Here is a 135,528-nt window from a genome sequence, read left to right as displayed (position 1 = left end):
GTTTTCGGAAATGACAGGAATCTAGCACCAATGAAAACAATGTCGTACCAAGCTCGGAGGTTCACACAGATTAACCAGCGCTTTGAAATCGTTTACACTTCAATGAACCCATCGTTCAATCCTAAATAACTTGTATAGTGTATAAGCTGAAGCTTACTCGTCAAAGCAGTGTGCTGCTGTCAGGATGAGATGTTTGTTCAAAATGGCGCCCCCACATACAGAGATGGTCATTTCCTGGAGGAGGACCTTGAAACCAAGAATATGGGTAACGTGAAAAGTGAGACTCCTCTGTATTCAATAGGTCATACAATCTGTCTTAAAATAAATTACATACAATTGTCATTAATAAACTTTGTGCAACTGTTCTTAGACCAATTAGGGCGGTCGGGTAGCCTAGTGGTTAAAGCGTTCGCTCGTCACGCCGAAGACCCGGGTTCGATTCCCGACATGGGTACAATGTGTGAAGCCCATTTTCTGGTGTCCCCCGCCGTGATATTGCTGGAATATTGCTAAAAGCGGCGTAAAACCATACTCACTCTTAGACCAATTACAAACTTTGCATAAATCCTATTTTAACATATGCTATACTAAATTCACATGTAGTCTTTGATAAATTATGATAGACGCCTCCGTGGTCTAGTGGTAGAGCGTCCGCCCGGGGAGGGGAAGGTCCGGGGTTCGATCCCCGACCGCGTCATACCGACGTTAAAAGTTGGTACTTGTTGTTACCCTGTCTGATAGAAAAGTGCCGCAAGCAACCATCCTCCTATGGTACAGATGGAGTTAAACCTCGTGAGTCTGGAGCCCCACCCCCTCCCCCAATCTGGACGTTTAGTGTTTTACACCGCACCCATCCTGAAATGTTACCGTCCGGAGTAATCGGGTGTCACTGTATACAGTTTATTTATATATTGCCATTTTGCGGGTATGGAACAGTGACCATTGGAACATTAGTTCGAGTGAGTATTATTTTACGCCTCTTTAAGCATTTGTTCCAGCAAATATCACGGTGGGGGACACCAGATATGGGCTGCACACATTGTACCAATGTGGCCAATCGAATCAGGGTTTTCGGCGTGACGAGCGAACGCTCTAACCACTAGGCTACCCGACCGTCCACTGAGATGGAAACAGTTAAGAAAATCTAACCCAAATAGGAGACACCTTAGGACGTTACCTTGCGAATGTTTCGAAAATTATAAGGTAACCTGTGACCTTTCTGTGTCAGGCAGTTGCATAACGGTTTAGGCAATGCCATCGTCATGAATTCGACAAACGTCAGAATAATGGGCCAATTGTTTTAGGCTAAGAGTTAGTTGAATTATGTGACATGATAATGCATTTTGAGAAGAAATGCTGGCACACGGACCACATAGTTTAAAACTTGGGTTTAAAAATTATTATGTTCATTTTCCTGTCCTTTGTATTTACCCATGGAAACAGAAATGTTGAATTATGTAAATACCTTTGACCAATACCAGCTACAGAACGTCAAGTTTCTGGTATTATGAGTTTTTAGAATTATAATAGGACGTGGTCATTATACATTGTGTTAAAGCTGTTTAGAACGAATAAACGCCCTCTAACTATTTGACATGCGGTAATTAAAATGTGAAGGTATCAAATAGTGAAGAAAGGCAGAAAATCAGTATCCATACCATCCATGGCCACGCCCCACGCCTGACTTCCTGTCCGTTGACGACACGTGACGTGGCAGGAATCACCTTCGGGACACCGCACTTGACGCTGGAGTCCGCTGATGTTGTCGCTGTGGAAACAAATGATAATGAAGTCTTTCGATTTAATACAAATAAATTCACATGATAAGCTGGAAGTGGAGCATTTTTACTTTTACCAATGTTTAAAATAACGGAAGAATGCAGGAGTAAATATGGTTGAACCAGTTTGTTTTGCACAATTCCAGCATTACCCCGTGATGCCGAGTAAGGCTGCGCTGACACAGTGCCGATTATGGCTCCCGTTTGAGATCAGACGGCGCTACGACATTAAAGTCGGATTGCTATCCTCAATGATCTTGAATGTCCTATCATTGTCTGAACGCAGTCGTATACGTTCGTAACAGAGCCCTACGGATCGGAAAAGGTCCAGAGAGGTCGGCCAAGCACTCCCGACAGAATGGTGCGTCCCGTAGCATTCAGAAAACTCCGATTTTGTCAAGTCGGATTACAATCGTGACTATGTCGTGAAGGATTCTGCTGTATCGGATCAAAATCGTAACAATGGCCTGTGTTGTCTGGACGGTGTCCTGTGGATCGGGACGCTGTCATGATCAACGGGCATGTTTTTGGGAAATTGTTCATTGCCCTTTCTAGTCGACTGAGTCCAGATTGCGTCCAGATCTTGCGGAATGCGAACCGTCTTTGTCGGTTCACTGTCCGGTCACTGTCTGATCTCTGTCGGATCGCATTCGGAAGATACAAATCGGATCAGATTCGGATTGATAATCGGGCCGAATTTGGCTGGAAACTACCGAATCGGGACGCTTCCTAAAACAATAGCTGATTGCTGTCGTGATTGAATAAATGTTTTTACAAATTTGTGAATTTCCCGCCACGAGTCACAGGATCTTGATCAAACTTTTGCCAAATTCCAATGGTCCTATCAAGGACGGCAGTAAAATTCTTGAATGTGTGACTGAGCCCTGGGGCGACTATCCTTGTCGTAAGAGGCGACTAATGACATCGGGTGGTCAGGCTCGCTCACTTGTTTGATGCATGTCATCGTATCCCAATTTCGTAGATCGATGCTCATGATGTCAATCACTGGATTGTCTGGTCGAGACTCGATTATTTACAGACCGCCTTCATATAGCTGGAATATTGCTGAGTGCGGCGTTAAACAAGAGGGAAAGAAAGACATATATTGAAATATGTAACGTTAATGCCAGACAATAACCAGTCTGGATCTTCCCACGCAACAGACTATATTGGGCGAAAAGGCAAAATAGGAAGAGAGTGAAAACTATATGAATTGATGACTGAAAATCAGTGATGACACCAGGTGTTCGCGAAAAGGGTAAGCATGTCCTGCATTACCCGTAGCACACGCCACTCCCAATCTGCATAAAGTTGAACGTGTCAGGTCTTTGGTGGGATGAGCGAACGGATTAACACCGAAACCGTTCCCACACCGTTCCCATAATTTAAGAAATGGCAAATTTGAAAACCTTGATTCCTTTCGAAGAACTTATCGCTTATTCGTAATTGCAACACCGCTTTATTCTCTAGTGTTGACGTTTTGAATTTGTTTGATAAAGGAACATTGTAAGAATAAAGGAGTTGACATCCATTAGTAAATTCTGCCTGTAAAATAGTTACAACTGATACTGTGACATGGCACATCTCTGGTGTCTATTGTAATAATAATTCAGTTTTTATGATGTTCAATACTTTTTTCAAAACAAGTCAACTTGTCTTAGCCTCTGGAAATATTCACATTCATTTGTAGCCTGTTGCACTCGGCCACATTCTAGTTAGGTAACGCCGGCCTGTAAGTGATCAAATCTGGACCAGATAATCCAGTGATTGATATTATGAGCAATGATGCATGCCACCAGGATACGATGATGCACATTCAGCCAAGTCACCACCTCTTACAACCAGAATAGGTTGCCTGGGACTACTTCTAAGCGGGAATGCCCACGTGGGTGAGGCGCTGACAAACCTAGAAACATAATCTATAAGCTGACAATAGAAAATCTCCGGCAGTAAGAATCAGTATGTCATTTGATTTGACCCGTCCTGGAAATGTTTCGTCTGATTACAGATCAGAGATAAGTGTAAGTTTAGGCCAGAAGAGTACTAAACACATATCACAGTTGCAAACAACAAATTCATCATTAAATACCCCTTGGTATATATGAATGCAGACACGGTGTCTGATACTAAAAGCACCTACCTAGAGTTACCAACGTAACGAGCAAAGGGGAGGTCCACATTGTTCCTGAATGTGTAAAACACCACGCATCTACGTCCAACGTTTACATTTTATCAAGCAAGACTTAGTGATTATTGTCACTTCCTTTCATAGCAATATGGAGATTAATAATGTTTTCTTTTAGTTGTGACGACACAGCATCGTGCTTGTATGTTCTTCAGATTTTTTTATGTCAAGGATATTAAAACTTGGTCAGGTCGCTCCAGACAACGTGAGAAGCATGGTGTACGTCAGTAACTAGGCTCTTGGCGACTGTTGTTTATCAGTGTGGGTGGGACCATGAAATCGTGGCAATTGTTTCAAAATGTTATAGTTTAGTTTCACCTTTATCTTGATTTAATGACGGGCCACTCCCATAATAAACGGTGTGTGTATGATAGAGATAGCTTGGTGATAGATGAGCGTGGTTATTGCAGGGTTAGGGTGGTATTCGGTGTCAATCACTATGGTGGATGCGCGGGGATAGGTTGTATCTACTGAGAGCTTTCTACTTGAAACAAGTCTTGCCAACATGGTTTTTATCCGATCGGTGTCATTTGTAACACGAATGTAATTTATAAGAGGTGTGCTCATTCAATATATGTCTAACTAAGATACATTTAACTCTGAATTCGAAGTATACGGAACATTGTGTCAGATAATAGGCTTCTATTCAAGATTATTTTGTTTGAACAAAAACAGGGTTTCTGTCATTTTAGGTCGGGCCACGAATGGCCAAGTTGCGTCCCTTAGGAAGAGTTGCGTCCCTTGGGCGTACCAGGAACTCACAGTCGTGGGTTCGGATACCAGATTTCGCTGCGCTATACAAATGCATAAATTATTATTATTATTATAATGTTGTCAGCCGCATAACCGTGCTCAAGAGTTTCACAAGCGTGATAAACGTCTAATAACATGCATCACTTCGGGATTCCTCCCACATTAAGCTGAAACTGATCACGGAACGATGGTAATAGCAGCGTTAAAACACACTCACTCAATTCTTAATAGATACTTATTGCTACAAGTGGTAGCCATCTGCAAATTTGGCTGTCATTCTAGATTTTTAATCACCTAATATGTTTTGTCAATGTACACTATATACACATTAACTAAATGATTCCTCAGTATTTACGTTTGATTTAAGCAGGACATATAAATAGCTCCACTTATAACATCATAGACTAGACAACTCAAGTTCCATTCATGAACATTCAACAAATTAAGTATGACCACTATGTGTTATACATGGGAACCAAATCCAGTTTCCCTGCTTTGTTTTCGTCATATGGGTACGTCATGCTGACGAGATGAAGACGGCGCATTTTGCAACTAGGGCAGAAACACAATGAAGTAGCTTTGTTTCTCTCTGGTTGCACTTATTGATGTGGTGTCCAACCGCAATCTAATTAAAATCATATCTTTTCTTCCGATACCTCTTTGTGTCCAGATCTTTGGACGTCTTCACACATTCAAAGTCTTGATCTAATTAAAATCAGATCTTTTCTTCCAATACGAGTTGCGGTGGGATAGCCTGTGGTTAAAGCGTTCGCTCGGCACGCCGAAGACCCGGTTTCGATTCCCGACATGGGTACAATGCGTGAAGCCCATTTCTGGTGTCTAACGCGGTGATATTGCTGGAATATTGCTAAATGCGGCTTAAAACCATACTCAGTCACTCACTCTTCCAATACGTTACCTTCATAGATTCATAGTCTTCATCTAATTAAAATGATTTTATCATATCTTTTCTTTCAATACGATACCTCCTTGTGTAAAGATCTGAGGACGTCTTCTTAGGTGTTCAGATAAACTTTCCAATCAGCTCAACGAGCCCAGGCTTTTCGGTACGAGTGTACGACATTCTGTTTTATGTATCTCCATGATGCGAATAGGGGATTTTCGAAAAAAATACCCCCAAAACAGAGCGTGCTCTTTTATTGTTGTGGATAACTTGTTCCACGATATTTACATCCAAACGAGGGTATATTTGTATTCTGTGATGGGACGGTCAATATGAAACGTCAACACCAGAGAATAACCAGTCTCGATTATCCCCCGAGACAGATTCCATTGGGATGTAAAAGGAAAAATAGTGGTGAACACTTTATGTATGGATCCCTGAAAATTAGTGACGACACCAGATATTAAAAAACTTGAATGAAGCCGTCTTGATTTGGAGAGCTGACATCTCATTGGCTCTAGAACCCACTGCATCCTTCATTTAGCATGGGAGGTCAAGGATTCCACAGGGTTCAACTTGTGTACGAAACGACTTTTTCTATTTACCAAGATAGGGAATACATGAATAGTGTTACGTGTAAGGTACACACGTGTAATAATCTCGTTACTATGCACGCATGGTAAACAGGTACAAGCTGTTTACGCTAAAAAATAACAACAACAAGAAGACAACTTTGCGCTTGCAAACTGTTTGTTCCTCAAACTAAAGACACTGTTTCCCTTATATTATTGTGTTAAACTTTCTTACAAATGGCACCCAATCCGTAACACCCAATCTTTGTATAATAACAAAATTCTTGTGAAATAGAAAAAACAAACCAAAACATCTTCGGTGAAATCGGATACGCATTTCAAGATTCATAAGTGTCACTGATTTCTCTTTTGCTATAATTCAAGATTTAGTGTTGATACCCGTGAAGATCCGGGTTAGAATAATTGCTCTTTAGCATCCTATGCTTGTACGATAACTGGATCGGGTGGTCCGGTGAACGATTACAGTCAATATTATACTGTGTGCAAGCAATTACTCAACTTCCATGACGGCATGGTGAACGATTACAGTCAATGTTATACTGTGTGCAAGCAATGACTCAACTTCCATGACTATATGGTGAACGATTACAGTCAATGTTATACTGTGTGCAAGCAATTACTCAACTTCCATGACGGTATGGGGAACGATTACAGTCAATGTTATACTGTGTGCAAGCAATGACTCAACTTCCATGACTGTGTGGTGAACGATTACAGTCAATGTTATACTGTGTGCAAGCAATGACTCAACTTCCATGACTATATGGTGAACGATTACAGTCAATGTTATACTGTGTGCAAGCAATTACTCAACTTCCACGACTGTATGGTGAACGATTACAGTCAATGTTATACTGTGTGCAAGCAATTACTCAACTTCCATGACTGTGTGGTGAACGATTACAGTCAATGTTATACTGTGTGCAAGCAATAACTCAACTTCCATGACTGTGTGGTGAACGATTACAGTCAATGTTATACTGTGTGCAAGCAATGACTCAACTTCCATGACTAAATGGTGAACGATTACAGTCAATGTTATACTGTGTGCAAGCAATGACTCAACTTCCATGACGGTATGGTGAACGATTACAGTCAATGCTATACTGTGTGCAAGCAAGCAATGACTCAACTTCCATGACTGTGTGGTGAACGATTACAGTCAATGTTATACTGTGTGCAAGCAATGACTCAACTTCCATGACGGTCTGTCGAACGATTACAGTCAATGTTATACTGTGTGCAAGCAATGACTCAACTTCCATGACTGTGTGGTGAACGATTACAGTCAATGTTATGCTGTGTGCAAGCAATGACTCAACTTCCATGACTGTATGGTGAACGATTACAGTCAATGTTATACTGTGTGCAAGCAATTACTCAACTTCCATGACTATATGGTGAACGATTACAGTCAATGTTATACTGTGTGCAAGCAATGACTCAACTTCCATGACGGTATGGTGAACGATTACAGTCAATGCTATACTGTGTGCAAGCAATTACTCAACTTCCATGACTGTGTGGTGAACGATTACAGTCAATGTTATACTGTGTGCAAGCAATTACTCAACTTCCATGACGGCATGGTGAACGATTACAGTCAATGTTATACTGTGTGCAAGCAATGACTCAACTTCCATGACGGTATGGTGAACGATTACAGTCAATGTTATACTGTGTGCAAGCTATTACTCAACTTCCATGACGGTATGGTGAACGATTACAGTCAATGTTATACTGTGTGCAAGCAATTACTCAACTTTCATGACGGTCTGGTGAACGATTACAGTTTAAAAGACCGTAGTTACAGTAGTGAGAGCTAGTGCTTCCTGTTTTAGCAAATATGTGCAACTACCTCTTCATGACAAATGTAGGCGTATAGATGTGCAAACAAATGTAATTGGATGGATGTTTATTGTGTACACCTCAGAGGAGGCCATTCTGTAAACTGTTTGTTTTCCTGTATTTGTCCTTCACGGGGTGGTCAGGCACTGTATGTATGGCAGATAATTTCCTATCATGTCGCTAATGTAGGTTGCATAGCTACCTATACGTGATTAGTCACGTGACATAAAGCAAGGAGTGATGTTTACTCATATTCTTATCAACCTATTTATAAATATGTCGACCGTTGTGATCTGTTTTTTTAATTGTGCTAACTTTGCTTAGACCACACGAACGTGTTTATCAGGGATTGGAATATCAAAGTCGTGTGGAGAGAGAGTGACTGTGTGTGTGGAGTGTGTGTGTATGTGTGTGTGGAGTGTGTGTGTATGTGTGTGTGGAGAGAGAGTGACTGTGTGTGTGGAGTGTGTGTGTATGTGTGTGTGGAGAGAGAGTGACTGTGTGTGTGGAGTGTGTGTGTATGTGTGTGTGTATGTGTATGTGGAGAGAGAGTGAGAGAGAGAGAGAGAGTGTGTGTGTGTGTGTGGAGTGTATGTATACGTGTGTTTATGGGGAGTGTGTGGGGGAGTGTATGTGTATATATGTGTGTGTGCGTGCGGAGTGTGTTTGTGTGTAGGGTGTGTGTGTGTGTTTCCAAACGTTTTGTGTTATTCTATAAAGAGAAACCTCCATAGGATGACATGTCAGGTGATCTTTGCCCGCCAAACAAATACAAGACTGCCTCTCTTTAGCTTTATGAAACTCTGGCGGCTTTGTGAAGCGCATTGGATTTGAAAGATGCGACTGAAACGACTAGGTGTGAAACATCCACACCCTTATTATTTCCCATTTGAAAAGGTTCATTTACATTCGTTTTTGTAGATACAGAGCCAGATATGCTGCCTCGAATTTTTCGATCGCTCGTACCGAGACGTTAGATGGTTTCATGCTGATTACAAAGTTCGTGAGGTGAAGTGTTTGTAAGAACATGACGGAGGGCGATATAGAAACGAAGGTTTGTTTGTTTGTTGTCTAACGCCGCACTCAGCAATATTCCAGCTATATGACGGCAGTCTGTAAATAATCAAGTCTGGACCAGACAATCCAGTGATTGATATCATGAGCATCGATCCACGCAATTGGGATCGATGACATGCATCAACCAAGTCAGCAATTGCAAGCCTGACCACACGATCCTGTCAGTCGCCTCTTACGACAAGCATAGTCGTCTATTACGGCAAGCATGGGTTGCTGAAGACCTATTCTAACTCGGATCTTCACGGGTGGAGTCTTTGAAGTAGAGTATACAGATATTATCAATAAAACATTATGCCATAAGGTAGATCCTTGCAGAGAGAAAGTGAACAGAGGTATTAACATACTGTTGTTTATTGAAACAGGGGGCTATGAGACTATTTGTTAAATCATAGTAAACTTAGTATTTTGAACCATCGAGTATTCAGTTGCAATAATAACCACCGTTTTGATGTTTTGAGACTGATACGCTGTGTAGCTATCCTTGTTCTGGTGTAAACTCTGATAAAATGTTGATATAGTTATATATTTGTTAGTATATACATTTGTCTGCAATGTTGTCAGCTAGAAGTAGGGCTCCAGGTGTCGGCTAGAAGAAGGGGTCCAGGTGTCGGCTAGAAGTAGGGCTCCAGGTGTCGGCTAGAGGTAGGGCTCCAGGTGTCGGCTAGAAGTAGGGCTCCAGGTGTCGGCTAGAAGAAGGGCTCCAGGTGTCGGCTAGAAGTAGGGCTCCATCTGTCGGATAGAAGAAGTGGTTCAGGTGTCGACTAGAAGTAGGGCTCCATGTGTCGGCTAGAAGAAGGGGTCCAGGTGTCGTCAAGAAGTAGGGCTCCAGGTGTCGGCAAGAAGAAAGGGTCCAGGTGTCGGCTAGAAGAAGGGCTCCAGGTGTCGGCTAGAAGAAAGGGTCCAGGTGTCGGCTAGAAGAAGGGCTCCAGGTGTCGGCTAGAAGAAAGGGTCCAGGTGTCGTCAAGAAGTAGGGCTCCAGGTGTCGGCTAGAAGAAAGGGTCCAGGTGTCGGCTAGAAGAAGGGCTCCAGGTGTCGGCTAGAAGAAAGGGTCCAGGTGTCGTCAAGAAGTAGGGCTCCAGGTGTCGGCTAGAAGTAGGGGTCCAGGTGTCGTCAAGAAGTAGGGCTCCGGGTGTCGTCAAGAAGTAGGGCTCCGGGTGTCGGCTAGAAGTAGGGGTCCAGGTGTCGGCTAGATGTAGGGGCTGTGGTGTCGGCTAGAAGTAGGGCTCCAGGTGTCGGCTAGAAGTAGGGCTCCAGGTGTCGGCTAGAAGTAGGGCTCCAGGTGTCGGCTAGAAGAAAGGGTCCAGGTGTCGTCAATAAGTAGGGCTCCAGGTGTCGGCTAGAAGTAGGGCTCCAGGTGTCGTCAAGAAGTAGGGCTCCAGGTGTCGGCTAGAAGAAAGGGTCCAGGTGTCGTCAAGAAGTAGGGCTCCAGGTGTCGGCTAGAAGAAAGGGTCCAGGTGTCGTCAAGAAGTAGGGCTCCAGGTGTCGGCTAGAAGTAGGGGTCCAGGTGTCGTCAAGAAGTAGGGCTCCGGGTGTCGTCAAGAAGTAGGGCTCCGGGTGTCGGCTAGAAGTAGGGGTCCAGGTGTCGGCTGGATGTAGGGGCTGTGGTGTCGGCTAGAAGTAGGGCTCCAGGTGTCGGCTAGAAGTAGGGCTCCAGGTGTCGGCTAGAAGAAGGGGTCCATGTGTCATCAAGAAGTAGGGCTCCAGGTGTCGGCTAGAAGTAGGGCTCCAGGTGTCGTCAAGAAGTAGGGCTCCATGTGTCGGCTAGAAGTAGGGCTCCAGGTGTCGTCAAGAAGTAGGGTTCTGGGTGTCAGCTAGAAGTAGTGGCTGTGGTGTCAGTTAGAAGTAGTGGCTGTGGTGTCGGCTAGAAGTAGTGGCTGTGGTGTCGGCTAGAGGACGGCTCTCGGTGTCGGCTAGAAGTAGGGATCCAGGTACATGTGCCAGTATATCCAGTCTGTGTATCTCAGGAGGTTTGTGTAGATACCGGGCTTCTCTGGCTCAGCACAGGTACCATTAAAACCATGACTAGTCACACCTGTGGACGGAGAGAGATGAATGTATGGTGAGAGAAGCTATTACCTCGTGCGGAGCAGGATGTTATATGAATGTAATGAAATAGTGTAACTTCGTAAGGGGCGGACTGACACCGTGGTTAAAATTCGCTCCTTAATATGAAGCCTCGGAATTGATGTTCACATTGAGGGAATGTGTGACGCCATTTCGTGGAGTCTGCATCATCATCATCATCTTGATGGAATATTACAAACTGAGGCTTGAAACCCTACTCGTTCACTATCCACATGATCTGTTGGTAGAGCGTCCGCCCGGATAGCGTTAGGTCCGGGGTACTATTCGCGGTCGCGTCATACCAAAAGACGTTAAAAGATTGTACTTGTTGTTCCCATGCCTGGCGCTCGGAATTAAGGGGCTAAAACAAGGACTGGTCGGGTCGGGGTCAGTATATTGTGTCTGAGTGAGGTATTCATGTTAAACTGCTGCATGATACCTCAGTGGGCTAACACAATAAGACCGGGCTAGTTCAGCAGCTACAAACACACATCGATTTCTAAGTGCAACCGTCTTAAACAAGGCGCTACACCCCACTTCACCTCATCACCACAATCCACACTGATGTCCCAGGTTCGATGTGTGATGTGTGCTTCTTGCTTACCTGGTCAGCCATCATTATTGTTCTAATGTAGATTTAAGAAATAAACGACTCGTGGTCGTTGTTTATCGTGCAATAAAACACTGCTGTGCTTCATTATACGAATGAGTGAGTGAGTATGGTTTTACGCCGCTTTTAGCAATATTCCAGCAATATCACGACGGGGGACACCATGTCGGGAATCGAACCCGGGCGTGGCGAGCGAACGCTTTAACCACTAGGCTACCCGACCGCCCCTCATTATACGATAAACAACGACCACGAGTCGTTTATTTCTTAGATGAGATTTCAATATTTTGTACAGGATTTGCATTTCTCAAGGATGTCAATAAAATGTACAAGCTTTAAAAACACTTACATGTATGTAAATAATGATAACTCTCTGAATACAATACGACCTCGGCAATGTCGGAAAGGTCCATTTTATGTACAGGGAGGTTAAGTTTTTTGTTCTCACAATTTTCACGTCGATTATCTGCACCTTTTCTCCAAATACCGATTGTCGTATCTCGCCCACTTTTGGATGCGATCGTTCGACCACAGCGTATGTCTGCTAAGCCCAGCTACTTCTATGAGGAACTACTCACCGGACACTTCCCTCTCAAAAATAACCTTGTCCAAATTAAGACGTCATCAAGTTGCGATCGCATGTTCGAATCTCCAGAAATGACGTCATGATAGAACAATGTTTTATCGTGAAATAAACCACGCTTCGTTCTTCATTGTTCTTTGCTATTTAACGCTTGGTTATCTTGTGTTTACAAAAAATAATATTTCTCATCACGTCTCCACTGTTTACCTGCCAGGTACCAGTTATGCCCCACCTGGCACTGAAGCGGGCCGCCGCTGTCTCCCTGCAACCACAAGCATGAGAAAAGTGCAGCATTACCTCGTTACGGCAGACAGTGTCGTACGTCCTCAAGACATTTGATGTACTTCGTGAAGTAAGACACATCATATTACAATAAACATTTTGATTATCGATCAGATCGTCTTAACAGGGCGCCGCCATTGTGTTTGAAGCAAATACAAGTGATGTGAAAGGTGGAATCTGATAGGTTAATAGAATGGACATCGCAGGGACATCACTAGTAAACGACCCCGGTGGAGCTACGACCGAGCCAAGAAATTACAGCCCAGTTCGGCAAGGGTGAAAACTGGACTTCTATGGTCAGTTAATCCCCTTACCTAGGGAAGATGAAACTATTCAGACTTAACGGTGCTACCACCCGATTACGATTACGATTACGATTTCGTTACCATAGCAACCGGCGCTTTGTTAGTTTCCGTGGATATTTATTGAAAAGCGCGCTTTGCCAAATTGTCATTACTTTGTATTTGTTTGTTTGTTGTATGACGGCGATCTGTAAATAATCGATTCTGGACCAGACAACCAGTGATTGACATCATGAGCATCGATCCAAGCAGTTGGTATACGATGACATGCATTAACCAAGTCAGCTAGCCTGACCACACGATTCCGTAAGTCGCCTCTTACGACAAACATAAATGCCTTTTACGGGAAGCATGGGTTGCTGAAGACCTATTCGAACCCGGACCTTCACGAGTATTGTCATTACTGTGAGTAATGTTCCTTGTCGCTGGAATGGCTTGTTTTCACTTTAGTAGCACAGATGCAGCCATCTTCGTTAACTAATCAGCGCGATATTTCGTGATTCAATTACAAACTTTCCTCCTACATTCGGGGCCAGTTGGGTAGCCTAGTGGTTAAAGCGTTCACTCGTCACGCCGAAGACCCGGGTTCGATTCCCGACATGGGTACAGTGTGTGAAGCCCATTACTGGTGTCCCCTGCCGTGATATTGCCGGGGTATTGCTAAAAGCGGCGTAATACACTACTCACTCCCTCCTACATTTACACATTCTTACACTCACACGCCTTCTTGATATTACAAAAATACTACTATGTTTCGGCGGATAATCGAGATTGGCTTTTTTCCTACGAGTCATGTATCTGCATATAAGCATCTAATCATTTGGTATTTCCTGGTCAGTTAAGGAATATCCATAAAGGTTGAGTCGCATATAAAATATGAATACAGTAAAATGTTTTATCATTTTATGGTTAGGTTTCTCGGCAGGATAAAGCCAACGGATGAAAATGATATAATGATGGGACTACTTTCAGTGCTTATGAACAAACATGGCGTCGACCTGGTCGAGTAAGAATTAACTATCGGGAATCTCGGATAATTGCTATCATTATCAAGAGAAAAGTCTAATAAACCGAAAATCAGCGCCTGACGGTGACGTCGCTAAGGCATTTGACAAGTTTGGGCAACTTTGGAGATGTAAATTGCGAAACATTTTCGCAAGGACACAAGCCAAACGGGATCAGTTGCCATATCTGTGCTTGAAGATTTTGCCGAAATATGCCCGAAGTGTCACCTTGTTTTGTTGTCACCATGTGTACATCTGACTGCAATTCGTAACGTTATGACAGGACAGGCCGACTGTCAACAACGTCTGACTGTGGCCGTTACGTCTCGTAGACTAGTGTTAGAGTAGCTTCCCTTTGACAAAGGGCAGTTATTCTGTCAGACAGACAGATGGATTGCCGCGAAAGCCAAGGAGAAACAATTTGTGCAGGCAATTATTGTTGTTTTGCATATATGTAGTTACGCCACTGTATAAGAAACAGGTTTCAGTTGGAACTATATTGGCTACTGTCACTGTCCGACTGACCCATCACTAACCTTCTGACGTAATATATATTAATGCGCACATTCCAGTAAACCTTGAAATATTTAGGTAATGCTTGTAAGAAATTGTCGAGCACAGAAATGAAGAATGACGTTATATGATAAAGAGCATATGACGCTTGTGTGTTTGGGGATAACCTCTCTTTATTGTGTATAAGAAATAGACTCACAAAGCATGTGTCAACACCTCCTTCAGTGTAGCCTGCGCACATCATATTAGGAGTGATGGCGCCGAATCCAGGAAACGTCCGGCAGTCCGGTGCGGAGATGAGTGGCACCATACCTTGTCGCAGGACGTACGGTACGTTGCTACCGGGGGGACCTAGACAGAGACACACAAATACATAAAGCGACAAAACAAACAAACAAACATCATGACAAATACATAAGGGACAAAACCCTTTCCATATCCAAAAAAGCAGAGTCCAGAGAACGATTACGACTATTTCATGAGCACCTGTTTAGAATCACTATCAAGTAGTGATGATACCAGGTGTTCGCGAAAAGGTGAGCACCCGTCACAAACACATGCAAAGGCAAGGCAATTGTTCACTTGAACAAAATCACGGGAACCTATGGTACAAGTCAAAATATGGAATTGCATTGAACATCATATCTGTCACTGATGCGTCAATGTGGAAATGCCACCTACAAACAAAAACACAATTGTCGACCTTTCATATATTTATTTGGTTGGTATCTGACTAATGTGTTTACAAGGTTTGGATTGAAATACACTTAAATCAATGCCACGGATCAAATTATTCCCCAAACTACTACCATTGCAACAGCTGCTTCTGTTTAAACAACTACAACAACTGAACGCCCCACTGCCATCTAAACTCCTTCTGCCGCCCTAGAAACGATTGCTACCGTGACAACGGCTATTGCAACTACTACCATAATTACAACAACTACTACTATTACAAATACCGTCACGATCCCAAATACAACTACCCTCACAACAACAACAACAACAACAACTACTACTACGACGACGACGACGACTATTACTACTACAACCATTAAACAAACGACTATAATCAGAACTACTACTTCTACTACTACTATTACTACCACTACTACTACTACTACCACTACTACTACTACCATTAAACAAACGACTACTATCATCAGAACAACTACTACCAACGTTACAACAACTATTATCACAACAACTACTACTACCATTACAACAGTGAGTGAGTGAGTGAGTTGGGTTTAACGCCGCTTTTAACAATATTCCAGTTATATCGCGGCGTGTCAGCTTAATGTGGGAGGAAAGCCCGAAGTGATGCAGGTCTTAGACGTTTACCACTTCGGTGAAACCCACGAGCACGGGTATGGTGCTGACAAACATAGAAACATAATCGGGGCGAACCGGGATTCGAACCCACAATCATAGGTTTCTGGCGTGCCCAAGGGACGCAACTCTGCACAGCGAATCGCGGCGCCTTAGACGACTGGGCCACCCGTGCCCCCACCATTACAACAACTACCCTCGTCACAACTACCACCTTCTTAACAACGATCCTCACAACTACTGCTACCATTACAACTACCCTCGTCACAACTACTACTACCATTAGAACTACCCTCGTCACAAATACCACTACTATAACAACTACCCTCGTATCAACTGCTACTACTATAACAACTACCCTCGTCAAAACTACTACTACCATTACAACTACCCTCACCACAACTACTACTACCATTACAACTACCCTCGCCACAACTACTACTACCATAACAACTACCCTTGTCAAAACTACTACCATAAGAACTACCCTCGTCACAACTACTACTACCATAACAACTACCCTCACCACACCTACTACCACCATAACAACTACCCTAGTCACATCTACTACTATCATTACAATCAGTATTACTATCACATTTACTAATTCTACCACAACAACTGGCACTACCATAACATCACCGCTTCGTGTAGAACTACCTGCTTTGCCCGTGAGTCCCCATCCTGCAACAAGACACTCCTTTCCAGTCTCGACCTCCACGGTGGCATCTGGCAGACAAAGGGGAGAAATGACCTCAGTAAGGTCCACAGGTTCATCCAGTTTAATAAGGGCAATGTCGTTGTTGAAGTCGAACCCTTCGTCGAATCCTGGATGCTTGTAAAGTCTCGCGATCCGTCTCTCTTGTCCCGTACTCTCCTCAATCCCTGGGGTAGTGTTGTACCGCCCTAGCTGCACGGTCCACAACTCGGGGTCGTAGAACGGCCTGTACACATGCATTTATGTATATTATTTTTACGTGTCGATTCCGAAAGTGAAACAATATGTTAACCCAGAAATCGAAAAGGAATCTTGTGTGAAACCATCAACCAACCAACAGATGGCATCCAATTAACACTTGTATAACAAAATCAAGTAGGTTTACAAATCAACACAAGTTACAGCACAGCAATTACAATGGCAGTACATAGAGTGATAGTACAATGTTCAATTACAGTATAATGATATGATGACAGTGTCAGTATCAAATACAAAAATATAGTGGTGATAGCCAATGTCAGTGACTACATTCCCCCAGCGGCGAGTGTGGTCAAGCTTCCGAGATAGATAGAGGGTAACAGGGATGATGAGCAATCCTCCCATGAAAGCTGGTTCCGATGTCATGAAAATGTGTGTGTCCGTAAACACGCTGAGTGAGTGAGTGAGTGAGTGAGTGAGTGAGTGAGTTGCGTTCAATAAGTTTTGCAACTTGGGCATTAATCTTTACACAAACAATGTCAACTTGTGTCAGGTGTGACACCAGTCATAACACCAGGTTGACACGTGTCATAACAAATTCCAGACACAGCAGTAAGTTAGATGTGATGGCTTCATTCACCTGAGGGTGGTCATAATCATGGATTCTCTCAAACATGAACAACGCGCTGTAATAAAGTTCCTTACATGCTCCGGTTCACAAGTCGAGAATTGCACAGGCCGCCATATGTCAATGTGGATTCGAACAGATAATTCACCCACCCTACAGCCCAGACTTAGCCCCCAGTGACTATTTCCTGTTCCGGCAAATGAAATCTGCCCTACGTGGAAGACGCTTCTAGGATAACGAGGACATAAAGGCTGCCACAGAGGCGTGGTTAGAGGGCCAATCTGCGGATTTCTATAAAAGTGGTATTAAAAGCTAGAAGGACAAATGGAATAAGTGTATTGACGTGAATGGAGATTATATTGAAAAATGCAAAAAAAATTCTGCGACTTGGTCTTATATTGAAGTTGCAAAACTTATTGAAAGCCCCTCGTATATCACAGCTTGCCAGCTAAATAGGAGAGTTTTAACCACTTTTGTGAACACCACGAGCAAGTAGGGATTCGAACCCAAAATCATAGGTTGCTGGCGTGCCCAAGGGACGCAACTCGCGGCGGCTTAGACGACTGGGCCACCCGTGCCCCCTTAATAATTTAAAATATTAAGATGAAAACACTTCATAAGGGCACCACATCAAAATATACAGAACATATTACACAACAGGTATAATCACCGCATGCTAAACTGCCAATTGATAATACACTAATCCCCGAATAGACGGACAAAATTGCACTTTCAACATGGTTATCATGGCAGCCTCACTTGAAATAATTCAAAGGAATCACAGGTGGATCACCAAAGATCAGTAATGTTTTGTTTGTATTTAACGCCGCACTCAGCAAATATTCCAGCTGTATAACGGCGGTCTGTAAATAGTGAAGTCTGGACCAGAAAATCCAGTGATTGACATCATGAGCATCAATCCACTCAATTGGGATATGATGACGTACATCAACCAAGTCAGCGAGCCTGGCCACCAGATCCCGTTAGTCGCCTCTTACAACAAGCATTGTACCCGTATCAAATAAATCACCATCGAATAACCATTTCGTGTTCGTTTCATTTTTAGCCATCGAAGGCAGTTTACACAAATAGCATTACGCTCTTTTCGTTTACGTATGAATGTATTTGTTTGATTTCTTGTTGTTTAACGCCGCACAGCAATATTTCAGTAATATGACCGCATCTCTAAATAATCGAGTCTAGAACAGGCAATCGAGTGATTAATATTATGCGCATCGAATCCACGCAATTGGGATACACTGACATGCATCCATCAAGTCAGCAAGCCTGACCACCCGTTCCCGTTAGTCGCCTCTCACGACAACCATAGATTGTTCAAGACCTATTCTAACCCGGATGTTCATGGGTCACGTATAAATGTAGACTCATCATACACAAGGAATAGTGCACTTACCCTTTAAAACAGTGTGCAGCTGTGACCACCCACTGCCTGTCAATCAGGGTGGCGCCACACCAGGTCTGGCCAATCGTGTCTTGCCTAAGGGATATCTGTAATAGTGAGTGAGTGAGTGAACAGTACTTCAGTTTGATCACGGCATGTGTGATGAAATTTCAAAGTGATGCTGGTCAAACATTTTTACCGCTTTGATGAACCCCACGCCCATGGGTAAGGTATTGACACATTAACGATCATAATGTTGGATTTGAACCCACGATCATGGGACCCTGTCTTTGGCGAGCATAATGCATATTTGCTTTTCCTGCTATATGATATATACGGCCCTGAAGCACGAGGGTAATAATATCTTTATCATATGATGTCATTCTTAAAATAATCGCTGTTTAAGACGTCATTTCACTCAGGATGTAATTTTAACATTCGCGTATGGATACAATGCCAGAGTGAACCGCCCCATTTATCATATAGTGCCAGATGATTTGAAGTCATGCTTATGTACAGTAAGATCCACACATCGAGATACGAGACCCCAACGTATCGGGGCGTTAGGCAACAGATTATTGAGCACATAGACATTGCATCGACGCATGGGCCTTATAAAAAGTAGTTCCTGCTAGTGCGACTCATTTGCATATTTATCGAATCGACACCAAGATCTATTATATGAAAAAACGTGTGATGGCGTATGCGATTCCTGGGGCATAAGTCGGGGCAAATGTTGAAATTCCATTCACGTCTGCACTCACTCCGGTGCTACGTACCATCCACGGCCAACTGCCTGGCCTGGCGTCAAGGCCACCGACGACCCTGAAGAGAGGCATGTAGGGTTTAATAGCCTGGCGGCCGCACTCTTCATTTCTTGAACGCCACTGCTCCAGCCAGGCCGCAAACCTCCTCCGAACTGGGGGATACTCTGCCACACGGGGGTAGTCCTCAATCGAATGTAGGCGGCGAAACAAGCCCGGTGGAAAAGGTAACGTGTGTCTTGCTAACCGAAAGAAATCAATGGAGATTGACAGACAGACAAACAGTTTCAGGTCCTTTCGTACACTACAGGAATCGTTTAAAAGAGTCGGGTAGTGAGTACGGTTTGATGCCGCCTTTAATAATGATCAACCTACATCTTGGCGAAGGACTATATAACGTGGTTTATTACAATGTGCCAACATCGGAAATCGAATCCATGGCTTGACGAATGAATCTTTATACCCGTGGTCTTCCCCACCGCTCTGCTTCACGTAAGAGGCGACTAACGGGGCCGGGTGGTCAGGCTCGCTGACTTGGTTGATGCATGTCATCGTGCCCTAATTGCGTAGATCAATGCTCGTGATGTCAGTCACTGGATAATCTGGTACATACTTAATTATTTACAGACCGTCGAGTGTGGCGTTAAACAACAGACAACAAACAAACAAATAAACAAAAAAAACCCAACATTTGTAAGAAGCTACCCATGAAAAGTCCAATCATTCAGAGTAGGTGGATGAGAAAGAGTTTATGCCACCCCACGAGTAATACATCTTGCTGAAATATCTCGGAATTGGTAATTGAGACGAGGTTCTTGGAAAGAGGAGAAGCACAAGGCTGTCTCTTTACCCCTCGTTGTTGAAGAGTTTGTTCCCTGGTCAAAATATTGAATATTTCTTCAATGAACTTTGTTCACAAGCTAGTGGTGAAGAAACGACTTGCTGGTTAGGTATTTACATTATATACTGTATGTGCCTTCATAGAACCAGTAATTGCGAATGTGAAAAGAATAGTTCTAGAGCCACTCCTATGTTTAACTTCACACAATTAAAAATGAAGTTGTATGAACACGTACCTGCACTGACGTAACATAGAGCGCATAACAGGACCAGAGTAACAGTCTGCATGCTGGATGGTGGGAAATGAACCCAACGATGCCAAGAGTCTTTTATGATAACTTTGGCCCTCAATAATCTGGATTACGCGATAACTGCTTGGCGTTAGCGCTTCAACCGTATATTGAAAAATTAGGAGTGATTTTCTTTCGAATTCTGTTCCTCGGGAGAAGTGGTTGTACTTTTATACATGTCCGATAACACCCCGAACGTGTGTCAGGCGACATTGATGCTCATTAATCCCCGTATCAGTGATAGCGTGTGTTATTACGTTCTTCACTGAACATTAATAAACAGTAGGGACACTTTGAACAGACGGTTCAAGGGGAATTACACCAGCCGAGTCTATCGTGTGATGTTATCTTGACGTTGATTAAAAGCTTTACTCTCCGATAGGCGTTATATTGCAGTTAACTTTGATAAAAACATTCCGACAAGACGTTGAATGATCGTCTCACCAGTGTGCTGATGCAATAACGTGTAATTATATATATATGTCCTTGTAGATATCGAAGTAACTGGTATGTACATTCGTATGGCATTATTTAGAAATACTAAATGAGAAAATAGTTTTATATATTCAAAGAATGTGTACCTGACACATTCTGAGCATATTTCCAATATCTGGTATGAGATGAATACATTGGACTACAAATATATGAAAGTGCAACTCCCCTCTCTAGGTCTCCGGCATACCACTTAATTTGTCTTGGCATCCAATTAAGAACTCTTATGTACATAGCTTGTACGAAGATCCGGGGTAAAATAGATCTTCAGCTACCCATGCTTGCTGTAAAAGGCGACTATGATTGTCATAAGAGGCGACTAACGGGATCGGTAGGTCAGGCTCGCTGATTTGGTTGATGCATGTCATCGTGTCCCAATTGCGTGGATCGATGCTCATGATATCAATCACTGGATTGTCTGGTCCAGACTCGATTATTAACAGACCGCCGTCATATTGCTGAGTGCGGCGTTAAACAGCAAACAAACAAACAAACATCATATACCCAATTCCGAATTCCACGTTATTCATTCAATAACATCATATGACATCAGTTTCTGGGTAATCTATCAATAGGCATTTTAAGAATCTTGTACCAATATTTAAGAATTCTAACACACTTCCACTTTCACCATATACCACAGCACTCGATGTACAGTTATTTACGCCCAGATATCGTATACAAGCATACAGACTGACCAGTTCAATAGCTTTGTATTCATTATGAACCCAGACCTCTGACATGTCATGGACATTTTTAGGGGATGGGATCTGTGTGACTGAATCCATTTTAGAATGATCGACATCGATGCCATCTTTGCTGAAGATATGCCCTAAGTAGGTGACTTGTTTTGTCGCGAATTTACATTTGCCTGGTTTTAGACTGAGTCCTGCGTTTTATCGTTTTGAAAATTGCCTTGAGGTTATTCAAATATTCTGAAAACGTTTTAGAAACTATAATGATGTCATTTTCATATATTAATATGTAACGCTAATTCATTTCTTTTAGTGCCAGAAATGGTTTGCTGAAATGCCATAGGAGCCTTTTTAGGCCGAAAGGGAGCCGACTCCATTCAAAAACATCATCAGGTGTAATGACTTGTGTTTTGTATCTGGATGGAGTGGCATTTGCATAAAGATCATAACGTGATAGAGGGGAAAGTATTGGCTTGGTAACTGCATTGAGGCGTCTATAATCTACGTCTCCGGACAGGACCCATAATCCCCAGTGCTATCTATAATGTCCTTCTTACGTCGCTGGATCTTACGTATGTTTTTTATTGTATAAAAATGCTTTATTATACTGCTATTACCATTGTTCTGTTTGAAAATAACTCACATCTGTATAGTTATTATATTTTCGTGAGCACTGAGAAAATTGTAACATTCTTTCCTCAGGTTGAATTTGAAGTGTGCTCTAAAACAATCTCAGCTCTCTTTTCAGAATAAAAAAAAAAATCTCATCCCCTCAAAATGAAGAAAAATGCAACAGGATTCTACAAAAAAAACAAAAACAGCCCCCCTTAAATATCAAATAGTCCGCCCCTTACTGAATAGACCAGGGTTCGATTCCATATCACCTGGTGTATTAGCAATGGTATACAACACAGGCGTACCCCGTCTCAGTAGGGAACGCGTTGCAAGCCACGAATCGCTTAGAGTAAGCAACCTAATCGCTCATCCCGGGGTCTGCAACAGCTCGAAGCGCTTGCGCACTCTTCCATAATGGCAGCGCAACTACCGCTTTGTTGCCTTGCCTTAATGAAGAACGTAATAGAAGAGGCTCGATGACGAACTCATGAAATTTATGACCGTCATTTTGGTTTGAGAAGGAAGCGACCTCAGTCAGCGATTAGTACGCTGGAGGGGCTGAAAGTTAGCGCCCCGTTGTTAGGCGAATTACTGTACATCGCTTGCAAGCGGTTGGCGCTTTGCAATGCACCCCAGATTGTTGGTAAATCGAAAACTTGTTTCGACGGGGGATACTTAGAATGGGCTTTACACATCGTACCACGTGGGTAAATCGAAAACTTGTTTCGGAAGGTGATACTAAGAATGGACTTTACACATTGTAACTGTGTTGGTAAATCGAAATCGTATTTCGACAGGATATACTTAGAATGGGCTTTACACAATGGACCACATGAGTAAATCGAAAATTTGTTTCGACACTTTCTTGACCAAATCGTCCCATTCTGGGACAAGCCGAATGTAGACTCGTGTCCCTCTCGAAGGTTTCCATATTGGCGCTCCTATTCTCGAACTCCTATTCTACCCGCGGCTAAAAGTAAAATTACTGTAGGCATTACAGCAGTGCTCGCTTATTCATGTTGCAATAGTATTGAACATCTCTGATGCTAACATTTTCTTTTATTTGCAAATTATTTAGTTTTAAGTAAGATATTACAATTAGATAAAGAATATAGGTGGAATATTGCTTACTGCGATGTTAACCATTAAACAGGAAACAGGCTTTAATATTCAAAGCTGGTTCAAGTTTTAGGTATTAAGAAAAAAAGGAGGAATTACAGTCTTATCAAAGACATGCAGCTGAGATCAAAATATGTGCTGGATTTTGCATAAATAACTTGGTATATTTGGTATTTAACTGATTAAATTGTGTGGGAGTAACATACTAGTCTCTTTACGGTTTAATAAACCAGAATATATGTACATCATGAGAGTTTTTTAATAGCCATAATATTTTGTAAAGTTCATACTTTTTAATAAAATATATGTTGTACGAAACTTTTAGAATTTGCAGAGGACATATAGTGGAGTATGTTTGTTTGTTTGTTGTTTAACGCCATACTCGCTATATGGCGGCGGTCTGTAAGTAATCGAGTCTTGACCAGACAATCCAGTGATTGACATCATGAGCATCATTCTACGCAATTGGGATACAATGATATCCATCAACCAAGTCAGCGAACACGACCCTCCCAATCCCGTTAGTCGCCTCTTACAAGCATAGTCACCATGGGTCGCTGAAGACCTATTCTATCCCGGATCTTCACGGGTCACTAACGTGTATCTGATCACGACACACCCAAACGTGAAGCCATGTTTATGTTCATCATAAGGCCATCCGCCAGAAACAGACCGGGTCTTTTCTTTGGCCCTCCCGCTCTACAGCTACTGCTAACATATTTTGAAACTATGGAAATGATAAACAAAACTAAACAGTAACAATTGAAACCTAACAGTAAAATGGCATTGGATCCGTGGACAGGTGCTAAGGAGAGAACGTCGTGTTCAAGATTATTACTCTTATGTACCGACATGCATGCTTGTGTGTGTGTGGCTGCTTGAACGGTGAGGTGAGGTGAAATTGGGTTTAACGTCGCGTCCAAGATTATTGCACTTATATAGCGACGTGAATGTACGTGTGTGTTTGTGTGGCTGCTTGTACTAGTCCGGGCTGATGCCGATTTATAGTGCTAGCCCACTGAGATACCATGCCGCAGTTTAACATGAATACCCCACTCAGACACAGTATACTGACTCCGAGCCGACCAGTCCTTGTTTTAGCCCCTTATTGCCGAGCGCCAGACAGGGTAACAACAAGTACCATCTTTTAACGTCTTTTGGTATGACGCGGCCGGGGATCGAACCCCGGACCTTCCGCTCTCTGGGCGGACGCTCTACCACTAGACCACGGAGGCGGTCTTGAACGAATCCTGGCTAATGCAAGTTATATAGTCCTAAGGGATACCATACCGCAGTTTAACATGGGTACCCGGCACCAAATACTGACTCTGACACGACCATTCCATGTTTTATCCCCTTAATGCCGATCGCTAGCCAGGGTAACAACAGGTACCACCTGTTAACGTATTTTGGTATGACGCAGCCGGGGATCGAACCACCGACCTTCCTCTCTACGGTCAGACGTTCTATCCACCAGACCACGGAGGCGGCCGGTGGATAGGAATGTGATGTGGACTCTGCACCTTTAACAATGAAGTGAACAGGGCTATGTGCCCCCAGTCGCCGCAGTTGTCAGCGTTGATGCTCCAGGTTGTGACTGCTTCTTCTGTTTTGTATTGTACTTCTAAAAGAAGTCATACTCTATTTATTTGAGTCCCTCGGCCAATACACAAAGCGTTACATCATATCTTACATCTGTCATCATATCATTGAGCTTTTTCTTAATTTCAATTGATATAAGACATCAGTTGGATAAAGGAGCTATGGATTCTGCATTTCATGTATTTGTATTTGTATTGTATATACTGCGACCTTGTGTCCCATTGTAGGTATAAAAATGTATTGTATATGGTTTCGCTAATAGTATCACCCCATCTGAAAATATACTGATGGAAATGAATAAGCGAACACTTAGTTTTAGACACAGTAAAACGATATGCTATCGTGGGTTTCCATGTTGAAAACAATGCACACAAACAAATCTCAACATTTTATTCTGACGCGTTGAATTTGTATGCGTGCAATTGGGTTCATTGGAGTATAAACCTTCATAGAGTGAGGGCCAAACTGTATGAACGTCGGAGCTTGTGAATCCCCAGGGGTTTCCCCAGGAATATGGAAGTAGTCCGTCAGTGTTGACGTCATTTCAAGGACACGATCTCGTGAAAAACGTATGAACGTCAAATTGTGTCGTTCATACACTTATGAACGTCAATTTCGCGGTCATGTGACCGACCTCTCGTCCAATGGAAAAGCCGTATATCGTGTTAACTTCAAATTAAAAAATTATTTTCAAATGTACTAACAGTAAAGCTAATTTCTCAATATTTTCCATTGTTCCCCAATTCGTTTTTTGGTCTAAAAATTAAATTGGGTCTAAATTCATGTATTGTTAAATTTTATTAATTGTTAAATGGCCTTGTAGGGAGAGGTGTTCAAATAGGCTTTCCCTGTCCACCAATCCCATTCCTTTTTTGCCAATACATATTGTTTAAATCACCTTATGTAACTGACTGAGTGAGCGAGTATGGTTTTACGCCGCTTTTAGCAATATTCCAGCAATTTCACCGCGGGGGACACCAGAAATGGGCTTCACACTTTGTACCCATGTCGGGAATCGCACCTAGGTCGTCGGCGTGACCAGCGAACGCTTTTACAACTAGGCAAACCACCCTTATGCTATTTGGAAAAATTCCTTCTTTTAGTATCCGCCCGTCTTGAGAAACCAAATCTGCGTCATAGAAGAACACTTCTACAAAAGTTACTTTACACTACATTAGTTTGCAAAGATGGGGACGGGACTCAACCTAAAAAAGTTCTAGAATTTGTTCGATAACTAAATAACATTGAATGAAATGTAATCCCAAATAAAACATAATTATGTTAAAGGTGGGCAAGTTTGGTTCGCTGATAATGTCCCAAACCAGGGTTGGGTTCTCAACTTTCGCGGTGAACCCAGATCCGAGCGTTTCCTGTCGTAGCGTCATCACCTGGTGTCTACATTTCACAACTTGTGAGGTACAATCGAACATGTTCTTTATACGAAGATTTCAAGGAACGTCATATGACTCTTGTTCCATACCGTTTGAGTAATTTTCATTACATCCACATTTGAGTAAAACCACATTTTCGCGAACACCTGGTATCATCACTATTTGATAGTGATTCATGAACATATGACACGACATTGTCGGAATCGTACACTCAACTCTGCTTTCAGCAGTGATAGCTAGTTGCTGTGGAAATGATGTTGTCACTTTTACTTATCATCATAGCGCTGCAATGTTGCTGATCATGGAGTAAATCAAATTCACATATTCAATATCCAAATAGCACATACGATGACTTATACACTGAGTGGTGAACATGTGTAACACCTGAGCGTGTACAAGAATAAAAACTAACTATTATGAGGTGAACATTTTATCATCTGTGATAACAGTGTTGCTCTAGTTGCCGTTGATGTAGCTGCTAACCCAGCTCTTGGACCTGACCGAGTTGCTATAGACACCTGGACGCTCGGGTCTGGCGCATCCGAATCCCCAGCTTACGATTCCTGGAAATTATAAGGGAATTGTTCAGGTTCATCACGACCAGATTGCATGCACACGTACGTGGTATTGATTGAAACGGTCAGTAGTTGCATGTAAAACAAATCCAACAAACATGAGAGTTAAGAAACAATGACATTTGGTTAAGGCATGCACCTTTTCCTGTTTAGGGCCCAGCCATGCGATATTCAGGATACAGGATATGTAATTGCATTTGGAGCTGCAGCTTACAACATATCTTGTCTCCATACAAAATCCCTAACATTCCCCCTCACTCTACCCCCCTACACACATACCCTCAACCCCGAATATCGAATGGTCCCTCAGAACGTTTAAGGTTTCCCTTTTATTCTGCTTTAAAATTACCCTTTCGAATAAGCGTCACTCTATTCTTCAGCGGCAGTGCTTGGATTAGTGCTCAAGAAATTTCATAATTTCATATAGCGTAAAGATACGTATCGATGCATGGCTCACTCACCGACAATCTCAACTCTTCCGCCACGGACTGCCATCAGAGGTCCACCACTGTCTCCCTGTCGAAAAAAAGCAGGCAGTGTATATGTACCGTCTTGTTTTGGGAATATATGTACAAAATAGGTTTCAAACGTAATTGCGATTTCAAATATCGCCAAAGATTATTGTCTAGCTGGTAGCTTATCATGTCAGAGAACTCGCCAGAATAAGTAAAGTACAGAGACATACGTTTATTTACGTTGGACATACCAGAGACTTTCATTTGATCCATGTTAAATGACTGGGCTCCGTTCCATAAAGCGACCTAAGCGCGAAGACGATTCTAGCCCCTTTAAATATACTTATGATAGCTTTATCGCCAAGGTTGCTTTCTGGAAATGGACCCAGGTGAACATCTTCACTGTTATTGTCCAAGAACACTGCTATTGTTCGAGAACTTTGAATACACCTCTGCTATTGATGGGGATACTGTCAAACACCCCCATTACTATTGTTCACGAACAGTTAAAAACCCACATTGTTATAACAGTGCCTTTGTTGAGAGAACTGTTATCGAATACATTACTATTGTTCAAGAACTGCTAAAACACACATATACACCCTGACACACACACACACCCTGACACACCCTGCTAATTTACACTTATACTACCATTGTTCAAGAACTGTTTAACACTCACATTGTTATTATTCGATATAATATCAACATTGATGTTAAATATCCACTATGCTGTTGTTCAAGAACTGATCAACATGGTCATACTATTAGTTATGGTGTCTTTTGTCACCGGTTACGAAGTCATATTAGGTTAGCAGAATGGTCGATCTCACTTTGAGGCCTACTAAAGAATAATGAGCAGTCTACACAGATCGTTACAGTATGTCACTGGTGACATTATTCCACGTCTCACACGCATCTAGGCTCATGAGAAGACATGTCCTTCGGGTGCGGATTCCAGATGTTACCTGGCAGGCATCAGCACCGCCTGCATCAAAACCGGCACAAAGCATGTTGCTGTCGAAGTAGTTGTTAGAACCCAGTTGGTCTCTGCAGGTCTGGTGGGTGAGAATAGGCTTATTCACAACCTGAAGCGTGTCTGGGGATGAACCACCTGTACACAACGTAGACAATGGGTTAGTGAACCGCCTGTACATAACGTAGACAATGGGTTAGTGAACCGCCTGTACATAACGTAGACAATGGGTTAATGAACCGCCTGTACATAACGTAGACAATGGGTTAGTGAACCGCCTGTACATAACGTAGACAATGAGTTAGTGAACCGCCTGTACATAACGTAGACAATGGGTTAGTGAACCGCCTGTACATAACGTAGACAATGGTTAGTGAACCGCCTGTACATAACGTAGACAATGGTTAGTGAACCGCCTGTACATAACGTAGACAATGGGTTAGTGAACCGCCTGTACATAACGTAGACAATGAGTTAATGAACCGCCTGTACATAACGTAGACAATGGTTAGTGAACCGCCTGTACATAACGTAGACAATGGGTTAGTGAACCGCCTATACATAACGTAGACGATGTGTAAGTGAACCGCCTGTACATAACGTAGACAATGAGTTAATGAACCGCCTGTACATAACGTAGACAATGGGTTAGTGAACCGCCTGTACATAACGTAGACAATGGGTGAATGAACCGCCTGTACATAACGTAGACAATGGGTTAGTGAACCGCCTGTACATAACGTAGACAATGGGTTAATGAACCGCCTGTACATAACGTAGACAATGGGTTAGTGAACCGCCTGTACATAACGTAAACATTGGGTTAGTGAACCGCCTGTACATTACAAATAATATCTGCACCTGCAAACATGATCAGATGGTGCACCTTCATCCATAACATTAGTTTGTCAGAAATGTTGAATGAATAACATACCCTCAGTGAGGGCGCCCCAGCCGCTGACGAAGGAATTTTCCCCAGGACTTATGTCACCAATCGGGAAACATCCAGGCCTCACGTAGTTGTTCACTGTGGGGTTGGAGGCCAACCGCAGCAGGGCAATGTCCCAGTTTAACGTGCTGGAGCTGTAGGACGGGTTGTTGATGACCTGATCTACACCGATGTGCTGCCTTGTGCTGCTCTCAGTGGCAGAAAGGTCATGGCGCCCAAGACGCATTTCCCATTGGTTGGCGTTGGTGTTCCTGCAAGCATATTCAGAGGGTTTTTCTGGGTCAGGTTGAGCTCATCTGGTCCTGCCTTTTCGAAACCACATGAGCACTGAAGCTGAAACTTTGCATGGAGAATGTCACGAAAGTCTTTCACCATTTCAGTAAAAGTCCCTGTTGGTTTCCACGGCAACAATACTGAAACAGCTTAATCCCCAATTAACAATGTATTTGATATCAGCATCACAATGGCCCTCTTGCATCCCATGCATACTTCAGAGATACATTTTCCAGTCACATTCAGATGTACATGTACCCCTATACACATTTAACCGGCCCTCTCCCACTTGTAACATTCCTTTTGATATGTAACTCACTCCCATCTCACCTGTAACATTCCATGTACACCCGTTAGACACCCCTACATACATGTAAGACACCCCGACACCCACTACGCTAAACGTGCACCTATAATACCCTGAATAAACACACAATCAGCTCAGGACATACCAGCCCAGCCCAACTAACCCTTACACCCCCAACTTTGCAATGTCCATTTACACATGCACGGATTTCTTTTATATACATTTCAATATCCGTCCTAAACTTGTCACATCTCCTTACACTGTGCAATGGGCTGCTGTGAGGACGTAGCTTCTGCTGCTACTTCCCTGGATCAGACTACCTCCACATCTGAAGGATCCACGGTAGTACATGGCGACCTAGAAAGGAAACACAGCGCTGATTACCAAAACGTCTTCTTGATCCTTTTGCGGGTGACGGGTGGCCCAGTCGTCAACGACACCGCCACTCGAAGTGCAGAGTTACATCCTCTGGGCACGCCAGAAATCTTTGATGGTGGGTTCGAATCCCTGTTCACCACGATTGCGTTTCTCGGTTTGTCAGCACCATTATCGTGCTCGCAGGTTTAACCCTTGCATCGATTTGGGATTTCCGATGACACGCCGGTATAACTGGAATACTGCAGCGTTAAACCCAACTCACTCATTTACTTGATTCATTTGCAGTGGTCTAAGGCGCTGCAACTAGCTGTCCAGGATTATGCCTCTTATCGGCGCCTGGATCTGTTAGCATTGGGCCTATCATATTAGAGCCATTTTGTTAACACTCCGAGACATACGTACATATTTGGTAGGTCATCAATAAGCCACATTTCGCAGTTTGTTTCTTTATTCTTCTTTGTGGCACAGTGAAAGGAAAACCATTGAGCGGAAGAGACCAACTTCTAGCTAAATGTTTGACAATTCAAACACTCACCATCCATGGGTAAGCGTGTCTAGCAGCCTCTTGCCCACCTACAATGTAGCGTTCTGGGTACTTGTAGCCGACGTAGTTACTGCCGCAACCAGCAGCGTTAATGTCCCACGTTGAGGGCGCGGCTGACACTGAAAATAACATAGTGTCATCAGTTGAGTATTTTCTTACCCTGATGAAGCCACATCAGTTGATCGTATCATGCATTTCAGGCTTGTATACCACTTTGGAGCATTTAATGGATGTTTCCGTGCAAGTTAAAGTTTCAAGTATTCTATAAAAGGTTTTTATATTATGAAAAAGTTAAACCCAAACAAAATAAAAGTGATTCCAAGCATTGTTTATAATGTTGACAGTATATTTCATCGAGTAACACCAGACACTTTGAGTTGAGAAGCAAGATGTGAAAATAGTAAGATCCAGATTTGAAATTAAAAAAAACTAACTAAGAAGAGCAACCCTATTTCTGTTTTCAAAGTATATATGAAAATTCTTGTAGAACCGCCATAAACAGGAAGAGAATTTCCAAATTTCTGCGTTCATGTTTTATGCTAATAGCGCTAACAGTTATTACATAGGTCAGCGGATCAGTCCACATCTTACTGTACTTCTCAACTCCATGAAGTGAACACAACGTGACTATCAGGGACTGGAAGACTCTGTAATCACAGTCTCATCTTATTCTGTTTGCCGAACAGAAGACGCCACAGATGTAATAAAATGAGTTTCAGTGGATGCAGAACCGAGGCCCTAAAAATAATTCAAGTGACCTCCTGGACACTATATCTTTATTACAAATTGTAAATAACACACCACATTGGTTATTGTTTAGTGTTTTGCACTTATTTATGTCACATCATACATGTATAACTATAACTAGATAAGCGGTTACTTTGTAGTTGAAGTGTCAATTTTACACGCAGATACCGGGTTCAAATTTTCCCATGTATTTTAATGCATCTCACTAAGGTTTGAAAACTAACACCTAAATGTAGACAGACGCGGGCTGCCGATGGAAAGAAATGATTTCTTTTAATCTGATCCGCTACGTTGAAACCCTTCATTTATTTTTGCTTCAAAGAACCACCCCGACGCTTCGTCTACTTAAGCACATGTTCAACAAAGGAACTGCATGTACCTGCGAAATTATCTTCAAACTGATGCTATAGTTTCAGCAATGCCTACGCCTATATACCATGATATGCTCACCTTTTCGCAAACACCTGGTAACATCACTATTTGATAGTCATTCATAAACACATGATCATGATACAGTCGGAAATTTACAATCGCCTTTTCTTTCCAAATGTCAGTCAACAGATTGGGAGGTACCAAACCTAAGGCACCGAGAACAATGGGGAGTCGGACAACTTGGTACTTGGGATGTAAGCGTGACAACGAGGTCCCCATATTTGCCATGTTTTTCCTGAATCTTGACACATTAGTGCCGAGAGGGACCGAAATTCAATGCTATAAATGATTTTTTTGGATGAATCAGAAACGACAAGATCGGGTTTGTTAGCCTGGATAGGTATGAGGCTGTAAACGGGCCTATTCCAAAGAATTTTGTATTTATTATTATCCATGATGCCCTCTACATATTCCGGGCCGTACCATAGATGGACCTCTGTGACTAAACCACAAACATGGCGAAGACGGTAAAAAATGATCGAGCCTTTCCATCTTGTCGATTAAGATACTGTGTTTGTGTGCATGACCTGACAATGTGTTGTGTCTCATTACATTCATTGCATAATCTACATTTACATTTGGAAACGAAATCACACATTGGCGGTTTCGAAGGGGCGGTGACTGGTCCTGAGCACCAAACAGAAAGCCTTCTGTTTCACTTTTCAGGCTAGCCGACTTCATCCAAGAGAAGGACACTGCTGGGTTGCTGATCTTCTCAACTCACTGCACATAAACTCGATGCAGTAGTCGTTCAGATAGTCTGGGCCGATTTGATATGACACTTCGCTTGGTTGACACTCATTTCTGTACCGTCCAGCAGTACAGAACCATCAACAAAATCAATACTGACATTGAGATTATGTCCCGCGTACCTGGCTCGTTAAGAAAACTGTGGAATGCCTTGTTTTCATTATGAGTCTTCACATGCTTCACAAGAGGATCATCAGACAAATAAATGTGTGCCAAAGTGCACAATACAATTCTGTCATGAAGAGCCTCCACGTTAATCAAACCACGTGATCCCATTATGATTGGTAAATATAAGCGATTGTGGGAAGAGTGAGGGTGGTGGGATCTATTGTCTGACATGATTCTTCTTCTTTTTCTTATATATTGTTGGCGACATTACGTGACTGAGTGCGATACGAATTTTCAAACTCAGCTGTTTTCTTTTGAGACGCGTTTTCGTGCTAAACAGACAAACAGACGTGTTTATTCAGTATTTCAGGCTTGTGGTCCTGAGTACTAGTGAATAAACACAATAAAGTTGCAGTCACGTAACTCACAGGGCATTTGCTAAGTGAACAACGCTTAGAAATATTATTGAAAATGTGTTTGATAAACGACTTAATAGTATTTATATATTTTAAGTTAAATAAATTGTACATCACTTGGTGATTTACGTAAGTATTTTCTAAACGTGAAAAACATTTCTTTCTTTGGGAAGCAAGGGCATGGCAGATTAACAAGGCTTGAAACCCGTCTTCAATACACCCATATTAACAACATGTACAAATAAACTTGGAATAGTCTTTGTTTTTCCTAATATCTTTTATTTTTAAACAATGGACAGAGATTCTAAATTTACAACTCGCCCGCAGAAGGAATTTGTTATTTAATATTAAATACTACCCAGGTTTAGACACAGATGTAATGGAGGCAAAATGTGAAAGAAATTTAGATCTAATATTTTCCGAACAACCTTGAACGATAATATCAACGAGTCTTTGTTTAAAGGTAGAACCAATGAGTTATCCCCAACAGCTTGGACAATTTAAACAGGAAAAAAAACAAAATAAAATAATAATGCTCTGACATCCGATGCCCATGTATGTTTGCCATTATTCGAAGCAAATTTCCCAATAGCAAGAAATATGACTCATGAACCTTTTCAATATTTTCAAAATTTGTCAAACAAAAGATGACCTCACTGAAAGTGAACATTCTTCTCAAAACTGAAGTATGACACTGTCTTTGTCAATGGCTTATCTCCCCACTGTCCCAACTCACCTGCCGCAACAAGGAATGCGATGAGACAGTACGTGGTCATGACTACAGGTTAATCCTTATTCCCGAAACACACGAAATGGTATTGAGTGTCGTATTTATAGCCCTGATTGTTTTTCCAAATTGTTCATTGGTCCATTGCAGCCACGGCTCCGTCTGACGATTTCTCAGGTAGATACAAACAGATTATGTAAAACATAGTTACTTTACAACGTTATGCAATCTTATCTAAATCATTTAAACTAAAAATAGCATCGCACAATGGTTAACTTAACCATTCCCACTATTGGCATTTCGAACTCGACCCGAAAAGATACAGGTAGAGAATAGGTCTTCAGCAACCCATGCTTACCGTAAGAGGCGACTATACTTGTCGTAGGAAGCAACTAACGGAATCGGGTGGTCAGGCTCGCTGATTTGGTTTGATCTTGCATGCCGTCGTATCCCAATGGCTTGGATTGCTGCACATGATGTCAATCACTGGATTGTCTGGTCCAGATTCGACTATTTACAGACCGTCGTCATATAACTGGACTATTGCTGAGTGCTGCGTTAAACAACAAATATACATTTGGCAGGTGAACATTTGACGTGCATTTGCATCAGTGACCAAAATGATGTCCGATGCAAGTCCCTATTTTGACCTTTACTATAGGCCCGTGAAGATTCGGGGTAGAGTAGGTCTTCAGCAACCCATGCTTGCCGTAAAAGGCGACTATGCTTGTCGTAGGAACCAACTAACGGAATCGGGTGGTCAGGCACGGGGGGGGGGGGGGGGGGGGGGGGTTGTGGTCAGGTTTGGTGACTTGTTGTTGTTGCCTGTCATCGGTCCCAATTGCGTGGATCGATGCTCATGTTGTCAATCACTGGATTGGTCTGGTCCAGACTCGATTTTTTACAGACCGCCGTCATATAGCTGGAATATTGCTGAGTGCGGCGTTAAACAACAAACCAAACGAAACCAAAACCTCTCCTATGTGTGCCGACGGTGGGGCAAAGGGCAAGATACGCTCACCTTTTCACGAACATCCGTTATCAGCACTATTTCATCGTGAATCAAAAACACGTGCTCATGATATACATGTAGTCGGAATCGAACAATCGATTCTGCTTTTGGTAGAGCTTTCTGATGTAAATGGAAAGGGTTTTGTAGCTTTAATTGACGCGGAATGCACCACGTGTTTATCACAAGTTTACCCTGCATAACTGAAAGAAGATAAAAGAGTGAAGTGACAAGGGTTAAAAGGCTGAGGTTAAACAACATACATCGAAAGAGGATTGAAACCATTTCTTTTGCCACAACACACTTTTTACACCTAACACGTGTAATGAACAAGTTATTTTCTTGGGTAAACCCGAGGACAAGTTATTTGAAGGTGTCATCACGGATGTCATGCGATGCCTACCTCTATTTCGCCTTTTACGCCCAATGGAATCTTTTTTGTTGGATAATCGAGACTGGTTATTCTTCCGCCTTGATGTCTACAGCAGAAATACACATGAAGCATGAACCAGTCCCACCGCTGGAGGATAACTGTATCTTGTATGATGGACCTTTTATATTCCCGTGAAAGTTACTTTTATGAGCAAACGGTTTATGAAATTAAGTTTGGTAGAAAATGATGATAAATTCGTTGGCCATGTATATCTGTCGTGTCAGCAAGGGTATTTTCAAGACTAACGACCCTAGAATGAATTTGGGCGGTGGGGTAGCCTAGTGGTTAAAGCGTTCTCTCGTCACGCTGAAGGCCGGGTTTGATGCGCACAATGTGTGAAGTCCATTGCTGGTGGACAGGAAGTAACATCAAATTATGTCAGGATCTGACACTTGAGTGGCACAGCCGGGACTTTGAAATATTGGGAATAAATATTGAAAACTATACACACTTACCTAACCCTTGCTGTAAAGATGTATTGGAGACATTTTAGAGAAGACACAAAATTGATCCCACTAGCATTGGAGAGGAATTATCAGAATATAAGTATGATGTTACATGTCATGTTACTTATGTGAAAGTATGTTACATCATCTATTGAACTGGATGAAACAAACCCATTGCCGGCGTTGCCCACTGTGAATACTGATACAAGTGGCTTAAAATCCAACTCACAAACTGTAATATGTTTACTTTCACAGACAACTATCGAGCATTTCATTCTGTGTGACTTTTCACTGCATTTTACTCGGTACACACAGTACGCCAATGACCGATTCGAGACAGTTGGATAAACTTGTGGTTGGTTCTCCACATGGGGTCTAGCCCATTTCATCTGTTTCCCGCTCATCAGTATGTGCTATGACTGGACATAACTTGAGAATGACCCATTATTTGAAGTAACTTGAGTATTCCATCAGCATTCACCCGATAAAGGAGGAAGAGTGAGTGAGTTTGGTTTAACGCCGCTTTTAACAATATTCCAGTTATATCGCAGCGTGTCAGCTCAATGTGGGAGGAAAGCCCGAAGTGGTGCAGGTCTCAGACGTGCACCACTTCGGCGAAATCCACGAGTATGGGTATGGTGCTGACAAACCTAGAAACATAATCGGGGCGGACCGGGATTCGAACCAACAACCATAGGTGTCTGCATAGAGAATCGCGGCGTCTTAGGCGACAGGGCCACCCGTGCCCATCTTAAGGAGCATGAAGTAGCTCTGAAACATCCTGACAAAGAATAAAAGAAGTTGCTTTCCATGACATACGCATCAGTATGTCCCATGATTAGACATCACTTGAGTGTGTCCCATTATTAGGAGTAACTTGAATATGTCACATGATTAGAGGTAATTTGAGTAGGACCCATGATTAGGCGTAGCTTGAGTAGGATCCATGTTAAGAAGTAATTTGAGTATAAGCCATTATTTGATGTAACTTCGGACAAACATAGAACTCTAAACATAATGCAAATAATGCTACATTGTTTCAGAAAATATGTTATGCAATAACAGTAAGTGACCTTGTAGGTCATATTTTCCCATTTTTTGAAAATTAATAAGGACTAGTGTATTATTTATTTTTGCGAGCAACTATAATCTGTCAGTTACTAAGGTACAAGCAACACATTGGATCTATCGTCCACTAAAATGAATATTCGGGAATCCGACGAACATCGATAATTTCTTGACAACAGATATGCGTTAGGCGGTCATTAGTCTAGCAAACTTAAAAAGTTAATCAATTATCAAATAAACTCAAGTCACAAAAAGGCTTTATTTTATTGTTATTTATCTAGTTTCCAGTCGTTACAGTACTTATTAAATTATTGAGTGTTTTCTGTAGCTGTTGTCTGCTTTCTCCAAACGGCATTGTATCATCAGCCTATAGAAGTAAACGGAGTTTGATAAAAAAATAACGATTCATTCCCGTTACTGTATTCTAAATGAATTCTTTCACAATTATTATCAATAAGATATTGTTTAAATCATTTAGGTATACAGTGAATGAGACTGGTGACAGGTTTTCTCCTTGCCTAACACCAGTTAAGCAAGTGAAGAAGTCCGACATATTTCCATTTATCGTCACATATGATTTAATGTTACTGTACTAGAGCTAGAGCGCCCGACCGTAGAGCGGAAGGTCCGGGGTTCGATCCCCGGCCGCGTCATACCAAAAGACGTTAAAAGATGGTACTTGTTGTTACCCTGTTACCCTGCGCTCGGATTAAGATGCTGAAACAAGTACTGGTCGGCTCGGAGTCAGTATACTGTGTCTGAGTGGGGTATTCATGTTAAACTGCGGCATGGTATCTCAGTGGGCTAGCACTATAAATAATCATCAGTCCGGACTAGTACAAGCAGCCACACAAACACACACACGTACATGCACGTCGCGATATAAGTGCAATAATCTTGGACGCGACGTTAAAACAATTTCACCTCACCTAATGTTACTGTACATATTTTTGATCAGATAATATGTTTTGCCTTTAACACCGTGTCCAAGCATTTTAGTCCAAAGCCCCACTCTCCATATTTTGTCGAACGCCTTGGAGAAATCAAAAGACACAGAATACAGTTTCTTTGACTTTTGTAATTGGAATAAGGTTAATTGTTTATTATACTTGTAACATATTCCCATAGGCAACCAAGAATTTAAATCGGCCTGTCTGAGCTAGACACAGTGCAGGCGCCCCTTCTTTTATAAATTGGCCTAATTATTCTAGTTAGCCAAATATCAGGTAATATGCCAGTGGTAAAAATAAAGTTAAAATATTCAGAATAAAATGGTAATGATGTTGAAGCTTAAGAATTAGATATTCATTTGTAATACGATCTAATACAGAAGACTTTCTCGTTTGTAATCCCTTTATGTCTTTCAGTATTTTGTCCTTGTAATGCCATTATTCAAAAGCTCATCTTTAAAATCTGGGACGTCTTCTTCATCGGGGAACAAGAGTCCGTCCATTTCCTCACTATTTTCTCTTAATCTTAAATATTCGTAGAATGAGCTTAAATGGGCCTTCCTATTTTGTTCATCACATTCTTTGTTATTTAGTAATCTCCGGTATTCTTTGGGGGATCTTTTCAAGCTTCTCTGAGTTTGTTTTAAATTTTGAATCTATGTTTACGAATTGATTTATTTATACATCTTTTATACTTTTTACTTGTTTTAAGATACATGCTTCTGTTGTAATAAATTTTATTCTTTATGTAAATCATTTTTGCCTTGATTAACCTTTTCCGAGTTTGTTTAAATGTACAGTAATCTTTAAGAAGTCTTGTTCCTGCATTAAAGTCACGAATCAGCATAACCAAGTCACTTTCACAAATCATGTGCACAACACTGTTTTCATTGTCCTGAAATATATCTTCATATGAATACTTGGATGGCTCAGGGGGCACATACACAACTCCTACGTAGAGAGCATGAGGCAAGTCAAACAGAGATGCTGAGATATTTACCCACAAAACACACTCTACTTCACCGTCAATCACAGTCATGTGATCTGCATGGTCATTGTAACTGCTATTTCTATTCCTCCAGGAGATTAAAATCTACTTTTTAGGAAAAGAATATAATCATCTAATAATACTGCATCTGAATTATGTCTTTGTTTCTTGCAGACCTATAAGATCATATTTGTCAATCAAGCCATGAAAATCTGGAAACTCCTGTTTATTTCTAGGGCCACACACATTAAATGACACACACTTTAATGATTTGTTATGTTCATTTTGGTTTTGGTTTTTCCATGTGTCTGTTCACAAGTAGATGTTACAGTTGACACGGTGTAAGAAATATGTACAGTAACATTAAATCATATGTGACGATGAATGGAAATATGTCGGACTTCTTCACTTGCTTAACTTGTGTTAGACAAGGAGAAAACCTGTCACCACTCTCATTTGCTGTATACCTAAATGATTTAAACAATATCTTATTGATAATAATTGTGAAAGAATTCATTTAGAATACAGTAACGGGAATGAAGGGTTATTTTCTTTATGTCCTTTTTCTTCTATAGGCTGATGATACAGTGCTGTTTGGACAAAGCAGACAACCGCTACAGAACACACTCAATAATTTGCTAAGTACTATGTACTAACTAGATGTTGACAAAGACAAAACCCGGAAAGTCATCCTTGGTCCAGGTCCTGCTCACAGGTGCAAAGACAAATTTAATTCAGGTCAGTATCCGATAGACGTAATTGACAGCTATTATTATTTAGGTATCCTTTTACACTGATATAGAGAAAAATGAATACATCTGTTAAATATGTTGCTAAAATTGGCATGAGATCTACAATGAGCCTATTTAAAGGTGCCAGAAAATCAATTTACCAATAGATTGCCTTATCGAAACGTTTGTTACAATTGTTGTTCCTATCTTACTCTATGGTTCTGAAATATAGAAATATAGAACCAGAGAAGTATATAAGTATGTCAAATGATAAATCGCTGGTTAGGGCATGATGTATATTCAGAGTGTCATCACACAATTTCAATGTACATTTTAGACGTAGATGTGAAAAAGGGAAGTTGTAATGGGTATCTGTAAAAACTGCCAATTAGGTGAGATTGAGGGTTAATTTCATGTTTTATTAGTATGTGATAAGTTTAAACATCTTAGAGAAAAACATATTCCGATATTTAACAAAAGGCATAAAAACAAGATATTAATGATCAGTCTTATCAAATCCAGCAACTCTGCTGTTATCTGTTCATTAGCATTATTGCTGAAACATATATTCTCTGTCATATATATAATGTATATCACGGGACTAAACAAAAGAAACTGATAAAGAATGGCAAATTATTGGTGCAAGCTGAGTCAGCCTTCACAGCATAAAAATAACATCGCTTCTTTTATGTTAAAGTTTATGATAAATCACAATAAAATAAAGCCTTTCTATGGCTTAATCATATCAAAAGTATATTTGATAATTGATCATCTTTTAAAGCTTGGTAATCTAATGACCACCAAACGCATATCTGTTATCAAGAAATTATCGAAGTTCGTTGTATTCCTGAATATTCATTTTAGTGGACAATAGATCCATTGTGTTGATTGTCCCTTGATAATACACTGGTTCTTATTAATTTTCAAAAAATGTGAAATCATGCTACAATATATTCCATACTGTTATTGCATAACATATTTTCTGAAGCAATGTAAGACTATTTGTATCATCTGTAGAGTTCAATGTTTTTACGAAAAATATTCTCCAGATCGTTACATTTTATCCAAAAAGAATTAACGTACTTGTCAACTTGTCGTGTCATGTTATACATACGATTTTAATGAGCAGTATTTCTCATGTATCACCGCTGGTGGTCACCTAGAGTGAATAGGTTGTTGTTGAAAGAAATACATAAGTGTTTATTTTATCATATACTTGGTGGTGCAATAGCCTAAATTATCAGTGAATGTAACAATCATTATCTGTTAAATGGCGACAACGTGACATCAGCTATCGCCACAGTAGAAACAATAACCTTGTTTCAAACTACAATGATGTCGGCAAACCATAGATGCCGGTACCCGAGGACAGGAATATCAAATCCCTAACAAAATATGTAGAATCAGTGGAATAACTGCACCAAAACATCCCGCCATATACTGGTATCACATTTATGTTATGGAGTGAAGAAAAGCGTTTTTGCCACTGCGGCAAAAACTTGTATTTTTTCACATGGTGAGATAAAATTGGCATCTGATAAAAATGTAGGAATATCCTCAAATGAAGTATGTCTCTCTCTCTCTCTCTGTCTGTCTGTCTGTCTCTCTGTCTGTCTGTCTGTCTGTCTGTCTGTCTCTCTCTGTCTGTCTGTCTCTCTCTAGTAATACTCTAATATAGTATTGAAGCTATACTGTATTCAGGATAAATGGGATGCCTGAAGACTTGACAGTGAATGGTTAATTACTAGTTGAACAAATAAAAAGCACTGGTTATTTGGTCCGAATTTAACATTCTTAGTATACAAAAGTCTTGCTCAAATGACACTCAAGGCAAAATGCATCAAGGTTTGCTTGAGTGCTGCACCGCCAATCAGAATTAAATGCTATTCTTTCCAGACGAATGTCCTATCGGGACCAAACAAATCACACCACTTTAGTCCTGTACCAGCCAGCTCGGTGTGATCCTGGAAATAATGATTGTGGTTTTGTTTTAAAGACATCTTCCTGTCCAAATATGCTACATTGTCCAAGTTAGGAGCAACAACACTTATCTACAAGAGACCAAAAGGGGGGTCAGAGAAAGGGTGATATATTTTCCGATCAGGACATGCAGCAAGCCAATAGCCCTTGGGTCGAATCACAATGCCACATAGGTAGATGTTGACCTCCTTGTTAAAAAATAAATGTATTTACAGGAACGTAGAAAAAAACCCGTTGTATTCAGATACACATCCTCATTACTGCAATTAGAAATGGAGTGCATCATAGGAAAAATACACATATTCACTGTGCAAGGGAGACAACTCATAAATTGGATATATTTGATGATTGTTGACATTGCAATCTCATTAAAATCAGATCTTAGGTTTCGCTACCGCTAAACTTTCGCGAACTTTGACCGACCAATGAAATGACTTTGGAATGTTCTCTGTTATATGTTTCGAGGTTGCATGATTAGAAAACACATCCCGTCGGCCACTTTCATGATCTGGTAAGCGACGCTACGATTGGTTGGGTGAAAGGTTGTTCTGACGTGACCCGTAATGGGATGTCCTCAGATCTTTGTTTAGCGATCGCGAGAACTAAGATCTGATTTTAATGAGATTGTTGGATATGTTGATATGTATTTGGAAAAATCTTCTTAACCAGTTGAAATGAATGACACTAAATATGGTTATAGTTTGACATTGCTGCTACCTCACAGTATGCAAGATGTGCAACAGGTTCATTATCCACTCCAAATCTCAGGTTGATGCCTCCTCTTGAAGTCATTAGTTGTTTAGCAAATGCATCTTTATCTGTCAAGTTAATTATTGAAAAACTATGAATAAAAATAATTCTGTTCACTGTCATAGATTACTCAGATTACCTTTTCACCATTATCAGAAAATTAAGAGCAATTTTCTTTTTAAATATGTTAAAATGTTATTTAATTTAAGAATGTTTGTCTTGTCATTGCAAAGTTAAATATTAATTAATAATGGATTATTTCATGCATTCTATGACATTGATTTGAAACGTTGTTTTAGCGAACTGTCTGCACCTCGTCGTTACCTAACCGCCGTAAAACACAACCAAACAGGGTGCGTGTTGGGAGATTTGGAACCCGTACCCGCGTGAATATCAGAAGTGACTAGGCAGCATGATGACATTTACTTACTGCGTATGCTACGTATTTATCCTTCGCTATAGTACATAAATCCTTTGTCTAGGTTCTTTTCCCCCTAACTTCTGCAATTATTCTTTACATACTTCTCGACATAGAGCAAATGTAAGCTGTGGAACACATCGAAGATCGGTGGGTGTTTCTTTCGAAGAGCGCGCCATTTCAACTCAATCACTTCCGATATATTTTGCACACTCCACCTCGTTTTGAATCTCGTCATGAATATTCATGAGTAATATTGAGAGTCACGTATACAATTGTGCTAAAATTGTCAGGCAAGAGAAATATACAAAAGATATTCGATGGTGGCAAAATATGATACAAACAATAAATGGTTATTGGTGACTTCGATGATCATTGATTTGGTCCGGGTATCATAGTTGTGTTTGCCGAGTAACACTTTGATAACGTTGGGATTGTTTTTGTTAAATAATCTTATTCGTTTCCCCTGTCACTGATTTATCCACCTGAATTAGCAATACATATATATCTGTTTCGTATTTGGATCTAAGCACAAAAAATAAAAGTATTTACATTTTAACACACATACACGAACACGCACACACACACAGAGCCACATACAGACACGCATACGCACACATACGTACACAAATCGTCATATATAGCTTTCACTCGCTTCTTTTCTCTTGGGTTTTACAATACCTATCATACAACACTCGAGCCACGCTTTACCCTTTAGCTTCACACAAAGCTCGAAGTAACCATGAAGCCATGTTTATGTGCATCCATTAGGCTACCCGCCAGAAACAGACCGGATGTATTCGTTCTTTGGCCCTCTCGCTTTACAGCTACTGCTAACGTATTTTGAAACTATGAAATGATAAACAAAACTACATAACAGTAACAATTGAAATCTAACGGTAAAATGGCATTGGATCCGTGGAAAGGTGGTAAGGAGAAAACGTCGCCTTCAAGATTATTACTATTATGCAGCGACGTGCATGCTCGTGTGTGTGTGGCTGCTTGTACGAGTCCGGGCTAATGCCGGTTATATAGTGCTAGCCCACTGAGATACCATGCCGCAGTTTAACATAGATATTCCACTCAGACACTAAAGACCGACTCCGACAAGACTAGTCCTTGTTTTATACCCTTAATGCCGAACGCCAGGTGTCTTTTGGTACGACGCGGCCGGGGATCGAACCACCGACCTTCCTCTCTACGGTCAGACGTTCTATCCACCAGACCACGGAGGCGGCCGGTGGATAGGAATGTGATGTGGACTCTGCACCTTTAACAATGAAGTGAACAGGGCTATGTGCCCCTTGTCGCCGCAGTTGTCAGCGTTGATGTCCCAGGTTGTGACTGCTTCTTCTGTTTTGTATTGTACTTCTAAAAGACGTCATATCCTATTTATTTGTGTCCCTCGGCCAATACGCAAAGCGTTACATTATATCTTACATCTGTCATCATATCAGTGAGCTTTCTCTTAATTTCAATTGACATCAGTTGGATAAAGGAGCTATGGATTCTGCATTTCATGTATTTGTATTTGTATTGTATATACAGTCATCATATCAGTGAGCTTTCTCTTAATTTCACACGTCGCTATATAAGTGCAATAATCTTGGACGCGACGTTAAACACCATTTCACCTCACCCCACCTTAATTTCAATTGACATTAGTTGGATAAAGGTCCGATGGGTTCTGCATTTCATGTATTTGTTGAAGTGAGTGAGTGAGTATGGTTTTACGCCGCTTTTAGCAATATTCCAGCAATATCACTGCGGGGGACACCAGAAATGGGCTTCACACATTGTACCCATGTCGGGAATCGAACCCGGGTCTTCGGCGTGACGAGCGAACGCTTTAACAACTAGGCTACCCGACCGCCCTCTTGTTGAAGGTGAAACAAAATTAAAAAAGATATTGTATATGGTTTCACCAGAATTATCACCCCATCTGAAAATCTAAAAATATACTGATGGACATGAATGGGAGAACGCTTAGTTTTAGACACAGTAAACTGATATGCTGTTATGTGTTCCCAACCTTGTCTACCAAATACATGTTGAAAACAATCCACACAAACAAATCACAACATTTGGTTCTGACGAGTTGAACTTGTAAGCGGGGTATTTTCATATCTACTGACAGTGAAGCTAATTTCTCAATACTTTCCATTGTTCTCCAAATCGTTTCCATCAGAATATTTGGGTTTAAATTTGACTGTGGTACCCGTTTCCTCTCCCGCCCCAAATAAGGGTGCAGTGATTTAAATGTACACAAATCTTACATACATGTTCATGATTCTACTACCTGCTCTTGGGGATACCATTATGACGATCTTACTTTTTTTCATTTGTAATTGAGGGGCACGGGTGCCCCAGTCGTCTATGGGGCCGTGATTCGCTGTGCAGAGTTGCGTCCCTTGGGCACGCCAGAAACCTATGATTATAGGTTCGAATACCGGTTCGCCCCGATTATGTTTTGAGGTTTGTCAGCACCATACCCGTGCTCGCGGGTTTCACCGATGTGGTAAACGTCCTCCCACATTAAGCTGACACGCCGCGATATAACTGGAATACTAATAAGGGCGGCGTTAATCCCAACTCACTAACTCATTTGTAATTATTGTAATCTTCGTAATAAAATGTACCTCTACATAAAAAAATAATAACTTTATTCAGTATTATATGGAAATGCTAAATTATCTACTGTTTATAATCTTGTTATTATACAATCTGTTGGCTTGATTATTGTAACATGTAAAAGATTTATAATAGAGATATGTGCTTTTTCACAATTACATCAATCTAATAGTTGTTTGTATAAGGAGCCACATGTGTATATGTTTATGCGCATGGATGTACCGGTTTGGTTGTGTGCCGGTATATGCGTGTGTGTATTGGATCCTGATATTCGTAACAGTAGGTACAGTTAATCTAAATTGATTATTCATGAAAAGTTTACTTTTATTAATTGTTAAACGGCCTTGTAGGGAGATGTTTAAATACGCTTTTCCTGTCTACCAATCCCATTCCTTTTGGAAATATATATTGTTTAAATAACCGTATGTCTTTTTAAACCTTACAGAATACAATACATGTATATGCGCACATTCATTATGCCATTGGAAAAAATCCTTCTTGTACTAATCGCCCGACATGAGAAAACTACTATTGACTTGTACCATATGTTGACTTGCCTTTACATGTGTTTGTGACGGGTGCCACTGGTTTGGCAGGATGCGCTAACATTTTCGCGAAAACCTGGTATAATCACTATTTGGAAGTGATTTATGAGTATATGCCCAAGATATAGTCGGAATCGTACACTCGTCTCTGCTTTTAGCAGTGATATCTTTTGGCTATGGACATTATTTTTTCACTTGTATTTATCTTCAATGAGAGGCATTTAGAAGTTCTAGTACAAAATAAAGATAGGATATATGGATGAACAACTTGTTTATTACAATTAAACCTAATCAACGGTTTAACCATACCTCCTATCCTGTTTATATATATGTCAACCATACTCTGTACATAACTTGCTTGATAATGGTGTTAGAACCTACAACGAAACGTCGCTCCTGATTGTAAAATGAAGTTGTTCATCCATATATCTCATCCTTACTTTTATTTATCATACAACTGCAATATTGTTGATCACGGTGTAAACCATATTCACTTCCACTATTCAATATCCAGTCAGCACATACGATGACTTATACACTGCATAAGTATTGTACATTTGTAACACCAGAGGTCATACAAGAATTAAAACTAACTATTATGAGGTGAATAATTTATCATCTGTGATAACGTTGCTCTAGTTGCCGTTGATGTAGCTGCTAACCCAGTTCTTGGACTTGACCGAGTTGCTATAGACACCTGGACGCTCGGGTCTGGCGCATCCGTATCCCCAGCTTACGACACCTGGAAAAATCATAAGGGAACTGTTCAGGTTCATCACGACCAGATTGCATGCACACGTACGTGGTATTGATGGATACGGTCAGTAGTTTCAAACAAATCCAACAAATATGAGAGTTAAGAAACATTCTACCATGGAATTGGAATTTACTCGATTCTGATTGGTCATTCAGAGGCTATTAAATCACAATAAACCCCCTCTGATTGAAACAGCTGGTTTTACGGCCGTATCACTGCGGAAGCTAATATTCATAGATTAGTACTATTTTCAGTCATTGTCGGTAGGCATATTCAAATAATTATATCTACAATTACAGGTTACAAAATGCACGGATGCACTTACTACAATATTCAAAGGATGTGTGGCAATACATTTTGTGCATAAAACACGACAGAAATCTACAAAGGGCATGTATTTACGTTTTGGAGACAACAGAGAGTTTGGAATTTGGCGTTTTTCTATATACGACTTTGACGTCATATCTTTTGCGTCACAATGAGCGATATGACGACATAATGGAGTATATACAGCGACATATTTTGTTCGGTGATTCCGTAATTCAGTTCGATAACCCACTCAAAACATTGGACTCAACCCATGCCGCTTCACTCAGTATGTTTGCTAACACCAAAGAGTTCGGGTTATATTTAGTCATGGTAGAATGGAGATAAACAAACTGTGTTTTCAATGTAGAGCTAGGTTACCTGTAGATTTAACCGCGCTAAATTTAACATTTGAAACCTCACAGTATGTTTATCCCCATAATGCCATTTGGTTAAGGTATGCATCTTTTCCCCTGTTTAGGGTCCGACCGTTTGATATTCTGGTTGAAGCTGTAGCTTAAAAACATCTAGACTCCATACAAAATCGGAAACATCCCCCCTCACCCTAACACCTACCCCCCTCCACACACACACACACACACACACACACACACACACTCTCAACCTCGAATATCGAATGGTCCCTCAGAACGTTCAAGGTTTCCCTTTTATTCTGCTTTAAAATTACCCTTTCGAATAAGCGTCACTCTATTCTTCAGCGGCAGTGCTTGGATTAGTGCTCAAGAAATTTCATAATTTCATATAGCGTCAAGTTACGTATCGATGCATGGCTCACTCACCGACAATCTCAACTCTTCCACCACGGACTGCCATCAGAGGTCCACCACTGTCTCCCTGTCGAATAAAAGCAGACAATGTATATGTACCGTCTTGTGTTTTGGGAATATATAAACAAAAAAGATTTCCAACGTAATTGCGCGTTCATGTATCGCCAAAGATTTAAGCCTTGCTGGTAGCTTATCATTTCCGAGAACTCGCCAGAATAAGTACATTACAGAGACATACGTTTATTTACGTTGGACATACCAGAGACTTTCATTTGTTTCTAACTCTTACCATGTTAAATGACTGTGCTCCGTTCCATAAAGCGACCTTAGCACTTAGACTATCCTAACCCACTTACATAGACTTACGACAGTCGAAGCGCTAAGGTTGCTTTCTGGAAATGGACCCAGGTGAACATCTTCACTGTTAATGTTAATGTAATTGTTCACGGACTGTTCACGAACACCCACATTGCTATCGTTCGTGAGCTTCAATACACATACACTGCTATTGTTCAACAACTGGCATACGCTGACACTGTTGATGTCCGAGAATTGGTATATACTAACTGACAGTGCCATTTTTGAGGGAACTGTTATACACATACAATACTATTATTCAAGAACTGGTGACACACACACACGCACACACACACACACACACACACACACACACACACACACACACACACACACACACACACACACACACACACACACACACACACACACACACACACGATTCAGACACACACAGATACACTGTTATTATCCAGTAACTGTTAACCATCTACATCGCTTTTGTTTAGGAACTGTTAAACATCCAAATTATTATTTTTTGAGAACTGGTATACACTTACACTGCCATTGTTCAAGAACTGTTTAAAACATTATATTATGTGTTAAAAAGCCACTATGCTGTTGTTATACGATGTCATATTAGGTTAGCAGAATGATCGATCTCACTTTGAGGCCTAAGAAAGAAAAATGAGCAGTCTACACAGATTGTTACAGTATGTCACTGGTGACATTATTCCACGTCTCACACGCATCTAGGCTCATGAGAGGACATGAAGATCGTGTGCGGATTCCAGATGTTACCTGGCAGGCATCAGCACCGCCTGCATCAAAACCGGCACAAAGCATGTTGCTGTCGTAGTAGCTGTTGGAACCCAGTTGGTCTCTGCAGGTCTGGTGGGTGAGAATAGGCTTATTCACAACCTGAAGCTTGTCTGGTGATGAACCGCCTATATATAACGTAGACAATGGATCAGTAAACCGCCTGTACATAACGTAGACAATGGGTTAGTGAACCGCCTGTACATAACGTAGACAATGGGTTAGTGAACCGCCTATATATAACGTAGACAATGGGTTAGTGAAACGCCTATATATAACGTAGACAATGGGTTCATGAACCGCCTATATATGACGTACACAATGGGTTAGTGAACCGCCTGTACATGACGTAGACAATGGGTCAGCGAACCGCCTATATATAACGTAGACAATGGGTTAGTGAACCGCCTGTATATAACGTAGACAATGGGTTAGTGAACCGCCTGTACATAACGTAGACAATGGGTAAGTGAACCGCCTGTACATAACGTAGACATTGGGTTAGTGAACCGCCTATATATAACGTAGACAATGGGTTAGTGAACCGCCTGTACATAACGTAGACATTGGGTTAGTGAACCGCCTGTACATAACGTAGACAATGGGTTAGTGAACCGCCTGTACATTACAAATAATATCTGCACCTGCAAACATGATGAGATGGTGCACCTTCATCCATGACATTAGTTTGTCAGAAATGTGGAATGAATAACATACCCTCTGTAAGGGCGCCCCAGCCGCTGACGAAGGAATTTTCCCCAGGACTTATGTCACCAATCGGGAAACATCCAGGCCTCACGTAGTCGTTCACAGTCGGGTTGGAGGCCAACCGCAGCAGGGCAATGTCCCAGTTATACGTGCTGGAGCTGTAGGAAGGGTTGTTGATGACCTGATCTACACCGATGTGCTGCCTTGTGCTGCTCTCAGTGGCAGAAAGGTCATGGCGCCCAAGACGCATTTCCCATTGGTTGGCGTTGGTGTTCCTGCAAGCATATTCAGAAGAAGGTGTTTTCTGGGTCAGGTTGAGCTCATCTGGTCCTGCCTTTTCGAAACCACATGAGCACTGAAGCTGAAACTTTGCATGGAGAATGTCACGAAAGTCTTTCACCACTTCAGTAAAAGTTCCTGTTGGTTTCCACGGCAACAATACTGAAACTGCTATATTTGTTACTTAATCCCCAATTAACAATGTATTTGATATCAGCATCACACTGGCCCTCATGCTCACTTCAGAGATGCAGATGCACATGTACCCCTTCACACATGTGAACACCCCTCTCCCACCTGTAACATTCCCCTCGATCTGTAACATCTTCCGCCCCAATCTCACCTGCAATCACCCCTACATACATGTAATACACCCCGACACCCGCTTCACTAAACGCGCACCCATAATACTCTAATTTCACTCACAATCAGTTCAGGACTTACCAGACCAGCCCCTACAACCCTACAACCTCCACCTCTGCAATGTCCATTTACACAGGCACGGATTTCTTTTATATACATTTCAATATCCGTCCTAAACTTGTCACATCTCCTTACACTGTGCAATGGGCTGCTGTGAGGACGTAGCTTCTGCTGCTACTTCCCTTGATCAGACTACCTCCACATCTGAAGGATCCACGGTAGTACATGGCGACCTAGGAGGGAAACACAGCGCTGATTACCAAACTTCCTCTTGGTCCATTTTCGGGGCACGGTACCGCTATTTGAGTTACATCCTTTTGGCATGCCAGAAACTTTTGATTGTGGGTTCGAATCGCTGTTCACCACGATTATATTTCTAGGTTTGGCAGCACCATAACCTGTCCTCGCAGATTTCACTCTTGCATCACTTTGGGCTTTCCACATTCCGCTGACACGCCATGATATAACTGGAATACTGTCCAAAGCGTTAAAGCTAACTTACTCACTTGATTCATTTGCAGTGGTCTAATGCGCTGCAACCAGCTGTCCAGTATTGATCTTCCTTATTAAATCCATTTTGTTAACACTCTGAGACATACGTACATATAGGTTGGTACCACAAGCCGCATTTCGCTTTGTATAATTTGTTTTTTAACATTGTTGTTTGGGGGAAGATATAATTCAGATAAGATATCATGAGTTCCAATGCCAGATTCACCCTCGTTTCTTGTTTTTGCAGCAGCAAACCCGTGACAAACATGACAGACAACATTACTTCCATAACCAAGCTGTTTATAACTGTTTGAACATTCACTCAGTCTGTTTTGTGGCACATTCAAAGGAAGCACTGAGCTGTAGTGACCAACTTCTAGCTAAATGTTTGACAATTCTAACACTCACCATCCATGGGTAAGCGTGTTTGGCAGCCTCTTGCCCACCTACAATGTAGTGGTCGGGGTACTTATAGCTGACGAGGTTACTGCCGCAACCAGAAGCGTTAATGTCCCACGTTGAGGGCGCGGCTGACACTGTGAAAATAACATAGTGTTATCAGTACAGTGTTTTCTAACCCTGATGTAGCCATATAAGTTGATCGTTTCATGAATTTTAGGCTTGTGTTCCACGTTGGTGCTTTTGTGGCTGTTTCCGGGCAAGTTAATGATGAGTTTCATTACTTCGGGGTCATGTATTCTAAGGTTAAAAAGTTAAACCCAACAAATCTTTCTGCAAGCCAAATAAAAGTAACTCCAAGCATTGTCTATAATGGTAAAAGTAGATTTAATCGAGTAACATCAGACACATATTGTGTAGAGAAGCAAGATGTGAAAATATTAAAATTCAGATATGAAAAGAGAAATTAAAAATTAATAAGCAACCCTATATCTGTTTTCACAGCATATATAAATTTTTCATAAATTGGAAGAGAATTTTCCAAATGGCTGCGTTTATGTTTTATGCTCATAGGTCAGCGGATCAGTCCCCATCTTACTGTACTTCTCAACTCCATGAAGTGAACACAAAGTGACTATCAGGGACTCGAAGACTCTGTAATCACAGTCTCATCTCATTCTGTTTGCCGAACAGAAGACGCCACAGATGTAATAAAATGAGTTTCAGTGGATGCAGAACCGAGGCCCTAAAAATAATTCAAGTGACCTCCTGGACACTATATCTTTATTACAAATTGTAAATAACACACCACATTGGTTATTGTTTAGTGTTTTGCACTTATTTATGTCACATCATACATGTATAACTATAACTAGATAAGCGGTTACTTTGTAGTTGAAGTGTCAATTTTACACGTCGATACCGGGTTCAAATTTTCACATGTATTTTAATGCATCTCACTTAGGTTTGAAAACTTACACCTAAATGTAGACAGACGAGGGCTGCCGATGGAAAGAAATGATGTTTTTGGAATCTGATCCGTTACGTTGAAACGCTTCATTTACTTTTGCTTCAAAGAAGCACCCTAACGCTTCGTCTACTTAAGCACATGTTCAACGAAGGAGATGCATGTACCTTCGAAATTATCTTCAAACTGATGCTATAGTTTCAGCAATGCCTCGGCCTATATACCAAGATATGCTCACCTTCTCGCCAACACCTGGTATCGACACTATTTGATAGTGATTCAAAAACACATGGTCATGACACAGTCGGACATGTACAATCCACTCTGCTTTTAGCAGAGATTACTTGTGGTTACGGTATTGTCGCTTATATTTACAACTACAGTTTACCCGGACGTATCCTTTACAAAATGCAGCAGTGGAGAAGTGTTACTCAACGAATTGATGAAAACCTCGACCGTCTTCACATAACTACACAGAACATAACGGTCAATTTGGGAAACTGCTTACTGAAAACGAAATAAGATATACAATTTCTTTGGACACTTTGAACATTTACTTTTGGGTCAAGACTGTCGCAAGGCTGTCTTGTGACATGTTAACGACTGTTATATGTTTGAGTAAGGGGCTTGGGGACTGGGATTAACAATAATCTGTTCCCAAAAATTCTGTATAATATTATTTGTTCTCATTTTCTCAAGCTGGATGTGCTGACAAATAATGTGGTGTTAGTCCCATATAAAATGTTTTGATCTGTTTTTTCGTTGTTTGTTTTTTAACGCTGTACTCAAACATTTTCCACCTAAACTGCCGGAGAAAAGAAAGTATACAGCTATGTTTAATGGTGGCTCAAAATGAAACAAACAAGACGTTGTCATTTGCTGGTGATGTAGTTGATACGGGTATTATAGTTGTGTTTTATAGACATAAAGTTTGCAGTGTTTTCGGTCAAATAATGTTTGTAAATTTTTGGTCAAATCCAAAGTGTGCTTTCTTTTATATGACGACCGTCTGTATTAACCAAGTCTTGACCAGACAATCGTGTGTTTTGTGCTGACTGAAACACATTTTCAATGGAAAGTATTTACATCATATACCACTGATTATTATTATTATTATTATTTACATATAAATATAAAAAATGCAGCAAAGAGGGATTTGGTGATCCTTACAGTCAGGCTGGTTAGGCTCATTATCAGCTCAGGACCCTTGCCCTCTCTTCATGCAGCACAGACAGCGAATGGGACTTCTCCCAGGAAGCGCTGCCTAGTCAAATCCACCGATACCTTTTCGGAGAATGTGAAGACTCCCCAACACTGCAGCCTTCTGCATAAATCAGATTGTCAGAAGGGCTGTATTCCTGGTAGCAACCCGGGTACTCCCCCGATGCCAGTCAACAGACTAGGAGGTACCAAGAACAAAGGGGAGTCGGACAACTTGGTACTTGGGATGCAAGCTTGACATTTCGAAAGCGAGGTCCGCATATTTGCCATGATTTTCCTGAATCTTGTCAATCACATTAGTGTCAAAAGAGACAGAAAACACAATGATGTAAATGACTTCATTGGATTTATGGAAAAGGACAAGATCAGGTTTCTTGGTCTGGATAGGTCTGAGGCTGTGTTTGTGCCAAAGCTGGGCATCAACTGACAATGTGTTGGACAATCCCATTAAATATATTGCATAATCTACATTTCATATGTATATGTTAATGCAAAATCACACATTGATGGTTTCAGGTATTGCAACACCAGCTCATACCAGCGCTCCAAGTAGTCCTTGACAGCGCCATATATCTGACGCGGTTACACAACAACAACGACATTGAAACATGGGTCTCAGCAACGCTTAGAAGATAAGAACAAGATATCTTCAAGCAGAATAACCTCTTACACAAATCAAACACTTACTCTATGTGGGGATAGATTTAAACAAAATAAAATTACTATCACCTTCAATAAGTAATCATGTGCAGGTAAATTAGGTAATTCTTAAATATTACAGACAACCCAGTGGTTGATAGTGTGAGCATCAAACCACTGTTCAGGTAACAATATGTGACGAGGTAAGACTTTCTGTGGAATTAAAGACCAACTCGACCAAGGCTGTTGGTGGTACCATCTTTGTTCAGCGAGTGTGTTGCTGAGAATATTAGATTCGAACGCATGACCAACAGATCATGGTAGGGCTATGAGAGGCAACTCCGCTAGAGTAAAAATATATCTTGGATATATATTAACGACATTTAAACATATTTAGCCCAAAGAATAGGGTTCAGCGTACGTGTAGTGGTTATGTTGGTGTGGGATGACACGGTGTATATAACAAAATGATTTTAATATCCTTCTGACATCACTAATTTAAGTGATCCATTCATATAATGTTCACCACAATTTTGTCTTTACGCCCAATGGAACCTAATTCGGCAGATAATCGAGACTGGGTATTCTCTGGTGTTGTCGTTTTATATTTATAGGAACAGTATATTATCGGAAGGCAGAGTTGGCTGTGTAGGTCAAATAGTTGCCAGAAATAACAAACTGTGAGACAACATCATGATGAAGTAACAGAAATATTTATCACCCTTCAATAATTAGCTCTTATTAATACATTGACAGCTGAATTTTCAAACAGATTTTCAAACTCAGCTGTTATCTGAGACACGTTTTCATGCCAAACAGACAAACAGACGTGTTTATTCACTATTTCGGGCATGTGGCCCTGATTACGATTGAATAAACAAAAAAATAGTTGTAGTCACCTAACTGACGGGGCATTTACTGAACTAACAACGCTTAGAAATCTTATAGAACATGTGTTTGATAAGATAGCTACCAACTTAAAGGTATTTACATACTTTGAGTTAAGTAAAATGTACATCACTTGGTGATTGACTTAAGTATTTTGCAAACATTTTTTTCTTTGTAATCAGATTCAAACACAGAATTTATGGAAGCATAGTTTGAAAGAAACCGAGATCGAATACTTTCTGAAAAACCTTGAACAGAAATATCAATGAGTCTTTGTTTAAAGTTAGAATCAAATGATAACTAATTCTAGTTCTTGGGTAATTTAACAGGAAAAATCAAAGGAAAATGTTCTGACATCAGATATATGTTTGCCATTATTCGAAGCAAATTTTCCAATTGCAAGAAATATGACTCATGAACCTTTTCAATCTTTTCAAAATTTGTCAAACAAAAAATGCCCTCACTGAAAGTAAACATTCTTCTCAAAACTGAAATCTGACACTGTCTTTGTCAATGGCCTATCTCCCCACTGTCCCAACTCACCTGCCGCAACAAGGAATGCGATTAGACAGTACGTGGTCATGTCTACAGGTTAATCCTTATTCCTGAAACACACGGAATGGTATTGAGTATCGTATTTATAGCCGTAATGTTTTTTCCACGTTGTTCATTGGTCCATTGCAGCCACCGCCCCGTCTGACGTTTTCTCAGGTAGATACAAACAGACCTATAAAACTATGATACGCCCAAACGGTTTCAGCACTATTGATATGGATTCAAAAACATATGCTCATGGTATATACGGTCGGAATCATACAATCGACTATGCTTTTGGTAGAGCTTTCTGATAAAAATGGAAAGGGTTTTGTCGCTAATATTTACATGGTACACACCACGTGGATATCTGAATTCTACCCTGCATAATTACACGCGAATATAAAAGATCGAAGTGACACGGGTTAGAAAGTCTGAGGTTAGGAAACTTTTACTTTTAGAACATCCAGCATGTGTAATGAACGAGTTATTTTCTTGAAGTTGTCATTACGGATGCCACAACACACTTTTACTTTGAGAACACCTAACGTGTAATGAATAAGTTATTTTCTTGGGTAAACCCGAGGACAAGGTATTTGAAGGTGTCATCACGGGTGTCATGCGATGCCTACCTCTATTTCGCCTTTTACGCCCAATGGAATCGGTTTTGTTGGATAATCGAGACTGGTTATTCTTCCGCCTTGATGTCTACAGCAGAAATACACATGACGCATAAACCAATCCCACCGCTGGAGGATAACTGTATCTTGTATGATAGACCTTTTACATTCCCGTGAAAGTTACTTTTATGAGCAAACGGTTTATGAAATTAAGTTTGGTAGAAAATGATCACAATTTCGTTGGCCATGTATGTCCCTCGTGTCAGCTCGGGTAATTTCAAGACTATCGACCCTAGAATATATTTGGGCGGTGGGATAGCTAAGTGGTTAAAGCGTCCTCTCGTCACGCTGAAGACCTTCAAATAATATTCACCGCTATTTCGCCTTTTGGGCCCAACGTTATCTGTTTTGCAGGATAATTGAGACGTTTTAAATTTAATCTATCTACGGATCTTCAGCAGGAATTCACATGAAGCAAAATAGCTGTAAAATTATATCCTTATCAGCGATCTATCCTCTTCTAAGGATCTTATTTAGAAATACACTCTCATGTCTGAATCACTTACTTTTATAAATAAACGGTTTATGACATCGCGTTTGATAGCCAACGATGGCAAATTCGTTGGTCATGTCTGTCGCGTCAGCCAAGATCATTTTCAAGACTTCCAACCCAAGATTATATTGGGGCGGCGGGGTAGCCTAGTGGTTGGAGCGTTCGCTCGTCATGCTGAAGGCCCGGGTTTGATTCCTAACACGGGTCCAATGTGTGAAGTCCGTTGCTTGTGGACAGGCCGTAATATCAAATTATGTCAGGTTCTGACACTTGAGTAGCGCAGTGAGGACTGTGAAATATTGAAAACTATACACATTTAACTAACCCTAACTGGAGAGATAGTAACCCGAGCGAGATAACCGTGTATTTGATTCTCCACATGGAGATAAGCCCATTTCAGGTGTTTCCCGCTGTGACATGTTTATCAGTTGGATCATTGATTAGACGTCACTTGAGTCTGCCCCATGATTAGAAGTGACTAGAGTATGATCCATGATTAGATGTAACTTCAGTAAGATCCACTATTAGAAGTAACTTGAGTGAGGTCCATGATAAGAAGTAACTTGAGTATGATCCATGATTGGAAGTAACTTGAGTATGATCCATGATTAGAGGTGACTTCAGTGAGACCCATTATTAGAAGTAACTTGAGAAGGGTCCATGATTAGAAAAACCTTGAGAAGGGTCCATGAGGGTCCAAGCTTTCAAAAAGTTTTATTGTAGACATGTGTTTTTCCAGGTGAACAGTTGACTTGCCTTTGCATGTGTTTATGGTGGGTGCCAACAGGCACGATACGCTCACCTGTTCGCGAACACCTAGTAATATCACTTTTTGATAGTAATTCCTAAACACATGCTCATGGCATAGTCGGAATCGCTTTATGCAGAGATTTCTATTGGATATGAAAAGAGTTTTGTCGCTTTATTTATATCCCCTCATACCATCATTCATCTCTGTTGTCCCAAGTACACCACAATATTCCTCAATCTACACCTGCATCACCTTACAGTTGATTTCCTTACCTTGCAACAAGAATACACAACCATACTTCTCTACAACTGTAGTCAGCACTGACTGTTATATCTCTTTCTACTTCCCTTATAAGTACTCATTCAGCTTGATTATGTAAGAGGACAATTTCACCTACAATATCCTCATGTTATGAATTCCCCCCTTCAACGGCAAATACTTCAATATATCTTGAATTGACATTTGAACTACTGCACTAATATTGAATTTGAAATCGTTAAAACACCATCGCTGTACAATAGATATGGTTGTAACAGTACTGTAACAATATTGCTCTAGCAGGATGAGTACCACAATGTTGATTTCTGGCAGTTTTCGACAAATGGCATGCCCTAACATTATCGAGGTCAAATGGATTGCTAGTGCCACTTTTGACTAGTTCCGAATAAAATTTTATAAAGTTTTTGATTTTACTTGATTGAACATATCGCTAACATTGAGTGGTGTCGATGTCTACTGTTGATATCTAGATTTGACTTCCATGCATTGCCATCGTACCACGAGCAGTTCAGCTGCATTCGAGAAAACCTACAACTGACTTTCTCCCGAAGTTGATCATGTATTTTGGGCATGTATTCACTTTGGTGCATTTGTAGATGATTCCGTGCAAGTTGATATTCATTTTATTCATGCATCATATTTACGATTTTTAAATAAAAATATAAGAAGGAAATCAAACAAAACTTGCACATATACTAGCCACATAAAGAAACTGTGCACGGAGAAAATATATTCTGGATTGATATACAACACAGCAAGAACAAAATGATGCAGACGCTGTAGCAGCTGAATGATCGGACCATAAGAAAAAGTCAACGGGACCTGAACAACATCTGTTACGATGACGTCAGAAGATCAAAATGGAGTAGGGGGTCAAACGACAAAGTCAATAACGGGTATGACCACCCTGTGCGTGAATCACAGCAGTGCATCGGCGACGCATGGAGTCCACCAAATGGGCATGGAAGGCCTGGGGAATGGCCTGCCATATCCTCCTCAAATCTTGTGCCAAGTCACGGACGTTATCTGGAGGATGTGGAAGACGACGCAGACGGCGCTCCATTTCATCCCACACATGCTCTATTGGGGAGAGATCTGGAGAAATTGCAGGCCTTGGCAGTAACATGACATTGTTGTGGTGAAGGAAATCCATTGCGACCCTAGCCGTGTGAGGACGAGCGTTGTCCTGTTGAAATGTCAATCCCGGGCCATGACGTTGCAGGAAAGGAATGACCACAGGCCTCAGAATCTGATCTCTGTAGCCAACACCGGTGAGATTGCCCTGAACAACCACCAAAGGGTTTCGGTGCCGTGCTGTTATCCCACCCCAAATCATCACAGAGCCACCTCCAAAACGATTCCTCTCCACAATACAGTTGCGTGCATAAAGTTCTCCCAAACGCCGGTAGACACGTTGGCGCCCGTCACTGTCGGAAATGTTGAACCTCGATTCATCTGTAAAGACAACATTTCTCCACCATATTCGAGGTTGGCAAACATGATTTCGACACCATCTTAGACGGTTGACTCGATGACTGTGTGTCAGGGTGGGACGAATGGCAGGGCGTCGTGGTCGAATCCCGTACTGAAGTAAACGATTCCTGACAGTGTTGGGATGGATACGGCGCAGTCCAGGAATTGTCGGAGATGTGTAACTCGAATCCATCTGTCCTGTCTTGGCGTCGTTACTCGGGGACGTCCTGAACGTGGGTGGTCGGCAACGTCATTTGTGTTCTGATAACACCAATGCCGATATCGTGTTACGATGGCATTGGAAATGTGTTGCAACCTGTTGTTGCCTCATTCCCGCTCGGACCATTCCAATGGCTTCATGGCGCTGTGCAGCTGTCAATCTTGGCATGATTTGCTTGTGATATGCTTGTGTCTGTGCCTGAGAAGTTTTGAATTTTTGAATGACCACAGATCATGCTTTCCAAAGTGACAGCGAATTTTGAGTTGCACATGCTGTGTACAACTGCACAGGATGCACGTGCAGTAACACATTGCACGTCCATAGGCCCCCATCAATGACGTCATATCGCATAGCACGTGCATGAGCGTTTGAATGTCTCCAATAATTTCTGTGTTCAAACCTATATTTCATATATGGACGGTGTGCCCTTATATCTATATTTTCTCCGTGCACAGTATCTTTATGTGGCTAGTATATAATAAAGTGATTTCATGCATTTTACATTATAATGGCAATATATTTCATCGCGAACGTTGTGGGGGACCTATATAGTAAGGAAATGATGTTTGAAATATTTTGAAAGGTTGGTAGTTAACATCGTAATGGAACTATCTTTTCGCAACCGTGGTTATTTTAATGTGAATTACATAGAGGAAAATAAATACAAATGAAACCAAAGATTTTAAGAAAAAATCAACAAAACAACCCACAAAAAAACCCAAACCAATAAGTCTCCTGCTTAAAAAAACCGGAATGGCGAAATCGCGAATAATTTCAATTGCCTATGGCATTAATGTAGTGGTGGATTTGTTGTACCCAAAGGAAAGACCTCGTACTTTGAAAACAAACAAGATCATTCCATCAGTCCTCAAGACCGAACAGACAGGAATGGTAAAGAATATAGCCGGAAAACATTTACACCAAATGTGACGCACCATCCATGCTGGTGTCTTATCATTTGAGTCGGTCATATCGTAAATATAAAATGCAAGAACAGCCAGTCTAGAATATCCACCGAAACAGATTCTATCTTGCCTGAAGGGCAAAATACCAAGAAAATTAAATCGTTATCAGCATTCTATCCTCTTATAAAGATCATATTTAGATATACACTCTCATGTCTGAATCACTCACTGTGTGTTAGCATAAGTGTTAGACTTTTACTTTACAGCTTGTTTTATGGATTTTCCAAAACCTGTCGAATCAAAACATTTTGTTCTTGTCAAATAGAATTCTTAAGTTATCTCGGTAACGTAATGTCGGTGATTTTATTTCAAGAAAAGGTAACGTGTTTTTGTCCATAACAAGTCAAAGGTTGGTCCCTCTGATGCTTAAAATCTTTATGTTTACCACAATAAGTTAACAGAGTCGGTACAAGTGACTCCTCACTGGCGAGGAATACGATAAGGTTATAAAGTTATTGAAAATAAAAAAAGGTAATTTATGTAAGGTGAAAGTTCTGATTGACAATTAATTTGTCCTGGTTCACGGAACCCAGCTGTAGATTGTCCGCGGCTTTTGTAGTATCGATTCTGATCAGAAGGTATTGTTTGGCTTATCTGATATCTACACCCATCTGCCCAGTTCTCATGGATATATAATGTCTGCAAAAATGTCAGGGAAATTTTTAATATCTATGGTAGATCGATTATGACTGATTTTCACAATTCCTGTAAAACATTGCCTATAAGGGGAATATACTTATTGAGATAATATTTAAGACCTAAAGTAGCACCTAGCCTTAAAACGCTACAATTGTTTTAAATGTTTGCCGAGATCAACAACGTTAAAATGATTTTCAAAGGCACGTTATCTAACATACCTATCACCAGTTGGGAATTGTGAGAATTTTTTTTTAATATTTAATTTTTTTAAATCAAATTGTATTTTATAATAATAAAACCATGTAGAAGTATTATTTGAGTGCTGACAGCTCCGAGATCAACAACGTTAAAATGATTTTCAAAGGCACGTTATCTAACATACCTATCACCAGTTGGGAATTGTGAGAATTTTTTTTAATATTAAAAAGTTTTAAATCAAATTGTATTTTATAATAATAAAACCATGTAGAAGTATTATTTGAGTGCTGACAGCGCCAGTACAGTACAGTTTAGTTGAAAATATAACATCAACTGAGAGGTATAATTCCGTTTGCTGATCAGTTTATAAACAACAATTATATTTTGTTTTGGCCTTAAATATTTATATTCTACAATATGTATGGTATTATATTTTAACATATGCGTGTTTTCCTCCTCTTAATAAGAATTGCATTCTACAGATCCAACAAATAGAGACTCTACGTGCCACAGGTTGTTGAGAATTAAACACCCAATTAACATGGTTATAGTACTAGTGATGGCAAACCAACGAGTATAATCGGGGCGAATATTGGAAGTGTAGGGGGACGCAACTCTGTACAGCGAGTAGCTCAGTCATGACCAAATGGACACCCTGATTCCCCTGATATAACGTTGAGAGATAATAGAATTCATGCTGTTTTGTAATCCCGAACTTCATGCACTCTAGGTCAAAGTAGGAGTATCACCACGCAAACGCGGCGCGAATGAGGTCGGCTTTTGGGCACATTAAACCTGAGACAGATTACAGACAGGTGTGTCAACTCTTACATTGTGACCACTGGGTCAGTGACGAGAACAAAGGCCCATTTTTACATTTATTGGGTTACCAAGTTTTTAGATAAATCGTTGAGTTTGTGGTCGAATATAAAGGTTAAGTAAACTTTGATTAATAAAATGTATCCTTTGGAGGTTTGGAGGGTGGGGTGGTGGTTGTTGGGATTAGGTGGTTGTAGTGGGGAGGTGTCATAATTTTAAAACTGAAATACATTTATAGTTTAGGAAAGATGACAAGGCATAGGGTTATTTTCCCAACTCTTTGCAAAATCCGAACTCAACGGGAGCTAAATATGACATTTCACAAAAACAATTTCACGTCTGTTAAATCAAAACCATATATGTCTACAATAGCTTTACAGAAGCCTTGACTGTTGTGGCCCGTGAAGATCCGGGGTAGAATAGGTCTTCAGCAACCCATGCTTGTCGTAAAAGGCGACTATGCTAGACCACCCGATCCCGTTAGTCGCCTCTTACGACAAGAATAATGGCTTGTTTGTTTGTTGAATTGCCTGACGTCACACAGCATAAACAAATCCTTCGGAAGACGGAATGTTTTGTTGCAATTTGAACGTCACCGCCGGTTTTCGTTTTTGTAACTTGGAATTATTTGGACAATTAATGTACCATACTATTTATTAATCGACATGATTTTATCAATGATATTTCCATTTAAATAATATAAATTGTCCACACAGTAGTCACTTGCGGTACATGTAAAGAGTTTCAAGGTTTGTTTACCTGATAATTAGAGCAGCAATCACAGAAAGTCAATGACACATGGTACACATCTTCAGGGTCTGGGCTTAAACTGTATGCCTCTTGAATGATCCCATGGTCACCACTTGATTGAAACGTATTTTATGAGAACACTTTTGAATTTGGTACAAGATTTGCTTGACCTTCACCTTACATGTGCAAGCAAGCACTTGTTTTGATAAAAGATTTCCCCAAGTCAACTCTGTCTTCATCTGAACTGAATCACATACATGCCGTAAACAGAGAGCGTTCTGTGGAATTGCTACAGTTACTGTCACAATAAAAACAAATCATATAAATTTAGTTACATCACCCTCTTCCCCCCCCACCCCCCCCCCCCCCCCCCCCCATCCCCGTGCCAAGTGTTACATGTGCCCCACTGTCATACTGTCATGTCATGTTATGAGATTTGTCAATGTGGGTTGAGATTTGTTAATGTGGGTTGTATGTCCGCGCATGGTGAAGGAACATCACAAAATTAATGTGTCACAACTCCGAGGAACCAGCGCCGCAACCATGAGCTATCGATGTCATTACTCAGAGCTACTAGCGCCCCATACCCGTGAAGATACGGGTTAGGAGAGGTCCTCAGCAACCTATGCTTGTCCTAAGAGGCGACTAACGGCTCGGTAACTTGGTTTGATGCATGTCATCAATTCCAATTGCGTGGGTCGATGTTCATGATATCAATCACTGGATTGTCTGGTCCAGACTCGATTATTTACAGACTGCCGTCATAAGCATGTAGCTGGACTATTGCTGAGTGCGGCGTTAAACAACAAACAAACCAGCAAACAAACGCCACACTTATATATATATATATATATTGGGTTCCGCGGTGATTAGGCCGTCAAATATGCTGTTTTAATCAGAGATGGTTATTTTGATTTGAAACCTCATTTTAGTATTTGTCTCGCGTATTACGTGACAAATTGATGAGGTGCATATATATACCACAACCCCTGACCTGCTGTGTAACCTAATTTGATAGATGCCCATGACATACCCACGCAATGAAGGCATGGACTTACAGATAACACATACTGTTTCGTTCTTTCTTTCTTTACGGTTAAGATGGCAGTGGGGTAGCCTAATGGGTAAAACGTTCGTTCGTCACGCAGAAGACCTGGGTTCGATTCCCATAATTGGTACAATGTGTGAAGCTCATTTCTGGTGTCCCAGCCGAGATATTTTAGCTGGAATGTTAAAATCGACGTAAATACACACTAACTCACTCTTAACGGTTAAGGTATTCTACTAAAGTTATTTTAAAGTGCACTCATCCTTCAGTTATAACCAACTACTTAAATTGATATACAGTTAACTACGGTTATATCGAACTCAAAGGGATCACTACTTTTAGTTCGTTGTAACCGTAGTTCGTTATAAGCATATATACAGAAAATTGACGGGACCAAAATACAGTTCGTTATATCAGTCAGTTCGTTATAAGCGTGTTTGTCATAAACGAAGTTTACTGTAAAATATGGATTCAGATATGTCCTTCATGACGTTGACATGTATACTTCCATAGATATCGCACCCAGTGTAAATCAGAAGTATCAATATGTAGTCAACAATAATACGGGTTGCGGCAGATAAACTTTATTCACACCCGTCTTGCTTTCAGATTACGTTCTGGTTGATGTTGATATAATATATCCACCTTTAGCAATGAAGGCACCAGGCTGCGTTATCTGTGATAATCCCGAGATGACCTCTTGTACAAAAATACATGGCACCAACTGTTTGTCACCCATCCAACCAATCCCTGTAGACACTGTTGTTATTTGGTGACAAAGACGTGAGATCGTCATGCCAACAGACATGTGTTCTAGTTGTATGGACATTAGTCTTCTGGTATCTCTCGGCGAAAGTTTTGGGAGCGGCGTTACAAGACAGGAGTATTGCTGTGCGGCGATAGGAAAGAAAAATACAAAATTTAGTTTGTCATATAAATTGTGTTTATTTGTTTGTTTTGTAACTCAGTACTCGGTAATATTCCAGCATTATGACTGCCGACGGCCTTTAGGTGAGGTGAGGTGAAATTGGGTTTAACGTCGCGTCCAAGATTATGGCACTTACATGCACGTGTGTGTGTGGCTGCTTGTACTAGTCCCGACTGATGCCGATTTATAGTGCTAGCACATGATACCATACCGCAGTTTAACATGAATAACCCCACTCAGACACAGTATACTGACTCCGAGCCGACCAGTCCTTGTTTTGGCCCCTTAATGCCGAGCGCCAGCCAGGGTAACAACAAGTACCATCTTTAACTTCTTTTGGTATGACGCGGCCGGGGATCGAACCCCGGGCCTTCCGCTCTCCGGGCGGACGCTCTACCTCTAGATCACGGAGGCGGTCCCGGTGGTCTTTAATAATCGAGTCTGGACCAGACAATCCAGTGATTAACATCATGAGCATCGATCCACGTAATTGGGATACGATGACATGCATCAACAAAGTCAGCGAGCCTGACCACCCGATCCCGTTATTCGCCTCTTACGACAAGCACAGACGCCTCTTTTGGCAAGCATGGGTTGCTGGGGACCTATGTTCTACTCGGATCTTTACAGGTTATATAAATTGTGTGATTGGGGGGTGCTACGAGAACAGCGCGTTTCATCCATAATTTTCAGTGATCCATTTACATAAGTTTACGGCTATTTTGCCTTTTACGCTAAATGGAATCTGTTTGGTTGGATAATTCGTCTCAAGCGTAATTTTAGATCTTATATAATATTAAACACTGGTTTGCCTCGTCAAGTCTCAGTGTTTTACAGGCCATCGTGAACCAGCTTAAATATTGTATACTGAGACATATAAAAAACAAACAAACATATAGGGTTACCTACATGAGTTAAGCATGCGCAGCGAACATCATCTCTTCATCTGCTCATGCCATTGGTATCTACTAAAACCTACGCCATTTCAGGCCTTCTGCTGATACAACCCTTGAATGAAGCTTATGACTTGCAAAATTGGAAAATGCCTACGTCATCTTAACATTGCTTAATATCTGGTTTGCGTTCTGAACCAGCTGCACAATGACCTTGATCTTCACATTGTGCAACAGGTAGGGAAATGTAAAACAACAACGCCGAATGATCCCTATCATCTGCCGAAAATAAATTTTATTTGGCGTCTGTCCCAAAACGGCGGCACAAATGAGAATTTTGAAAGGGGAAGGGGTAGATGTTTTTATTATTTCATCTATTTATTATATCCCCTGTCCGATGATAAATATTTAACATTTTGGAATAGAAATATAATGCGCTGTATAATCGAGGATGTTCCTTTTGCAGCATCTTCTCCCAAAAATGTAAAAAAATTGCTGGGAAAAGAAAGTATACACTTGAAAATTGGATAGGCCAAAACGTTACTTGGCTGAAATCAGTCAGCGGAACATTGCAAACTTAAGGTCCAAAACACAACTGTGATACCCGTTTCAAATCCATCCTCATCGAATAACCTTTTCTTGAATTGTTTGATAGGCATTGTTTTGACGGATGACAAAGTGGAGACAATTTATGGATAACAACTTCATTATTTAGTGTAAAGCCTTGACAGTAAATAAATAAGTTGTTATCCATAGATTGTCTATACTTTGTAACCTTTTCTTGTTTGTTTCATTATAGCCGCCATGAAACATGGGCGTATACGTTCTTTTGCCCTGCATAATGTCCAAAGCTCGAGGCAGTTGTCTCTTCACACAAGAAAATGTAAGACATAATGTCGATAAGAGAGATATCGTTTCTCTGCGGGTCATGACAGTTAAATTTTTAAAATAGCTTACAAGGATTTTACAAACATATTTCATGGTATGTTGAAATTAGTGTAGATTTTCTAGAAGCGATCACGAACGCTTACGAACAAGATCAGTATTTTTGTATTCCAAACGTTTCCAAGAGGATTTCCAAGAATTAAACTCCAGTGTATGGTATATTCATATTATTGATGGGTATGCACATAAAATTTCCACATGTCGACGTGATGTATAATCATGGATGTACAGACATACAAATCTCTGAGCATACACCAGTGACCTCCCCTCGGCACGTCCATCCTCTTGTCGAGCTATCTCACAAAACTCTTTTAGACTTTCAGAAATGGCATGTTTAAATGTGTTGTTCTCCATTGTGTAAACAGCATATTGTGCAAAAGCGCTAAGCATAATGAAAATGGCACGTGACACGTCTTGAAGTTCATAGGTACATTTACTGCAAGAAACAAGAAACAACAGGCTTAAGGTCATCTGTCAGGCAAAGAAGGTTCACTGCAAATCCAGAATTGCGGGAAGTAAATATAACCCACGTAAAATGCAAAGGTTTATCAACAAGCTGCTAGGCAAGAAACCAGACGCTAAAATGTCATCAGCGGATGATCATAAGGAACTCGCCGAATCCTTTAACACCTTCTTTCTTTCTAAGATTGAGGGGATTCGATCTGGTTTGAGATCTGACCCTGATCAGAGGGATGGTGTTGGCCATACACAATCTTTCCTTGGAGATGTGTTGTCAGAGTTAAGCCCTTTCGGTGAAAAAGAAATTCTGGATATCATTCATGAATTTTAACCGACAACGTTTGTCGCTGATCCAATCCCGACAGGTTTATTACTTAAATACTTGAACTCCTATCTGTGATCACCAATATATTTAACACAAGTTTAAAAAGTTGCACTTTCCCGGATTCTATCAAACATGACTCTACTCAAGAAGGGCAACCTTGATCCATGTGCTGCGACATTGCCGGCCTGTATCAAACCCTAGAGGTGGGTGTAAATGACTCAGGGACCACCTCTCGAGGAACTCAATTCTGGATAAATTCCAGTCTTCTTTTAGGTCAAATCACAGTATTGAAACAGATCTGAAGGTGATCAACAATGTCAGATGTGCAGCAGATGAATGCAAGATGGCGTCTCTGGTTATACTTAAATTCTCCTCTACACTAGATACAATTGTTCGCGATATTTTGCTTGACAGATTGCACATGTTGTTCCAGTCCTCCTTGCGGGGAAGAAGTCATGTCAGTCATGATCTAAGACACGCGATCCCTGCAGCCCCATCCTACACTATGGTGTCCCTCAAGGATCAATCTTGGGACCAGTGCTGTTCATCGTTTATACCACAAGTGTGGCAGACATCATTGTCAAGTATGACACCACTCAGCATTCATTTGCCAATGACACTCAGCTAACGACACCTTTGACAAAGGCAATCATCTGGGGTCATTCCAACGTACCACAGACTGTACAAAATGCATCAAGAATGTGATGTCAAGCATTATGCTGCAGCTCAATGCTGAGAAAACTGAAATCATGGTAGTTGGCAGAGAACACCATCTCAGTCAATTTGATTACAAGACTTTCACTGTTGAGGATGCACAGATTAAAATGTAAGCTCACGTTGAAGACCTAGGAGTCCATATTGATTCTAAGCTTACCATGGAACAACAAGTCAGGCAACTTAGTGGGTACCTAAGTAACTTAGTAGTTACCTTAGTAACTTAGTAGGTACCTTAGTAACTTAGTAGGTACCTTAGTAACTTAGTAGTTACCTTAATAACTTAGTATATACCTTAGTAACTTAGTAGGTACCTTAGGAACGTAGAAGGTACCTTAGTTACTTAGTAGGTACCTTAGTAACTTAGTAGGTACCTTAGTAACTTAGTAGGCACCTTAGTAACTTAGTAGGTACCTCAGTAACTTGAAGGTACCTTAGTAACTTAGTAGGTACCTTATGAATTTAGTAGGTACCTTAAGAATTTAGTATGTACCTTAGTAACTTAGTAGGTACATGTACCTCAGTAACTTAGAAGGTACCTTAGTAACTTAGTAGGTACCTTAGTAACGTAGTAGGTACCTTAGTAACTTAGTAGGTACCTTAGTAACTTAAAAGGTACCATAGTAACTTAGAAGGTACCTCGGTTACTTAGTAGGTACTTTAGTAGGTAGTAGTACTAACATTTTCGTGCCACTGGCGGCATCAGGAAGCTGAACACGACAGCTGCAGCACGTGCCCTTGACCAGTCACTAGTGATTTCTCTACTTGATTCCTGTGACATTCCATCTGGTATTAGTAAGAAATATCTCTCAAAATTAAAAACAAATTCCTAAATACAGCAACACACATCAAATCAGCTTTGTCACTTGTTGTTCGAAATTTAAAACACATATTTTCGCTACCTACTATTCCTGAGTTAAAGTTTCTGTTCTTCGTTTTTTCAGCTCTGTGAGCATGTACCAGTGCATTGAATTGACGCGTTAGAAAAGTACATTTATTGTACAATATAATTATCTTGAGGTGACGCCACATGTGGACGACCGGACCGCGGCAAGTCATGAGTGTTTCCCTGTTGTAGATAACGTCTCCAAAGAGGTGATATTCTGTTTCGATGAAAATTAAAATGTCTGGCAACTTGGTTTTGCACCATTCCTGTTTGTAGCATATCTATGTGCACGTGCAAATTGTAAATTACGACCTAGTAGACGATTCCGCTTGTATACACGGAGTCTTTTTATGAAATATAACAATTACATTGTTAAGTAGCCTTGAATGCCTACATTTTCATCTAATTTCACGACAATAATTAGAGGGAGCCATTTTTCCTTGCAAGTGATTTGCCAGAACATATCTAAATGAAATTTTACGTCAGCTTCAGTGACCTTTTCCAATTATAATCTATTTAACAAATCTGACTACTTATGTTACTAATCTGAAAGACGTTTGAACGTAATATATTGTTATATGGCAGTGTAATTTATGTTTAAACAACGTTTACATTGTCCTACATTGTTTCTGTTTAGTTTCAGTAGAAGTTCGTAGCATTGTTTTGACAATTGTTAGTTGCCAGGAATGAACTGCTATCTAATGTAAGCAGTTCTATTGGAGTCAAGTGTAATCTGGTACGTTCTTTAACAGCTAGACTAATCCAGCACTGTATAGAACCTTATACAAAGTATTTAGACTATAAAGGGGGCAGCGGCATGCCTCCCTTATCTCACATTACATCAAGACCAGCGGATGTGTGACGATCATTGTTTTCACTCTAGAAATCCAGCCTACGGCTATTTCGGAAGTTTGACAAAATCTGCTGATATGTGAAAATTATTATCACTAACATCAGAGCCATTATCACTGCTATAACATTTTATACTGTCATTGTAGTAGCACTGGCATTAAATATTGTTCTGCCACTATTGTGTAATGCCGTGGACATTCGAGTTTGGCGATCAATTAAAAAGGGATTTTGTGCTACTGGCTGTACTTTCACGACGGGGATAATATCACGGATTCAGGATCTACCATTTCTATTTGTGTTCTCCAACTGAGATGTCATCCTTTATAGGTTTTACGGCCACCTCTGAACTGTTCATTTTCGTGGTCTGAATGTTTTCTGTTTAGTTAAATTTCAAAAACCAGCGTTTTAAGAAAACGTTGTGTTTTGTGTACAGTTAAAATAAAACACAAAGTGTTCTTAAAACAGATGATTAAAATAATGAATGTTAGTTTCGATACAGGCGTGATAGGTACACTTTCCTGTAGTAATTGGAATGGGTACAATGTGAGAGAGCATGGAATTCATTCGCCATTCCGTTCCTGTGGGTGGGTTCCTGTGAAGGTGTTCCCAGTTGTCTTAGACGCGTCCTGCAACAAGGTTGCTGGAGTACTGATGATATCGCGGCTCATGAAAGAGCACTTTCAGTTTAATTTGATTGTGCAGACTATTTTAGCGTCATGTCAGTCAATCTTGAGTCTAAATGAAGGTATGGGGCCGAATGGGTCATAGCATGTGTCGAGTGAAATATCATGTTTCTCTCATCGAATGAAGGGTGAAAGGAGATATTTTCGCGTGGTTCTTAATAAGCATCGTGGTCGTTGAACCAAATCAGTGAGCAAAGGAGATTCCGTCAGGGACAACAACTAAAATAGGGGCTGCAATCCGTACATTATATCAGACTGGTAAACTATGTTTACCTGTAATGGTTTATTATAAGCCAACAAAGTACGATATCAGCGGGAAACAGAAAATCTGACTTTCCAGTCAGCACCCGTGGTTAACGTCTAGGATATGCATAGCTTTGGGCTTTCATCTCACTAAGTAACTTGCTGTTACTTAGATTTGCTGTTATCTTGTTCAAGACATTGTGCATTGTTCCAACTACAGAATCCAAAATAAAACATCAACACTAGAGAATAGCCAGTTTTAATAAAACAACGTCGAAACAAGATTCCAACAAGATTTGAAGACAGCCGAAACGTGCAATAAGGGTAAATAAATAATACATTCGACATGTCAGACACTCACGCTGGAAAGAACAACCACGCAAATGCCACGACTGACACCCGAACAACGCAAACGGGCCCTGGGTATGATACAGATGGGACCTACCCATGTCATGCCCACAATTCTAGAACATTTTGTTGTTTCTGCTGTAACTAAACTGATGCAACGTTAAAGACAGACAGGGCAGATGTGTTTACCGCCGCCGAAGGGGAGAGCAAACGGCGGCATGTTGCGTTCAGGAGGTCGTGCCGTATGGTGGATGGGGTGTAATGGTGTGGGGAGGAATTTGTGGGCATCATTAACGGAAATTTGACAGCTCAGCGTTACATGGATGACAATCTTCGTACGAATGCCCTACCATTTCTACAATAGCTGCCACGTGACAAGCATTGACAAACATGACAACACCTGACTCAATACAGCCCGATCGTACAGAACGTCCTTACATCCAACAACGTCAACGTGTTGCCATGGCCTGCAGCTCCCCAGACATGTCCCCCATAGAACAAGCCTGGCATGTCATGAATCGTTGTTTCCACATCCTCCAGTTATTTAGCCAACTAACGTATCCCACGTCAAGTCATCAGACGACTGACTTTATCTGTGCGCCGCAGAGTTTTGACGTGTCTTGTAGCAGGGAGTGGTCATACACGCTATTAATGCGACGTGTCATTAAACTTGGGCGATTTTTGGGTGTGTATGCCCTTTGTCCATTACGTTGAAAACTTGTTTGTGCTATCCCATCTCAATTTGGACAACAGTCATTCTTCTATCTTTTATTTTTTTAATCTGGAGTAATTTAAAGCTATGGTAAAGTATGTTTTGGTCGTCAGATATAGTTTACATATGTGAGCTCACTCAGCAGCTCTATGGTGAGGTGACGTGGTTTGGGCTTTAACGTCGCGTTCAAGATTGTTGCACTAATATAGTGATGTGCATGTACGTATGTGTGTGGCTCACACATTGTCCCTTAATGCCGTGCGCCAGGCTGGGTAACAGCAATTACCATTTTAACGTCTTTTGGTATGACGAGGCCGGGGTTCGAACCCACGACCTTCCACTCTCCTGGCAGACGTTTTATCCACTAAACCATGGAGGCGGTACCAGCGACATAGACCCCCAGGATGAGATATTATCCTGCTATTGACGTACAATAATGTGCAAGCGGCCCTTTGGTCATAAATCCAGTAAACATGTAGTTCTAAAATCTTTAAAAATTGTAAGTGATCTTATTTTATTCTTCTAAAAGTCAACTTTTCAAAGTTTTTGACGTCATGCTAAGTTCTATTAGAATATCTCCAATACCTTTAAAATGTCCTGTTATCTTGCTGACATATATAGCTATTCCAGTCAATATTTCAGATACTACATGTAGCTCTGTCAATAAATCTAAGAATAATGATACCCTCTTTTTGACAAATGACACAAAACCACTCAGCAATGATTTCGTATACATTTGTGGTTTGATTACAATTATAATATTCCTTTTGTCACCACAGTCGTCGATCATTTGATACACATTTGTTTGAATATATACTCGTATTTGACATGTAGACACACTTGGGGACGAAAACGAGCTTCCTCATGTTGTAGACGGTGATGCTCCTATGCTAAACAACATTAGATTCAATGTCTGTCTTAATGGTACACACAAACCATTCAATAAATTCTTTTCCGAGGCTATTTACCATATCCGTATCTCCCTGAAGCTCCTTAATAGCCTCTGACAGAGTACATGGAAGGGCACAAGAAGATGATTGATCTACAGGCGGACATTCCAGCTTCTTTACAATCCCATCAAGACCTGCAGCTATGGTTGCCGCCAGAGTGATGTAGGGGTTGCTCATTCCACTAGGAATGCGATTTTCCAGATATGTTCCAGTTTCCAAAGACTTGACTTTGAAGCAAGCAGCGCCTATATCATTGCTCCAGAAGATAAGCCCAGGACGATCCGGTTCGTGCAAGCGATCGTAACAGTTGGCAGTTGGGCACCAGAGGGCAGTCAGAGCTTTGGCATGTTTCATCAGTCCCCCCAACCAGTGTTTCCCCAAAGTGCTAAGACCATGTAGTCCATCGGGATTGTGGAAGATATTGATGCCCTTGGAAAGAGACCATAGAGAATGGTTGAAGTGCATACCAACTGTTCCGCTTTCTTGCTTGGCGTCGAAACTGATTCTATAACTTTTCTTATCCCCCATTTCTAGAATTCCATTCTTTAGGACAACACAAGAATCAGCACTTTTGATATCATCATACGGCCTTATTACCATTTCTATAGAACTTCCCGCATATTCAGAATGAAAAGAATCTATATCAACCCCTGCTTGGGACATATGCTTATCAAAGTAAAAGAGGAAGTCGCTGTGCTTGCTGACGAACCTTTGACTCCCGTAGCCTTTTTGCAGAGATAATGTATTATCAACTTTTGTCAGTGTAAACTCAAGTTCGAATCCAGAAAAAAAACTATATCCACTATTGGTCAACCTTTCTAGTTGCTGTCTAGCAACGTATCGAGGACATGCTTGATGTGCCGACCCGTCCTTTAACCAATAGCTCTCGCAGATAACCTCGGCTACCAAGACATTATCTATTCCAGACCAGGACACATAATACAATGTGTTGAGGTCAGGGCGTGCATAGACCTTCGGCTGCCTGCCATCCTTTAGCAAAGGTGATGGAATGATTGTATCTTCATTGTTGAGGTCGAAGGATAAGGCAACTGAAAGAAGTAGCTTGCGATAAAAACACGTCTGGAGCATGGTCAAAACAAGGTCAAAAGAGAACGTATATATTTAGCCCCACTACTCACTACACATGCCAAATGTGATGGCATTTTGAACAAGAACGAATGAGTAATGGACATTAGCAGACTTTTAAATGTGGGTGGCGTGGCGGCAAACGACCGGAAAAACGTAAATGAACTGAAAGGACTACATGTATTTAGATGCCACTATATTGTTGTGGACATTTAATACAGCCTGTCGCTTCTGAACGCCATGACATCTAAACCCAGAAGGGAGCACCCTCCAAGATATACGTGTCCTCTCTGCTGGCTTCCTTGTTAAATAAAAAAATATCGAATGGAGGTGGTAAAGAAATAAAGTCGGATGTTTTTGAAAATCTGAAATCTGATTAGCTAAAGAACCGCATCCTTCGTTTAGAAATCAAAGTTCGCTCAGGGTTCATCTGACACGATCTTCTATGGAGGTATCATCAGATCTCCACTCTGTGAGATGAGAGTAAAGATCTAATTTTAATGAGATTGCACATTCATCCCTCTATGATTAATGCGAAATGTCATCCATGTACAAGTGGTTGAAGCAAAACGGACAGAACCGAAACCTTTGTGGCGGGCAATAATATGTGGCGGTAGATCTTGCAATTCCTTACTTCTCGATAATACGTTATTTGATCTGATTATCGATCATAATACTAGCATTTTGTAAATATTTTGATATATATACTTCCATTTACTGCTGTAATAATTAGTGGTTTTACCTGCGAAAAGTGTGACCCCCATCTTCAAATATCGCTTCACGTGTCTTGCGGGTACAACTCTTCCTCTTGATCTTCCGTGCATATCAGCAACAGAGAAGCGGACATAGTCGTACTTGTTGATGTGATCAGACATTCTGACTCAATGATGATTGTTGAAGAATCTCATTGCTATCACGTGGCCCCATCACTTGTCATTTACATCTGGGCAAAATTTTTATTATGTGTCATATATATACGAGTAAATGAATGCCATTGTAACACAGCTGGACTGTTATTGACTTTGCTAATATCAGCGTAAAGCCCCGTTAACCCATAAGCGAATGCACAAATATTCATTTTATTGAAATTAATACTGATTTTGAAGGCAATAAACCCCCTTCCATTCCTTTCTGATTATGCATCTCGTATCAAAATATACACGAAGAAAAAAGTTAAGCACACCCCTATTTCTAAACCATGACAAATGGCAAAGAATCATGGCACGGGATGACTCACCACAGGAGCTGGGCGATACCAATGTCATCGGATAGAACAAACATTTGACAACAAATAAAGAAGATATTGGTGAGTTGTGATTGAAATTTACAAACAAAAACATCATGGTAACACAGGTACTGTTTTTGACCTTAGACAATACCTAAAAAATGTATGGAGCTGCAAGATTAAGTAAACGAGCTACGTTTGATGTTTCATGTGAAAATGTTCCTTAAAGTCTCTACATGACAGGACAGGTGAAATAGATCAATGGCGGTTATAACTACCACGTGCCCAGATGACACATTACAACCTACGTCTCATGCCTCCAGTCAGACGTTGGATGTGTTGATGGGTCAACAACAACCACTCCTGATGCAATGCTGCTTCCAATTGACGTAAATCGTGTACAGGAGGATCTCGTGCCTGTATGCACCGCCCCAGAATATCCCAAATATGTTCAAGGGGGTTCAAATCTGGGCTCATTCCTGGCCAGGGTAGATTCGTTATTGCATTGGCCCTCATGTAATTAATAGCCACTCCCTGCTACAAGACACGCCAAAACTCTCCGGCGCACAGAAAATGTCAGTCGTCTGATGACTTGACGTGAGATGCGTCGGTTGGCTAAATAACTGGAGGATGTGGTTGATGTCGGAAACAACAATTCATGACATGCAATGGGTGTTCTATGGGGGACATGTCTGGGGAGCTGCAGGCCACGGCAACACGTTGACGTTGTTGGATGTAAGGACGTTCTGTACGATCGGGCTGTATGGAGTCAGGTGTTGTCATGTTTGTCAATGCTTGTCACGTGGCAGCTATTATAGAAAAGGTTGGACAATCGTACGAAGATTGTCATCCATGTAACGCTGGGCTGTCAAATTTCCGTTAATGATGACCAGTGGTGTCACCTCCTGCCCACAAATTCCTCCCCACACCATTACACCCCATCCACCATACGGCACGACCTCCTGAACGCAACATGCCGCCGTTTGCTCTCCCCTTCGGCAGCGGTAAACACGTCTGCCCTGTCTGTCTTTAACGTTGCATCAGTTTAGTTACAGCAGAAACAACAAAATGTTCTAGCATTGTGGGCATGGCATTGGTAACTCCCATCTGTATCATACCAAGGGCCCATTCGCATTTTCGGATGTCAGTCGTGGCATTTGTGTGGTAAATCTTTTCGGCGTGCATGTCTGACATGTCGAATGTATAATTTTTTTACCCTTATTACACGTTTCGGCTGTCTTCAAATCTTATTAGAATCTTGTTTCGACGTTGTTTTATTTAAACTGGCTATTCTCTGGTAACAAATGTTATATTTGGGATAACACTTTCTTAGTAAAGTACAGATTTTGTACTTTTGGGGGGTTGAGTCCCGTCCCAAATGATATCCCAAATATAACATTTGTTACATTTGACCACTTTCTAGATGGCATTGTGTATTCATATTCTCTGGTGTTGATGTTTTATTTTGGATTCTTTACTTGGAACAATGTACAATGTCTTGAACAAGATAACAGCAAAGCTAAGTAACAGCGAGTTACTTAGTGAGATGAAAGCCCAAAGCTATGCATATCCTAGACGTTAACCACGGGTGCTGACTGGAAAGTCAGATTTTCTGTTTCCCGCTGATATCGTACTTTGTTGGCTTATTATAAACCATTACAGGTGAACATACAGTTTTACCAATCTGATATAATGTACGGATTGCAGCCCCCATTTTAGTTGCTGTCCCTGACGGAATCTCCCTTGCACACTGATTTGGTTCAACGACCACGATGCTTATTAAGAACCACGCATACCAAGACATACCAGAAATTGAAAACGTAGGCGAAACTTAATACTACTCACGAGGTAAGCACACAATAATGACGGTACCAGGTGTTACTGGTCATGTCTCATAACTTGTAAAACAATCTCAACATCATACCTGGTATTGAATAGATTACATTATCAGTATTAATACACCCTCCATTATCAAGTGTATTACACACTTCAGTGTCTATCCCTCACATAAACTGAGGATTGCCTTTTCACATTAGTTCCGCAAAATTACGACAGATGGTCATTTATGGGGTAATATCGCTTCTTGACGCTTGTTATTCTCTTCAAAATGTTTTGTTATTAGATGAAAATTTCTCTTTTTATATTTGTAATAAACAAAATTTTGAAATTTTAACTTAACAGAAAACACTCAGACCACGAAAATGAACAGTTCAGAGGTGGTCGTAAAACCTATAAAGGATGACATCTCCATTGAAGAACACAAATAGAAATGTTAGATCCTGAATCCGTGATATTATCCACGTCGTGTTTTTCGCCCGTAGCACAAAATCACTTTTAAATTGATCGCCAAACTCGAATGTCCACGGGCTGCGTCAGACTCGGTTGCTAAAAACAGTGACGACATATGTTTTATGACGACGTCCTGAGCAGTGCCTCTTCGGTGTGGTCCGGCCTTGAAAAAAACTACATTTCCAGCAAAGATTGATTTTATAACAGTGATTGAGCATGACATGCATCAACCAAGTCGGCGAGCCTGACAACCCGATCTCGTTGGTCGCCTTTTACAGCAAGCATGGGTTGCTGAAAACAAATTCTAACCCGGATCTTCATGGGTGAAAAGGGGCCGGTAATTTAAACATGTACATACCTGTACAGAGGAGAACTCTTGATTTAAACAAACGATTGCATTAAAACACACTTGAGACAACCGATTACAGTAAAACACACTGGACACAACCGATTGCAGTAAAACACCCTGGAAACAAGCGATTACAGTAAAACACGCTGGAATAAACCGATTACAGTAAAACACGCTGGAAGCAAGGGATTACAGTAAAACACGCTGGAAACAACTGATTACAGTAAAACACCCTGGAAACAAGCGATTACAGTAAAACACGCTGGAAACAACTGATTACAGTAAAACACGCTGGAAACAAGCGATTACAGTAAAACACGCTGGAAACAACTGATTACAGTAAAACACGCTGGAAACAACCGATTACAGTAAAACACGCTGGAAACGACTCTGCATTAAAACACGCTGGAAACGACACTGCATTAAAACACGCTGGAAACGACACTGCTTTAAAACAACGGTGGAAGAGATATCGCATTAAAAACCCTGAACGAAACATGACATAAAAACATGCTGGATGTAAAAATGTAATCAATAGATTCGATGTGCTTCCTGCCTTATTTTGTCTTGGACTTTAGAAACCGTCAAAGACGAATAACATTAAACATTATAAGTCTTAATCATTTTATATTAAAAATGGAACTTGTTTTGCCTGTATCATTTTTGCACAGAGGTCATGTACGATAAATGAAACCATTAGACTTGCAAGTTTGCCAGAATGCCAGACTATTATTATATAATAATGCGAAAATCTATTTTGTGTCAAGAAAAGAAACTGTTCAACGACCAATTATCCGTTTGTTGATGGTAATCTGCGTTTTAAGGGTTCACGGATACAGGACTATGGCATAGGTGTTTTCTAATACATACAATAATTTCATCATGTTTTCTAACACGTTTCTTACACCAAAGGTTGCTTTGAAGTATCGAGGTGTGTTCGTGTGTGGAGGATCTCTGCTGCAAGGTTCCTCAAACAAGTGGTATATTATGGAATACTGTAAGGGACATTCTCGCGATCTCGCATTCTCGCGATCTCGACCTTTGGAAACGAGGTAAATATGCCAAAAACACGAGAATGCGAGATCGCGAGAACGCGAGATTTGGCCAAAATCTCGCGTTCTCGCGATCTCGCATTCTCGTGTTTTTGGTACATAGCCATTTTTGTCAAAAGTCGACAACGCGAGAATGCGACATTTGAACATAATGCAAAATCTCGCAATCTCGCAATCTCGACTTGTCAAATTAGGCCACAAAAACACGAAATCGCGAGAACGCGAGAATGCGACATTTCATTTTCTCGCGATCTCGCGTTCTCGTGTTCTCGCGTTTTAGACGCTGTCCGTGCGCATGTGTAATATCATAAGGTCAAGCGCATGCGCACGTTAGTAGTCCTATGGTCATGCTTCTTTCATGCTCTTCATTCTCCAAGTAGCATTTCGCAAACTTATGACTTGAGCTTGGAAATGCTATGTAATTTACATACACAAAGTCTGAGTCATCTCCCGTGGTTACAGTTTCCTATGTACTTTATAATAAAACCCTCAACATACTCAATATATTTTACAAAAGAAATTGTGTGCATGAATGTCCAATGATAGTGAAAATATTAATGTGTCTGAAAGCTGGAAACAAAACTATTACCGTCAGTGAGTGAGTAATATTGCTTAAAGTCGCATCAGCAGTACTACAGTTACAGAAATAATCACAACCCAGTGAGTTTCTCCATGAGGCAATTTTATACACGGCTAGCATATTCATGAAAGGCAAAATTCTCATAGACCAATTTGTAATACAAAATTAACTTTCATATTTTCATATTGTAACCGGGGATTGTGATGGAAAATACAATTTCAAACATAGACTTCGGGTGTGAGTGTTTATTGCCAGAGTAGATAATGACATCCTTTAATGTACAAAACAATAACATTATAAAGACAATACTGCATAGGTTTCATTCATTCGTTACATATAAACATACGTCTATATTCTGTACATAAACATGAACTTACTAATCAATGATATACAAAATCATTATATTAACCCTATAATGAACAAACAATTCATCAAGGGCGATAACTCGATCCCGACATCACTCATAAGATACAATATAAACCTGGTCCATGTTGTAAAACACACTTAACATTATAAATACAATTACCATTTTCTTGAAACTGCTGTATTTATTCAGTAACTCACATATATTTGGCACGATACACTATTTACAATTCATATTTCGAGACACGACAAACATGTAAATTACCCATATCCAGTGGGTGACACTGGGATGTTTATCGTCTTCATGCAACCGCCTTTACATCGAAAATGAGTGTCTATATAGAGCAAGCTGACGGTCTCTTCCATCTCACAATTAACGTCATCAAACTCTCTGCGATATTAAATTACATGATCACAATCAAATCATCAGAAATGAGGTCATGATTAATCGTATAACACACCCCGCTTCGTTCTTCAATGATTTTAGCGATTAAACGTGTGGTCATCTATAGAGTAAGTGAGAGAGTTGGGTTTAACACCGCTTTAAACAGTATTCCAGTTACATCACAACGTGTCAGCTTAATATGAGAGGAAAGCCCGAAGTGATGCAGGTCTCAGACGTTTACATCTTCGATGAAGCCCACGAGAACGGCGAACCGGGATTCGAACCCACAATCATAGGTTCCGGGCGTGCCCAACTGACGCAACTCTGCACAGAGAATCGCGGCGCCTCAGACGACTGGGCCACCCTAACGAGTGTTGATATATTTGATGTCAGACCGCCGTCATATAGCTGGAATATTGCTGAGTGCGGCGTTAACAACAAACAAACAAACAAAATCTTTCTGAAAAATACCTTTAGGCATCCATGCTGGTTATTTGACTGTTAGTTGTTAGACAATATTTGTCAAATTCAGTCAGTTCACAGGCAAGAAACGGAGAGTGTTCTTGACTTTATTATGTTACCAGTCTACATAAAATTTCTGTATAATCAAAAGACTTGGAACATTTGCATTCTGACATTGTCAAAAGTCACGTGATTTTGAGCAGCCATTTTGAAATAAACTTCATTAATTTGCAAAGCACAAATTTCTATGAACGTTGTGGTTCATCCCGTCGTTTTGATGTTAAAAGACACGAGCGTGAGATTTTATTCATCATCCAACATCATTCTTCCAACGTTTTCAGTTTGCAGACAGTAATAAGATTTTGGATACAATGGTTCGTGCGCACCTCAGTTCACTCCGCTGCACGCGAGTTTACCGTGAGTGAGTGAGTTTGGTTTTACGCCGCTTTTAGCAATATTCCACCAATATCACGGCGGAGGACACTATAAATGGTCTTCAAACATTGTACCCATGTCGGGAATCGAAACCGGGTCTTCGGCGTGACGTGCGAATGCTTTAACACTAGGCTACCCCACCGCCCCGAGTTTACCGTGACGAATTACCTTACAAAATAGTTACATTTAACTGTATAGACAATAAGCACAAAAACACGAGAACGCGAGATTGCGACACTTGACCAATGTCGCAATCTCGCGTTCTCGCGTTCTCGTGTTTTTGTGCTAATTGCCTATACAGTTATATGTAACTATTTTCAAAAACACGAGAACGCGAGAACGCGAGATCGCGACACTTGACCAATGTCGCAATCTCGCGTTCTCGTGTTTTTGTGCTAATTGCCTAGTATACAGTTATATGTAACTCTTTTCAAAAACACGAGAACGCGAGAACGCGAGATCGCGACACTTGACCAATGTCGCAATCTCGCGTTCTCGCGATCTCGTGTTTTTGTGCTAATTGCCTATACAGTTATATGTAACTATTTTCAAAAACACGACAACGCGAGAACGCGAGATCGCGACACTTGACCAATGTCGCAATCTCGCGTTCTCGCGTTCTCGTGTTTTTGTGCTAAATGCCTATACAGTTATATGTAACTATTTTCAAAAACACGAGAACGCGAGAACGCGAGATCGCGACACTTGACCAATGTCGCAATCTCGCGTTCTCGCGATCTCGTGTTTTTGTGCTAATTGCCTATACAGTTATATGTAACTATTTTCAAAAACACGAGAACGCGAGAACGCGAGATCGCGACACTTGACCAATGTCGCAATCTCGCGTTCTCGCGATCTCGTGTTTTTGTGCTAATTGCCTAGTATACAGTTATATGTAACTATTTTCAAAAACACGAGAACGCGAGAACGCGAGATCGCGACACTTGACCAATGTCGCAATCTCGCGTTCTCGCGTTCTCGTGTTTTTGTGCTAATTGCCTAGTATACAGTTATATGTAACTATTTTCAAAAACACGAGAACGCGAGAACGCGAGATCGCGACACTTGACCAATGTCGCAATCTCGCGTTCTCGCGATCTTGTGTTTTTGTGCTAATTGCCTATACAGTTATATGTAACTATTTTCAAAAACACGAGAACGCGAGAACGCGAGATCGCGACACTTGACCAATGTCGCAATCTCGCGTTCTCGCGATCTCGTGTTTTTGTGCTAATTGCCTAGTATACAGTTATATGTAACTATTTTCAAAAACACGAGAACGCGAGAACGCGAGATCGCGACACTTGACCAATGTCGCAATCTCGCGTTCTCGCGTTCTCGTGTTTTTGTGCTAATTGCCTATACAGTTATATGTAACTATTTTCAAAAACACGAGAACGCGAGAACGCGAGATCGCGACACTTGACCAATGTCGCAATCTCGCGTTCTCGCGATCTCGTGTTTTTGTGCTAATTGCCTAGTATACAGTTATATGTAACTCTTTTCAAAAACACAAGAACGCGAGAACGCGAGATCGCGACACTTGACCAATGTCGCAATCTCGCGTTCTCGCGATCTCGTGTTTTTGTGCTAATTGCCTAGTATACAGTTATATGTAACTATTTTCAAAAACACGAGAACGCGAGATCGCGACACTTGACCAATGTCGCAATCTCGCGTTCTCGCGTTCTCGTGTTTTTGTGCTAAATGCCTATACAGTTATATGTAACTATTTTCAAAAACACGAGAACGCGAGAACGCGAGATCGCGACACTTGACCAATGTCGCAATCTCGCGTTCTCGCGATCTTGTGTTTTTGTGCTAATTGCCTATACAGTTATATGTAACTATTTTCAAAAACACGAGAACGCGAGAACGCGAGATCGCGACACTTGACCAATGTCGCAATCTCGCGTTCTCGCGTTCTCGTGTTTTTGTGCTAATTGCCTATACAGTTATATGTAACTATTTTCAAAAACACGAGAACGCGAGAACGCGAGATCGCGACACTTGACCAATGTCGCAATCTCGCGTTCTCGCGATCTCGTGTTTTTGTGCTAAATGCCTATACAGTTATATGTAACTATTTTCAAAAACACGAGAACGCGAGAACGCGAGATCGCGACACTTGACCAATGTCGCAATCTCGCGTTCTCGCGATCTCGTGTTTTTGTGCTAATTGCCTAGTATACAGTTATATGTAACTATTTTCAAAAACACGACAACGCGAGAACGCGAGATCGCGACACTTGACCAATGTCGCAATCTCGCGTTCTCGCGTTCTCGTGTTTTTGTGCTAAATGCCTATACAGTTATATGTAACTATTTTCAAAAACACGAGAACGCGAGAACGCGAGATCGCGACACTTGACCAATGTCGCAATCTCGCGTTCTCGCGATCTTGTGTTTTTGTGCTAATTGCCTATACAGTTATATGTAACTATTTTCAAAAACACGAGAACGCGAGAACGCGAGATCGCGACACTTGACCAATGTCGCAATCTCGCGTTCTCGCGTTCTCGTGTTTTTGTGCTAAATGCCTATACAGTTATATGTAACGCTTTTCAAAAACACGAGAACGCGAGAACGCGAGATCGCGACACTTGACCAATGTCGCAATCTCGCGTTCTCGTGTTTTTGTTACTGTTTGCCTGTACAGTCATCTTGTGGCTCAGTCGTCTGAGTTGTCGCAATTCGTTGTGTAGAGTTGCGTCCCTTGGATGTGCCAGAAACCTACAATGGTAGGGGCATTGCCTAAAAGTCTGGCCGGGCCGGGCCAAGGCGGGCCAAAGTGTTACTGGCTAATTACTTCATTATCGGCGATCATACATACATATAATTGATGCAACATACAGACATGACATTAATGAACAATCACCAAACAAAAAAGTGCACCATAAATAAGTAATTCGGAGTTAATCACTTGAAAACCAGAAAGTGGAGCTGTGTGTAAGCGTCGCTGATCTTGGTAACATGTAAAAGAGCAATCGTTAAACGAAATAAGATTTGAAACGTATCAAATACTTCTAGCTATCGTGATACAAATTTCCATCTGTGAGCATAGCGTTTATATTTATAGGAACGTACTATATATAAGTAAATACCACTTTATGATGTCACTGATCGTCGTATTTAAAGCAGACACGTTGGTTAAAGTAGACCTCTTCTCCCTATACTCTCAACAGTCACACAAGTGTTCGGTCCGACTTGGCCCGGGCTGTCAAAATCAACTTAAACCTCACAGATGTATCTTCAAATGTGTTTACATCTATAGACTAGTGTTATATCTAAGTGAAGCCCTTTTCCCTCTACATTCTCAACATAGTCTCTATCAGAAGTGTTTTGCTTGTGTTGGGTCCGACATGGCCCGGATAATAGAAGCATTAAGCAGGGTTGAGGGAGAGGTTTATCCTGAAATCCAAAGTGTCTCACTTTACCTTCTCCAAGCGTTACCCTGTAAGTATGATTCTTGAAAAAAACACGACGGAATAGGTAAAAGCAAGGGATTTTCCGACCAGACACAAACCATGAAAAAAGGGCTTCACTTTAACGAGTATACTTCACTCCAACACATTTGGCGATACATCTGTGAGGTTTAAGATGAATTTGACAGCCCGGGCGAAGTCGGGACAAGGACATGTGACAGATTTTCTTGAGAAGATCTTTAAATGCGAAAAACTGTGACGTTATAAAGTGGTATGTAGGTAGATATAACACTAATCTATAGATGTAAACACACTTGAAGATACATCTGTGTGTTTAAAGTTGATTTTGTCCGCCCGGGCCAAGTCTGATCCAACACAAGCCAAACACTTCTGATAGAGATAATGTAGAGGGAAAAGGGCTTCACTTTTGAGCACCTTGTTTGCTAGTGCAATATGAGACACTAAAGTGTAATATAGGTAGATATAATATTAGTCTATAGATGTTAAGTATGTGTTGTAACTTTAGAAGCGCTTTGACAGTTATTAACACGTGTCGTGTCAGTCCTAGGACATTCGCGAATATCCACTTGCAGAAAACATCCTGTGTTGGTTTAACACGAATTAGTGCCAAACACGTTAATTAATGAAAGAAGAGTAGTCAAAACACTGTCATTTCGAATTCCTGCCCAGGACATCACACCCCTGCACGCTAAGGTCGGTGAGAAACCTTCTCATCAAAGTAAAGACACAGTCAAGACACTGACTTTTCGGTATGGACTCTCGGTATGTTGCTATAATTATCATTTTATTACATTGCTGAAGATGCATTTTGATACAAACTCAATTTATGAGCAAAACTATACGTTTCTGGACATTTGAGATCTGCCTAGATATGCACGTTTCGTTTTATTATTCTGCAATCCATTTTTAGTATTACCCGCTGGCCCGGCCCGCCCCGACTTTTCTTGGCCCGACATTTAGGCAATCCCAATGGTAGGTTTCCTCCCATTTAAAAGGGGCACTGATCTACAGCAATGCCCCGAGACTGGTTGTTGTCTTTGTTATTGTTTTCCCCCGTGAGTATCCGGATGATATAGCAGATGTCAAGACTAGTTCGCGACCTGTGCTGCGCCATTCGTAAGCGCATGTATCGCTTTTATTAATAGTATTTCATTGTGGGTATATTGTTTAGACAAAATGTATAAAGTTTCACGAAGGCAATTTTTGCAACGCATAAATATTCAGTTATTTTACAAATTGACTGAAAATCGGTCAATTTATGTTATTGTTATTACGAATTCCAAACATTTTTATGTTTTAATTTCATCACCCAGTGACTGAAAATGATAGGATTAAATTAAAGAAAACGAAATTCAAAGTATGTTTCTATAGTTTTGGCTTCTAATACTAGCGGGGCGGTCGGGTAGCCTAGTGGTTATTGCTGAAATAGTGCTAAAAGCGGGGTAAAATCAAACACACTCACTCACTCTAATACTAGGATAAATAGTCTATTTTTAAGCCCTTTGAACCTCTTAAAAGTTGTTAGTCAATCTGGACTTGGATTCAGTCAATTTCTATATTACTGATATATTTAGACATTTTATAAATTGCCTGAGTGAATCACATGTTACACATGGAGTGTAACATACATGTATACACACCTACAGGTACAAGAGGAACAAAAATGATTTTGTCCAATGCAACAGCAAATGAATGAAAACAAAATGCAAATATCATAATTACGACCCACCGAAGTTTTATGTATACATTTGGGCAGCTTCCTTGTTCGAGGAATGTATCCGTGAACATTCACATATAGGAACAATATCCCTTACGTCTGCAGCTGTGCAAATAAATTTATTCGACTTCACATGGCTCTGTTACATTCAAATGTTTTAAAATATATACATATAGCGTTTCTGGATATTATAACTCGTGTTCGTTTCTCAACTGATCACTAAGTTTGTTTCAGATGTTTCACAAAGGTGTCTAGTCTCATCGGTCAGCTGAGATAGCACGTGTGACAATTATGTTCATGATGTCCATGGTGCTTTATAAATATCCATGGAGTTAGAAAGCAATGAACAATCAATAAACGTATTATCGGCTAATCCTTTGAACCAAGTAGGTTGTTGTTACATCGACACTTCACGCAGTGTATTCCGTCTGCTTTAGTAAACCTACACATGTAAACACTTACAAACCCACTGTGCAAGATAACAGTGATTAATCAATGAACGTATTTTCTGTGGAACTTTTGATGGCGAGGAATGATCCGTTTACAAAAAAGTAAATGAACTGATCACTCCTCTTGCTGGGCTGCGACGTGAATATTACATAACATACATTTCACCTCACTTCAAACCTGGATTCAGATGAAATAATTACCCCAGACACAAGACACAACAGCCAAATGGGAACCGTTGTCAGGTAATCTGAGTAGTGCTACCACTAACCATACCTGTAAAAGGTTCAGTAACTGAGCAAAGACACAGGTTTAGGGTTATGCCAGAAAACGTGGATAACAACAAGAGATAGCAATCGTATTATCCGCGCAATCCAAAATCCGAAAATGCTTTCACTGCTGGGATACCATTTTTTAAACTATAAAAATAAACTGACGGCCAAAAGAAACGTTACCAACGATATTTCTATGATAAAATATGACAAACACAAATTGAAGCAGCAATAACAATTAACACGTCCCATCTTAATTCTGGAAACCCTAAAGGCCAGAAACTCTACGGTCTTTTCCCAGTGTCGGTCAAAGGTATTTACAAAAATAAGCATGCTGTTTTCATGGGAATATACTAAGGAAGAAAAAATGAAAAAAAAAAGAGTTCAAAAACTCAATATTTACACCATCTCGCCCATGGGCCAATTATTGTATTGTAGAAATTCATCATTCAGAACCGTAAAATTGCTAATTCAACAACAAAGTCCTTGACCTCCAACAGGGACATTTCTTAACAGGGGGTCATTCGTCCAGTATTCGATCAACAACATTGGTTACTTTAAGGTGACGACGGCCCAGACCGTTCAAAACGGGATATGACCTCCATGAGCGGCAATGCATCTTCGAATGCGGCGTCGAACTGAGTACACAAGCGTCCTCACATCGACCGCAGGTATCCGATTCCATTCCTCACGGAGGGCAACGATCAACGCTTGTTTCGTGAAGGGAGGATGTTGACGTTTCCGAAGACGACGCCCCAGCTGGTCCGAGATGTTCTGTGGGTGACAGATCTGGTGATCGAGCTGGCCACGGCAGGACAGTCACGCTGTTGGCGTTGAGGAAGTCTCTAGTAATACGGGCTTTATGGGGTGTGGCGTTAACTTGTTGGAACGCCGTCCGTTGTTGACGCTGGATGACAGGAAGACCCACTGGCCGTACGATATTGTCAATGTAGCGTTGTGCTGTCAGATTGCCTTCGATGATGAGAAGTTCCGTCTTCTCGTCCCCGCAAACGCCGCCCCAGACCATCACACTTCCGCCCCCGTAAGGTTCAACCTCCTGGACACAACAAGGAGCCGTACGTTCACCACGTCGTCGATAAACTCGCGTCCGCCCATCATGTTTGAAGAGTTGAAACCTGCTCTCGTCACTTAACAGCACTCGCCGCCAATCACTTTGTTGCCATCGCTGAGTTTGCCTGCACCACGTCAATCTGGCACGTCGATGTTGACGGGTCAAGGTCATGCCCTTGAAAGGGCGATAAGCCCGGAGACCAAAATGTCGTAGTCGTCTGGTCACTGTTTGTCTGCTGACCGGATGTCCTAAGTTGTTGGCAGCTGATGACGTCACAGTAAGAAATCTGTTCCTCGGATGAAGTACCCGTAAAAAGCGGTCATCCTGCGGGGTCGTGACCTTTGGTCTGCCACTCAGTGGTCTGTCTGCGGTTCTGCCAGTCTGTCGGAGACGTGCGACCAGTCTGGAGCAGTTCATGTTAATGGCAACCGCTCTCTGTGTCGCTGCAGCATACATATGGCTCTCTCCCCCTGGACAGCGGTGGGGCGGTCGGGTAGCCTAGTGGTTGAAGCGTTCGCTCGTCACGCCGAAGACCCGGGTTCGATTCCCGACATGGGTACAATGTGTGAAGCCCATTTCTGGTGTCCCCCGCCGTGATATTGCTGGAATATTGGAAAAAGCGGCGTAAAACCAAACACACTCACTCACTCACTCTGGACAGCGGTCAGTCTTGGCATGTTCGTTGGTGTTAATCATCAAAACCATTGATAGGGAACAGATCCGTGCGTAATTTATACCCGGGATTGCACGATAATTTGGGAAAGAATGTTTTATAAAAATGCTGAAAAACACCAATATTTCCCAAAATCCGTAAAGCACGTGTAAAGAACGACAGAGAACATGAAGGCTGTATTCGTGAAATAACCATCTGGGGTATTTCCAAATAACGACATCCGATGAGCTTCCATCGTTGTTTTTGTCCGTTTGTTTAGGCTGACGAAATTAATTAACATGCGCCCTGTGTCTGAAATTCAGAGATTACAGGTAACCAATCAGTGTTCTTGAACACGGTAGTCCAGTCTCTTGTCACGCTCAGTTGCGTCAGCGAGCTAATCGGCAGATAGTGAACCCCAGCTGGCAGTGTTAGACAGCCGAGAAGAAGATTAGTGCCCCTTTAAACCTACAAGCCGGGATATAACTGAAATATAAATACTGTTCAAAGCAGTGTTAAGCCAAACTCACTCACTTATTCAGAGCCATGCCGGTCCCCCAGGCTTGATATTGGGGGTACTTTTCCAGTATAAGCATGCCTGTCATTTGGATGTTATGGCCGCAATACATTAATAGTTACAGTTTGATTGATTTTTTAAAAACATGGGAGACAGGAGACATTTAAATTTAACGTTTTATTTTGTTCTTATCGACCTACTTTAGGCATATGTGTACAATTGCTGTCGACGGATGCGATTCACATGCATCATGTGTGTTCAGTAGGGCTACGTGTTGCGGAGTATTTTATCAGGTAAAGAAAGTAGAAACACTCATATTAACGATACTTCTATTTCTAGGAATTTGAGGGCATTAAAATAATGTAAGGCAGGATGTTTTGTTGTCAGGCGGGCGCGGATGAACATCAATTTATTAAAGTAACGAATATAGTATCGTATAAAAAGAAAACAAAAAAACCATCGGACAATATCATTTTATCCGAATGCTACAATTTGGTCTGTGAGAATTTTCTTTTAATGAATATTCTAGCCGTGTATAAAATTGCCTCATTGAGAAACTCACTGGCTTGTGATTATTTCTGTAACTCACAGTGTAGCCGCGAATAGCTGCAATACTGCTGATGCGGCTTTAAGCAATAGTACTCACTCACTCACTGACGGTGATAGTTAATGTTTTCACCATCATTTGACATTCATGCACACAATTTCTTTTGTAAAATATATTGAGCATGTTGAGGGTTTTATTATAAAGTACATAGGAAACTGTAACAACGGGAGATGACTCAGACTTTGTGTATGTAAATTACATAGCATTTCCAAGCTCAAGTCATAAGTTTGCGAAATGCTACTTGGAGAATGAAGAGCATGAAAGAAGCATGACCAAAGGATTACTAACGTGCGCATGGGCCTTGACCTTATGATATTACGCATGCGCACGGACAGCGTCTAAAACGCGAGAACACGAGAACGCGAGATCGCGAGAAAATGAAATGTCGCATTCTCGCGTTCTCGCGATTTCGTGTTTTTGTGGCCTAATTTGACAAGTCGAGATTGCGAGATTGCGAGATTTTGCATTATGTTCAAATGTCGCATTCTCGCGTTGTCGACTTTTGACAAAAATGGCTATGTACCAAAAACACGAGAATGCGAGATCGCGAGAACGCGAGATTTTGGCCAAATCTCGCGTTCTCGCGATCTCGCATTCTCGTGTTTTTGGCATATTTACCTCGTTTCCAAAGGTCGAGATCGCGAGAATGCGAGATCGCGAGAATGTCCCTTACAGTATTCCATAGTATATACTTACAGGGGCTCAAGTGGTACATTGAATATACACATGGGGACTCCCTGTCTGAAGTAATTAACGTTACATTTATACCTGTTGTAATTGAATAGGCCACGGGGCTCACTGTCTGCAGTAAGTATGGTCCAGCAAGTGGTACATTGTATATACTCATAGAGGCTAACTGTCTGCAGTAAGTATGGTCAAGCAAGTGGTACACTGTATATACTCACGAGGGATTATTGTCTGTTGTAAGTAAAGTAACCTCTAGCAAGTAGTACATTGTATACACTCACGGGGGATCACTGTCTGCAGTAAGTAAAGTAAACACTAGCAAGTGGTACACTGTATACACTCACGAGGGATCACTGTCTACAGTAAGTAAAGTAACCACTAGCAAGTGGTACACTGTATACACTCACGGGGGATCACTGTCTACAGTAAGTAAAGTAACCTCTAGCAAGTGGTACATTGTATACACTCACGGGGGATCACTGTCTACAGTAAGAAAAGTAACCACTAGCAAGTGGTACACTGTATACACTCACGAGGGATCACTGTCTGCAGTAAGTAAGGTAACCTCTAGCAAGTGGTACACTGCATATACTCACCGGGGATCACTGTCTGTTGTAAGTATGGTCACCTCTAGCAAGTGGTACATTGAATATACTCACAGAGGCTCACTGTCTACAGTACTTAACGTTACATCTAGCCTGTGGTACATTGAATATTTCCACGGGGGATCACTGTCTGCAGAAAGTATGGTGTAGCAAGTGGTACACTGTATATACTCACAGGGGCTAACTGTCTGCAGTAAGTATGGTAACCTCTAGCAAGTGGTACATTGTATATACTCACGGAGGATCACTGTGTTCCGTAAACAATGATACTTCTAACAAGTGGTAAATTGTATAAATTGTATGTATCCCCAAGGACTGGAATAAGGAACGAAACGTTTAACAAATATGCAGGGAGGTTTGAGGATAGAATTTGTTTTCTCCGAGAACGGTTGCCCCAAAATATGCTCTATGTTCCAGTGGATTAGTATCATCCGATTTGGAAGTCGTCCATGGTGCTCATGACATGTCCAAAAATGAACCTTCATCCGAGACAATCGCCATTAAACAAACAATGAACCATCCCTCATTCAACCCCATCACGTTGGAATACGACACAGGTTTGATGGAACTGGCATATCCTTCTCAAATACAGCGACCAGAAATCAACTTTGGCTGTGTTGCTGCAAGCAAGCCCGTGTCTGGTGCCATATGCTATGTAATTGGATGGGGAAAACATCCGTAGGTACGGTTACTAGCGTGTAAAGGAAACAAAACAACGATTCATGATAAGATAAGGTGCTTACATTGCTGACTAAATGGTGTGTGACATAATTCTCAAAACTGCTTTTCAGTTTGAAAGTTAATTCTGTTTTATCACCTTTGCAGTAATGTTCCGGCTGGAACATTCAAAAGAAGACTCTACGGCACAACAGGGACATGCCCAACTTCTGTATTATATCATTATGCCTCAAAGTCAGATTGACCAATCCGAGATCAGAACTACGAACCCCATATGAGCTTGTGTACTGTCAATAAAAATCCAAGATGGTTGTGCCTGACTTAATATGAGGCCGAATACCGTCAGTTACAGCCATTTTTGATTATCCAACACCAACCTCACATATTACACATGAAGATTCTGGTACACTGTTTTGTTTTTATAATATCATCAATCGTCATGAGCATTAATTTTTAAAGAAACCACGTTCGTGACTTTATTTATAAAAAATATACAAAAAAGACTCACAGCGGAGGTCTCTGATTTACAAATAACAACGTCATTGAACATAATATAGGATGACGTCACAAACAAGAAACGTGACGCACAAACCATTCTGGGAATCTCAATTCATTGCTATTGACTACGGTTCAAATCTGGCCACGACAGCACTTTACCAGTAATTCAATCATATTGCTGCCACTGACAATTTCTACAACTATTTACGACAGTTTCTATTGCCACTAAAATGACTTACACATAACAATATGTCTTCTGTGTGTGTGCATCCAATCATTTCATCCCACAAACTATGGAAATATATGAATTAAATACATATCTAATAATACATCTAAAGGTAACAGTGCATACTTAGGGGGTTGCCTATTAAGAATAATTGTGATAAGAAGGTATATTATTTTAACATAAGTGGTTGTACTTTTAACGATTTATCATAATTTTGTTTAGCAACTTCTGAAGAAGGTACAGTAATCACCATTTTAATGGTAAGAATGTTAACTCAGCGGGATGCCTGGGATGGTGAAATAGAAAATAAAAGGTGTTATGTTTGTTGTTTAACGCCACACTCGGCAATATTCCAGCCATAGAAACAGATAATGAGTGGTATGGTTTCGAATGAATAGATCGACCCCTTGGATAGGATAGAATGGCAGATGTTCATGATTGCCGCGATCCGAAAATAGATTGACTGTTTTGTTACATATATTTAAATTTATGTATTCCATTGAATTCCCCTATGAGAATTAACATAACAATGTTTTATTTGAGCTCAAGCTGTCAGCAGCTGCAATGTCAATAAACCTCACTTCTCATGAGCACAAATCCTTGGGCATGGTTTATGTCATATATGCAAATACTCTCTCTTTTAGTTCATCTAACCAGTATCTTACTTGATTTTGCAAAATAACAAATCTAACCACTGGCCAGTTTCTGATAATTTATTACAGCTCAAATACCAGTTTGTCTTTATGCATTTATTGTCTTCTCAACCCACTGCCTGGTACTCAAGGTACTGGCGTAAACAGCTGGTGAGTTTGGTTCTGCGCAGCCAAAGCCCCAGCTGACGGTACCTGCCGGGATGAAAATTAGTTACATGTACTTTTACTTTTGAAATTTATAAAATTTATGTACAAACATAGACATGTTCAACAATGAATACAGCTTGCGTTGTAGCATTGTAGTCACAGTAATCGACATTAACGTTGGGATTTCACATTCTACTCATGTTTGAAACACGGTTCAAATATAAATTACATCCTTGAATTAGAGCCAGTTAATATATTTCGGATGGCCCGAACCCCCAGCGTTTGAGTTTTAGCAGAGAGGAGTTATAATTATCTGACAGACTGAAAGCATATGTCGTGGTTCGTTATCCTTCGTCCGTCCGTCGTTAACAGTTATGGTAGCAGCTTGTTCAAGGATGTAAGGTATGGTTAACACTTTCCTTCTGTCTTCGCGAGGACATACAGTACTTTAGGACTCGCTGTAAGATGAACACAGATGATGACACTGGATGCAGTTTTGGAAAGCATTTAAATATGTGACCATGGGATTGAATGTCAAGAAACATACCGATAATTTCCATACGGCTGTTCTGGTAGCACATTAACGGCCCTCCGCTATCTAACTGTAAACAGACATTTAAACAAACTGCACATTGAATGGAAATGGACAGCCATGAAAAGGAACGGTAAGTTCCGAGGAACACGTCCAAGAATAAGCTGGTCAGGATAATAATCTCACAGGAACGAAAGAGAAGTTTCAATCCACCCGATTCTTTGCGGATACACGACGAAAATCCATCAGTGTATCCTTTACTGGATAGATACCCTTCTGGATAGCCTATCCGTATGTCAAAATATACATACGCGGTCTAATGCAAAAGAGGTGGGACATTGAAGTAGGTGTCAATGTAATGAAATGTAATAAAACCCAAAATAGGCTATACCTTCTTGAATTTTTCTACATCTTGTTAAAGAAAAACGTCTCTATAATATATTGTGAATATGTGAATTAATAAATTGCAGTTAAATGTAACCCATCCTGATGACCAGCAACATGTTCGTGTTTCTTGTCTTTATCTGATCTAAATTGTGAAATTAGATTTTATAATTTTTGGAAACCTAAATTTAAATATAATCATTTATATTGTTGATAAATATTTTTTATGAGGCCAAATGGTACTCTGTTTTTGCAGAGTTGACACGAATCATGATTGAAGCCACATGAGACCTTAGCATATTGTAATGTGGTGCTATGTCACAAACTCTGCAAGAATCCTTCCCTCCTTGTGGGTAGCCTGCACACAGCATGGACGAGTTGTGATAGTCAGTACCGTAGATACTTTCACATGTTTGCTGAGACATGACTGGCTTCTCCACTACTTGTAGCATATCTGATGGGGCACTTTCTGCAAACACAACAACGACCAATTTTCAAAATGTCAAAACTTTTACAATAAATAGTTAAGTTACTGTATTAATTATAGCACTATGATATTCTGCGATTGTTATTCTACTCAAGTGAAGTTAAAGAACATAAAGCAAGTTAAGATGCTTTCATATCACTAGGGTCATGCCATGATAGATTAACTATTGTAATATGCACAAGATACAAGCGACAAAAACCCTTTCTATATTCCGTACACGGCAACAACAGACACCATAACGAAGTTATTATGCCGAAAACTATTTTATGTACAAATCACGTTGCTATTTGTAAATCAGTGACCTCCGCCGTGAGCCTTTCTTCTGTATAATTTTTATTAAATAAAGTCACGAACGTGGTTTCTTTAAAAATTAATGCCCATGGCGATTGATGATATCATCGAAACAAAACAGTGTACCAGAATCTTCATGTGTAATAAGTTAGGTTGGTGTTGGAAAATCAAAAATGGCTGTAACTGACGGTATACGGTCACATATTAGGTCAGTCACAACCATCTTGGATTTTTACTGACAGTACACAAGCTCATATTGGGTTCGTAGTTCTTGGTCAATCTCAAGCATAATGATATAATACAGAAGTGGAGCATGTCCCTATTGTGCCGTAGAGTCTTCTTTTGAATGTTCAAACCGGAACATTACTGCAAAGGTGCTAAAACAGAATTAACTTACGAACTGAAAAGCAGTTCTGAGAATTATGTCACACACCATTTAGTCAGCAATGTAAGCACCTTATCTTATCATGAATCGTTGTTTTGTTTCCTTTACCTGCTAGTAACCGTACCTACGGATGTTGTACCCCATCCAATTACATAGCATGTGGCACCAGACACGGGCTTGCTTGCAGCAACACAGCCAAAGTTGATTTCTGGTCGCTGTATTTGAGGAGGATATGCCAGTTCCATCAAACCTGTGTCGTATTCTAACGTGATGGGGTTGAATGAGGGATGGTTCATTGTTTGCTTAATGGCGATTGTCTCGGATGAAGGTTCATTTTTTGACATGTCATGAGCACCAAGGACGACTTCCAAATCGGATGATACTAATCCACTGGAACATAGAGCATATTTTGGGGTAACAGTTCTCAGAGAAAACAAATACTATCATCAAACCTCCCTGTACCCCCAATGCACATTTGTTAAACGTTTCGTTATTTATTCCAGCCCTTGGGGATATATACAGTTTATACAATTTACCACTTGTTAGAAGTATCATTGTTTACGGAACACAGTGAGCCCCGTGAGTATATACAATGTACCACTTGCTAGAGGTTACCATACTTACTGCAGACAGTTAGCCCCTGTGAGTATATACAGTGTACCACTTGCTACACCATACTTACTGCAGACAGTGAGCCCCAGTGGGAATATTCAATGTACCATAGCCTAGATGTAACGTTAATTACTGCAGACAGTGAGCCCCCGTGGAAATATTCAATGTACCACAGGCTAGATGTAACGTTAAGTACTGTAGACAGTGAGCCTCTGTGAGTATATTCAATGTACAACTTGCTAGAGGTTACTTTTCTTACTGAAGACAGTGATCCCCCGTGAGTGTATACAATGTACCACTTGCTAGAGGTTACTTTACTTACTGCAGACAGTGAGCCACCGTGAGCGTATACAATGTACCACTTGCTAGAGGTTAATTTACTTACTGTAGACAGTGAGCCCCCGTGAGTGTATACAATGTACCTTTTGCTAGAGGTTACTTTACTTACTGCAGACAGTGATCCCCCGTGAGTGTATACAATATACCACTTGCTAGAGGTTACTTTACTTACTGTAGACAGTCATCCCCCGTGAGTGAATCTTCATGTGTAATATGTGAGGTTGGTGTTGGATAATCAAAAATGGCTGTAACTGACGGTATTCGGCCTCATATTAAGTCAGGCACAACCATCTTGGATTTTTACTGACAGTACACAAGCTCATATGGGGTTCGTAGTTCTGATCTCGGATTGGTCAATCTGACTTTGAGGCATAATGATATAATACAGAAGTTGGGCATGTCCCTGTTGTGCCGTAGAGAAAACAAATTCTATCCTCAAACCTCCCTGCATATTTGTTAAACGTTTCGTTCCTTATTCCAGTCCTTGGGGATACATACAATTTATACAATTTACCACTTGTTAGAAGTATCATTGTTTACGGAACACAGTGATCCTCCGTGAGTATATACAATGTACCACTTGCTAGAGGTTACCATACTTACTGCAGACAGTTAGCCCCTGTGAGTATATACAGTGTACCACTTGCTACACCATACTTTCTGCAGACAGTGATCCCCCGTGGAAATATTCAATGTACCACAGGCTAGATGTAACGTTAAGTACTGTAGACAGTGAGCCTCTGTGAGTATATTCAATGTACCACTTGCTAGAGGTGACCATACTTACAACAGACAGTGATCCCCGGTGAGTATATGCAGTGTACCACTTGCTAGAGGTTACCTTACTTACTGCAGACAGTGATCCCTCGTGAGTGTATACAGTGTACCACTTGCTAGTGGTTACTTTTCTTACTGTAGACAGTGATCCCCCGTGAGTGTATACAATGTACCACTTGCTAGAGGTTACTTTACTTACTGTAGACAGTGATCCCCCGTGATTATATACAATGTACAACTTGCTAGAGGTTACTTTACTTACTGGAGACAGTGAGCCCCTGTTGGTATATACAGTGTACCACTTGCTATACCATACTTACTGAAGACAGGGAGCCCTCGTGGGAATATTCAATGTACCATAGGCTAGATGTAACGTTAATTACTGCAGACAGTGAGCCCCCGTGAGTATATTCAATGTACCACTTGCTAGAAGTCACTTTACGTACTGCAGACAGTGAGCCCCTGTAAGTATATTCAATGTACAACTTGCTAGAGGTTACTTTTCTTACTGAAGACAGTGATCCCCCGTGATTATATACAATGTACAACTTGCTAGAGGTTACTTTACTTACTGGAGACAGTGAGCCCCTGTAAGTATATACAATGTACAACTTGCTAGAGGTTATTGTACTTACTGCAGACAGTGATCCCCCGTGAGTGTATACAGGGTACCACTAGCTAGAGGTTACTTTACTTACTGAAGACAGTGATCCCCCGTGAGTGTATACAATGTACCACTTGCTAGAGGTTAATTTACTTACTGCAGACAGTGATCCCCCGTGAGTGTATACAATGTACCACTTGCTAGAGGTTAATTTACTTACTGGAGACAGTGATCCCCCGTGAGTGTATACAATGTACCACTTGCTAGAGGTTACTTTACTTCCTGGAGACAGTGAGCCACCGTGAGTGTATACAGGGTACCACTTGCTAGAGGTTATTTACTTACTGCAGACAGTGAGCCCCTGTAAGTATATACAATGTACCACTTGCTAGAGGTTAATTTACTTACTGCAGACAGTGATCCCCCGTGAGTGTATACAGTGTACCACTTGCTAGAGGTTACTTTACTTACTGCAGACAGTGATCCCCCGTGAGTGTATACAATGTACCACTTGCTAGAGGTTACTATACTTACTGCAGACAGTGAGCCACCGTGAGTGTATACAGTGTACCACTTGCTAGAGGTTACTTTACTTACTGCAGACAGTGAGCCACCGTGAGTGTATACAATGTACCACTTGCTAGAGGTTACTTTACTTACTGCAGACAGCGAGCCACCGCGAGTGTATACAATGTACCACTTGCTAGAGGTTAATTTACTTACTGGAGACAGTGAGCCCCCGTGAGTGTATACAATGTACCTTTTGCTAGAGGTTACTTTACTTACTGCAGACAGTGATCCCCCGTGAGTGTATACAATGTACCACTTGCTAGAGGTTACTTTACTTACTGCAGACAGTCATCCCCTGTGAGTGTATACAATGTACCACTTGCTAGAGGTTAATTTACTTACTGCAGACAGTGATCCCCCGTGAGTGTATACAATGTACCACTTGCTAGAGGTTATTTTACTTACTGCAGACAGTGATCCCCCGTGAGTGTATACAATGTACCACTTGCTAGAGGTTACTTTACTTACTGCAGACAGTGAGCCACCGTGAGTGTATACAATGTACCACTTGCTAGAGGTTATTATACTTACTGGAGACAGTGATCCCCCGTGAGTGTATACAATGTACCACTTGCTAGAGGTTACTTTACTTACTGCAGACAGCGAGCCACCGCGAGTGTATACAATGTACCACTTGCTAGAGGTTAATTTACTTACTGGAGACAGTGAGCCCCCGTGAGTGTATACAACGTACAACTTGCTAGAGGTTACTTTACTTACTGGAGACAGTGATCCCCCGTGAGTGTATACAATGTACCACTTGCTAGAGGTTACTTTACTTACTGGAGACAGTGAGCCCCTGTAAGGATATACCACTTGTTTGAGGAACCTTTTAGCAGAGATCCTCCACACACGAACACACCTCGATACTTCAAAGCAACCTTTGGTGTAAGAAACGTGTTAGAAAACATTATGAAATTAGTGTATGTATTAGAAAACACCTATGCCATGGTCCTGTAGCCATGAACCCTTTCAATGCAGATTACCATTAACAAACGGATAATTGGTCGTTGAACAGTTTCTTTTCTTGACACAAACGAGAGTTTCGCATTATTATATAATGATGGTCTGGCATTCTGGCAAACTTGGAAGTCTAATGGTTTCAGTTATCGTACATGACCTCTGTGCAAAAATGATACAGACAAAACAAGTTCCATTTTAATAAAAAAAAAGGTAAAGACTTATATTGTTTAATATTATTCGTTATTGACGGTTTCTAAATTCCAAGACAAAATAAGGCAGGAAGTACAGCATGTTTTTATGTCATGTTTCGTTCGGGGTTATTAATGCGATATCTCTCCCACCGTTGTTTTAAAGCAGTGTTATTTCCAGCGTGTTTTAATGCAGTGTCGTTTCCAGCGTGTTTTACTGTAATCGGTTGATTCAAACGTGTTTTAATGCAGCGTCGTTTCCAGCGTGTTTTAATTCAGTGTCGTTTCCAGCGTGTTTTTCTGTAATCGGTTGTTTCCAGCGTGTTTTACTGTAATCGGTTGTTTCAAGCGTGTTTTAATGCAGTGTCGTTTCCAGCGTGTTTTAATTCAGTGTCGTTTCGAGCGTGTTTTTCTGTAATCGGTTGTTTCCAGCGTGTTTTACTGCAATCGGTTGTTTCTAGCGTGTTTTAATGTAATCGGTTGTTTCAAGCGTGTTTTAAAGCAGTGTCATTTCCAGTGTGCTTTAATGCAGTGTCGTTTCCAGTGTGTTTTGATGAAATCGGTTGTTTCCAGTGTGCTTTAATGCAGTGTCGTTTCCAGCGTGTAACTGGTGGGGCAGTATATGATCCTTTCCTTTCTTTTAGATAGGTTTAGTACTTCATATAAGAGATCAGAATGAGTTGTTGTTTGTACTTACCATCCATGGAAAGGAATGAGGTGTGGCTATTTGCCCTCCAACAATTCGTTTGTTGTTTCCTTTAGGAAGGGTTGAATAATCAAAACCGACACTATTTGTACCACACCCTGGAGAATCCACATCACTGGATATCCCTGTAATTGAAGTTGTAAAGGCACATAATACGTACGCATCATGTTGCCTTGGCAATCGAGCAAGTAAGTTTACCGATCATTATCACATACGTCTAAGCACAATGGTTGCATCTACCAGAGCCTAGACTGTCGCAGGTGTGGATATGCATACGGACATTGTAGTTTGAGGATAACCTGTCTATGCAAACTAACGAACTGCAAATGTGTATGAGTCTCTGGGCCTTCAGAGATCCGTTCCACAAAGTGATCTTAGAAAAACGACTGTCTTATCCCCCGAACGTTGACATAGACTTACGATAGCAATAGAGCTGATATTGCTTTTGTGGAATAGGCCAAAGGGCCTTTGCAATATGAGAATTTTGAGAGGAATGCTTATTTACTTGGTCTTCTTGTCCTTGTATTTGACGTCTGGGTCAAACCGCTAATACAGAATGTTGTCTCTGTCATTCAGGCAATGATTCAGTAGTTAAACGGAAAGTTTGTTTTAAATCCTACCCAATGCCTTTTTACAGCACAACTTTTAGCAAAGTACATATCTCAAACCGGACACCAGACACATGTCAAAGCTTACATGATAACAAGCAGTGCAAACAATAACAACCATTCTAAAATACTTTGCTTAAAGATCAAAGGCTCCAGCTGTACTTTATCCTGCGATAAACTACACTGTTTGAGTTACGTCATAATGGACTGACGTCATGTTACCTACCCCATGATCTAACGTACCCTTGGTAACATGTATTTTCATAACTTTAAAAGCAAGATGGCGCATCCACACCAATTTTCGGTGAAATAGTTTCAATAAGCTTGTCGAATATTTGAACATTATTACGCGGTTGGAAATATGGCAAGATGATGTCAACCATCTCTACTACCACGAGGTTTCCCCAAACATATACAAAGCACTGTTTCCTTCCCTATCGTTTCTAAAAAAAGAAATGGACTGACCACCCGTGTGTACGAGGGCCATTCAATATATAACCAGCCTAAGCTATTTATCAGATCTTAACGGTTGCATGTTTGTCACGTGCTGTGCACCAATGTATGTCACGTGCATAGACAAAGTTTCACTGAGGAAATTGTATTTGAAGTCACACACGTGATCTATAAAGATGGCAAGGGTAGATTCTGCCAAATGTTCGTCAAAGGTTGAATACAGGGCTGTTGTTAGATACCTCTACTTAAAAGGGAAACCGGGAAAGGAGATACATGATGAATTGTCAGATGTTTATGGTGACAGTGCACCTTCGTATGCACAGGTCAAATTCTGGGTTGCAGAATTTAAGAGGGGTTGGGTGAACCTGGAAGATGAGCCACGCCCTGGCAGGCCTGTAGAGGTGACCAATGACGAAACCAGTGAAGCTGTGAGACAACTGGTTGTCAAAGACAGGCGAATGAAGGTGTCAGAAATGGCCAAGGCCTTGGACATTTCAGAGGGAAGTGTCCATACCATTTTGCATGATCGTGTGGGTATGAGGAAGCTGTCTGCCCGATGGGTCCCGAAATGTCTGAGTGATGATCAGAAGGCTGTACGTGCGTCAATGTGTCAGGCACTTTTGACGCAATGCAGTGGGGATGCAGACGACTTTATGGAGAGAATTGTTACTGGTGATGAAACCCGGGTACACCACTATGACTCAGAAACCAAAGAAGAGAGTAAGCAGTGGACTGGCTTTGCTTCACCCCGTCCCAAAAAGTTTAAGACTCAACCATCGGCTGGCAAAGTCATGGCAACCATCGTTTGGGATACCAAAGGGGTCTTGCTCATTGACTACTTGCCACGTGGCCAGACTATTACTGGAGAGTACTACTCCGATCTCCTGGACCGTTTGCGGACTGCTATTCTTGCCAAACGTCGTGGAAAGATCACAAAAGGTGTGCTGCTCCAACATGATAATGCCAGAGTGCACATCTGTCGACTTGCGGTTGCCGCAGTGAAGCGGAACGGGTTCAAAGTATTGCCTCATCCACTTTACTCACCAGACCTGGCACCAAGCGACTACTTTCTCTTCCCAAACTTGAAGAAAGAACTACGTGGACGTCATTTCCGGTCCGATGATGAACTTACGACAGCAGTGGAGGGGTGGTTACACGAACAACCCCATGGTTTCTATCACAACGGGCTTTTAGCTCTCACACATCGCTGGACAAAGTTCATAGACCTCAATGGTTGTTATGTGGAAAAAGAAGAAGTGAGGAGCAGTAGCAAATAGGTTAGGTTGGTTATATATTGAATGGCCCTCGTATTGGCGATGTAATGAGCATTATGATCCATATGATATGGCCCACAACATCCAGCTTGTCCAGGTTAAGATGACACATTTTTATTCAGCTGTATCGAGAACTACCAATCCTAAACCCCACTCCCATCCCCTCAAATGGTCGGCCCCTAACAATTCATCAAATACAGATAGATACATACACCTGCTCATACATTATATCGAAGGTTATCCGTAGGCGAACATTTTACATGTTTGGTTATTAATTGACAACATAATATCTTTGCGAATTAGTTGTGTGAATATTTTATTGACGGTGGATCAAATCATGAATTGTTTTCTCATTCAACCCTGTTTTAAAAAACCCAACAAATGTCAATAACTAAGCTCTAAATTAAGCAATAGTTTGTATTTGCTCACCTGTAAACATCGACCCCAATATGAAACAGAGTATTAGTGCCATAACTTCTCTATGGACAGCCTGAGAACCGAGAACCTGTGGATCGTGAACTCTTGAGGCTTGGATTAGGCTTCAGTTTGAGGACAGATAAACACGAGACAGATTAAAAGGGCCACGCATTGCGCTGATTCAGCATTTTATGTCATATACATAATAACAATGTTATATATAAATAATTTTAATCCCAAAATATACCGGTGTAGTTCGGATCGCCATCCTATGAAATTTAATAAGATATGAAGAAGATATGATATATATACATGTATATACACAATGGTGTTAAGTATTATTGAACTAACATGTTCATTACTTAACTTATTTATTTTCAAAATACCTTGCCCGGTTTAGAATACTTCCCCCGTACTCTTATTACTTATTGAATGAGACTAAATTGGATCGTGGGGTTGGGCTTTCTGTCATCGTACTACGACGGTGTTGGACGTTGGACATAATATCATCCACTGATTTGGCTGGCCAAGATTATTTAGCTGACAACAATCTCATTCACATAGGCAATACAAATATTACGATGACCTTTCAAATGATAAAGAAGAGGACGAGCTGCCGAACATTATCGGTAAATATCCACAATGTCGCTCGAAACTGCTCCGGTTTTCAGCTCTGTCTTACATAGTACAGTCGAATTTCGATTCCGATTAGCCCAAATTGTTTCTAGGTTTGTCAGCACCATGCCGTGTTGATTGGTTTCACCTAAGGGATAAACGTCTGAGACTTGCAACACTTCGGACCTTCCTCCTACATCAAGCTCAACCGCTGTGACATGACTTGAACTGTTCTAAGTGGCTTTAAAACCAACTCACTCACTGAAGAGGCGTAAGCATATACTCCGAAATGACGTCGTGTCTTCATGATAAAGAAGTTGACGTCCATATTCTCTCTCTCTCTCTCTCTCTCTCTCTCTCTCTCTCTCTCTCTCTCTCTCTCTCTCTCTCTCTCTCTCTCTCTCTCTCTCTCTCTCTCTCTCTCTCTCTCTCTCTCTCTCTCTCTCTCTCATGCTTGCCGTAAAAGGCCATCATTACTTTCCCTCAATGGAAATGAACCGTGAAGGTCCGGGGTAGAATAAGTCTTCAGCGACCCATTCTTGCCGTAAAAGGCGACTATGCTTTCGTAAAAGGCGCCTAACGGGATCGGGTGGTCAGGCTCGCTGACTTGGTTGGTGCATGTCATCGATCTCAATCGCGTGGATCGATGCTCATGATATTAATCACTGGATTGTCTGGTCCAGACTCGATTATTAACAGACCGCCGTCATATAGCTGGAATATTGCTGAGCGCGGTGTTAAACCACAAACCAACCAACCAACCTGGACTCACTCACTTACTTTTACTACACATGGTCTTTGTAATCGCACTGGGCAAGTCATTTGGCACCATTTAAGGGATTTTACGTGCTCATCAGTCCGAGAATCAAATAAATATATAAAACATGGGATGCATATCTTTCATTAAGTTCTGTTGTAATGTTCATACTGAGATCGGTGTTACACATGTTTACTTTTGAGGGGAATCTGGGAGGACTAGGACTGTAACAATACACTTTGTTTCGATAGTATGAAAAAGTTGTGATCTTCGCCCAAAGAGATGGCGCCCAACATCATGATACTCCCTCCACTGGATGTGTCGACATATAGTATGCAGCAAATGGAATAATGATCATTACATCGCCAATACACACGGAGCAGTCCATTTCTTTGTTTAGAAACGATGGGGAAGTTACAGACGATGTAATATATATATATATTATGTGCATATATACACACACACACTTAATAAGCATTCACTTAATGAAGGATCAAGAAGTAGCTCTGAAACGTCGTATAAAGAAAAAGAAGTTGCTATCCATAAAAAAGTGTCAAGTGTCCATGTTCTCTCAACTTCTGAATGCCTATCAAAGACTACGGCAACTGCTGAAGTCGACTATGTTAAAGTAAAACAACGCCAAGGCAGGGAGTTATAATCTGATTTCAGCAACTCGTAAACAGTATCGAAAAGTCAAAGCGGATTTAAATCAGTAAATCAGTAATTTATGTTGCAGTGCGTGTCCAGCTCAGACGGTGAAGGACCCACATGTAGCAATCCTTGGCTGCTCTGATGATATGAGGACTTCCCGATCTTGGACGATTCACTGTGTAGTGGCGTAGTTACTACGTTGCACAAAAAGCAAGTGCTTACACTCAAACCCTCTCTGCTGCATTTGTATAGTTTTAATCTGTACATAATAATAATATTATTATTAATAATAATAATATATAAAGCGACAAAAGCCTTTCCATATACAATAGAAATCTCTGCATAAAGCAGAGTCGACAGTATGAACATGTGTTTGTGAATCGCCCGTTGACACCAGTCACAAACGCATGCAAAGGCAAGTCAATTGTTCACCTGAAAAAACACATATGGTGCAAGTGAAAATGATGAATTGCATCGGAAATGTCCTCCACACTTTTTGAAAGCTTTACTGAGGCTTTGAATGTTGTAACCTTGATCAAACAACTTATGAGCAAGAGTCGTATGTCGCTCTTTAAAATCTTGGTAGAAAGAGCGTGCTTGGTTGTGTCTCAGAAGTTATGAAATGTAAACACCAAAGGCTGTAGCTGTTGGAATATTGCTCGACATGAAGGTAAAGTTGACTTTTGGAAAGTTGGAGTCATCCCTTTTGTCACACAGTCTTGTGGAGAATGTTTTTGCCACTCTGAATCTTTATCCATAGATCTAAATATGAAACATATGATGCAGTCTGACTGGTCTCCTTTATTTCTAGTTCAGGTGGGTAAATCAATGGAAAGGAATTGGCTATTTGATGTTTTTTGAACGATATCAGATCATCGATATACCTGAACTATGAGTTAAACTTCGTTGCCAAATTACTTGTTTGGGCTTTGCCTCCCCAAGTAGAAATTCTGATTCATATACATACAGAAACAGAATAACTTTCTGATAGAGTGCATCTGTGTCTATTTGATAGACTCCAACCATCTCTACTTCTGAAATAACGTTTTTAAGTGTTTAGATCGGTTAGTTGTAATTTTATTACACTCGGTGAACCGGGACTGTCGGAAATCCCGCAGTTCTACGGGGATATCTGATTTAATCTGTCTTTACATTGTTGAAATCTTTCATACTAATAGGCTCAGGCTAGGGTTAATCTCAACATCGCGAGAAAGTAGGATGTGAAAACCGTCACAGGTGAGGGATGAAGTCGCAAAACACGGCCGACATTCACGACTTGTCACGGGGATATTCGCCGATATTCATCCTATAACGATAAGATCCTCATTAGCGTTAAGGAGACCCTGTCTGTTATCTAGCAGATGTGAAACGACTGCATGGGGTTGAATTTAACAAGGCCATACATTCTGAAACATCTGTAGGTCGCAGGATGGACTATCTTCTCCCCTCCGATCTGTCAGCGTATACTCATCTACTTCATGTACCAACTTTACAGTTTGAAAACAACGTGTTGGTCAACTATATGCTCCGAAGAATGCTAGCGTGCTTCATCAGATCTCGTGTGCATCTGTGTGGATATATTCAAGTTGTGTGTAAAGATGTACTTCTGTGAATAAATATATGGAACAAATACACATACAATAAATCTAGTTATGTCACATTTATATTTATTCAGTTTATGATATGTATATTAATGATGTATGACTTGTCAGGTGATGAAAATGAACTGTGCCACAACACATGACCTTATTCTGCAGACTTACAGACTTACAACTACATCCCAGAAGCTCCTGCATGACTTAGACGCTTGTGGTTGTGCATACATTAAGACGACCAAACGCCCAGTGACGGGCATCATGTTCTTCACATGTTGTTTGGTTGGTATATCACCATTGCGATTGAAAGCCTATGTTGCTTCATCAATACACGTGCCATGTTTCTCATGCTGGTTTTCGCCTTTTCCAGCAAAGAAAAATGTCTGGTCACAGCCAGTAATTGCATGAAAAGCTGGAGTGAAAGGGCCAAGGAGTCTAACATTGTCACGAACAGCCAAATATCTGAATAATTTACCAGTTCTTAAAGCTATCCACAGGTAGTATATATTCTGTCGAACAATGCAATGGCCAAAACAATGACATCAGTATCAAAAGATCAAAGTAAAATCCTATCATGACAACAATATCTATCATCATGCCAAGTTTCATACATTTATCATAAATTGCACAGCTGACAATACATCTATCATGAAACGACTGGACTGTCCAAAGTACGAATTCGAAACTTTCCATATGGTGCAATTTTTGACGCCTTCACAATTACTCAACAGTGCTGTTGACCTACAGTTATGGCAGCTGTTTCGACAAAGAATCAGCATATCTTGTCATATCCCATAAATAATTCAAAAGGGAAATTTATTTCAAACTTACATCATGGAATGCATATATCCGACATATATAAGCTAATGCGTAATGTGAATGTGACATCACCGTCTGTGATTAGTACACCACGATGACTGATCACATCAACAAGTACGACTATGTCCGCTTCTCTGTTGCTGACATACATGGTCGATCAAGAGGAAGAGTTGTGCCCGCACGACACGTGAAGAGTTGCTTGGAGACAGGTGTCACACTTTATGCAGGTAACACAAACTTATTCAAGACTATTTAATCGTGTGAATTCATATTTGTATGTATGTGCATTGTATATACAGTAAGAAAATATTCACGCAATAAAATCCAATTCCTTCACACTTTGCTGATAAAGCAAAAAACATTTTTTCGAGTTCATATCCTGAGGACAGTAGGGGTTTGCCCAAATATTGTGGTCGTATCGGAAATACTCAGATGAATTCCTTGAAAAAAGTCAAGACACTAGTTTCGGGTATGCAATCACAGCGGTAATACCAAAAGGCTCTCAAAAACGTGATTGGGGTTTGGGAATATTTTCCTCCCAGATCAAATGTACTATAAAAAAATGGCTATAAAGTCATTAGATTGACGGTACGGATTTGTTTTAGTGATCGAGTGCACATTTTCAAGGGTTTTCTATATGTCTCAAACCAGGCCCCAATGTATTATGGTCGGAAGTTAAGTTTGAACCCGGTTTGCATAGGATATTATTTACTAAGATTGATTAAAGGTTTTAGAGGGTCGATGTAGGCACTGACTGAAGACCAATGATAGAGTCGCGAATTTATATCACGAGAAGAATGAACTGGATTGTGAAGTCAGAATACATATTGCTTAAATTCACCTACAAAGTGGTTCCTTTGGATCAGATAAGATGCATCGTGACGCACAGTCGTAACAAGGACAAGCTTCGCATGCCTTTCTGTCAACAGCATTTCGGCTGACTATGTCAGTCCTGAACATATGCCTTTCTTCTGCACATTAATGCCGCTGTCGCCTATATTCAAGCCTCATAACCGCTGAGAATATGCTTATGGATGAGTAATATTTTTGCTTCTGAATGTACGTTCAGATATGTGGTTAATATGTACATGTATATTGAATCTTTAGTTGTAACAGGTTGTACCTACAGTTGTTTAGTAAGGCGTAGAGAATGGGCATAGTTGTGATTCAGAGAATTTAGAAAATCATTACTTTTCCAACAAATTGATAATAAATTATTGCCAACAAGACAGGAATAGACAAATTGATGGTGTTAACGAGGTGTCACCAAGAGACCATGTAAATAGACAAATGAGTTTGCTGTGAATAATCAAGTCTGGGCAAGGCAGGCCAGTGGCTGACAGCATGAGCAAGATCCACAATCAGCCAAGTTCACATTGTGGCCACCTAATCCTCGTTAGTCAGCTCTTTTTCCGGGAATTGTTGCTGTCACTTGAAACAGTGTATCGGAACCACACCAGCAACGGCTATTTTCATGTTTTCACGTGGTGACCGACAGTTTGGCCTTCAAAGCAGTATTCCAGAATTTCCAGCTATAATAACTTATGTTACTCCCTTCTTCCACATTGGCTACTTCGGCTTAATAAAAAGTGCGTGCGGTGTCCAATGTCACACAGTTTCATGGCACAGTTTATCCGTTTCGATTGCAAGAGGGTGACTGCTTGATAAGGAAGATGATATTTTAAAAAATCTTACCGTTTTTAAATCACATAAATGGGAGAGAAAAAAATCAGCATTGATTGTCCGGTTCTTACTGATTCCTTTGCATATTTTTCAGGTTTCTTGTCATTTGGACTCCATAATGACTTCACCCTTCCATCAGACAAGTCCAGTGATGGCAGAATGCCTAAGGCCTATACACTACCTGATCTCAGTACCTTGTATAATGTATCTTGGTGTGGCAATGACGACATCAAGGTGGCTGAGGTTATCTGTTAGAGCTACTGGTTAAAGGATGGATCGGCACAACTTGCGTGTCCTCGATATGTTGCAAGACGACAATTAGAAATATTGGCCAATTATGGATTTAGCCTCTTTTCTGGATATGAAGTTGAATTTACACTGAAACGGGCTGGCGGACGGTATCCCCTTGAACCAGATTACATGCGGCAAAGATTAATAAGCAAACATGGGGATTTTCTGTTTTACCTGGAAAAACACATGCACCAAGCAGGTGTCGACATAGGCTCTTTCCATTCTGAGTGGCAAAAAGGATTGTTTGAGCTGGTACTCCAACCGTCGTATGGCATCAAAAGTGCTGATGCGTGCATTACCTTAAAGAACGGAATTCTAGAAATAGGGGATAAGAAAGATTATTCGGTTAGTTTCAACTCCATGCAAGAATGTGGCGGAGTAGGAATGCATTTTAACCATTCTCTATGGTCCTTATCTGGTGGCGTCAATGTGTTCCACGATCCTAACAGTGACCATGGTCTCAGCACTTTAGGAAGACACTGGCTGGCTGGGCTCATGAAACATGCGAAGGCTCTGACTGCCTTTTTTTGCCCGACCAGAACCTGTTACGATCGTTTGCACAAGCCCAATCTTCCTGGACTGGTCTACTGGAGTACTGATAAACGCTCTGCCTGCGTTAAAGTCAAGTCTATGGATGCTGGGACCTATATTGAAAATCGCATTCCCAGTGGGATGAGCAACCCCTACATCACTCTGGCAGCCACAATAGCTGCAGGTCTTGATGGTATTGTGAATAAGCTGGAATGTCCTGCTGTAGACGAATTCTCAACACAATGTTATCTTCCCCACGCTCTGTCAGAGGCTATTGAGGAACTTAGGGTAGATACAGATATGATCCACAGTTTGGGGGAGGAATTTATTGAATGGTTTGTAAGCACTGCGAAGATGGATATGGATGTTGATAAGATATGCAATGATATCTCAAACTACCCCATATGAAAGGTGCACGGGTTGCCCAGTGGTCTAAGTCGACGCAATTCACCTTGCAGAGTTGCGTCCCTTGGGCACACCAGCAACCTATGACCATGAGTTCGAATCCGGTTTGCACTGATAATGTTTCTAGATTTTTCAGCACGGTACCCGTGTTCGTGGGTTTCACCAAAGTGGTAAGCGTCTAAGACCTGCATCAATTCTGGCTGTCCCCCAGAAGCTGAATACTTGAATACTGTTCTAATCGGCATTAAACTCAACTCACTCACACATTCCCCATATGAAAGATACACGTCATAAAGCTCGTGTAACAAGTTTCAGTGTACGAATAGAAAGAAGGGGACTGCCGACATATATTTAGAATATCATTGTATCAGATCCGTGTTGTCAAGCGTAACGGGTGGATAACTACACTCATGGATATCACAGGCCACAGGTCATCCCTTATACAAGGATAATGAGCGTTAAGGGTAAGGTATTCTGGGGTGGGTTTGGGGAATGTCTACTATTATTTTTATTAAGACATTGAGCCTAAATATTTATTTATAACATTATCCTGCAACACTGTATTTTTCATTGTTGAATGGGGCGGTCGGGTAGCCTAGAGGTTAAAGCGTTCGGTCGTCACGCCGAAGACACGATTTCATTACCCGAATTGAGTACAATGTGTGAAGCCCATTTCTGGTGTCCCCCATCGTGATATTGCTGAAATATTGCTAAAAGCGACGTAAAACCATACTCACTTACTTTTTTATAAACAGAATCAATCAAAGATGATGTGTTGGCAATGATGTTACCATGCTATTCATTTAATCAATCAATCCATGTTCAAAATAAAAATCAACAGTGGTGTCAAAAGTATCAGATGACTCAATGGGTCCCTATTCGTGGAGGATTGTAATATATGTCGTGGCAACAATATGCTTGAGACTGTCGAAAGACAATTACAGCTGCGTCTTAATAACAATCGGAAATGGTCACTCGAGAATGGCTTTACGTTTTCAAAAGCCCAAATTGTATGAATTTTCTGTCAAAGATATATAGCAAAAGAAAAACTGCATCTGTAAAAATTCTTGGGATTTATTTTCCACCGTTATTTTACGTATTCGCCCCATTGTAAGTGTATAAGATTGGTTGGTTGGTTTGTTGTCTAACGCCACACTCAGCAATATGCGCGCTATATGACGGCGGTCTGTAATTAATCGAGTCTGGACCAGACAATTGGGATACGATGACATGCATCAACCAAGTCAGTGAGTCTGACCACCCGATCCTGTTAATCGCCTCTTACGACAAGCATAGTCGCCTTTTACGTCAGGCACGGGTTGCTGAAGACCTATTCTACCCCGGATCTTCTCGGGTATAAGACTAAATGACAACTCTGCCTTGTTGAATGTCTTCTCAGAGGATCAGGCAACACTCAAGCACTTATACAGCTCTCTGATCAGATCTTAAATTGATCATGGTTCCATTGTTTGTGAGTGAGTCACATCGACAGTGTTTCAGCTATATCGTGACTTGAACAAGTTATGCATCTATGGTATTAACAATGTCATCGAAGGACAGTATATAACAGTTTTTACTTTTAAACTACGTTTAGAACATTTACAAATTTAACTATAACATAATATTACAATACAAAAATGACCTATAGTTCACAATTACAAAAAAAAAACAAAGTGAGGCCACAATGCTAAGGATCATGGGACATTTGCTGCCTACACTATTTCAATCCCCACAACCACTAACAATCTCAGTTTATCATCATCTACTACCAATTTATAAATAACATACTTTGTACATCCATTAATTAATTCTATTTCTTGTAAAAGATACAAATAAATCAACACGAACTACCTCTGCTTTAATGATAAAAGCTTCAAATATTTAACCCCTGTGGTGGAAAGATCAATACAGTCGCACGCTTAACTGAGATTTTCGCATGACAACCCAAGTAGGAGTAACCGGCAATTGGTTTAATGCCATATTATTTATTTATACCTACTTGGGTGTCCCTCTTGTTTAAGATTAGATCTGTAATGTAACATTTAATCGCAGGTTTATTATCACTGTATGGTATCGGAAGTGGTGTCACAGATTCATGAGTGCTGCTTTTTCTGCAGCATCAGCCCTCGTGTTGCCAACGATTCCAACATGGCTCGTTAACAAACAAAAGACGATGCTGTATTGGCCAGTAGCAAGGTTATTATGTAATTCAACGATATCAAGTAACATTGTATGCTGACACGAATTATTATCCCCCGGCATGAAGTGGGGCTGGTGATATATATTTGTCCGTCCGATTCTCAATGAGACATATCTTCTCAAAAACTATAAATTTAAGATAGAAAAAATGAAATTTTACACACTGTTACTGGTCAGGATCTGAAATGAAATTTGTGAAAATTGTCTTAAATTCATTTTTTACAGAGTAGGGGCTCTTCCTCTGTGCTTTTCAACTAAGTGCATACTGCATGAAATGGGGTTTTCTCAGATACTACTGAAGTTACAAATGATGGATATAAGTTTGCATGCTTTTTGAGAGGAACTTGTCTAGATTGAGTTCGAAGATTGGTGCCTTACATTACACTATTGTATGCTGCCAATGTAATGGCTGTGCAGTAAGTTGTATTGATTTGTAAACCTAGTGAATTTTGTAATACATTTGTTGATTGTAAACCACTTATTGGTTGTTTGTTGGTTTCACACTAAATTCATTTACGTATTATATATTTCTCGGGATTTACATATTGTTTCAATTTGGAAATCGACGCGTGAAAGCATAGAGCGGTGATCAGTCGTGATTCGTCCTGCGCTCGACGTATAAATGCACATATATAAATGACACGTCACGGAAGTTTGAAATACCTGACAAGAATCAGTCATCCATGATGTCTAATACATAAATGATACGTGATGTGAATGTGAGCTCACCGTCTGCGATCAGTACACCACGATGTCTGATCACATCAACAAGTACGACTATGTCCGCTTCTCTGTTGCTGACATACATGGACGATCAAGAGGAAGAGTTGTGCCCGCACGTCACGTGAAGAGTTGCTTAGAAACAGGTGTCACACTTTATGCAGGTAACACAAGAATCCTTGGAAATACACATATTTGATGCTCTACATTTGATCATTTGACTTACTTACTTACTTACTTTGGAGATTTAACGTGCGCTTTCCGACTGATGCGTATTTCGCACACGGGCCCGGCCAGGCCATTTAATGTGTTTCCGAAAGGGGCGAGGGTGGTCTGTGCAACCCAAGAGGGGGCTTTAGGGGTTGCTTATATAGAATTTGGGAATTTTGAGATTTGGAATAGATGCCGATGGGGTTGGGGAGCAGAACTAAGGGAGCTGGGTATGGTGGATGATTGTTTGTTTATGTGATTTTGATTTGGTAGGTTATTATAGTTTTAGATGCGTTTTATTAGTTCCGTTTTGATTAAGAATACGCCTAAGGCCTTGAAGTTTTCTAGTTTATTTTGTGGGTTTAGTATTGCTTCTAGAGTGAGAGCCTTGTTTAGATTGAGGGTGGTTTGTAATGCGGTTCGATGTGTTAGGTAGTGTGTGCAGTGGATGAGTGCGTGTTCTGGGGTTTCTGGTTGTTTGCAGTGTGGGCAGTTACCTGTAGTGTGTTTTTTATTTTTTTTTAGGTGGTTATTTAGGTTGGTGTGTCCTGTTTCGAGTTTAGTGATTACTCTGTCGATTTTTTTTGATGAATGGAGAATTTTTGGTTTGGTTAGTGGTTTGCTGAGCACTCTTTTGATTTGGCTATTTGAGTTTAGATATAGGTTATGCCATTTTTTTGTGATTTTTTGTTTGTTTACACTTATAATTTCTGATTTTGAGATGGGTAAGTTTAAGCTTATTTCTGGGATTTTGAGGGATAGTTTAGCTGCTTTATCGGCGTTTTCATTACCGTATATTCCTACGTGGGCGGGTATCCACAAGAACGTTATTTGTTTGCCTGCCTTAGTTAGGTCGTTGGAGCTTTTAAGTATTTGATTTATTAATTTAGGTCGGTTTTTGGTATTTTTGTTTTGGAGGGCTTGTAGTCCACTTAGGGAGTCAGTAAGTATTAGGATTTTTTGGTGTTTTTTGGATTCTTGATTGTGGAGGGCTGAGTCCATGCCCATTAGTTCTGCCGTGAATATTGATTGGTTATTTGGGAGTCGGAAGGATTGTGTGGTTTTAGTTGGTTGTGTGGTATGGACTCCGAAACCCGTGTGTTTGGAGGTCGGATCTGAGGATCCGTCCGTGTAAATGTGACACCAATTTGGCAATTTTTGGGTATGTATGCTAGTGTGGTAGTTTTAGCTATGTTTGGGTCGGTTTGTTTATTTATTTGGCTAGCTAGTGTTGTGTCTATTTTGGGTATTTTAAGTTTAGGGGTGAAGATATTTGATTGTTTGCAGTTTTGTTTAAGATTTTTAATTTGGTGTTCATTTAGGTAGTTTGTTATTCTTTGGGATATTGGGGTAAGTAAGGGGTGTTTACGAGCTAGAGCTTGGTTTTTAGGGCTGATGTTTTGGTTTATTAAGTTTTGGATGAGAGGGTTTGATTGGGACGCGGCCCAGAAATTTAAGCTTAGCTGTTCCCTGCGTAGACTTAGTGGCATTTCTCCTGTTAAGGCCTGAAGTGAGGTGTAGGAGGTGCCATGTTGGGTGCGTGTAATGAGTTTGAGAGCCTGATATTGTATTGAGTCAAGTTTTTTAGATAGAGAGTTGTTTAGGGTGTTGTATATGGCGCAGCCGTAGTCTAGTTTTGATCTAATTAGGGATATGTAGAGAGAGAGGAGAGTATCTTTGGAGGCTCCCCAGTTAGAGCCAGTTAGGCATCTTAGGGTGTTTAGGTCTTTACTGCATTTAGTTGTTAGGTTTTGGATGTGAGCATCCAAGGTGAGATGTTCATCGAAAATAAGTCCTAAGAATTTGGTTTGTTTTTGAAATTTGATTGTTTGATTGTTTAGCTGGAGGATTGGGGAGGCGGGTTTCATGTTTTTATGTTTGAATACTATTCCTGTTGTTTTTTCTGAGTTAAGGGAGAAGCCCCATTTGTCAGCCCATTGTTGTATTTTATTAAGAGATTTTTGGAGTAGATTTTTGGCCATTTTCATGCATTTAGTGCGGATCCAGATGGCTCCATCATCCGCGAATTTTGATGTGTTTACTTTAGGGGATAGACCCTCGAATAGATCGTTTATCATTATATTGAAGAGGGTTGGGCTGAGGATACTGCCCCGTGGAGTGCCATTTTCTAGGGGACATTGGTCCGATAGAGTTTGGTCTATACCCACGGTTATTTTACGATTGTTTAGGAAGTCCTGGATGTAGTTTATTATCTGACCTTTGAGTCCTATTTTTTAAAGTTTTTGTATTAGCCCATCGTGCCATACCATGTCGAAAGCTTTAGAGAAGTCTAAGAAGATGCCTGTGGTATATTGTTTATTTAGTTGTCCTGTCTTAATATCTTGTTCTAGTCGGGCGAGGTTATCTAGGGTTGAGCGGCCAGGAGTGAAACCGCTTTGATCTGGGTTTCTAATGTTATTTTGGGTTAAGTAATGTTGTAATCTATTTTTAGCCATTGATTCCATTACTTTACATAAGTTTGAAGTTAGGGATATTGGTCTATATGAGTTAGCTTGATTAGCTGGTTTATTAGGTTTAGAGATTGGTATGATTAGGGCCTGTTTCCAGGGAGTAGGAACCTGTCCGTTTAGGTAGATGAGATTGTATAGTTTGAGTAGTGCCTGGAGTAGTTTTAGGGGGAGTTTTTTAATTATTTGGTTAGAGGTTAGGTCTAATCCTGGGGCTGTGCCCTTTTTCCTGTTTTGGATTACGTAGAGGAGCTCTTCCATTGTGTAGGGTTGATTTATTTCTAGATTGTTATTGTTTGGTTCTTTTGTGGGTTTGTTTTCTGTTTTAAGTTTATCTTGGAATTTTTGGCTGAAGTTGCTGTTACTGCTAACGGCCGAAAAGTGGTTGGCGAGATTATTTGCTTTTTGGGCAGGGTTGGTTGAGTTGTTAATGTTAGGGTTTTTTTATGTCGTTTTAAGCCTCTAATGGCGTGGATTTTGCGCCAGACCGTTCTGGCATCTCTACGGTTATTTATACCTTCGCAGAATTTTTTCCAGTCTCTACTTTTGGCTATTTGGACTAGTTTTTGAACCTGGTGGTTTAGTTCGTGGGCTATGTTTAAATATTTGTAGTCGCGTTTTGCTTTATTGAAGGCTGATTTACGTTTTCGTCTAGTCTGTTCTATTTCCTCATTCCACCATGGTACCGTCGGTTTGCCTGTCTTGATCATTTGCGTTGATGTTTGTGTTATATAGGCATGGTAAACTCTGTGTAACATCACAGTTTGTAAAAAGTAATAGCATCATAAAACCAAACTTATTCAACCAATTAAGTTTTAACTAAAGGTAATTCATATATACCATAATAAACAATGTAATTTGTGAAGATTGATAGGTGCAGTAGGTTTTAGTGGATTGAAGTAGGCACATGAATTAAGCCCATGGGTAGGGGCAATATCACGAGAAATATGAGCTTTACTCTCATTTTTGTAGTCACAGTCCACCGGAAAGAGTCGAACAATTGCATCTTTCCTTAAGATTCGGGCGAGACATGATGTACCGGAAAGCGTTGTCATAACACAGACAGCTATCCATGTAAATCTAGACCAGAGATGTTTGCATAGATGGCTAACGCCATACTCGGCAATATTCAAGCTATAAAACGCCCAGGTCTGTTCGATATGCATATGGATGAGTACAATTGCTTTCACATACACGCTTAAATGAGTGTTTAATATGCACATGCATATTGAATCTTTAGAAGTAGCAGGCTGTTGTTAAATATGTTTAGTAAGCGAAGTCGTGACTGGCTGTTGAAGGAGAGAAACGGTGTTTCGGGAAAAATCGAAAATCATTACTTTCCCTCAATGGAAATGAACCGTGAAGATCCGGGGTAGAATAAGTCTTCAGCGACCCATTCTTGCCTTTAAAGGCGACTATGCTTTCGTAAAAGGCGACTAACGGGATCGGGTGGTCAGGCTCGCTGACTTGGTTGATGTCATCGTATCCCAATTGCATGGATCGATGCTCATGATGTCGATCACTGGATTGTCCAGACTCGATCATTTACGGACCGCCGTCATATAGCTGGAATACTGCTGAGTGCGGCGTTAAACAACAAACAAACAAACAAACAAAACGTGGGCCACAAGAGGAGCTGAATATTCTGGATGATTATTGTCCAACTTGGAGTTAAATGTTAACCTGTCGAAAGCTATGTAATTGTTTTTCGTAAAGGCGGATGTCTTTAACAATGTGGGAAACGGGATCATCATAATGAAATTGTTGAAGTTTTATCAGTTAATAAGTGTCTTGGACCAATGATGACTCCATCTTTAACAAGGACAATGTCACATTTGGCGTTCAATGGCAAAAGGTTACTAATAAATGTTTTAAAACTTGTTTGGACATATGGAAAAAGCTCACTCAGAACATATTTCAAAATATTCTAATCAAAATGAAACCCATTCTTCTTTTTGGTTGAGAAATATGGGGACATCAAAGATTAAATATAGTAGAACGAGTCCAATATCTAGCATGTAAGTATATTCTTGGTACACGAATTAATACTCCCAATGTAATGGCTTTTGGGGAATGTGGTAAAATGCATTGAGTACAGGCTAAAACTACTTCATATGCCATTTAATAGACTAATGCATACGAAATGTGATTTAATCTTGATTCAGGTAGACAGAACTGGGCAAGTAATGTTAGACTTATTCTGTTTAGTTCAGGTCTTGGCTATGCTTGGGCTTACCAAGATGTATAGTTATTTTTCTTGACCTTTTTCAAACCGGATTGAAAGATATGTACAACCAAGAATGGACTAATATATTATGATCAGTACCAGATATAAATATTATACACTTGTTAAGATAAGTATAGAAGCAGAGACATATTTAACGGAATCGACTTTGTGTACATTTGATACCGGTTTTGCCCGTGCTCGAGTTGTATGTTACAAGGCTCAATATTGATACCGGGAGACACCACAAAATTAAAAAATCTGAAGGATATGTATGTGCATATTGTAATCTAAACAATAGCGAAGATCTGTATCATATGACCTTTTTATATCCATCCTGAAAACATATTCGAAAGCAAAACATGATGACGGAATCTGGGACGTCATCTGTCCTGTCTTGGCGTCGTTACTCGGGGACGTCCTGAACGTGGGTGGTCGGCAACGTCATTTGTGTTCTGATAACGCCTCACCAATGCCGATATCGTGTTACGATGGCATTGGAAATGTGTTGCCACCTGTTGTTACCTCATTCCCGCTCGGATCATTCCAATGGCTTCATGACGCTGTGCAGCTGTCAATCTTGGCATGATTTGCTTGTGATATGTTTGTGTCTGCGCCTGAGAAGTTTTGAATTTTTGAATGACCACAGATCATGCTTTCCAAAGTGACAGCGAATTTTAAGTTTCACATGCTGTGTACAGCTGCACAGGTTGCACGTGCAGTAACACATTGCACGTCCATAGGCCCCCATCAATGACGTCATATCGCATGGCACGTGCATGAGCGTTTGAATGTCTCCAATCATTGCTGTGTTCAAACCTATATTTCATATATGGACGGTGTGCCCTTACATCTATATTTTCTCCGTGCACAGTTTCTTAATGTGGCTAGTTTAGTTTTGTTGACGTTTAGGTCCATGGCTCCGAAAATACTTTTATTTCACAAGTTAGTTCACTGAAAGTAAATATTACAGTGGGAGTGGTAAGGCCATAGGTTTAGGCTGTATTATTTAATAGTTATAAAGTAAGTATTCGGGGTTAATTAAGATCTGGCGATAGGTTCCCACAATTGTACAAAGCACGAAGACCCTTTCCGCTGTCCTCCATTCAAAGGAGGATGATCCATATCTCGGACATATGACTCTCGTGAAAGAAGCTCCGGTTTTACCAACAAGCAGCTCTTTGTTGCTAGGGCAGTGAGGCATACGTCATATATCTACATATATACCACATATCTATATATATCGTCCGCACACATATGATTCACTTACAAGTAAAGAGGTGACAAGGGTAAGAGACTCTCACGTTACTAGTAATATCAATTTAATCAAATATGTCTGATAATATCAACAAGTACGACTTCATCCGTTTCACTGTGGCTGACTTACACGGAAGATCTAGGGGAAGAGTTGTGCCTGCAAGACATACCGAGAGATACATGAAGACCGGTGATGTTAGCAGGTCACACAAAATTGTTTTCTGACATGTTCCATCCGATAATGATAATATTTATATTATACATTTATATATCCCCTATTTCCGACCAGTAGATCCTTATACATCCATCTCACATATCGAATATCCACTCCCTGCTAGGTGAACATTGGCACGTTTGAACTGTCACTCACCAAGGGTGACACCACACGTTTTGACACTTTGTGTTTCATGTTTATTAACGTACTCGTGTTTCCATCATCTGCCTATCTACCACCGGATAAGTGATGTATTTTAGGTGCGCAGGGTGAACGTTTGTGACAATACCGTAAAGAACTATAAACAGTGTCGGTCCAAAGGATGAATAACAATCTGGTCAATATAAGGATACGCCCCATCTGCCACAAACCAATGAAGATAGTATAGCAGAACTAATAAAATACTTGACTGCAGTATTTTCTAAGAAAAAACATATCACAAACACAAGGAAGCAAACTGGCAAAATGTATAAAGAAAGCCGACCCCAATTTCAGTCGGATCTTTACGACACTTACATGTATAACCTCAGGAATCACAAATCTAAGTACACATTAAGACATTATTGATTTATTTGTCAACTGACTGAAAAGGTAAAATGAACAAGTATATCATGTATATTTGTCTTTTTGTATTTTCATATTAATAGATATTTTGGACTGTAACGTGTACAACAATACTAATGCCAAATGATATGAAAAAGATAAGATTGGTATGATCAAATACATTGTTTTATACAGATGTGTCATGGAGCAATGTGATATTAACATTGAAACATCATGAAGAAAAGCGCAGTCAACATGTAACGAAGCCAGAGAAATGCTTTGCATCATAATGTACTTGACATTGACATGGATGTTAGCACGATTCAGCCTGATCGACTGGATCAGTTAATAAATGTGAGCCAGCACCTCTGTTAAAGCCATAGCCGAGAAACATATCAAATTTACAGTGAATAAATGCCATGCAGATTTACACTGATGGATCTAGTGAGTGAGTGAGTGAATATGGTTTTACGCCGCTTTTAGCAATATTCCAGCAATATCACGGCGGGCGACACCAGAAATGGGCTTCACACATTGTACCCATGTCGGGAATCGAACCCGGGTCTTCGGCGTGACAAGCGAATGCTTTTACCACTACGCTACCCGACCGCCCTGATGGATCTAAGTTCGCAGGGGCTGGTCGTGTTGGTGCTGGTGTCTTCATTGTGTAATGAAACACGAGAAAGTTCTGTACGTTTAGCTGATCACTTGTCAGTATTTTCTGCTGAGCATGAAGCAATCATTGAAGCATTGCGTTGGATTCATTTTTTAGGCCTGTGTCAGAGGTAATTTTTTTGTGATTCTGTCTGTGCTTTACAAACTTTTCAGTCAGATTCTACCTCACCGAGGCAGGACTTAATCACAATTTCCACGTTGAATTTCCATGGACGGCCTGTCATGTTGGACTGCATGGAAAAAAGAAGGCTGATAAATTGCTGTAAGATGCATTAGACTTTGATGAGTCAGAGAAGGAAGACATAATATTAACTTCTCCTGCAGCATCAGGCTCTGTTAGTAATATCCATTCCAAAATAAAATCAACCTGAAAAGGACGCCGTCTCCATGTCATCAAGCCTGTTATTGATAAAATTACAAATATCTAAAAAATAATCAGAGAGAAGGGGTTCTCTTAACCAGACTTCGACTCGGGCATTGTGGTCTTGGTTCATATCTCAACATTCTTAATAAAGACATTTCTGCAAATTGTACAGTTTATAATCATCTTGACAATGTGGATGATTATTTATTATGTAAATCAACGTAAGGTAAACAATTCTCAATATTAACCTCTCATTGGCTGGAATATTATGTTCTAGAACTCTCGTTCGCCATGAAGCTCAGAATGTAATTCTTGCTTATATTAAATCGTGTGGCAGTTTCTCCACTTTATAACATTTCTTGGAATTCAGTAAAGGTTTATTATGGGCAAGGTGTAAATGAACCTAGTTGCCCGAAGACATACAAAAATTTCAAAGGTCAATCACTCCATCAATCGACAAGCAGAAGATTGATGGAAACAAAAAGGGCCCAGGTCTAGCGAAATTGAAATTGTGGTGTTATTGTTATCGTCTGAACATGATCAAAACCTCATGGGTATTGTCGTTATAAACATGGGTCCACCGCAAAGCAATGCTTGTCATAAGCGAAGATATATTTCATCGCGGTTTGGTGAGGCTTACATTCAGGATCGTTTACTGGTGCACTGGTTTTCCTGGTTCAGATTCGATTGTATACAGACCGCTGACTACTGCGCTATGAAGGCATTTAATAATAACTAACGTGTTCTGATCTCGATATGGCTGCAATGTTGCCGATGTGATGTATTATGTCAACTAACTCACTCCTTGTACATGCTTTATACCCCTGAAGATCCGGGTTGGAATAGGTCTTCAGCAACCCATGCTTGCTGTAACAGGCGACTATGCTTGTCATAAGAGGCGAACGGGTGGTCAGGCTCCCTGACTTGGTTGATGCACATGTACATGTACATGATGTAAATCATTGGATTGTCTGGTCCATACTCGATTACTTTTCAGACAACCGGGATATGGCAGGAATATTGCTCAGTGATGCGTTAAACATCAAACAACAACAACATGCTTACTGTGAGACCAAGTTTTAAGTACAAATCTGTGATACTCAGGTGTTTATAGTCTATATAGTTATTATCAACATATAACTTGTTCTAGTTCTGATATGGCTGAGACATTGCTTATGTGACTTGAAGTTATAACTCACTGTGAGACCATCATATTTCCACTTCCAGTTGTGATATACAACATGAAGCAGTCATCAACACTCCTCGTGAAACGCAGGATCATGAAACATATATATCAGGACATGATCGTTCAGACGAGTTTAGTTAAAGGCCGCTGATCTAAGTATTTCTGTAATATGTTCTTCTCACAGCCGCCAAAACATTCTTTGACCACAGAAATTGGCTTGCATGTGTTGTCTTTTGTTTTAAAATGTGTAAGCGTCTGTGAACTTCCTTCCATCATGAATATCATTTTACAAACAGCTGTATCTGATAAATGCTCCTTGCAGAGTTGCGTCCCTTAATCGTGACTGAATCCTATGATAAATCTTGGTTATATGCATTTTAGGTTCCCCAGCATTCGGTTTCCACAACGTACTCGTTTTAATAATTACAGGGCCCGTGAAGATCTGGGGTAGATCCAGCAACCCATGTTTCCCGTAAAAGGCATGTCATCGGTCCCAATTGCGTGGATCGATGCTCATGATAGCAATCACTGGATTTTCTGGTCCAGACTCGATTATTTACAGACCGCCGTCATATACCTGGAATAATGCTGAGCGCGGCGTAAAACAACAAACCAAGCAACCAACCAATCATAATTACAGACAGAGTAGATAGAAATCAGTTTTGACTAAATTGTGGTTTCAACTTATTTCATTGCATATGTTTCAGGTTCATTGTCGATTGGACTCCACGGTGAAAAGGTCGGTCCTTCAGAGAAGTTGAAAGATGACAGAATGCCCAAAGCGTATGCACTACCTGATTTCAGTACCTTGTATAATGTATCTTGGTGTGGTAATGACGACATCAAGGTGGCTGAGGTTATCTGTGAGAGCTACTGGTTAAAGGATGGATCGGCACAACTTGCATGTCCTCGATATGTTGCACGACAACAATTAGAAAGATTGACCAATCATGGATTTAGCCTCTTTTCTGGATACGAGGTTGAATTTACACTGACACAAGCTGGCATACCGTATCCTCTTGAACCAGATTACATGCGTCACAGATTAGTCAGCAAACATGACAGTTTTCTATTTTACCTGGAAAAACACATGCACCAAGCAGGTGTCGACATAGGCTCTTTCCATTCTGAGGGGGATGCAGGATTGTTTGAGATGGTACTCCAACCATCGTGTGGCATCAAAAGTGCTGATTCGTGCATTACCTTTAAGAACGGAATTCTAGAAATAGGGGATAAGAAAGATTATTTGGTTAGTTTCAACTCCATGCAAGAATGTGGCGGAGTAGGAATGCATTTTAACCATTCTCTTTGGTCCTTATGCGGGGGCGTCAATGTGTTCCACGATCCTGACAGTGACCATGGTCTCAGCACTTTCGGAAGATACTGGCTGGCTGGGCTCATGAAGCATGCAAAGGCTCTGTGTGCTTTCTTCTGCCCGACCAGCAACTGTTACGATCGTTTGCATAAGCCCAATCTTCCTGGACTGATCTACTGGAGTACTGATAAACGCTCTGCTTGCGTTAAAGTCAAGTCTGTGGATGCTGGGACCTATATTGAAAATCGCATTCCCAGTGGGATGAGCAACCCTTACATCACTCTGGCGGCCACAATAGCTGCAGGGTTAGATGGGATTGTGAAGAAGTTGGAGTGCCCTGCTCCGGATAAAAGTGTCCTGACCAATGCTCTTCCTCATACTCTTTTAGAGGCTTTAAGTGAACTTCAAGCAGACACGGATATGATACACAGTTTGGGAGAAGACTTCATCCATTGGTTTGTATGCACCATGAAGACGGACAGTGAGGCTTCTTGCAGAGTTGCGTCCCTTAATCGTGACTGAATCCTGTAATCAGGTCCTGAATTCCAGATTCCATCGGATTATGATCCTTGGCTTTTTTTTAACTGAATTACTGTTCAAAGCGGCGTTTGAAAAATTACGTTATGTTTATTCTTATATGTCTTCATTACCAATAATGCCAATCAGAAACTGATAACGTAATTAGTATTATTAAATTTGAATACAGGATGTCTGTTTCTGATTGACAGTTGAACGAAATACATAATGATGAGTTGTTTGCTGTGTAGTACTACACTTAGCGACATTCCAGCTATATGATCGCGATCTGTAAACATTCAAGTTTAGACCAGAAAGTGATTTATTGTAAATATATGATTCTGGTACCTCATATGTTATACATATACAAATGACTGCACCGTTTTGAGATGCATACGTCACGTTACGAAAAAAGACTGCTGTATTGATGTTGAAACAATGTTTAATACCTCTACTAATATATACAAATATTAGATCACATTGTCATAGATCCGGATACATAACAATAAATAAAATCACATACGAATAGTACAGTCTTGAGAATATCCGTACATTCACCGACACGATATCTCAGTATGACAAACGTGACTAGGAGGGATGCATAATAAAATCAGTAGACCATCTTTCTTTCTTCATTGTTGTTTAACAACGCAGGCAGCAATAGTTCAGCTATATGACAGCGGTCAGTTGCCAATCGAGTCTGGACCAGACAATCCAGTGATTGACATCATGAGCATGTTTATCAGGTTCAAGTGTTCGTGTTTATATTTAATAGATCACATGTATACTGCAAACCCTCCCGTAAGATGCTGTTTGCAGTAGTTGAGATACAGGGTTCCAGTGTATTTTATCTGAGGGAGTTGTTTACCAAGTATTTTGTGATCAAGGAATGTACGATGCAGTGTATGTAAGATGAAATGTATTAAATGGATCATGTAACGTATGTGTGTTTTCGCAGTTGCGTAAATGAAACTCAGACATGCAACGCACAGCGTGTTCCCCTATTAAATGTGTTAAATATAGAGTAACTTATTAGCATAGGATATATGTTTATATTTATAACTTCTGCGATTAGGCCGTTGTACTAAATCATGTCAAATGCTTTAAAAAGGTACATGAAGACGGCTGTCAGGTAGTGTTTTTTAGCCTTAGCTATTCTGATGTCGTGTTCAATTCGGATGTTGTGGTCTGAAGCTGTTCTTTTAAGCGTGAATACACTCTGGTCTGGATATAATAGGTTACTACTATCTCTATGGAGTGATTGCTATCTCTATGGAGTTATTACTATCTCCCACGGGGTTATTACTATCTCTATGGAGTTATTACTATCTCCACGGCTTTATTACTATCTCTATGGAGTTATTACTATCTCCATGGGGTTATTACTATCTCTATGGAATTATTACCATCTCCACGGCTTTATTACTATCTCTGTGGAGTTATTACTATCTCAACGGGGTTATTACCATCTCCATGGGGTCATTTCTATCTCTATTGAGTTTTTACTAGCTCTATGGAGTTATTACTATCTCCACGGGGTTATTACTTTCTCTATGGAGTTATTACTATCTCCACGGGGTTATTACTTTCTCTATGGAGTTATTACTATCTCCATGGGGTTATTACTATCTCTATGGAATTATTACCATCTCTATGAAGTTGTAGTCTATTTTGGATTATGGTGAATAAGATATTGCATATGTTGGATGTGACAGAGATTGTATGATTCTGGGTTGTTGTGGGGGTTTGTCTGGGATGACTAGTTCTAGTTCCTGTGTGTTGGTATATGTCCGTTAACACATGTTTGATTTAGTAATGTGAGAAGTAATGTTTTACTGGTTAACCTCACTGTTCAGGCGGTCGCCCCGTTAAGCCAGGCGATGTGATTTGTTTACGAATACGAAAGGTGTATTTAATGTCGTGCGTGAATAAGTTCGTGCGTTGCATTGTAGGCATTGTGGGAGAAAGTCATGTCACGTAGGTGGTGAACTGTCATCTCATGTCATGTCAATTTATTTAAGACCTCTCAAGTACAACATTATTTGCTGGTACAGCAGTTGATTATTCATAAATATGTACATACATTTAAACACACTTAATAAATAATAAATATTTGATGTCAACACGATATACAAATATGTATATAATAATAGTACATACTACTTAACATGCTATACATGATCATAATTAATGAAATGGTTTATTCATGATCAATCGAAAGAATTCATGGACAGATTATATTATTATTTTCAAATTAATATCTATTCACAGATTAGGATTGCCACTCAGGAGAGTATTCTAATCAAACCTTTCAGTGTAAAAGTACCTATTTGATCTTAAATACGTATAATTAGGACACAGAAGAAGTGCGTGAAGACTGCCTTAATAATTATATCCACAATATGAGCATCATGAATAAAGCGATCAAACTCGTAACCATTAAGGTCATTATTAAGGTCAATACGTATAGGTCACAGGACTTTGTGTACAGAATATAATAATACAGACAGGCTGTTAAACATTGGATAATACCTTTCTTTCAATATGAACATACTGAATGCATTTAGCTAATTAACTGCAGTGTTGGTTTGAATTTGTGATAGTTTAAATGGAGACAGAACTTGGTTTTAATATACGTTTGTCTTAAACTATCAAACACGGGGCAGATAAATATATAAAGTGGTATTTGTTTCAACACAGTTTAAGCTGAATAACTTACATTTACGTAGATTTCGTGGAATATTTGCATGCCGCGCACGTTCGATTTCTAGATCATGACAGCATAATCGAAATCTGGAAAGAACAGAATTTAGTCTGACGGCATGAGTTTCAGATAGGTTTCACAATTTATAACAAAACGTTTTGAATTGTGCATAATAATGCATTTTGTAGGGGGAAAGTAGTTCACTATGCCATGATTACTGAAAGTTGTCTCTCAAAAGTTGTTGAAACATTTTTAAACATATTTTTTAGTTTCCATGCGTGTGGAAAAAACACAAATTGCCAAATCCTAGTTTACACTAGCTTTGTTACCCAATTTATCTTACCCTGTTCATCATAGATACACATCATATTATAGCATTCTCTTGCTATGCGACATTCAGACATTGTGAAAATATCTAACCAATCGAATATTTTTAAATAGAAATCATATTAAAGGACGTGGGGAATTTACATTTCTCAAAAGGGCTGTCCAAACCGGTTTAGCCTGTAAACCAGTTGAGCCGATTGTTAAAGCACAATCCCAGATAGATATATCCAGAAACAGTTTCAACACTATCATCTTTAATGAACAACTTTTCGAAACGTGAAAGTCCACCCCTAATTTTGCACACAACAACCTTTGGTTTAGACATATTAATTGACATTCTCCACGTGTAACCAAATTTGTCTAGTACATGTAACTTTGAAATTATTTGAAGATTATAAATACTATCCCCCAAAAGCATCAATTCATCAGCAAATAAGAGTAACAGAACATGAATAACATAGGAGATATAACTTACACCATCTAGACATTCATCATCCATCTGAATAACTAACAAATTTAATAATAACAGAAATAGAATGGGACTAAGAACACAGCCTTGTTTAACACCAGTAGGGCTAATAAAGCTAATGAGACATGAGATTATGTAACTGAACACATGATTAAACATCCCTATAATTGATTCATTTTACCCATTTTTGTGCTCAAACCATGTTTATAAAATAAATTCCACAGAAGATGGCGTTGTACGGGGTCGAAGTCCTTTGTGAAACATATGAAGGCCACATAAAACTGGCCACCCTTACGTGAGAGAAAACGCTGGACAGTAGCATTTAGAACAAAGCAATTATCTGCGGTAGCTTCCTGTATCCAAATTGACACTCAGATATTTTGGATAGGCTATCCGTCCAAAACACCAACCTCTTCCCCAAAATTGGGGTAAATACTTTGCTAATAATACTCAAAAGACAAATTGCCCTACAGTTGCCAAGAATGGTTATCTCCTTTTTGTGCAGAGTTATAATGATGCCAAATGACCATTTATCAAGAAAAAGGCCGCTACCATACATGCAATTAAACACTATCTCGAAATATGGAACAATAATGTTTGACAAGTGCTTTAACTCACTTAAAATATTATCTATGCCAGCATATTTATTGTCTTTCAGAGAGCTAAACCTCTCCAATATTTAATGTCTTGTTATGGGATTATAAAGAATGTCATGTGAGATGCGTTGTTCGTCTTCGGTGTGTTCATTGCCATCGTAATATATTGCCAATAAAAGTGCATTTCTACTGTTTGGGAATATTCGCAAATCTATCTGTCAATGTGTCTACATTGGTTCACAAGTACTTCCTAAAAAGGAAAATGTAACTTATGCTGGATTGCTTTTTAAGTACATCAAAGAAAACCTTAGAACGTACCCATCTAATATGTGAAAAACTCAGAATGTTAGTCAATATAAATTATAATCATGGGCTATACTTTGGTGGTTTAAATACTGTCCCAGCTGTTCGTATGTGGGAAAGGGTAATTTTACCATGTGGATTATTTGCTTGTAGTGTATGGGGTTAACTGTCACAATAGAAATACGAAATGTTTGAAATTATTCAAAGTTATTTTTGTAAAAAGATTCAAGGACTGTCTGGACGCACTCATTCCGTCGTCACCAGAGATCGTCTGGGTTTAATTTCTCTCCAGGCGTACATTGATCAACGAGGTCTCTTATTCCTTGGAAGATTATGTAATAGTGACATTAATTGTGCATTTAAAAGACTATTGCATTACAGAGCTGATCAGTATGAACTCGATACAATTAAAGATAAAGGTGATAAATGTAAAATGTCACCCTTATACCACATGCTCTCACTTGTAAACAAGTATGAACTCAAGTATGATATAAACGCCTATACCACCTATTCTCATTTCTCCCCAAAACATGCATGGGCGAGTCGAGTTGAAGAACAAATAAGCGTTTGTGACCATAACGTAATTCATGCAGATATTCATTCAAGAGAAAACCTAAAACGATACTCTCTTACGATCACCTAAGGTACACAGACTTTGGTTACTAACAATTGAAAGGCCGGAACACTTCTATGATTTAGCATATTTATTATGTCTTAGCACCTACAGTATACAATCTGATGAATGTTTATGCTGCACATTTGCTTTTGATATTATCAAACATGTGCTTATGTATTGTAAAAAGACTCAACAACAAAGAAATATTTTTGTTGAGTTTATTATTGAATAACTAGACGTGACAACGTTTTCTAGTATCTGGAACGATGATGACGATACCTTTCTGTCCTTTTTACTTGACAGTTTGCCAACAGAAAGTACTATGGCAATTGAATACAATCTATGGACAAATATAATGCTCCGTGTATGTAAAACTGTTAAAATGTGGAAAAACCTACTAAGAAACATTATTTGATAACGATGTGAAACTGCCTGTACATATGATATATCAGGTGTTATATATATATATATATATATATATATATATATATATATATATATACATTTGTAGAACACCGTAATATCTCATATCAATGTATCTTCATCAATTGCAGGAAATAAAGATGATCTATCTATCTATCTATACTCAGAGCCATTGTTAACAGATATTTCATGGTTTAAACACAATTGTATTGGTAGATGATTGCAGTCGGTGCGGGAGAGTATAGTAAATTATGGAATATGTTTGAAGATGCTAAAGCTAAGTCAATAACACTACATCCCATAGTGCCAATAAACGTGAAACCACCAGACTCTCTGCCATTTATCCATATGTAAGAGTGATTCTCCGAAAGAGTTAACGTTAAGTCACAGGATAGTCTTGGGTCATCAAATTTCTATAAAATATCGCTCAAATGCTCATCTCCTTCAATGTAACAGATAATGTCGCCTGTGACGTAATCTCGATAGCTACCCGTTCTACTATTCAGATTGCCGAACACATCAGAGGCATCAGAGTGTTTATCCAACACACAGAGGAGGAAGTACAGTGGTAGATCAACATCCCAAGAACTATCATTTTTGTTGTACCTTGACGAGCCCTCCGGTTGAACATAGCTAAATAAACATACTATGTGTCTATCATAACCGAACATTTCCTTGTCAAACAACACAAAAATGACATTTTTACCAAACCAAACATCAGTTATATATTTTAGCAATGAAAATTTAACTAGAACCAAAATAACAGAATAACGACCAAACTCCTTTATCTTGTTTGCAGGAAAACAAAACGTTTTATATGGTTGAAAATGACTTTTTATATTGAGAAATCAGTCTCAGGTGTCCATGTTTCATACAATCCTACCTTCTAATGAAAGAACCAAAGTTGGTATCATGGAGCTTACCACTTTTTTTTATTATAGTAGGTTTTTTTTATAAACATGTTGTGGTGTTGCTTCTGAGCTGTTTTTCGTATTGGAGTTAGTGATGGTGTTTTTAGGGAAGTGTATTGCGGTTAAGGGTTGGGTTTGTTTAGGTATAGATTTGACAGTTATTTTAAGAATTTGATCGTCACATTTTTGAGAATTCCGAATCATTGTCTATAATGAGGGTGGGGTGAGTTTTATCGATTAATATTATTTGTTTATCTCATTCAGCTTTCTTGAAATGATTTTTGTCGGTTTTTTTTCCAGGAAGTGAGTTAAGGCCAGATCGTATTTTGGTTAATATAGGAAAGTGGTCCCTTTCCCAGGGATCATCAACTGCATCCCAGGTAGATGTACTTGCTTGATTGAGAGCAGAGATTTCCATTTCAGTTAGATTGATTTTTAGCCTATGAGCTGAAGCAGTTGGGGGAGTTCTCGTTAAATATTATCAAGCTGCTTCCCTGAACCTACAGGTAGACCGAATTGACGATTTATGAATGAAATCAGTGCCAGTGTCACGAAATATATTCGCCCCCAGAATAAAATCCCACCCCCCCACCCCCCCGGCGAATTTATACCGGTACAGTTCCGCCCCTCTCGAAATAAACTCTCCCCCACCCTACGAAATAAAATCTCATTTAGTTACGTGTATGTGTGGGGGTGTTTAACAGAAACCTGGTTGCACCATGATATTCTAGCCACTGATAATACACTGATACCATTTTCAAATCGTAGCCTGTATTAAGGAATATATTTTAGATCTTAAATCAGAGTATAACGGACAGCCTGAGCGGGAGGCGCGCGTGGATATGTTGACAGTTTTTACGTAGTTAGTGTCAAAACCGAATGTTTGCGAGGATTAATAAGATTTCTGAATTCAGTTACAACAGTAACCGTACATGTATTTGTTACATTAAGTCATTTCATTCAAATTTGTTTGGTGTGATATATGTCTTATAATTATTTTAGGATGGAAGGTACAGTTACCAAATACAATATGCTGAAATATCAATTCATTATGACCATATTTCATAATCTATTTTTTAAAGTAACCTCCTTAAATTAAAGATATCTTTTTAAAGAATATAGTACTTAAAGACATTGCAACAAACCGAATAATCAGGGGGGAGACTTTATACTGAGGGGGGCGCGAAATATATCCGCCCGGGGGAGATTTTATTTCAGAACAGATTCTCCGGGGGAGAATCTGTACCGGTATAAAATCTCCGGGGGGAGAATTTGTACGGGGGAGAGTTTATACCGGAACACCGGCCCAGTTATGATGAAGTATTTTAAGGCATTTAAATTGTGTGTTTTGTGATACATAGAGAATCTCCCTCCCGTGTCTTTCATATCAAAAGACACGAGGGTGAGCTTTTATTTATCATCCAACATCATTCTTCCAACTTTTTCAATTTGTAGACAGCTATTTGCAGTGACTTCAGTGTAAAAAGTACTGCTTAAGTAGCAGAGCCATTAGTTATGTCATTTGATTGTGACGTCGTGGTAACCAGTGACTTCCCAAGGGTCTGCAAAACATTTTGATGTAATTTCATTGCTGCGATATCTACAGTGTAGATATCGCTTGATCTCATCCAAGCGATATCTCACGTGGGAGCCAGTTTTTGATGATAAACGAGGTTCTTTTACCTCCAGGTGTCCCCAATGATTACGCGCTTCCCTGAAAAACGTGTTAGTCGTAGGCAGGCTTTGTGGTTCGGAGTCCGGGAACCTGGGAACCCGGGAACCTGGGAACCCGGGAACCTGGGAACGTTGTTATAATCTGTCGATTTTACAAAAAATTAGCATTCTTAAGGGACGTTTGTGGGATAAGCTGTCGAATAATAGATAAGAAAAACTGTTGCCGTGTGGATGCGTGGTTAACTCAGATCTAGTGATAGATTTATTCCATCATGTAAACGATGTAGGAAGCCCCTTTACACTGTTCCTAACTCAACGTATTTTGCCTCAGCCACACAACACTCGTAATACGAAGCGTCAAAGTTTACGGTTTACTGCATGGGCAGTGATGTGTGCCTGTTACAGGCGTGTTGAAGTACATGTAGTGTTGTGGTGCCGCCCACATACACGGGATTCACATACAAGTGGAGGGTTGACTCGGGTAAGAGACTTTCACGTTACTGGTAATATCAATTTCATCCAAATATGTCTGATATTATAAACAAGTACGACTACGTCCGTTTCGCTGTGGCTGACTTACACGGAAGATCCAGGGGAAGAGTTGTGCCTGCACGACATGCCGAGAGGTACATGACGACCGGTGTCACGATGTTTGCAGGTAACACAAAATTGTTTTCTGACATGTTCGATCTGATAAATCAAATCCCAATTAATGGAGCCGGAGAGTCAAAATTCACTGAAAGACTCGACAGCAATATTTCCAAGCAACACCATACTCACAAACGTCACTGACGCAAACTGGCGAAAGGTTCAAAGAAAGCCATTTTCAGTTCCTGTCGGATCTTAAGACACTTATTGGTAGCTGAATCACAAATCTAAATTAAGCAGACATTATAGTTTGTTTATGAGACAGGAACATAACAGCTTGGTTCATGTACATTTATTAAAAACAGTAGCATTAAAATGTACAACTTAGCGATACGTAGAATATATTATACATGTATGTAGAATATAATATCTTACCACTTCAGAATCGTGTAATGGCACAGAGTAATTTCACTTAGTTTTCAGGATGTTCAGAAATGTTTATCGTTAACATAATTACAGACATAGGAGTCAGAAAATCAGTATTGACTAAATTCTGGTTTCAACTAATTCATTGCATGTTGCAGGTTCATTGTCGTTTGGACTCCACGGTGAAGTGATCGGTCCATCAGAGAAGTTCAAAGATGACAGGATGCCTAAAGCTTATGCACTACCTGACCTCAGTACCTTGTATAATGTCTCTTGGTGTGGTAATGACGACATCAAGGTGGCTGAGGTTATCTGTGAGAGCTACTGGTTAAAGAGCAGATCGGTGCAACTTGCATGTCCTCGATATGTTGCACGACAACAATTAGAAAAATTGACCAATCATGGATTTAGCCTATTTTCTGGATACGAGGTTGAATTTACACTGGCACAAGCTGGCATACCGTATCCTCTTGAACCAGATTACATGCGGCAAAGATTAGTCAGCAAACATGACAGTTTTCTATTTTACCTAGAAAAACACATGCACCAAGCAGGTGTCGATATAGGCTCTTTCCATTCTGAGTGGGATGCAGGGATGTTTGAAGTGGTACTCCAACCATCGTGTGGCATCAAAAGTGCTGATTCGTGCATTACCTTTAAGAACGGAATTATGGAAATAGGGGATAAGAAACAGTATTCAGTTAGTTTCAACTCCATGCAAGAATGTGGCGGAGTAGGAATGCATTTTAACCATTCTCTTTGGTCCTTGTCCGGGGGCGTCAATGTGTTCCACGATCCTGACAGTGACCATGGTCTCAGCACTTTAGGAAGATACTGGCTGGCTGGGCTCATGAAACATGCGAAGGCTCTGAGTGCTTTCTTCTGCCCGACCAGCAACTGTTACGATCGTTTGCATAAGCCCAATCTTCCTGGACTGATCTACTGGAGTACTGATAAACGTTCTGCTTGCGTTAAAGTCAAGTCTATGGATGCTGGGACCTATATTGAAAATCGCATTCCCAGTGGGATGAGCAACCCTTACATCACTCTGGCGGCCACAATAGCTGCAGGTCTTGATGGGATTGTGAAGAAGTTGGAATGCCCTCCTCCGGATGAAAGTGTCCCACTCAATGCTCTTCCTCGCACACTTTCAGAGGCTTTAAGTGAACTTCAAGCAGACACGGATATGATCCACAGTTTGGGAGAAGACTTCATTCATTGGTTTGTATGCACCATGAAGACGGAGAGTGCTCCTTGCAGAGTTGCATCCCTTAATCGTGACTGAATCCTCTAACTGTGTGCTGAATTCCAGATTTCATCTGATTTTTGTCTGTTACTTAAATACTGTTCATAGTGGCGTTTTAAAACTGCTTCATCATTCTTCTAATATGCTCAAAATATCAAAAATGATCATTAGAACCTGATTAGGTACCATAAGTGCCTTTCTTGCAATCAAGGGATTACTAAATTAGAATACAGGAAGCATATTGCTGATTAACAATAAAAAATCATTACTTCTTTGTTGTTGAACGCTGCACACGGTAAATAGTCCAGCTATATTACGACGGTCTGTAAATAATGAACCAGACAACTGACTTGTTGCCAGTGTAAATAAATGATATTCGCATCTAACTAACATGTTTCAGTAAGTGACCCGGTGTGAGATGCATGCGCCACATTACAAAAATAGAACTGCTCTAGCTATGTGGAAACATTTATGAAGATCTTTGCGAATATGTACAGAAAATTTCAAACCCATATCATATCAAAACCATACAGACGACTATATACAGTTTCTACAACACCTGACATATTGATAATGAAAGGGACCTTCCTGTTTATGAAAGCGTAAAAAGCGTTTCTTTCCATAATACAATTTCTACAATACTCAAACCAAGCGCCAAAATATTCAGTTAAGTGTAGCGTCTTCCACTTTCAGCTCAACAAAGACGTCAAACATGTTGGTCATTATCATTCATTGGACCTGATAATTTCATATTCAGTTCTCTAGTTTCTATTGGAATCTTTCAACATGATCAAATACCTTTATTCATAACTCATAAAACGTTGTTGAACCATATTATTTTGTTTGAAAACCCCCGCACAAAATGATTAAAACTTCACCCTGAAGAATGTAATTATTACCCTCCAGCTGGCATAGTAAATGCGCATGTTGAAAATAAGGTTGTTGACCTGACATACAACTAGTTCTCGGTGGGTACATGGTGTGCTGTAGGCGATGGTGCGACCTCTAGATCTGTAACCCGAGCCGGTC

The 135,528-nt window shown here is 40.5% G+C and overlaps 8 protein-coding genes and 1 pseudogene across 8 annotated transcripts in view; 3 read left to right on the top strand and 6 right to left on the bottom strand.

Annotated features, from left to right (window-relative positions):
* The window catches only part of LOC139468834 (chymotrypsin-like protease CTRL-1), a 12,162-nt gene extending 8,082 nt beyond the window's left edge, over nt 1–4,080 (bottom strand). The window contains exons 1-3 of the mRNA XM_071250971.1: nt 3,919–4,080; nt 1,659–1,768; nt 158–246 (exon numbers count right to left, since the gene is read on the bottom strand). Coding sequence (XP_071107072.1) covers nt 158–246; nt 1,659–1,768; nt 3,919–3,958 — 239 coding nt within the window. The 5' untranslated portion in view covers nt 3,959–4,080. The remainder of the gene's footprint in view (nt 1–157; nt 247–1,658; nt 1,769–3,918) is intronic.
* A 6,968-nt stretch (nt 4,081–11,048) lies between these two features.
* On the bottom strand, nt 11,049–20,666 carry LOC139468833 (chymotrypsinogen 2-like). The gene is made up of 7 exons (XM_071250970.1): nt 20,615–20,666; nt 19,554–19,780; nt 18,787–18,881; nt 16,489–16,772; nt 14,696–14,847; nt 12,603–12,657; nt 11,049–11,170 (listed from the first exon to the last, which is right to left on the bottom strand). Exons 1-7 carry the CDS (start codon nt 20,664–20,666, stop codon nt 11,049–11,051), a joined length of 987 nt encoding a protein of 328 aa, XP_071107071.1.
* A 6,330-nt stretch (nt 20,667–26,996) lies between these two features.
* Nucleotides 26,997–34,336, bottom strand: LOC139469646 (trypsin-1-like). Its single transcript, XM_071251874.1, has 7 exons — nt 34,229–34,336; nt 31,031–31,158; nt 30,377–30,474; nt 29,523–29,788; nt 28,581–28,726; nt 27,619–27,673; nt 26,997–27,145 (listed from the first exon to the last, which is right to left on the bottom strand). The coding sequence occupies exons 1-7, from the start codon at nt 34,266–34,268 to the stop codon at nt 27,039–27,041; spliced, it is 840 nt and encodes a 279-aa protein (XP_071107975.1). The 5' UTR covers nt 34,269–34,336; the 3' UTR covers nt 26,997–27,038.
* A 12,444-nt stretch (nt 34,337–46,780) lies between these two features.
* LOC139468783 (trypsin-2-like) lies at nt 46,781–55,750 on the bottom strand. Its single transcript, XM_071250918.1, has 7 exons — nt 55,695–55,750; nt 51,446–51,573; nt 50,681–50,778; nt 49,853–50,118; nt 49,118–49,263; nt 48,032–48,086; nt 46,781–46,910 (listed from the first exon to the last, which is right to left on the bottom strand). Exons 1-7 carry the CDS (start codon nt 55,732–55,734, stop codon nt 46,804–46,806), a joined length of 840 nt encoding a protein of 279 aa, XP_071107019.1. The 5' UTR covers nt 55,735–55,750; the 3' UTR covers nt 46,781–46,803.
* Nucleotides 55,751–72,878: 17,128 nt separating this feature from the next.
* LOC139469541 (lengsin-like) lies at nt 72,879–74,899 on the bottom strand. The gene is made up of 2 exons (XM_071251734.1): nt 74,767–74,899; nt 72,879–73,987 (listed from the first exon to the last, which is right to left on the bottom strand). The coding sequence occupies exons 1-2, from the start codon at nt 74,897–74,899 to the stop codon at nt 72,879–72,881; spliced, it is 1,242 nt and encodes a 413-aa protein (XP_071107835.1).
* Nucleotides 74,900–93,295: 18,396 nt separating this feature from the next.
* LOC139468806 (trypsin-like) lies at nt 93,296–103,094 on the bottom strand. The gene is made up of 7 exons (XM_071250947.1): nt 102,991–103,094; nt 100,218–100,351; nt 99,153–99,250; nt 95,592–95,857; nt 94,631–94,773; nt 93,936–93,990; nt 93,296–93,433 (listed from the first exon to the last, which is right to left on the bottom strand). Exons 1-7 carry the CDS (start codon nt 103,031–103,033, stop codon nt 93,330–93,332), a joined length of 843 nt encoding a protein of 280 aa, XP_071107048.1. The 5' UTR covers nt 103,034–103,094; the 3' UTR covers nt 93,296–93,329.
* A 4,415-nt stretch (nt 103,095–107,509) lies between these two features.
* Nucleotides 107,510–110,328, top strand: LOC139469535 (lengsin-like; annotated as a pseudogene).
* A 2,947-nt stretch (nt 110,329–113,275) lies between these two features.
* Nucleotides 113,276–124,222, top strand: LOC139468451 (lengsin-like). The gene is made up of 2 exons (XM_071250417.1): nt 113,276–113,408; nt 123,093–124,222. The coding sequence occupies exons 1-2, from the start codon at nt 113,276–113,278 to the stop codon at nt 124,220–124,222; spliced, it is 1,263 nt and encodes a 420-aa protein (XP_071106518.1).
* Nucleotides 124,223–132,764: 8,542 nt separating this feature from the next.
* On the top strand, nt 132,765–134,538 carry LOC139468140 (lengsin-like). The gene is made up of 2 exons (XM_071249915.1): nt 132,765–132,897; nt 133,412–134,538. Exons 1-2 carry the CDS (start codon nt 132,765–132,767, stop codon nt 134,536–134,538), a joined length of 1,260 nt encoding a protein of 419 aa, XP_071106016.1.
* Nucleotides 134,539–135,528: the final 990 nt, after the last annotated feature.

The sequence above is a fragment of the Haliotis cracherodii genome, unplaced genomic scaffold, assembly GCF_022045235.1.
Source record: "Haliotis cracherodii isolate W230 unplaced genomic scaffold, xgHalCrac1.p SCAF_2, whole genome shotgun sequence".
In the NCBI taxonomy this organism is placed as follows: domain Eukaryota; kingdom Metazoa; phylum Mollusca; class Gastropoda; order Lepetellida; family Haliotidae; genus Haliotis; species Haliotis cracherodii.
This window is presented reverse-complemented; position numbering and strand designations above follow the sequence as displayed.

Coding starts and splice junctions, on each gene's coding strand:
- LOC139468833 (XM_071250970.1), bottom strand. CDS start 20,666: ATGCAGACTGTTACTCTGGTCCTGTTATGCGCTCTATGTTACGTCAGT. Junction 16,773..18,786: donor GCTGCACACTGTTTTAAAGG/GTAAGTGCACTA, acceptor GCATGTGTACAG/GCCGTTCTACGACCCCGAGT. Junction 11,171..12,602: donor GCATAACTGGTACCTGGCAG/GTAAACAGTGGA, acceptor CTCCGTCCACAG/GTGTGACTAGTCATGGTTTT.
- LOC139469646 (XM_071251874.1), bottom strand. CDS start 34,268: ATGACCACGTACTGTCTCATCGCATTCCTTGTTGCGGCAG. Junction 30,475..31,030: donor GACACGCTTACCCATGGATG/GTGAGTGTTTGA, acceptor TTTCCTTTCTAG/GTCGCCATGTACTACCGTGG. Junction 28,727..29,522: donor CTGGGGCGCCCTCACTGAGG/GTATGTTATTCA, acceptor CGTTGTGTACAG/GTGGTTCATCCCCAGACACG.
- LOC139468783 (XM_071250918.1), bottom strand. CDS start 55,734: ATGACCACGTACTGTCTAATCGCATTCCTTGTTGCGGCAG. Junction 51,574..55,694: donor CGCATTCCTTGTTGCGGCAG/GTGAGTTGGGAC, acceptor TTATTTTCACAG/TGTCAGCCGCGCCCTCAACG. Junction 50,119..50,680: donor ACAGCAGCCCATTGCACAGT/GTAAGGAGATGT, acceptor ATATGCTTGCAG/GAACACCAACGCCAACCAAT.
- LOC139469541 (XM_071251734.1), bottom strand. CDS start 74,899: ATGTCTGATCACATCAACAAGTACGACTATGTCCGCTTCTCTGTTGCT. Junction 73,988..74,766: donor GGGGGTCACACTTTTCGCAG/GTAAAACCACTA, acceptor TACTTCTTTCAG/TTGCCTTATCCTTCGACCTC.
- LOC139468806 (XM_071250947.1), bottom strand. CDS start 103,033: ATGGCACTAATACTCTGTTTCATATTGGGGTCGATGTTTACAG. Junction 93,991..94,630: donor GAGGGAAGGATTCTTGCAGA/GTTTGTGACATA, acceptor GTCTGTTTACAG/TTAGATAGCGGAGGGCCGTT. Junction 93,434..93,935: donor CAGCCGTATGGAAATTATCG/GTATGTTTCTTG, acceptor TCATCCCGGCAG/GTACCGTCAGCTGGGGCTTT.
- LOC139468451 (XM_071250417.1), top strand. CDS start 113,276: ATGTCTGATCACATCAACAAGTACGACTATGTCCGCTTCTCTGTTGCT. Junction 113,409..123,092: donor AGGTGTCACACTTTATGCAG/GTAACACAAGAA, acceptor CATATGTTTCAG/GTTCATTGTCGATTGGACTC.
- LOC139468140 (XM_071249915.1), top strand. CDS start 132,765: ATGTCTGATATTATAAACAAGTACGACTACGTCCGTTTCGCTGTGGCT. Junction 132,898..133,411: donor CGGTGTCACGATGTTTGCAG/GTAACACAAAAT, acceptor TGCATGTTGCAG/GTTCATTGTCGTTTGGACTC.